This window comes from Eumetopias jubatus, unplaced genomic scaffold (genome assembly GCF_037043125.1).
Source record: "Eumetopias jubatus isolate StellerSeaLion01/CBP00866 unplaced genomic scaffold, mEumJub1_p1.0 scaffold_5, whole genome shotgun sequence".
Lineage (NCBI taxonomy): Eukaryota > Metazoa > Chordata > Mammalia > Carnivora > Otariidae > Eumetopias > Eumetopias jubatus.
This window is the reverse complement of record NW_028274811.1, coordinates 67,205,644-67,349,822: the sequence shown is the minus strand read 5'-3', so window position 1 is coordinate 67,349,822 and position 144,179 is coordinate 67,205,644. Positions and strand designations below refer to the sequence as shown.

The 144,179-nt window shown below is 35.8% G+C and overlaps 1 protein-coding gene and 1 pseudogene across 7 annotated transcripts; one reads left to right on the top strand and one right to left on the bottom strand.

Moving 5' to 3' along the window:
- The first annotated feature begins 45,952 nt into the window (after positions 1-45,952).
- On the top strand, positions 45,953-128,263 carry TMEM161B (transmembrane protein 161B). 7 transcript variants are annotated; one of them, XM_028114554.2, is made up of 13 exons: positions 45,953-46,077; positions 64,926-65,029; positions 76,765-76,848; positions 78,815-78,912; positions 82,940-83,096; positions 106,780-106,931; positions 107,424-107,484; positions 107,980-108,120; positions 110,757-110,870; positions 112,963-113,137; positions 114,421-114,517; positions 115,676-115,785; positions 124,569-128,263. In XM_028114554.2, exons 1-13 carry the CDS (start codon positions 46,075-46,077, stop codon positions 124,578-124,580), a joined length of 1,308 nt encoding a protein of 435 aa, XP_027970355.1. In that variant the 5' UTR covers positions 45,953-46,074; the 3' UTR covers positions 124,581-128,263. The 7 variants fall into 7 exon arrangements, with proteins under 7 accessions (XP_027970355.1, XP_027970357.1, XP_027970353.1 ...); XM_028114556.2 differs by lacking the exon at positions 114,421-114,517; XM_028114552.2 differs by lacking the exon at positions 124,569-128,263 and having other exon boundaries at positions 115,676-116,761.
- An 8,671-nt stretch (positions 128,264-136,934) lies between these two features.
- LOC148164367 (U6 spliceosomal RNA) lies at positions 136,935-137,026 on the bottom strand (annotated as a pseudogene).
- Positions 137,027-144,179: the final 7,153 nt, after the last annotated feature.

Genomic DNA, 144,179 nt, shown 5'->3' with positions numbered 1-144,179 from the left:
CTGAATAACTCTATTGTGGGGACTGTATTAACATATGTAAGTGGTTTGAATGCCCACATGCTTGTGAAGGTCATATACCTCGTGAGCATAAATTAGTTAAAAGAAAAAAATCTCCAAGGCTCTAACAGGAGTGATCTTCCAAACTATTTCAAAACACATAATTCCTTCCAGGTATTATTCACCATGAAAATAGTTCTCATCATGGCAAATGCCAGTCTTCCAGAAAAGTCTTCCCTTTACACATTCAAAGCAAAGAAGGTGGAATGAGAGAGAACTCAAACTTATGTTGTTCTCACATTGTATGTAGTTTTCCAAACTTTACTATGATAATCTTCAAACCTAAAAAAAAAAAGAAAAAAAAGAAAATATTCAAACCTATTGAAAAATTTAAAGAACAGCATGTTTGTATTTATTTTAAAATGTTTTGTAATTATGTTTTTGATATTCTTTTAATCCAATAATTATAATATGTTATATATTCAAGTATTTGAGTATTAATTTTACATTTTATTGCTTTATAACAAAAGAATAAGATCTATATAATTTTCACTTTTTAAAATTGTCAGTGTTTTCTCTGTGGTCTAATTTATGATCAATTTGTACAGAGTACTCTAGATTCTTTTTTTTTAAAGATTTTATTTATTCATTTGAGAGAGAGAGAGAGCACAAGCAGGGGGAGTGGCAGGCAGAGGAAGAAGCAGGCTCCCTGCTGAGCAAGAAGCCCAATGCAGGACTCAATGCCGGGACCCTGGCATCGTGACCTGAACCAAAGGCAGATGCTAGCTGACTGGGCCACCCAGGTGTCCCCAGAGTGCTCTAGATTCTTGAAAGATAATTTATACTCTATTCATGGGGTAACAAGTTAAAGATATTTATATCTAACCATTAGGCCTTAAAAATTATACTGTTGGGATACCATATAAACTTACTAATGTTTTACCAACTTAACATATCAAATACTAATAGAATTGTTAATGTCCATTACTTTTATAATTTTGTTTTATGTATTTTGATATGTTATGTACATAATCACTTATCTCTGTTTTAAAGTTACCTTTATAAAAATAAAATAATCATCATCTTTGTCCTGTTTAGTGCTCTTTCCTTGCCTTGGGTTCTACTCCGACCATCATCAATAATATACGTGTGCTTTTTTCCTTTATCCTTTTATTTTTTTTTTTTACTTTGAAATCGTTTAACTATCATACTTTAAAATATTCTTATTTTGTTTGACAATGTGTCTTTTTGTAAAGAACACATAAGTGATTTTGTATTTTGACAGTGTGAGAATATTTATGTATTTTTTTAAAGATTTTATTTATTTATTTGACAGAGAGAGACACAGCGAGAGAGGGAACACAAGCAGAGGGAGTGGGAGAGAGAGAAGCAGGCTTCCCGCGGAGCGGGGAGCCTCATGCGGGACTCGATCTCAGAACCCTGGGATCATGACCTGAGCCAAAGGCAGATGCTTAATGTCTGAGCCACACAGGTGCCCCAATATTTATGTATTTTAATTGAAAATTTTAACCCATTGAAAGTTATTGTCATAGCTGACATCTTCATGCATTTTAAAATGTGTCATTTTGTTTTATGCTTCTTTGATAATTCTACTGATTTCTAGTTTTGCTGTAAGAAAACTGAAATTTAACTACTTACCCTAGTGATGTTGGTAATATTTGTTTTTATCATTCTACTAAAGATTACCATCATATTACATAAATAAATCCATGTTTCTTTAATGACTAATGTACCAAATAAAATAAAACAAAATATGTAGTACAAAAGAATGAGTACCCCCTACATCCAACATCCAGATTATTGTTAAATATTTTTATACTGTGTCTTTTTAAAGTGATCTTTGCCTCTTGTTTTGAAATCATTCAAAAAATCATTTTATTAATTTAATTCTACATTTCATTGTCTAAATTGTTTATAACTAACTAATTTATAATGCCATCATTGAGTTTTCCATTTGCTTTGTTTCTCATTTACCTGAAATAGGTCTTCACGGTTTATTTAAGGATAGATGAATAGCACATGTTCTAAGGCCTTCCATACCTGAGACTTATTTCTGCTACTTTCAAACATAAATGACAAATTTGGTTTTGGTTGAAATTCTTGAGTCTCAATCTTGTTTTCCCTCAGAACTATAGATGTTGCTCTATTTTCTTCTATTTATTATGAGATACTATTTCGTTTGTTATAAGTTGTCTAAGACAAGTTCAATTCTTATTCTAGGATAGGAACTGTTTTTTTGTTTTGTTTTTCCCTAATGCCTCTAGGATCGTTTCTTTTGCTTGTAATTCCCTACAGTCCTGGAGGTATATTTAAATAGTAGTGATGTCTTTTCATTAATTTTGACACCTACAGATGAGCCTATTCCGTCTATATAGACCAGGCTTTCCTCAGACTAGAAACTTTCTTCTGCGCAGTCTAAAATTTCACTTTGCTTTCATTTGTCAACTCTCTGTTCTCTGCATTCTCTATGATCTTCTCTTTCAAAATTTCATTTTTTTCTTTTTTTATTATAATAGAATTATCCAAGTGTATCATCCTAATTGCCAAAATACTTTTCTACATCTATAATTTATTACTTATGACAGTGTTTCCACTTTTGCAGATGACTTTTCTTTTTGTTTCTTTCTGATCTGTCTATAATTCACATCATCTGGTTTTTAGCCAGCTCCCTTTCATCCAAGTGTGTTAGCTCACCTTTTAGTTCTTGATTCATAGAATCCAAATTTTTCTGGATTTGGGGGGATACAGAGAAGAGCTCTCTAAAATTTCTCATGGTAAACGTTCTTTGAAACTGAGGTATCTATTCATATCATAAAAGTGAAATACTTGAATTTGACATCACAGAATATTTTCATAGGCTTCATATTGTTTTTTTTTTCTATACCTTTATGCATTAGGGAAAAAAAAATCTATCCAGTTCAGTCTTTCGCCATTGACTACTTGGTTGTTCTTGGATCCATTGTCTTAGATATTAGGTTGGAGGGATAGTTGATATGTATTTTTTGCATACAGTTTTCTGGATATTTAAAACTGGAAGCAACCCAGATATTCTTCAGCAGGTTTATGGTAGAACAAACCAATGCACCCATACCATGGAATACTACTCAGCAATAAAAAGGAGAAAAGGCTTGATACACACAACACCCTGGAATAATATCATCAGAGAATTATGCTGAGTGGAAAAAAAAAAAAGCCAATGACAAAAGGCTACACACTATATGATTTCATTTATTACATAATATTCTTGAAATAACAAAATTATCAAATGGAAAACTGATTAGTGGTTACTAGGGTTCAAGAAAGGGGTAGGAGTGAGAGGAAGATGAGGGCAGTTATAAAAGGGTAAAAGAGGGATCCTTGTTTTGATGGAAGTGTTCTGTATCTTGACTGTATCAATGTCAATAATCTGGTTGTGATGCTGTATTATCCTGTACTAGTACTATGTTACCACTGGGGCAAATGATGGGTAAAGTGTACCCTGGATCTCTGTATTATTACTTACAACTGCATGCCAATCTGCAATTATGTCAAAGCAAAAGGTTTAATTTAATTTCTATTTTTTTATTTTTAAAGATTTTATTTATTTATTTTAGAGATAGAGGGAGAGAAAGCACGAATGGGGGAAGGAGCAGAGGGAGACGGACAAGCAGACCCTGCGCTGACAGCGGAGCCCGTTGTGGGGCTTGATCTCAGGACCCCAAGATCATGACCTAAGCTGAAACCAAGAGTCACACGCTTAACCGACTGAGCCGCCCAAGTGCCCCCAAAAGGTTTAATTTTAAAAGGATTTTTTACATGTTATACGCAAACAATGAATCATGGAACACTACATCAAAATCTAATGATGTAATGTATGGTGATTAACATAACATTAAAAAAAAGAATGAAAAAGGATTTTTTATAGAAAGGATATTTGGACATTTACCAAGAAATCTCAAAAGTGACAAAGTGAAAAGATATTTGACAGGCATGAGGACAAAGCAACAAAAGATAGAAAAGGAAGTGAACCTTCCAAAAATAAATACCGCCCACAGGCAATATTCATGCTTACACTATATATACATAAAGTACAGTCGAATACTTGCTCAGGTGAAATGAGCTCGCATAGATCCTCTGGCTGTGACCTACTACAAGATTTTACCCTGAGAGAGGGAAGGAGAGAAAGTCAATCTCAAATTGATAAGCACTCTTTCCCCAAGGCATGGACTACTTAACTCAGTATGAGAGTTTTGGAAAAAGACCCCATCTGAACCTTCTAGGGTTTACCTTGACTGCAGTGCCATCTGATTTGCTCAGAGGTCATTTATTTTGGAGTTCTAAACATATAAACAAATTTGCTGTGATTTGGGAATGTTGCCTCTTTCACCTCTTAGTTGGTTGGTGCTAAGCAACGTTAACAAAGCAGAATTTTCTGTAATTATTCATATAGCTTAGTGGGCAAATCGATGACTTTTTCCTCCTCTGGCCTCTGCTGCTGTCTGTCTACATTTCACGTTATTTAATGCCCGCTCTGTCACTAAATTGCTGCAGTCCTAATATGATAGTTCTAATATGATCATAATGGCTAATCCTCACTGAGTACTTACTACATGCCAGACACATGCCAGGCACTATTTAAACACTTTACATTTAAACTCACTTAATCTTGCTCACAGTCCTGTGGTTGGCTTTTGTTATTATCACCATTTTACAGATGAGGCTCAGGGAGGTGATTTAATTTATCCTAGGTGACACCTGTGCTTCAAACCCTGAAGCCAAGAAACAAATCCAAGTCATTTTTAACTCTAGAGCTCATGCTTTCAACCACTGTGTTTTACTGCCTTCCATGAAACTGTACTATATAGTAAAGTATAAGAAAGTCCTCTAAAAATTGTGTGATACAAACATAAGGTGTGACAGATTCTGACTAGTTAGACCTTACATTTTGGTGCAGCAGGATGACTGAATTTTGATACGTGAGCAGTAGTGATACCCATGACTTCAGGGCTGACCCATAAAACCTCCCTCCCATGATTTTCCATTTGCTTTTTCCATCCTTTGACTGAACAGTATAGACTTAAAGGACTTGCAGGACTCCGAATCCCTTCACTGCTGCTGACAGAAGAGCCACCTAAGCAGGAATCCATGTTGGGCTTTTGCTTGAGTGAGAGAAAAAATTGTATTGTTTGAAACCACTTAAATTTGGCATCGTTTATTGTTAGCCAATATTGAGTAAATACAAGGTGTTAGCAGTATTATTTCTATCCATGTTCTCTTCTGTCTTTCACTGTTTTTCTTGTCTCACCCCAAACCAAGCCTTTAACCCCCCAAGTTTTTGTTCTCAGCCCTCTTATCTTTTTTCTTTTTACTCACCCACCTGCTCGGCAATTTTGTGCTTCACTGATTAGTTCCATGAGTAAGTCCCAAGTTGCTTTCTTTTCCCATTCCTCTCTTTTATAGAGCGACAATACTTTCCTGTTTTTTGGTCACCTCTACATAGATGCTCTCCTTCTAGTCCTTCAGACTAGTCATAACCAAAACCTACTATGCCTTCTTCACTAATCTAGATCCTACCCCCTCTGCTTCGGTGTGCCCAGACTGGAAACAAAATCTTGAATTTATCTTTGACTTTCTCTCTCCTCATACTTCAAGCAATTGTCCCAGTATTCTCCCTGTTCCCTAGTCTTTCTTTTCCATGTCTGCTGTCACCATTCTTTTCTAGATTGCCTCTTCTGAACTTTGTACTGTCCTGCTAATTGGAATTTGGACTCAGATCTGCTTCATTCCAGTCTTTCTCTTTCCCCTGTAATCAGAGATTTAATCAAATCATGCTCAAGTCACCAATGGCTATCAACTGCAGTAATAATTTTAATCATCACAATTTAATATTCAGTCATCAAAACAGTAATAATACAAATAATTTTTAGTTGTATCACATTTAGTTGTATCACACTACTTTAGTTGTATCACACTACTTTTATGTTCTAAGTAGTACAGTTTGAATCTAAGTAGTCCGAGGCTTTTCAAGTACTTGTCAGGCTCTTGCTGTTTCTACCCTCACTTCTTGCTTTATCAAGATAGTGCCCTTTTGTCAAGGTCTATCTTAAATGCCACTTCATTCATGAAGCCTTTTTTATTTAAGAGACACTTTTTATTTTGAAAAAAAATTAAATGGACAAAATACTGTAATGAACCTTCATGCACCCATTTTACAGCTTCAGTAGTTATCAATTTATGCCCAGTCTAGTTTTATCTCTACCCCTACCTACTACCCTCCCTTTTATCAGCCATCGAGCTACATATAATCACTCTCTCCTCTTTTTGTAGCACTAACAATGCTGTGAGGATTTCATAACTATTGGGATATATTTTATACCCTCTCCTAGATTTAAAGTCCCTTGAAGGTAAAATGTGTGTGTTGCGGCCCTTCAGCACCTATCCAGCACAACCCAGTGTCCTAAGTCTACTAGGAAAAACAATAAAAATTTTTCATTTGAATTGAAATACCTAATGTTATTTGAAAAGGAGTTATTTTCCCCAGAGTTAATAATTGTGTCTTTTGACAAAATTATTTCTATCCAAAGCCAACATGAGTACCAATCTTATTTTTATATTTTCTGGGAAGGAGATCCATGGGCTTCTTTAGTAATCCAATGCCCTATTTAGATTATCTCAATAATCACTCAATTCTATGCTGAACCTTAGCTCAGGGTGACATTAGATAAATCATTTGGAATTAGCATAGTGAATATATTCTCTTTGCCTGTTTCCTTATTAGCAAATTGCATCTTCCCATTCTAGCTCACAAGAGAATTACAAGATTAAATAGGGTAGTCACCTATTTATTATACAAGTTATGAACCATTCAGAATTTCTTTTTTGTCCTTTCTAGATCTGTTGTCCAATTTTGTGTTTTTATTATTCATTAGCTCTCCCTTTAAAGGATGATGTAAAGGGAGAAAGAGGATGTTAGGCTTAAATTATTTAGCAGTGGGGTCAGTAAAAAATTTGGCAGGGTAGAAAATTAAAGCCATTAACTAAAATGAAGATCATCTGCCCTTCATTAACATGAATGACAAAGAATCATCTGTGAAGCATTTTGAATTCCTTAGAGAAAGCCTTTATTTATGCTTATTTATCTGTGTGTGTTTTTATCATGGACATCCTTAATTTCCTCAATTCTGATATTTCATTGATTCAAGAATTTCATCATGCCTTAAGAGTATATATAGTATTGAAACATGAACTTCACAAAATCATTTACTATATTACCACAATAATTTCTAATGTTGAGAATGAGATTGTGGGTTGTATTTAGTTTCTGTTATGCTTATGCACACTTTGGACTGACATAGTGAATCCAACGTTAAACTAAAAAATGGTATTATATAAAAGATGATGCATAAGGCTCTATCTGAACAGTTAGATTATTTTGCAAGGTTGATGTGTGGGAACAAGTCATATAGGTAATAAGTGAGCCTGGGAATTACCCAGCCTGTCATTTCAGAATGTTTTCGTAGTTTTTTTATGCAGTGCATGTGTGGTTACTCTGGTTAAATTATGTCATATTGGGGAAGGTAGGGATAAGTTTATACTTTAGTGGTATTAATTTGGAGATTTGCAAAAATCTAAGGATGCATCTTTATAAAAGCCGGGCTGTTCTATCATTGATCAAGGGATGTAGAGGACCTGGAGAAGTCATCTGGTCCTCTTTACTTTCATTGGGTAGTGCCCTGAAATTGTGCAGAGAAGCCTCAGGCCCATACTGAGATGTGTTGAGTGCCCCTATCTCCCATGCCCATCCCCACGTCAACCAGAGCAGCTCTGCATTCATTGGTCTAAATGAAATGTAAATGGTTGCTTCTTTTTTATTTTTAAATTTAAGTACTCACTGTTAAAAAATGTTTGAAAACCATTGATCAGACTTACCACCACCCGCACTCACTTCTACATAAGATTTTACTTGCACCTAAGGAATCTCTGACATATCTGTTAGGATCCCATTTTTAAAGTCCAGTTATACATTATGTGATTATTAGTCCATGCCTGAGTTAGACTCTGTCTTTTGAAATCTTCATTTCAAATTTTTTTAGTTATCAGATCTTTACATTAGGTGAATTATTGAGTTCTTTCCTTAAGAATTTGTTTTTAAGTATAACCTTCCTCCACCCCTTACCTCTTAAACTCTAGTTGTTCTTTACTGCTTACCAAATTATGGGCAATCTCTGTACCCTGGCATTGCAGTCCTCAATCACAGGGTACCAGAACTATCTACGCTGCACACTTCCATGTGCCTTGAAGTATAGTAGAGCCGAGGGGCCAGAGCAAGGTCTCACACATGCTGGGTTGAATTCAGTCTCATAGCAACAACATCGAGCAACCAAATCTCTGCTATTTTCGGTTGTTCTTCTCATTGTTAGGCCCAAGTAACTAATTTTTTTAAAACTCTGGGGAAGAAAAATGTTTTATTTTTCTTCTCTCTCTAAATAGAAACTGCTGCTTAAGCTGTATGGCAAGTGAACATGCATTTTTCTTAGTTCTGTGTTTCTTCTGTCTTTCAAGAAATAGCGTATTTCCTCACCACTGAAGAAATATTTTTCAGGACACACAGCAATATATTTAACATTAAGTCTGAGGCATGGTTCTAAGGTTAATAAATGCTTAATAAAACCACCAGTGTTTACTTTCTGAAGTCACATAAGAAAAGAAAAATATAACTTTTTTTATGTGTGTAAATTCAGTACTTCTGAAGATGCCAAATGAAAGATTGAAATCCTTCATTTATGACCCAGACAAATAAAATAAGGTAATAAAACACAGAGCTCTATCAGAGTTATTTATTAAGTATTCTGTTTTATTTTAGGAATACTTTAGAGGAGGCATTCTTCACAGTTAAAACCAAGAAATTTAAAATAACAGAAAACTGTGTGGTACATTTTAATTTAATATTGACTACAACTATGGAAACAATTATACTTACTTGTTTTCTCTTTGCTTCTATTCCTGGAAGATTTCTAATACAATCTCAGTGACCAATTTTCTAGACATCACTTGCAGCTTACCAGTTTGCTTCCATTCAGTGATCATTAGGGCATTTGGATGCATTAAATAGAAATATGATACATGACAGATTTTGATAATGTATATAATTTACCTTAAATACTTTGTGGTGATTGCCTAGTGACTATATTTATGTATATTATATCTATATTTATGTATGTTATATATAAATACATATATACAGATAGGCTGAATGATATGTGTCTTTAATTGTAGAATATGCTTTTCTTTTCTCTTAAATGGCTCTTCTCAGTTTACTATATGAATCAGCTCTACTAATCACAGTTAAACTTAAAAACTGCCATTGCTTTTACATTGTTTATACAGACTGGATTGGAAGAAGTGGCAGAAGGGAGAGAGGTGCAGAGGTTCTGGAAGCACTGAGAATAGTGAGGAAGTTCAGTGGCTGAGTCCAGTAGTTTTTTTACAAATTGTAATCCAGAGCAATTCTCCTTAGCTTTGCATTGGCAATTATTTCAGGTTATGTAAATTTTTTTAAAGATTTTATTTATTTATTCATGAGAGACAGAGAGATAGAGGCAGAGGGAGAAGCAGGCTCCCAAGGAGCAGGGAGCCCAATGCGGGACTCGATCCCAGGACCCTGGGATCATGACCTGAGCCAAAGGCAGACGCTCAACCATCTGAGCCACCCAGGCACCCCTATGTAAATATTTTCATTTGTTCAACATAGTAACTTGTCCTTACCATGCTCATGTTCTCATATGAATGTGTTGAAATTAAATATATATATATATATATATATATATATATATATATATATAAATAATTTACTGCTTTCACTTGGAGTTCCTGTCCCTTAGAAACCATTGCATGTTTACTGCTTCCATTGCATCTTGTTGCCTGTGGCATGCCTCTCCCAGTTGAGTAGTCACATGGGCTCCTGATTGTGCCTCAGTTTCAGCTGCCCTGAGGGACTATCGAGTTTTCCAATCTTTAGTCTCTGTCATACTATCCCAAACATAACCTCAAATTTAGTGACTTGTCAGTCCTGGACTTTCCACAAAAGGTGATAACAAACAAATAGAATGCCTTCCAGCACAGAGCTAAAGGTATATGACAGAAGAAAAGACAGTAGACATGTTTTATTTCAACATTAGTAAACTTAAATGCTGCTCTGTTTGTCACAAAATGGAAACATTTTATTTATGTTCTTTCATTCACTTTAGTTATTCCTTAGTACAACCCTGTGAGGAAGGTATTCTTATTATTCCCATTTTACACACGAAGAAACTGAAGCCTAGAGAGGTTCATCATTTTCTTCCAAGGGCTAGGAATCTCACTAGCTCCATCAACCTTCAACCTTCAGAGTTTAAGCTTTTAAGCAGTGCATGGTATTTATCGGGCCCTTGAGGTACTCAAAATCTAATTAAGAGATAAAGAAATAAAAAAATGAGAGAACATGGAACAATTAGTAAGCAGTTATACCCCATTACATAAAATTGTTACATGGTAATAACTAGCTTTCTTGTTTATAATCCAGGCCGTTATTTTTAAAAATTATATATATTGGGGAAGTAGTGCCCATCTAACTATACTTCTAAGAGAAGAAGAGTAATTGCAGCCTCAAAATGTGGGTTTGCTCTATAACTGAAAAGCTGAAAGTTACCTAAAGATCATTTTTATTTTTATTTATTTATTTGTCAGAGAGAGAGAGGGAGAGAACACAAGCAGGGAAAGTGGCAGGCAGAGAGAGGGAGAAGCAGGCTCCCCGCTGAGCAGGGAGCCCGATGTGGGACTCGATCCCAGGACCCTGGGATCATGACCTGAGCCGAAGGCAGACGCCCAACGGACTGAGCCACTCAGGTGCCCCAATGATTCTTCTTCTTCTCCCACAGGAGATTGTCTTTCTCATCCTAGCCTTACCAGTCTAGGGACCACGCATCACTCAGACCTCAGCACTCGATCTCTTTCAGTTCTGCACATAGCTCATCCATTCAGCACTCTTGCTGTGCAGATGATCTTACTGTGTTTGATTCAGTGTGACTGTCTCTCTTCAAGAGGGCACAAGAGTTCTTTCTTAAATCAGATATTGAAGTTACTACTCTCATCTATATTTCTTAGTTTTTCTTCTCTTTCTTGATCATCTTAAACTAACACTTGATAAATACTGTCTCATTGAACTTTGCTATTCTATACCACAGAGAAGGCTTATCTGGAGGAAATCTGAGCCCAGTGCAAGATTCCATACCCTATTCCAGATCTGGCATAGTCCACTTTCCCTGATGCCATTCAGCCAGTTCCTGAACTTGGAATGCCTTTCCTTGACCATTCTCCAGGCTGTCACCTCAGACTGCTGCTAGGAGGCCATTTTGTTCTTTGTTGTCTATTTTTCCTGAGTCTGTCAGCATAGTTTTCCTGTGCAGCCCTGGATCCTTGGCCTAGTTTCCTTTTAAGTCAATTGTTAAAGAACCATGTCCCATTTTAATTATGTTCAGAATTTTGCATTGTGTTTCAGATACTTATATCTGCTTCTAGCTAATGAGACTCTCCAGGGGAAATTACAGTCTTCAGAGAGAAATGCTTCTTTTCAATTGTGGTATCAGTTTCATAGTTTTGTGTAAGTTTAACCACTGGAGGGAAAAGGATAGAGGTATTTTGAACCAATGATCCCATTTTTACAAGAGAATTTATTTTAGAATTTCCTGGGCAGGCAGTTACTTAAGTAAAGTTAAGAATTGAAGACTAGATACCAAGTGTCCTGCTTTTCTTTTGCTTTCAGGTAAATATCCCTAACACCAGATTCATTGTCACATCACATCTGTGGAATAAGTCTTTATTGTACATACTGAACATAAAGTAGTGCCCATGATTAAAACAGGCTTTTTTTTTTTACTTCAAACTGTAAAATCTGCAGCAAGAAAACATTTATAGGTGTTAGAGTCAAGCTTTGCTACTATATATGTATGTATACATATATACATATATATATATATATCTGCTCAAAATTACTATTCTAAGAAAGACCAATTAAAGTAAGATACAATCAAAAAGTGAAAAGATAGTAGTACCTCCCTTTTAAGTGAAAAAAGATCCCTGGTCCAACTAGGGAGTGCTGACTTGGAAAAATTGGTAGTTTGACACTGTGAAAGAAATAAAATTGTCATGAACAAAGGTGAAAAGGGATTATATTTGTCAAGAAGGGATTCCTACTGCATGAACTGTCTGAGGGCTGTGGCACGTCACATCTTGTCTTGGAGAGTTAATGACTGGTAATGTTGAAGGAATACGTCTTTTGTCAGATCATTACAGCAGTCCTAGTTACAACTGCCTCAAGATGTAATGACTGGTTCAGATAAGGGGCCAAAATACTTCAGGTGAAACATGACTCAATCCAATCACCTTTTCCCTGATTAGGAGGGGGAAGCCAAGGCAGTTTTACCTAGAAAGCACTGAGGGTAAGCCCTAGGGCAAGAACATAGAAGCTGCTTCTGGTCCTTAGGAAATGAGGGCTGAAGAGTTTGCTTGGCCTCCAATTCTGTGCTTGTTGTAGACTATACTTTGCTCAGTCTCGCTCTACTACAGAATATTCTCTTTTTACTTAATCATTCTGAAAGAGTGAGAATTAATAATTAAAACTGGTAAATTAAATGAGGCTGGATGAAAAATGTTATTGTTCCTTAGAAGAAAGGACAAAATCCTACACAGTTAAGGTACCTCAAGAATATCAGGAAAACAAAGGGGAAATTGTCTCTTTCTAAGGTTGCAAGAGGTCAAATTTCTGCCTGGTTATAATGAGGGAGCATTGCTTTTTCTCAACTATTACTACATCCCAGATATTGATGAGTTTCTAGAACTCATCTACTAATCTTAACCTAAGGAAGACACAGAAAGATTCCTAATGAAAAAGACACCAAAGGACATCATTAGGATGGGAAATAAATAATCCTCTAAACTGCACACCTTAACAGTTAGTTTTGGGCACCTGGGTGGCTCAGTCGGTTACGCGACTGCCTTCAGCTCAGGTCATGATCCTGGAGTCCTGGGATTGAGTCCCGCATCGGGCTCCCTGCTCGGCGGGGAGTCTGCTTCTCCCTCCGACCCTCCCCCCTCTCATGTACTCTCTCTCTCTCTCATTCTCACTCTCTCAAAATAAATAAATAAATCTTTAAAAAAAAAAAACGGTTAGTTTTAAAGATATTTTCTTATGGTTTAAAAAAATATCAAAGACGTTTAAAATGAAATAGTGCCTAGTTCACTACCCAGCTCCTGGTAGGTGAGCAGCAGATGTTAGTGTCCTCTTATTCCCTTATTCAAAAAGAATTAATATCCTTCATTCCAATTATAGAGTAGGTCAATTATAGAAATTTGGACAATTCTAAAGATCCCAAAGGAGAAAAAAATCACCTTATAATCCAACCATTCAAAGGTAAACACTTAAGATATTGTTTATTCATTTTCTTACCAACATTTTAAATACTTCACACACACACACACATAGAAATCATTGAGCAAACTTCTTTTTATGATTCCTCCAGTAGTTAGATTTCAGGGCTAATAGTGATCCATTAAAGAAATACAGATCTGCTAGTGAATTATTTCAATCCCTAGATTCATCATACACTGTATAAGTGAAGGGCATTGTAACAGAGTTGATAAGAGCTTTAAAAATTAGGTTCTACCCCTGGCAAAGGGAGAATATCTCCTATTAAGCAAACTGTGGATAACAACAATACATATGGAGAAAATATAAAAAACAATTATCTGAAGGCATGGGAATATGACCAAAAGCAGTAAAAAGTTGGAAGGGAGTGGAAACATTAATTGATAGAGTTAATGACACTAAGTGAATTTCCTGTTTCTGTGGGGTTTTTTGGCCATGTGACTAAAAACTAGTTAGGAACCTGCTGTCTTAATGCCTTAAAGAACTAATATTCAATTAGCCTAAAATTTGTGAATAAGTAGATACAGAGGAACAAAAAAAGCTGATGGGACAAACAGAAAGCAAGAAGATCATAAAATTAAACACCACCAGAATAATAGTTACATTAAATATAAATTGGTTAAAAACTCCAGAAAAGCAGCAAACAAAAACCCAGAAAGCTCTTTGAGAGGATTAACAAAAGTGATAAACATCTAGCTAGATTGATCAAGAGAAAATAAAGAGAAAACACAAATTATCAGTGTCAAGAATAAAAGGTGTGTCACTACAGATTTTAAAGACAGTAAATGGATAGTAAGGAAATATATGAATATCCTTTTGCCAACAAATATAACAATTTAGATGACATAGGCAAAGTCTTTAAAATATAACTTACTCTAATAACAAAAAAAAATGAAGAAGGAAATCTGAATAGCTCTTCAATTAAAGAAATTGAATTTTTTTTAATGAAAAACCCTCCCACAGAGAAAGCTCTAGGCTTAGATAATTTCATTGGTGAATCCTATCAAACGTTTAAAGAAGAAATAACACCGGTCATATATAAACTCTTAGAAAAGGTAGCAGGAGGGAGCACTTCCCAAATAAAATAAATGGTAGCTATTTTAAAAGCACTGCAATATAATTTTAAACAGAGAAAACATTAAACGTTTGAGCCTGTAACAGTAAAAAAAAAAAGTATCTTAGTTCATTTGGGCTGCTAGAACAAAGTACCACAGACTGAGTGTCTTATAAATAACAGAAATTTCTTACAGTTCTAGGGGCTAGGGTGAAGACTCTCTTCCTGATTCAGAGCCAGTGCCTTCTCACTGTGCCCTCACAAGGTAGAAGGGGCAAGGAATCCCGTGGCGTCTTTTATAAGAACACCAATTTCATTCATGAGGACTCCACCCTCATGACCTAGGCACCTCCCCAAAGACCTAGCTCCTAATTTGCTGGGGGGGAGGGGGAGGTTAGGATTTCAATATATGAATTTGTCAGGGAAACAAACATTCAGACCATAGCAGTATCAGGAACAGGTATAAGGAGAGTTCACTACATGCTTTAATAGTTTGTGTTTTCCTTTTGGATTTTAAAAGACAGATTTATTATTTTTTGTTTCATAAGTTGAATGAATAATAAATGTACATAGAAAAGACAAACAAGTGGCGTCTGGGTGGCTCAGTCGGTTAAGCGTCTGATGCTTGATTTCAGCTCAGGTCATGACCTCAGGGTGATGAGATCCAGCCCTGTGTGGGGCTCTTTGCTGGGCATGGAGTCTGCTTAAGATTCTCTCTCTCCCTCTCCCTCTGCCCCTCCCCCTGCTCACGTGCTCACTCTCTAATAAAGAAAGAAAAGAAAAACAAAGTTACAAGAATGCAGACAGTGAAAGGGAAAATCTCCTTTTCCTTCACCTGCCGTCCTAAAGTCTCCATTACCTTTCCCCAGAGGCAACCAGTTTTTAAATTTCTTCTCAGTTGTTATGATGATACCTGCTGCATACATAAGTATATATGTGTGTATTAATATATATATGCCTATCTTTTTAAGAAACTTCTTTAAAATATAAAAGAGTTGGAAATTTTTAAGTATTTTATGTGTGAAAATAATCATTGACCACTTTATTTTCTCTCTGTATTCTCTGCTATACTTCTCAAGACAGGTGGCATTGGATAGTCCTGGATGCTTTGGGAATTTGGCAAGGGGACACTTGAGTTGAGGAAATTATTTAATTTGTATTTAGGGGAATATATTTGGGTGGTTCATAGTCAATTTGTGAAGTTAACTTTTCTTACTAGCATGCCCCCATTTAGGAAGGGTCTTAGGAATTTTCCTTCTCACTGTCCTGACTCCAGGAAAACTGTAGAGCCTAGAGTTGTATCATGATGTGAGTATGTCCCATCTACCCAGCACTACAGGTTATATAGATGGGGGTGGAGGTGGTGGTAGGGGAATAAGCTTGATATATACATAGTTAGAAGATAATTTGTGGATTAGTCTTCCAATAATCAGAAATGCAAAATTATAAAGAAAGAAAATATAGAGGAAAAAGTACGCTAGAAATTCTAAGCAATTAATAAAACTATTACATTATTTTTCTGAATTCTTGTGTTCATAGACTATCTTTGTTTAAGATTTATAAACTTGAGGGGTCCCTGGGTGGCTCAGTCTGTTAAGTGTCCAACTCTTGATTGTGGCTCAGGTCATGATCTCAGTCAGGGTCATGAGATCGAGCCCAGCCTCAGGCTCCATGCTCAGCATAGAGTTTCCTTGAGATTCTCGCTCCCTCTGCCTCTGCCCCTCCCCGACTTGGGCACCCCACTCTCTCTCTCTCTCTCTCTCAAAATAAATAAATAAAATCTTTTAAAAAATTTGTGGGGTGCCTTGCTGGCTTAGTTCATAGAGCATGTTGATCTTGGGGTCATGAATTTGAGCCCCACAATGGGTATAGAGATTACCTAAAAAAAGTTGAAGATTTATAAATTTGTAAAACTTAAAATTTTATAATTTGTTCTGATTTCTTTTCTCATCCTAAACATTCACTTTCTTATCCATCTTTTAATTTTAGAACTTCAAATTGTTTTAAAGAGGAATCTCAAAATTTTATAAACTACAGGCTGTACAAAAACTGGATCTGCCCTGTTTAAGTTGTAGGAGAAACTGAAGGAGAAAGATGTGAAATTGATCAAGGGCAGGATACAGATGCTCCTTAATTCTAGACTTTAGGAGGAAAAAAAAAATATATATATATATATAATGGGGGTTAAAATTTAAATATCTAAGAGTAGAATAAAAGAAGATATATAATTTCTAAACTGCTAAAATTAGAATGCACGATGAATCATGGAACACTATATCAAAAACTAATGATGTAATGTATGGTGATTAACATAATAAAATTAAAAAAATAAATAAAAATAAAACGAGAATGCAAGCTTGATTAATTCCACAGAAGATAAGAAAGAAAAAAAAGGTAGTAAATAATATAAAATAAAATGGCAGGAAGAAATATAATCACAGGGGTGTCTGGGTGGCTCAGTTAGTTAAGCGTCTGCCTTTGGCTCAGGTCAAGATCCCAGGGTCCTGGGATCGAGCCGCGTGTTGGACTCTGCTCAGTGGGGAAGCCTGCTTCTCCCTCTTCTTCTGTCTACCACTGTGCCTACTTGTGCTCTCTCTCTGTCAAGTAAATAAATAAAATCTTTAAAAATAATAATCACAATACATATAAATAAGTTAAATCCCGCTAATAAAATGAAGCCCTTGTCTAATGGGACTTTCAAAACTCCAGCTATATGCTTTTTAAAAGAGTGAAGGAAAATGGACTTTTAAATTATGTTGGAATATACTCATCAGAATCACCTAGAAACTTTTTTTTTAAAGATTTTAAATTTATTTATTTGTCAGAGAGAGAGAGCACAAGCAGGGGGAGCAGCAGGCAGAGGGAGAAGCAGGCTCCCCACTGAGCAAGGAGCCCAATGTGGGACTTGATCTCAGGACTTGATCATGACCTGAGCCAAAGGCAGATGCTTAACTGACTGAGCCACCCAGGCGTCCCCCACTTAGAAACTTAATATCAGAATCACATAGAGAAGTCATTACATTAGAATCAGGGGGTAGACTTTGGGATAAAGGGATTTCTTTTTTCAGGACTCTAGGAATTAAGTAGATATGTTTGGTATATCTGGGCTCTGACATGATGACTACTGTGGAGAAAGAAATGGGGTACTGGTGAGCAGGGTAGAAGGTACATTTACTTCTACTTTTCACCATATGCTTTTTTGGGCCCTTTTAAACTTAGTTTCTTCATTTAGTTGGATTTAAAAAATTTTTTTTACCAGTTAAAAAATTGTTCACCAATCAAACAATCGTATTGTTCACTCAAATAATTAACAGGTTTAATAGAATATTTGGGGGAGGTCATCACCCATATGCAATTATGTGCTTTGCAATTACGCAAAAATGTGATTTATGACAAAGGTGCAAGTCAGTGGTGGAAAGGATGATCTTTTGAATAAATGATTCTGGATCAATTGGTGACCTATATGAAAAATATGAACCCTGACCCCTTCCTCACATTATATATAAAATTAACTCAAAATGGATAAAAATCTAATGTGAAGGGTAAAACAAAGAAACTTCTGAAAGAAAATATAGAATAGCTTCATGACCTTAAGGTAGACAATGTTTTCTTAAATAGAAAAAGCACTAACCATAGAGGAAGAGACTATAAAATAGACTTCATTAAAATGAAGACCCTTTGTTTATCAAAAGGCAGCTTTAATAAAATGAGAGAACAATCCACAGAGTGGAAGAAAAATGTAAAACAACTACTGACAAAGGACTTATATCCAAAATCAGCAAAAGAAAGACAACTCAATGTTTTGAAAAATGTGCAAGACTTGAACAGTCACTTCAAAAATGTAGATATCTAGGGGCACCTGGGTGGCTCAGTCAGTTAAGCGTCTGCCTTTGGCTCAGGTCATGATCCTAGGGTCTTGGGATTGAGCCCCAAACCCCTCTCCCCACACACATTGTCGGGCTCCCTGCTCAGCTTCTATCTCTCCCTCTGCCTCTCCCCACTGCTTGGTGCACTCTCTCTCAAATAAATAAATAAAATCTTTTTAAAAATGTAGATATCTAAATGGTCAATAAGCAGGTGAAAAATGTTTCAGTATCATTATTTTTTAGGGAAATACAAATTAAAACCAGAATCAGATACCACTATACATGCAAGTTTTCAAAATCAGATACTATGACTCTTGTACATTGCTGGTGAGATGTAAATCTTGGTACAGCCCCTCTGCTCCTACCATTTCTAGCTCCCCTACACCCGCTAGCAAATTATCATGCCACAAAATTCCTTTGCTCATCACAAGACGATAGCTTTTCCTTTATAGTTCAATTAGCAAATATCCGGCACTAAAGAATAGTTAAGCGTATAAATCTGTACACCTTCCTTTCTTACTCATTCATCCTACCTTTACTTTCTGCATGCTCCTTGGTTCCTTATTATAAGACAAAGGGACCTGTGTTTCCTCACTTATTCATAGAGGGATCCTCAATCTATCATAGTCAGCTTAACAGGTAAATTGATGTTATTAGGAGAGAGGGCATGTGGAATAGCTCCTTAAAGACAGAAAACTTAAAATTTTGTATTACCCTCAAGGGGCTCTGTGTATACTAATCACCCTATAAGGAGGTAATAAATTTAGCATGATTATGGTCAGAAAAAAATGACCAGGATATTATGGAAGTGAGGTTGCTCTCACACTCTTTTGGCATGACAGTGGAATAACCCTCCTATTTTATCTGAGCATTGCATCCATTCTATCTCATTATCTAGCAACACATTTTTTCTTTTTTTAAAAATTTATTTATTTTTCAGAGAGAGAGAGTGCACAAGCAGGGGGGAGCAGTGGAGGGAGAGGGAGAAGCAGGCTTCCCGCTGTGCAAGGAGCCTGATGCAGGACCCTGGGATCATGACTTGAGCCAAAGGCAGACACTTAACCAGCTGAGTTACTCAGGTGCCCCTCATATTTTTTTTTCTATTGTAGTTGCCCAGAGAAACAAATGAAAACAAAAAAGCCCACTTCTTTTTTCTCTTTCTCCTCATAGTCATCACACAGTTAAATCACTGTTTTCTGTGGCCAGAGAGTTCCCTCTAGTCCCTCTTCAAATGTAGTCTGTGCTCTTCCAGCCTTTTCTCTCCACAGCACTCCTGCAGTCAAATCAGAGCTTTCAGGAGCTAGTTTCCTCTTGATCCTAGTACTTTCAAAATTCGCTTTCAGGAAAAGGAATTGATAGAGAATTCACATTTTTCCCACAGGTAACTGCTTCAAGGAATTATCTTTTAAAATACAAACAAGTACATTTCTTCTTTTTTTTTTTTTAAAGATTTTATTTATTTGACAGAGAGACACAGCGAGAGAGGGAACACAAGCAGGGGGAGTGGGAGAGGGAGAAGCAGGCTTCCCACTGAGCAGGGAGCCCAATGTGGGGCTCGATTCCTGGACCCCGGGATCACGACCTGAGCCGAAGGCAGACGCTTAACAACTGAGCCACCCAGTCGCCCAAAACAAATACATTTCTAATGGTGGAATTTTAAGGTCTAACAAACTAGTAAAGGGATGGAGGTTGGTTTTTTCAGGCTAGTAATCTTCCCTCTAACCTTTCTTCTGCTCCTTTTAACTATAAATGACCTCTTTTCCATGAAGGTTAGTTCTGTTTTCAACAGACTATAAAGTATAGTATCTGATCTGCTGTTAGTCCCATGTAAATTTAATCTATTTTCTTTCAGAGGTATTTCCTTAAAAAGCCAGGAGGAACTGTCAATGAGTTGAAGTTGAAAAAAGTTTTGTTTTTTTGTTTTTTTTTTTTCTTACCAGACTAAAACAACCTAAGTTGTAAGGACTAGGTGATCTCAGTTTTTGGGAAAGTGCAAAGTGTTATTTTTCACGGTTGGTAGTAAACAAAGAACAGAATGCATCATTGACAACACTTATCTAAATCGACCCTTTGGTTTATGGCAGCTTACAATGGACCTGTTTGTAGGTAGGGCCCTGAATATAATAAAAGACCAGCATTCACAACTTCTGTACAAAGCATCAGCAGCTAACCAAGGTCCAACCATTGCTGCCTTTGTACTGAGCATGCAAAATGCTTCCACTGTCAAAAAGAGATACCATTTCAATAGTTTATAAACATATGGTGTTTAAAAGTTACAGACCTGCAGCTTTAACATTTTAAAGTCAGTGCCTCAGAGTATGGAAGGTCCATAATCCAGAGTGATCAGTGGTATGTGTGTGTTATATATCACACACACACACACACAAACATATCCATATATATATATATATACATATACTGTTAATAACTTGTCATTATTTGAAGTAAGTAAGCAATGCAAAAACTCAGAAAATGATTGTGGGCTCAATTCTTCAGTGTGTTAACTGTGTCCTAGTAAAGGGTATAGAACTCTTTGAGGTTCTCATTTAATTCAAACTCTTCTTCCCTAGTCTTTTTTTATAAATAGTAAATATACATTTTTTAATAAATAGTAAATTAATAAATAAACACCTGTGATATGGGAGTTAACATTAGTCTCCTCACACCTTATTTAAAACTTGATAATGCACAAAAATTTATAAACTCTGCCTTTGATTTGTGTCTTTGACATAGCTTCTTGTTTTTACATAGACATTTGAAACTGGGTATCTACATGAAAAGAATGAAGTTATCCAAGGAACTAGTGGCTGTGGCCTAAGGGACTAGCAGGACAAACTGATTAAATATATTAATGATAATAATAATTGCAGCTACCATATGTAGTACTTACCATGAAAGGAATGGCTTTAAGCCCTTAATGTATACTAATTCATTTAATCCTTGCAAAACACTATAAAATAATTATTATCCCCAATTTACAGAGGATAAATCTAAGGCAAAATTGTTTCTAACATAAGCCTAGTTAGGAACTGTCAGATTTGAATCTAGGTGGTCTGGCTCTGAAGCAACATTCATAACTATCTGAATTCATTCAATTAGCTAATCAGTTATTCAGTCTTTAATCAAATACTTATCAAATTTGTATTATATTCTCAGCACTGTGGTAGGCTCCAGGGCATACATGAATGAGTTTAAGCAGATATGGTACCTGTTCTTATAGAACATAAGGTCTAGGAATGAACACAAACATTAATCAAACAATTATACAAACAAATGTAAAATTGCAAGGTGACTGGTGAACAAAGAAGATGTGTATGATGCTATAAGGGTTAGGGAGATTGGGAAAAGTTTTGCTGCAGAACTGACATATGCACTAGTTATGAAGGATGGGTAGACTTAAATTAGACAAAAAAGAAAAGGAAGAGATTTCAAGGCAGAGGGAAGACCACATACAAATCCTCTATGATGAGGAAGAACAAGAAGAGTTCTAGTAATTAAAGAAAAACCAATGAGATGGGATCACAGTGGGTAAGAGGGAGAAGAGTGCAAGGCAAGGCTTGAAAGATTGGTAAGTCCAAACCGGGCATTGAAAGATGTTAAACCGGGGCAGGGATGGTGGTAGAATTACATGAATAGATTTATGTTTTAAAAGGATCATTCTGACTTTAATATTGACAATGGAGTAGAAGAGGACCAGCGGATAATGGATATGAATAAATGAGTAGGAAGATTATTGTAGTGGCCCAGGTGAGAGATGAAGGTAGCCCAGACTGGATTGATGGTGGTGATAAAGAGAAGTGGATAGAATCAAGTTAGGGCTGGCTATAGTAGGCAGAAAAATCAATAGGACTCTCTAGCAAAATGATCTAAGCCAATTTGGTCACACACAACTATTCTGTTCTTTCTCTCTCTCTTTTTTTTAAGTAGTCTTCATGCCCAATATGGAACCCGAACTCACAATCCTGAGATCAAGAGCCACATGCTCCACTGACTGAGCCAGCCAGGTGCCCTTATTTTGTTCTTTTTGACAGAAAAAAGTACCCACCAATTTTTGAGATAAGTGTGTGGTGTACTTTGACACACCTTGATACTAAGTTAAAAGCAAGTCTCAGGGGGCGCCTGGGTGGCTCAGTCATTAAGCGCCTGCCTTCGGCTCGGGTCATGATCCCAGGGTACTGGGATCAAGCCCCGCATTAGGCTCCCTGCTCTGTGGGAAGCCTGCTTCTCCCTCTCCCTCTCCCCCTGCTTGTGTTCCTGCTTTCACTAACTCTCTCTCTGTCAAATAAATACATAAAATCTTTAAAAAAAAAAAAAAAGCAAGTCTCAGACCAAATTCTGCATATAAATAAACATTTTGAAAATAAACAGTTATTAGTAAGGAGGCTTTTATACAACAGTTCATACAATCTCTTCTGTAAGCTCAGTTAAGTTTCAGCTCTCCATCCTTTTATGTACTGTCATGTTGCAGTTATCTGTTGCTGCATAATAAAGGACCCCCAAATTTAGTGACTTAGCAGAACAATAAATATTTATTATCTCATAGTTTCTGTAGATCAAGGCTAAGTCAATTTGGCTGGGTTGTTTTGGTTCAGGGTTTCTCATGAGTCAAAAAGTTGGCTGGTGCTGTTATTACCTGAAGGCTTGACTGGGACTGGAAGACCTACTTGTAAGATGGCTGACTCACATGCCTGGCAAGTTAGTGTGGGGTATTGGCAGGAGACCTGTGGACCTCCCCATATGCATCTCCATTAGGTTGCTTGAACGGCTTCACAACATGGTAGTTGTCTTCCTCCAAAATAGATAATCCAAGAGGACAAGGCAGAATTGCAGTGTCTTTTTTTTTTTTTTTAAGATTTTATTTATTTGACAGAGAGAGACACAGCGAGAGAGGGAACACAAGCAGGGGGAGTGGGAGAGGGAGAAGCAGGCTTCCTGAGGAGCAGGGAGCCTGATGCAGCACTCGATCCCAGAACCCTGGGATCATGACCTGAGCTGAAGGCAGACGCTTAACGACTGCGCCAGCCAGGCGCCCCAGAATTGCAATGTCTTTTAAGACTTAGCTTTGGAAGGGGGAATGAGGGGATAGGGTAACTGGGTGATGGACTTTAAGGAGGGCAGGTGATGTAATGAGCACTGGGTATTATGTAAGACTGATGAATGAATTCTACCTGTAAAACTAATACTACATTATATGTTAATTAATTCAATTTAAATTTTTAAAAAAGAAAAAGAAAAGGAACTCTTAAAAAAACACCTTATGATGTCATTTAGGTATATACTCCCAATTGTAACCTACATTCTATTTTACATATGATACATTTATAGCCTACTGAGTAAAGTAGGCAATTCTCATAATTATGGATAAGATTTATGCTTGTAAATCTATTTAAATTAAACTGAAAAAATACCTTTAAAGTGTTTTTTTCTGATTGGAATATTTTGATTATCTTGCTAGAAAATAATCTTGAACAAACATATTGAAAAAATCTTAAATTATGGGTTAAAATGTGTGTTTTCAAAGCAGTGGTTAAGATCTTTTATATGAGTTACTATGTTTTTCTCTTTGGAAATTTAATAAAGCATTTCCAGAGCCAAAAAAAAGAAGACTTAGCTTTGGAAGTCATGTATCTTCATTTACAGAATATCTTATTGGTTACACAGTTTATCTCTATTCAGTGTGGGAGGGAACTACACAAAAGGTTGAATAGTAAGGATTATTTGAATTAAGGTCAATGAGGGCCAATTTGAAGACTGGCTACCGCATATGACTACAACATACATGAAAGGTTCACTTAAGGTAGATGCAGCAATACTTAGAATCCTTTCAAGTGGCCAGAATCCATTGAATCAAGAACTGGATACATGATGTTTCAGAGATCAAATTTTGGTGCCTTTCCTAAGGATACAGATTATGGTGCTTGTTAGATTTTGATTGCCTATTCTGAAAAAGTGGAATGTCTAAAATATATTAGCCAATTCACATACCTAGACCAACTTCAATTTCATCAATGAAAACCCACTGCTAATATTCATTATGTTAATTAGTAAAATTCTGGTGTTCAAGATAAGTATGACTAAAATGTGTGTCATAGCTTCCTCTGGATTGTGGCCTTTTGGACTAAATATTAGCTGACCATATCTGGGAGTATGAATTCCCAATTATGGCAAGCAATAGCACTTATGATGTAGCCTACGTTAACACACATATATATTCACAAATAATATCACATTGTCTATGTTCAATTATTTTAAAGTAAATTAGATATCATAATACATTCTATAATTTAGAGAGTACAACCCATGAAAAAAGTAACTATATGGCCAATGAGTTACTGAATGGGGCTGCTTATAGTGGATAAAGTAACTTACAGTGGAAATTACTAAATGATCATTAGCAAATCATTTCTGGCACTATGGGATGTTATAGAAAGCACTTATATTGACTTTTATTTTTGAAGATGAATCATTTGAAAGTATATTATAGAGTTACTTTGAGAATTACATGAGTTAATAATTTCAAACACTTAGGACAAGTGCCTGGCACATAGTAAAGTTGTCGTAAATGTGATAATGATGATGATGATGATGATGATGATGATGATGGTAGTGATCCTCTAAAAATTTCAGATAGATACATGCCTCTATGATTAACAGGTGTACTGGATACTGAGCCAGATTCCACTGATAACGAGATTCCTCTTAGGACTAAAGAACTTGTTTATCCAACTGCTGGGAGTGCTGTTGGCTCAAGATGTCAGCTCTGTCCATGAATTGCCTTACCCAAGGTCATACCTACTCCCTGGAGGCAGTCTTTATCCAATGAATGGCCATTGATGAGTATAAAAAGGCCCAGGCCCTCTACCTCATGCAAATTTTCCTACATGCAGATCTCTATCTCAGGTTCTGCTACCCAGGAAACATGACTAGAAATATCAGTTGTTACCTAGTGAATTAAACATCTGCATTAACAGACATATCCTGGGGGGTGCCTGGCTGGCTCAGTTAGTAGAATGTGTGACTCTTGATCTCAGGGTTTTAGGTTTGAGCCCCACATTTGGTGTAGAGATCACTTACAAATAAAATCTTCAAAACAAAAAACCAAATGTATCCTTTTTTTTATTAGTTGGTAATAATTAACGCAAGGTATATGTTCAATATACATATATATATATGTACACATATATATGTAATTAAAAGTATTATTCATTTAGATTAGACATTTGAGATCTAAAATTGGTGGCAGAGGCTAGCAGAATAAGTTATCAATTGAAATGTTTATCATATTAAATATATTCTTATTAGAGAAGCTGGCAACTTACATATAATTATTTATCTGATATATAGAAAGCACAAAAGGCCGTGAAAACTTTTTGTTTGTTTTGTTTTTTGAAAACTTTTAACACAGGCAATGTTACTATGCAGAATTTATTTGATAGGACAGGCTAGGTAATACTGTAGTAATAAACTATAACAAGATCTCCGGGGCTTATCACATAAAAGTTCTTACTCAGGCTAATCCGCTAAGAGTCTAGGAATTTCTCCATGGCAGCCCTTCGTGTAGTAGCTCAACATTCAAGGTCACTTTCTTCTTCTGATATCTCCATCTCATTTTGATGCTTCATTCTTTATGCCAGGATAGACATCATGGTGAATCATGCACTGGAAGTGACACAGCAGCTCTGGCCATTGTCTATCAATAGAACAAAGAAATATAACGTTTTACATATCCAGAAAAGGGAAGAGAATGGAAAATATTGGTGACCATTGGTAGTATCAGTCACAAGGACAGTCTTAGATACTATCTAAGAGAGGCTAATATTTTGGTATCCATAAGGGTCATCTTATAAGACAATTTCCCTCTTGAAACAAACTCTATGTATTGATCTTATCCTAGCACAGGAATTAATTTTAAGCTCCTGTGTTTATCAGGAAATCTGAATGGAAATAAAGTTAGTTAAGTATAAACAGAATCAGCAGCTAAAATAGAACCTGGCAAGGTATGGATAGTCTCTTTAGTCATAAGATAAATAGTAAAAAAGTATATCACAATTAAGTGAGCTGTGAAAATTTATGTAAAAATCTTTTCCAGAGGCTTCTTTGAAAATGTGATTATAAAATTTAAAAACAAGAATAAAATATAAATTAAAATGGGCTTTGCCTGAATTTACTTTCACATTTGACCATTTACTCCTTTAAAGACAAGGAGTAAAGAAAAGGAGTAAAATTACTCCAAGTAAGTACACCTCACACCCTTTTTTCTATGGCATTCTTCAACACGAAAAATGTTTCATATGAGAAACATTTCACATTATTGATTACAAGACAGCTAAACATAAAAAAGTCAATGAAAACAAAAAGTGAATGTAGATACAAATTTCCTTGCTTTCCAGAAACTTGAAGATAAACATAGATTTCTGTATGTTTGTCTAGTTCTATAAAATTTATCACATGTAATAGATTAATGTAGTGATCACCACAATTAGGATGCAAAACTATCCCATTCTCCCAACGTAACTCCCTCCTACTACCCCTTTATAGTCACACCTTCCCTCCAACTCTAACCCCTGGCACCACTGATGTGTTCTCCAACACTATAATTTTGCCATTTTGAGGATGTTGTAGAAATGGAGTTATATCATATATATTCTTTTGATATTGGCTTTTTTTCAGTCAGTATCATGGCCTTGAGATACATGTAAGTTGTTTTCTGTATGTTGATAGTTTGTTCCTTTTTATTGCTGAACAGTATTCCATGATATAGATGTACCACAGTGTATTCATTTACCCATCAGAGGACATCTGAGTGGTTTCCAGTTTTGGGCTGTCACATAGAGTTGATATGAAAATCTATACATAGATTTTTGTGCAAACTTACGTTTTCATTTCTCTAGATTAAATACCCAGTAGTTAGATTACTGGGTCTTATGGTAAATGTATGTTTAACTTTGTGAGAAACTGCCAAACTGTTTTCTAGAGTAACTGTATTATTTTACATTTCCACCAGCAAAGAGATACAGTTGCTCCACATCTTATCAATACTTGGTATCATAAATATTTTTAATTTTAGCTGGCCATTCTAACAGGTGTGTGGTGGTACCTCATTGTGGCGTTAATTTGCATTTTCCTAATGGCCAACGATATTGGACTGTAATGATGTCTTACATAGCGTTTTGCATTTTTACAAATATTCAATTAATTCTCACAAGTGTGGTGTGATGTATTTCAAGTGATAAAAGGCCGATATTATGTAAATCTGGAAAAGACAGACAAAATGTAACTACACCAATGGAGACTCAAACAATTTAAAACTCAAAAGGCACTGAAGGTAATTCAGTCGAACTTCCCCGTTTTACAGAGAATGGTGTATCAGAGAGGTTAAATGATTTCTCACACAGCAGGAATCATACAAAAACCACACTTCTGATGCTTGAATCTCTTCTATAATGTCCAATCAAGTAGGTGACAATTTATGCTTGAATCCTTCAAGTGACTGTGAACTCTCTCTCTCTCTCTGTTTTTTTTTTTTTTTTAGCCAGTTCTGTTACAGAGTTTCTTGACATTGGGCTGAAATGGTCTATAAACAAGTAAACAATTCTGTAAGTGTTTTGACATTGAACTAAAATGGCTTATTATTGCTCCTGCCACTGGGTCTAGTTTCATCCTCTGAGACTTTCCTGAGGAAGTATGGTCCCTTTTCTGCATACTTCAGATACTTGAAGACAGGCATCATGCTCTCTAGGCTAAACATTTACATTTTCCTCTAGCCATGTCTTACATGAGGTCCTTTATCATTCTTCTTGCTTGTATGTAAACTGGTTCTAGATTTCTTACAGTGCAAAATACTCAACAAAATATTTCTAGTAACACAGAATGTATACATTTTCCAATTATACATATTCACTGCAGGGAGTAATGAAATTTCCTTACCTTTCACTTAGTGTGATTATTAAAAAAATTTAAGCCAAATAATTTATTTTTAAAATTGCATTTTTTTTGGATGTGTTACATGCACATGGCACAAAATTCAAAACGTTCAAGAGGGTTTACAGTGAAAAGTCATGATCCTTAGCCTTCTGGTTTAATATAGTGTAATATAATATAAAATATAGCAGAAATTCTCTTTTTAAGACACAATACTGATTATGATTATGACATCCCATCAAATAGGCTGTACATATCTTTTAAATCATTCATCTTAATTTTTTTTGCTAATATACATAACCTGTTATGGACTTCCTTATGTATCCTTTTATGTATATGTTTTAGATTATTTCTTAAAGTAGTTTCCTAGAAAAAAATAGCTGCATTGCATAGTATGACTTGTATACAATAACTTTCCAAAAAATTACCATTTTATATTTACTCCAGCGGTATGTAAGTGTCCATTTCACCACATCTTTGCAAACATGGAATACTATTATTTATTGATTTTCTTTAAATTTGTTGCCTTGATTTGCTTGTAGTTGAGAATGCATTTTTAAAATTTGCTTTTATATCTTTATTGGCTATTTGTATTACCTCCTCTGGGTGCTTAGGCCCTTGTTAATTTTTAGAAAATTTATGAGCTAGAATAAGAATATCAGCACACTGTTATATTATTGAAAAAAAAATTTTTTTTCAGTTTATTAAGCTCCTGAAGGTGTTTTACACATGCTAGGGTCAGTCCATCCCAAGCAGTTATATGTAGTTAATTTTTTAAAATTTTTTACGAAATATGAGGCTTTACAATGAACACATGTTGTGATATAGTTTATTTCTTTATAAGTCTGTTTCACTCACCAGATTTTAAACTGCTGCAATCCAAGGGCAATACTTTAATCATCTTTCTAAAGCCTAACATAGACACTCATACAGAGTAGATGTTCCATAAATTTGTGACATCTAAATGAGTGAATAAACTTAAAAAATCCCTATTAGTTGGTTGGACTCTGCATTTACGGTTACAGACTCCCCAAATTTTATGAATTTTAATTATGACTCCGTTCTTTATCACTGGAACCCCTTTAGTTGTCCATAATTGTTTCTATTTCTGAAGGTTTGTGATGCCAGGTAATATTGAAAAAGTACTTTTTCCAAGAGTCGTTTGGACAGGATTGAGTAAAGTATTGGCAGAGACAGCTACTGGTACTGCTACAGATCAAGAGGGTGGGGAATGGAAAACATTTGTCAATCAAACAGAAGCTCTCTCTGATGACATAGAATACTCTTTGGGGAAACTGGGCTTGGCTTCCTGGTTTTGGCAATGCATAGGGTAACCCTGTCAAGTCTCTTTCAAACCCTGACAATCTCTGTCCAAGCAGAGACTGTATGATCTGTATTTTGCTAACGCCAGTCTGGTTCACATATTCCCTCCATGGAGTGAGTCCCTCAGACAGACTTTCTTCACCCTACATCATCCATTTCACAACCACCACCCTTACCCCCACCCCCTGTGCATTCCTTCCAACCCAAGAAAGCCTAAGCTACTTAAAGATGTTACTGGATTCTTTTAAAACTCTGTGCACTAACTCGATGGGGCTGCCATAACAAATTACCATAGATTGGTGGCTTAACACAACAAAAATTTATTATTTTACAGTTCTGAGGCCAGAAGTCTGAAATCAAGATGTTAACAGGGCTGCACTTCTTCTGAAAGATCTAGGATAAAACCTATTTTTGTGCCTCTTCCGGCTTCTACTAGCTGTCCCCATTCCTTCATTTGTGGCCACATGAGTCCAATCTTAGGCTCTGTGGTCACACTGCCTCCTCTCTATCTTCTCTGTCACATAAGGATACTTGTCATTGAATTTACAGCCTGAGATAATCCAGGGCAATTGATCCCCTCCATCTCAAGATTTTTAAATTAATTACATCTGCAAAAGACCCTTTTCCTAAAAAAAGGTAACATTCACAGTTTCCACAGATGTGGGACATGGCATCTTTTTCAGGTGCCACCATTCAGTTCACTACATCTTGCCTAAGGATACAACTTTTTCCTTCTTCTTTGAAGCTATACCTCTTGAAGTTTTGAAGAAACCCAAGAGGACTCTTCTTTCATCACCACCTTAGTTTTCAAGACTTGTGTCTTCACTTTAAGCACTTCTTTGGGAAATTCAGTCTATTTCTTTGTTTTAGTGGCTTTCTTTTGGAATTCTCCCTTCCCTGGGCAAATGAATACTACACCGATGGGAGGAATATCACTGGGTCAAAAAGCAAATAATTCCAGGTTTTAAATTTCCACTTCTTATCTTGAAGGCAGACATTTGTCCATGTTTCATGTTCTAGCACCTATTGTTTCCCAAAATTTCTCAATGATGGGGATAGTTGTTCTCAGGCCTCATTTGTGCTCCCCCACTAGCATTCTGCTACAAGGCCTGCAATAAGCACTGTTCATATCAGATGACATAATATAAATTGGAGCTGTTAGGTACTTTTTTAGAATTTCTTTCCCAGTTTGGGAAGAGTATTGCTTCCTGCTCATATTTATACTACTCTTTTGGATATTAATAAATTGCTATTTATTGTCACTACTGTGAGCCTAGCTTAACGTTTTGAATGTGTTACTTCTGTTACTCAGAACAATGCTATGAAAAAGATATGGTTGTCTCCATTTCACAGAAAATGGGGGGAAAAGGGGAAAAGGAGATGTAGGGTTATATAACTACAAAGTGTTGAAACAGAGAATTAAACTCAGATTTCCCTAACCCCACAAACACACATAATTCTTTCTACTACATCAACCTTCTTCTCATGTTTCCTTTGCAGAGAATGAAGCAAAATAATATTTAGGGAGTTCTGCTTTCTCTGTCAGCTCTAACCTTACACCAGAAGCTGCAAAGTGGGCTTTTCCCTTCCTTGATCATCTTCTGGCTCTGAATAGAATTTTAAAAAGCCCGTTCTTTGTCCTTTCTTAGCATTTTTTTGCAAGTCTCACCTCATTTGGGGGTTTCAGTTTCCTTGACACTATTCTTTTGGGCCCATGTTACCTTCTTATAATTATCCTTGGTATGTGGTTGCTTTCTCCCAAGGTTTCTGTCAGTTCCAATTAGCCAGGCAATTCCTCCTTGTTGGTCAGAATTAGGTTCTCCAGTTGCTCTGCTGGGACATCAGATCATGAGAAAGACAAATCAAAAACTTGTCAAATGTTTTGCTTTTAGCTCAATGAAACTTTTAAAAGGTGTCCAGTATTTGAATTTTCTTTTTTGATTGGTGCATTGCTACACCTCTTGACAAATAGTGTATCATAGGGCACTGTGGTATCAATAATGAATTCTCTTATAAATAATTACATGTGGCAGTATATATTTGGAACCAGTTTTAAACCTCTCAAATAAAACATTCTAAAGCACTTCCAAGCTTCCCATATACACCTGATTATTCTAACACATTCTTGTTTCTCATCCCCCACTCAAGTTCACCACATGGAGAAATATATGTATTATTTTTAATGAACTGCCTTCTTGTGCATCTCATTTTTCGTATAATCCCAAACCAGAAACTGCAAGGTGGGGTGGGGAAAAATGACTTTTCTGAAGTGAAATATATGTCAGAAAGTCTATGAACTAGTTTTAACACAGAGGGCTATGAATTTCAATGGGAAAATATTATACCTTAATTTTTGCTACCCTCTAAGTGAAAGTTAGCATTTCTTTCAATTACAATCAGTGACAGTGTTATTAGAAGTACTGGTGACATTTTCACCAATAAAAATCACAGATACTTTCCCATCACATTACTATCGTAGTTTGGTGTTTTTTTTTGTTTTTGCTTTTTTGGTGTTTACTACTTTTAAATTTTAGACATTATTAGATCCTCTGCTAGATTTTGTTATTTGGTGCATTAATAAGGAAGCACATATATAGCACACTTTTTGTTGAATATCTTGATTATTGTATTTTAATATAATTTGTTCCATTAATGATTCTATGCATATATTATGCATTTAAAAACACGATTCTAAAAAGGGCTTTATGGACTTCACCAGACTGCCAAAGGGATCCATGACACAAAAAAGATTAAGAATTTCTTTTATGGACTCTGGTATTGTGGTTAAGAGCATGGAGTTTAGTCTCACATTGCTTGGGTTCAAATTCTGCTCTGTCACTTACAGTATGACTTTGGCTAAGTTATATATACTCTTTGTGCCTGAGATTCTTCATGTGTAAGATGGAGATAATACTTACCTAAAAGTCTTGCTGTGAAAATGAAGTAATATCTATAAAGACCTAAACATGATGCCAGGCACACAGTATGTTATTTATTTTATATCCACCCAGATGATAAGGTTTCATTCAAATCCTATTTACATTTATCCTGTATACAGATTTTTTTTCACTATGTAGTCACTCTCTAAAATTTAAAAATATATTAGTAAATATTGGCTAGTTTCAAATGAATATTTGTAAAATATATGTGTGATATAAGTTTCAAATGAATATTCGTAAAATATATGTGTGATGTTCATTGTACATCATAAACATCATATGCCTTCTACCCAGATTAAAAGGAAAAAAGTTGCTTTAGAAAGGATGAATGTATAATTTATTTCCTAAACCAGAGCACATTTGAGAGTAAAAGTGCTATTAATTATAACATCAGGAAAATAGGTAAACCAGGACTGTTTCGGCTAAACCAAAATGTAAAATCACACTATTTTTATGTTCTTGTGTGCCTTTCCTTATTCCATTCCCTTCCTTCTACAGCTAGAGAAAATCACTATTTTGATTTTGTGGTTATCATTCATTCACTTTAATTTATAGATTTATGTCTTACATTTGTACTCTTAAACAACATATTGTTTACTTTTATTGCTTCTTTAATTTATAGAAGTAGAATCCTAGTGTAATATTCTTTTGCGAATTTCTTTTTTGCTCAAAGTTGTTAGAGATTCATCCATGTCCATGGATTTGTAACTCATTTTTTTCCACTGTTGTATTCTACTGTATGAGTATACACAATGTATTTAATCATTCTACTGTTGATGGACAGTTGGACTGTTTCTAGTTTTTATTGTTATAAATAATACTGTTAAGAATTTTCTTTCTTATATATCCTGGAACACTGCTCCTGGACCATAGGGGATATACCTCTTCAAGGTTACTATATAACGCCAAATGGTTTTCCAAATTGATTATATCAATTTATACTCTAAATAGCAAAGTATGTGTTCTGGGATATTGTCAGACTTTTAAATTTTTGCTTATGCAGTAGGTGTGAAATTGCATTTCCTTGTGTTGGAGAATTTCTTCAGGTGTCTTCCTCTATGAATTGTCTGTTTGGAGTAGTGTGGTGTGGTATAAAGCATTATCTTTTTTTTTTTTTAATTAAATGGTAGTAGTTTTTTACATAATGTGAATGCTAATCCTTTTGTTAGTAATAAGGGTTGTAATGATTTTCTCCCAGTTTATGGCTTGTCATTTACTTTCCTTATGGTGTCTTTTTTTTTTTTTGGCTTTTTTTTACAGAAAATGTTAAAACATATATAAAAGTATGCAGAATAGAATAATGAGCTCCCATTTACCTATTACCCAGCTTCAACTATTGTCAATTCATAACCAATCTTGCTTCATTTATTTATTTTTTAAAATTTTTTTTCGACAGAGAGAGAGAGAATGCAAGCAGGGGGAGTGGGAGATGCAGGCTTCCCGCCGAGCAGGGAGCCCGATGAAGTTATATGTACAGTAGAAAATATGCCTAATAAACTGGTGATTTCCAGCAAGAATGTTAAAGATGTCACCTAGTTTCTTCTTGTTGCCTACAGTAAAATGAGAGGAGGGAGATAAGTTAAAGGAAGGACTGATAAACAACAAGGAGCCAGAACTTGCAGAGTTGAAGATTCCCAACCTTTCCAGGTGATGAATGATGCTAAAATTAGAAAATGGCTCTGAACAAAGAACAAATCCAGGGAGTAACAGGAAAATATGAAGTTGAGGGTATAGTTAGTAAAGCCCTTTAGACCTCAGAAAGCTCTAACATGGCACCTCAGAGTAAAGTCATACAGACAAGAAGGGTGTGCCTCATAGAACCTCTCAACCAAATCACAGGACTTCTAAGTTCAAGGGTATGGTGCGTCTTCCCAAGGTAGAGAAGGGTTTATATGGAAGAGAGTTATGGGCGTTGCTTTGTCTAATGGCACGAACTCAACTAAAATTCACAGGAAGGCCACAAAGTTTATAAGAGAATTATATTAGCAGAATATACTTTTTTTTTTTTTAAGATTTTATTTATTTAGGTGCGCCTGGGTGGCTCGGTCGGTTGAGCATCTGCCTTCGGCTTGCACTCCCCCTTCTTGTGTTCCCTCTCTCGCTGTGTCTCTGTCAAATAAATAAATAAAATCTTAAAGAAAAGATTTTATTTATTTATTTGACACACAGAGAGAAAGCACAAGTAGGCAGAGCAGCAGGCAGAGAGAGAGAGAGAAGCAGGCTCTCCACTGAGCAGGGAGCCAGACGTGGGGCTCGATCCCAGGACCCGGGGATCATGACCTGAGCCAAAGGCAGCTGCCCAACTGACTGAGCCACCCAGGCACCCCAGAATATACTTTTTTAAAAGTGACTTTTTTTTTTTTTAAGATTTTATTTACTATCAGAGAGAGAGAGACAGAGAGAGCACAAGCAGGGGGAGCTGCAGGCAGAGGGAGAAGCAGGCTCCTCGCTGAGCAGGGAGCCTGATGCGGAGCTCGATCCCAGGACCCTGGGATCATGACCTGAGCTGAAAGCAGACGCTTAACCGACTGAGCCACCCAGGCATCCCTGAAAGAGACTTTTAAGAGAGAATTATATTGCCAGGCTGTTTTCCAGCCTGTACTGAAAGGAACAGAATACCAAATGAAATGAGGTTTTTGGACATCCAACTTTCTATAGGCAGAAAGCAAGCAGACAACCATAGAGCTGTAAACACGGACAAAGAAGGATAACTCAGTGAGTGGGTCTCTCTCTCTCTATGAAGAGTCATAGAAAATTACTCTCAGGCCTTGAATCCTTATCAAGGGACTGCCAACCTGTTCCCAGGTGGATTTTGTTATTTCTTTCAACATGTGTGCTCATTTCCCTCCTCTTGAATACACATGTCTATGGTATAGGAGATAGTTATCCTATCCATTTTACATTACATGTGTGGAGGCAGATATTTTGTGTCTTTAGTTTACAGGTCTTCAGATCAAGAGGAACTCCATTTAAGGAGCTGTGCTTAAGGAAGTATACCTGAAAATCCTCATCCACTCCTGAACTTGATTTATATTTCTAGGATTTGAGCTAATGCTGTAATGGAATGAGAGTTTTAAGGGATTTTGGGACAAGATGAGTGTATTTTGAATATTGGAAGAATGAATCTTTGGAGCCCAGATTGAGGTAATTCCCTTCCACACTGCATCAGGGATCGTCTGTGGGATTAATAGACTATGGGAGAAGTAATGGTATATCATTTTGAGTGGCTTTGACTTCTTCTGTCTCTTTCTTGTATCACTTGCTTTGGAAAAAGCCAGGTGCCATGTTGTGAGGACACTTAGGTAGCCCTGTGAGTGAGCCATCTTGGGAGTGGATCTTCCATCACCAGTCAAGCCTTCAGAACACTGCAGCTCAGCCAACAGCTTGACTGCAAACTCATGAGAAACTCTGGGCCAGAACACCTAGCTAAGCCATTCCCAAATTCCTGACCCTTAGAAACTATAAGACATAAGTATTTTCAGTTTTAAACTATTAAGTCTTGGGGTAATTTGTTGTACAGCAGTAGATAACTAATGGAAGTTCACATATTGCTTTATATGTCTTATTTTTTTTTAATTATTTATTTTAAGTAAGCTCTATGCCCAACGTGGGGCTTAAACTCATGACCCTGAGATCAAAAATCATATGCTCTACCAACTGAGCCAGCCAAACGCCCCACTTTATATGTCTTTTTGTTTTGTTTTGCTTTTAAGTATGCTCCATGCCCAACATGGGGCTTGACTCACGACCCTGAGATTTAAGAGTCATGTGCTTTCCTGACTGAGCCAGTCAGGCACCACTTTATATGTCTTTTATTTATTTATTTTTTGAAAAAGATTTATTTATTTATTTGAAAGAGAAAGAGAGAGAGCACATGTGTGAGGACAAAGGGGGAGGGAGGGACAGAGGGAGAGAGAGAGTATCTCAAGCAGACTCCTCACTGAGCGCAGAGCCTGATGTGGGTTTTGATCTCACGCCCGAGACCACAACTTGAGCTGAAATCAAGAGTCGGTGGATCAACCAACTGTGCCACCCAAGCACCCCTATATGTCTTTTAAATAAGTCTCTTAATCTATCATTTTCTCTATCCTCTCTCTCTCCTGCATACATATTTGTTAAAGTTAATTTGTTGCATGATTTTCCATAGATTGGATTTTCCTGATTGTGTAGTCATGGTGTTTAACATGTTCTCTGTATTTCCTGGTACTAGGTTCAATTTTTTTTGTCAAGATTTTTTAGTAGGTGATGATGTGTTTTTCCATTAAGAGGCATATAAAGCTTTCTTTTTCATCATGTTAGTAGCTGTTGATGTACAATGAATAAATCTATTTATTTGTTAACAATCTCAAAATGGCAACTTTCTAATTCCATCCTTCTATCGTCATTCATTAATACATGTATATAGAGAAACTTAACTCATTTATTATGTGGTTACCTGTGGTACAGTGCACATCAAAACGCAGGACAAATGCTTGATTAATTTTATAACATACTTTTTTTTATTGGTTTTCGAAATAATGGATTGATTTCAGAGCATCCCCCAGTGTCAACCAAGTAGATGTTTTTGTTAGTTTTACTATCATTATGAAATCATGGATTTAAAGACATTTAATAATTCCATGTGTTCCAATCCACTGCTTTGATATGTTCCAACCTGTGCTCAGGGGGATATCAGAATTTCTATAAACCTGTACGTCCTTACTGACAGTAAAATTATCCCATCTTTGGCCAGTGGGATGCTTTTCAGTTATCTCCTGAATCCATTTGACATGATTCTAGGATAGCTGTCTTGCAAAACAAAATGTTCCAGGCTCATCTTCTACATTTCCTGTGCTTAACTGAAATCAACTGCTACTCCATGAGCTTATAGTGTCTTTTAAACAGAGGTTTTTAATGCATTTGAATATAATTCTTTTTTCTTTATTGAGTTTGCATTTCCCTACCATAAGATCATAAAGATAATCTTGCTATCTTATCTTCTGAAGGTTTAATAGGTTTTCCTTTCACATTTAAATTTTAATTCACCTTGAACTGATTTTTCTGCATGATGTTAAATAGGGAGTTCCAATTTCATTTTCTTCCATATAGATATCCGGCACCACTTATTGAATTGCTCTTGCTTTTCCTGCTGGCCTGCAATGCCATCTCTGTCTTAAATGAAGGTTCCTTATAAGAGTACATCTATTTCTAGAGTTGTATTCCAGTATAAGTAATTTTTTCCATCCCTAAGACAGTGTCATATTATCCTAATTACTGTAGTTTTAACAGCTTTATTGAGATATAATTTGCATAGCATATAGTTCACCCATTTAAAGTATTAAGATGGGATGCTTTTTAGGATATTTACAGATATGTACAACAATCACCATAGTTAATTTTAGAACATTTTCATCACCTCAAAAAGAAACCCCATTTCCTTTAGCTATTACTACCCTGCGCTCCCATTTCCTTAAACCTCGTCATCCTTAAGCAATTACCAGTGTACTGTCTCTAAAGATTGTCTATTACAGAAATGTCATACGAATGCAATCATATAATGTGGCCTTTTGTGATTGGCTTCTTTCACTTAGCATATTATTTGCAAGCTTCATCCATGTTATAGCAGGTATCAGTACTTCATTTCTTTTCTATAGCCAAATAATATTCCACTGTATGGATATACCACATTTTGTTTCTCTTGGTAAGCTGATAGACATTTGTGTTGTTTCTACATTTTGGCTATTATGAACACCTAACTAGTATAATTTTATAATTCTTGCTATCTGACAAGTTAACTGTTTCCATCTTAAATCTGCTTCTGGAGTATCTTGAAATTTTTGATCCTTCGTGCTTTCATAAAAACTTCAGAATTAGCTCATCAAGTTTCTAGAAAACCTCAGCTGGGATTTTTAATGCAATTGCTTTCATTGTAGGGGAGATTTGCCATCTTAACTCTAGAGTCTCTAAATACTTGGACACGGTATATTTTTCTTATTAGACATTCTTTGATGTCTTTTAATAATATTTTGTGATATTTTTTCCCTTGAAGGAAAAAAATTTAAAATCATAAATTTGCTCCTATGTAATTCATATTTTCAAAATAATATGGTAAATGGTATCTTTTAAAAAATCATTTTCTAACAGTTCATTTCTGCTGGAGAGAAATGCATTCACTTTTCGATATTAATATTATATCCAGAATCATTATAAATCATTATAAAGTCTTATTTTAAAATTTATATGTAAATTGTTTCTTCATTTTCAATCTTTTTATCTTTTTATTTGCTTTTACTGTCATACAATGTTGGCTGGGATCTCCAATATGGTACTTGTTCCTGATTCTAAGGGACTGTTCCCAAAAATTTCATTGTTAAATGTTTGTTGTAGGTTTTCTTCTAATTTGGCAGAAGGTTTTATCCATGTCTATGTTAATTTTTCCAAGTCTTTTTCTGGGCAATATGTTTTCTTTTTTGAAAAATTTCTACTGATTCAATCTCTTACATAGTAATCAAACCATATTTTCTATTTCTTCTTGAATAATTTTTGAAAAGTTACATTTTTCTGGGAACCATCTAGTTCAATTATATTTTCCCATTATGATATCTCCTCAATCTCTACAGCATTTGTAATAATGTCCCCATTTTCATTTCTAATATTCTTTGTGTTTGCTTTCTTTCTTGGGTAATCTTGTCAAAGATTTGTCAATATTATTATCAAAAGGTAAAACTTCTGACTTCGTTGCCTCTCTGTATTGAATATTTGCTTTTTGTTTTATTCATTAATTTTATGTCCATTACTCTTTTCCTAATCCCTCAGGTTTAGGACAGATTATTAGATCTATAATTTTCAGTCTTCCTTAATTTAATATTTAAATTTTTCAATTTCCTTTTAAGTATTGTTTTAGCTACATTCTATAGGTGTTAATATGTAGTATTTCTGTCATTGATCAGTTCTGAATGTGCATTTTCTATTTTTCATTGAGAATCCTATTTGAATTTGACCCAGCTTATATAGGAATGAGTTTATTTTCCAAATATATGAGGTTTCCTAGATTTCTGTAAAATTATACTGTGATTAGAAAATGTGATCTAATAATACCAATTCTTTTAAAATTTAAAAGATTTTTTATGATTAAATTTCATAAATGGTTCATATGTACTTAAAATATTTTTTATTTCTATTTTTTGTAATGATGGACTTGGTAATTTAGAATAGTCCTTCTTCTCTAAACAACTAGAAAAGCTGGACAAAATATAAAACAAACATCTGACAACATTAGAGAGCTAATGAGGCAGTGAAAAATCCAGAAGAAAAAAAAGAGTTGTTGAATCCAGCATTCATGATAGCTTTTCCTCTGAGGTATCTGCTGATTCCTGAGAAGATGCCCAAGAAGCTTGAATAGAGCTTCTGACTAAATCATGGAGTTAAAAAGATGAAAACTGGGAGTTCAGGGCCTGCTCTGGTAAACTCTACAGGCTTCAAGTTGAGATTCCAAAGATCTATACCCTGGGAAAAAGTATGAATTAGAAGTAGATCTGCTCAGAGTCCAATCATCTCAGTCACTGACTCGATTAAAGAGATGTTAGCTTACTAATGCCCAAAACCCCTGCCAAGAAACATAAATCCTTTCTGCCAAAAATATCATTTTAGATCTCAAAGTACAATTTCTTCCCATACTAGTTCTGGCATTCAATCAAAAATAACAACATAACAACAAAATGTTATAAATAAAAATAAACATAAATAAATAAAAGTAACATAAGTAATACAAAATAAAAAATACAAGTAACATAGGCATCTGGCTGGCTTAATCAGAAGAGCATGTGATTCCTGTTCTTGGGGTCGTGAGTTTGAGCCCCACGTTGGGTGTAGAGTACTTAAATAAAGTGAAAAAATATATATGAGACATATAACTAAATGAGAGAATACAATAAACAACCACAACAAGAAACAAAGGAGCTTCACATAATAGCAGACCCCATAGTTACTAGACACAAGTTTTAAAATGACTAATGTGTTTGAGAAAATAAAAGATCAGACTGAAATAGATAACTGCTAGACAACTGGAAGCCATTAAAATAGAAACAAACAGGGGCACCTGGGTGGCTCAGTCATTAAGCGTCTGCCTTTGGGTCAGGTCATGGTCCCAGGGTCCTGGGATCAAGCCCTGCATCGGGCTCCCTGCTCAGCGGGAAGCCTGCTTCCCCTCTCATACTCCCCCTGCTTGTGTTCCCTCTCTTGCTGTCTCTCTCTCTGTCAAATAAATAAAATCCTTAAAAAAAACAAAAAACAAAAAACAGAAACAAACAGAAATGCCCAAATTCACAACAACCAAAAAATAACTGAAATAAATGATTCAACAGATAGATTTAACAGATTAGAGACTATTCAAAAGGAAACAGTGAAATCAAAGAAAGAATTATCCAGAATGAACCATGAGAGACAAATGAATGGATACATAAGGGATAATGTAAAATGATCTAACATACATTTAAGTGGAGTATCAGAAGGAGAGAAAGGGGAAGAATGGGGGAGAAGCAGTATCTAGGAGCTGGGAATTTTCCAAAACAGAATAAGAACATCATATCCCAGATTCAACAAGCATTACAAACCTCAAAAAGAAAACCAAGAAAACCCAAAGCATTTAGTTAGATCATAATAAAACTGCTTCAAATTTAAGACAAGCATCTTAAAAGCAGCCAGAGACAAAAAGATTACTTTTACAGGGGCAAAAATAAAAATTATTTCTCAAAAAAATTATGGAAGCCAGAGCAATGGAATGTATCTTCAAAATGATAAAATAGCTGCTCATTCAGTAAACATGTTCTTTGAAAATGAGGGTGAAATAAATAGTTTCAGGATATAAAAACTGAATTTATCACCAGCAGACATTGACAAAAGGAAATACTAAAGCATATTCTTCAGGAAGAAGAAATATGATCCCAGACAAGCTAAGAAACTCAAGGAGTCATAAAGCACAAGAGACAAAGGTAAATGGTTGAGTAAATATAAATGCACAGTAATTGTATAAAAATGATGTCTTGAGGAATTTAAGACATTAAGAGATTAAGTATACACTATGTATATAACATGAAGTGGGGTGGTAAATGAAGTTGATGTGTTCTTAGGTTGTTGTATCATCCAGGAGGAGGTACAATACAAACTACTAAAAGAATATTTAACTCTCAAGCTGATGGGGTGGGAGAAATAGAGTGAGTAAAAATCAATCTAAAAGAATGCAAAAAAGGACAAAATCAACATAGGAGAGATGGGACAAATAAAGAGCAAATAATATCTTAATAGATTCAAATCCAACGATATTAGTAACTGTGTTACATGTAAGTAGATTAAATACTTCAATTAAAAAATATTATCAGAGTAGATTTAAAAATATATAATTTCAACCCACTCCTCAGGTTAAAATGCCTTTCTCATCACACTCAGAATAAAATCCAAATGCTTTCCTGGCTTTCAATGCCAATATAACTTAGCTTTTTCATACCCCTCTAAACTTACTCTTTTTAGTCACCATGCTCCAAACAGGTAAGCTCCTTTGGTTCCTGAAATATTCCAGATTAGTTCATGCCTTAAGGTTTTGTGTTATTGTCCCCTCTGCAAGCATGATTTCCCTAATTTTTGCAAAGCTGGACTTTCCTGTCAAATAGGAGCTTCAATGGCACTTTCTTAGAAGCTTTCCTTAGTCACCTAATCTAAAATAGTCATCTATTTTAATTTCCTGACTAGGACTATTACTATCTTATATTTTTATTTATGGTCTATTACCACTAAAAAGTACATTCCCTCATAGTAAGGACTATGTCTGCTTTATTTACCATTGTTTCTCCAAGTCTAGAACAGTGACTGGGACACAGTACATACTTAATAAATATTTAATGAATGAAAAAAGTTAATTTAGCTTTTAAACAGTTAGGTATTTTCTTATGATTTTGTCTGTTTATTGCTCTTGGTGGTGGTTGTTTAAAGACTTTTCTAGTAGCAAAAGGTATCAAATGATACCAGGTTCCCATTTATGTATGTTAGTGATCCTTGAAAATGTACATTGTGTAATTTGTGTAAAATTTGCAGTATTCTAATCAATTAGGTATGTGGTATGGTCCTAGCTTTAACTATGGTAACATGTAAATAATGGAAAGTTTCAGAGGAAGGTTACTGAATTATTAAAGGGTTGCAAAATACTTCTGAAGAGCATGTCTGTTTTGTTTTTCCCAAATTAGGAAGATGAGAATTACAGAGAAGTTACAAAGCATAATTTTGGGAAAGAAAGAAAAGAAGCTCCTTTCATCTGTTCTTAAATAAAATAAATTTTTTAAAATTACACCCTTACAGAAAGGTTTAGAAGGTAATTCTAGGAATGGTGATTGATATATTTGGTTACTTCCTTTTTTACTCTTTGTTCTATGTTTAGGATTTTTTTTTCACATCAAAGCAATCATGCTGTTCACAATTTTGTAGACTGCTCTTTCAACTTGGAAAATAAACTTTTTCCATTAGAAAGACTAATTACTTTTAAAAAGTAGCTAAATAATATTCCAATTAAAAATAGCTAAATAATATTCCAATTAAGTATACATGATAGAATTTGACCAATCTCTAATTGGTAATGATTTTTTACCATTATAAGTATTGCTACAACATTTTTGTCCATAAAGCATTTTAAGAGCAATGTCCACAACATTCATTTAAATGGTATTTCTTAAGGAGAAGGAGGTGGTCAACACAAACCAGGCATTTGTGTCTAATGAGGAAAACAATATATATTGGGGAGAAATTACAAAGGCACCATATAAGCACATAATAATCATATTTATTAAAGAAAAGAAAAAGTAATGGAAATTTCTCAGAAGGGGAGTTAATCAGGAAAACATTTTGCAAAGAATATGGAGTGGGCCTTTGCAACAGTGATAGGTGTTAATGGTTGAAAATGTTCCAGGTCAGTGTGGGTGTTGAAAGAAGACATAACTTCTTGCTGGTGTTCTAAAGTATTTGAGAACAGTTCTCACTCAGAACATTGTAACTCAAAACAAAGCCCTAATGAGCAACCAAGCCTTTTTTTTTAAAGATTTTATTTATTTATTTGATAGAGAGAGACACAGCGAGAGAGGGAACACAAGCAGAGGGAGTGGGAGAGGGAGAAGCAGGTCTCCTGCCAAGCAGGGAGCCCGATGTGGTGCTCAATTCCAGGACCCTGGGGCCATGACCTGAGCCGAAGGCAGATGCTTAACAACTGAGCCACCCAGGCACCCCAAGCAACCAAGACTTTTATCAAAGATTGGACTCCTAATTCCCTTGCAAGACGACTGAATTTCTTCCTAATCTCCATCAGGCACATATTTTATTCCCTTTCATAATTTTCCCCTTTCTTTGAATCTCTGTCAGAGACTCTCATCTACTTTAAGGAATGGAAATAGGTAAATCTCTCAACTTCAACACATGGAAACAATACAAAATATTACAATTCTGTGGGATAAAAAAGGGAGATGCTGCTTTTAAACATATATGGTATGCATTTTAGTCTTTAAAAAATGTTACTTTAACAGATTTTTCACATTGTAATAGAAATTGGAATATTAAAGGATATTAACCAAGGGTTATTTAACAACTTGTCAAATACCAAATAAGGAACATAGAACCCCATGATCTATTAAAAATGTTAAGCAGAATACTGCAGTATACTAACGAATACTGTGATTTCCTTTCGTGGTTTTACGCTGGTAGGAACGGGTTCCATCCTGATAATAATTCCAGTCTTACTGTCACATAGGAGGAGAGGCTTTTTGAACCTCAATGAGGCTGCCAGGTTTAGGATGGATGTAAGAACCAAAGTGTCAGAAATGAAAGAGTAAGACTTCATAGAATGTGTTGTCACTGACAGACTGATAGCCAGTTTCCTTCTCCACCTTTTCTTCCTCAAGGATAGCAGCTGCTTCCCACAGATACACAAGCAGAACGACTCCAGTTCTTCTCTACCACACTTAGCATCTGCAGATGCCTTGGGGCTTGTCTATTTACAATGTTGTCCCTATACAGCAGAGGTAGAACCCTCAGGGAAGTTCTGGACTGATTCTCAGCAGGTCTATTTCACAAACTATTTCCCAGCCCCACCCACCTCCAGCTGTTTCCAATGTTAGTACTTGTAATTCCTCTATCTTGTCTGCCACATTACTCATCTCCCCCCAAAAGAAGATTTAAAGTTAAAAACAACTCAAACATTCAGTCTCTAGCCCCCTTTTTAATACAAAGCAATTGCCCTGTGCATGCTGCTTCTGGATAGCTAAGGAGTGATTCCAAGGGTCTTCCGACCATTTACAGACTGGATATCATGCTCTCCAAATACTTTGAGAAGTACGGTGAAACAACATCCATAGCCACCCCTGCCTGCCCAAACTTCTTAACCTCTGGTGAAGCTTCCTAGTTTAGCTCCCCAATTCCAGCTTTATGACAAAACTAGACAGTGGCAAAAAGAGATCCTGTAAATGAAATCGTAGACAGTCACGTCTTAAGCAAGGATCCCCAAATTGTGAGACTAATTTCTGGGTTAAAGGTGTTCTGTATATCCATTTCAACCCTGCCTCCAGTACTGTGACCAAATAAAAAGGCACAGAGTTGAAGGGTACAAATTTGGGGGAAAAAAACAAAAAACAACACAAATTTAAGAGGTACATGGGAGTTTCACTTTTTTCCAGCTGATGATACATATATATATATATTTTTTTAATAAAAGGAAACCGTCCATATTGGAATGTATTTTCCAACAGGCAGAATTCTCCTCTTCGTTTCTCTGATCTTGGTAGATGTTCTTCTGGTTTCCACTGGTATATATATATTAATAGTGAAGAAACGTCTCAGGGTCAAATTCCACTGCCTTGAGGAAGGGAGAGCTTTAGGATGCACTAAAGCAGGTAAAAGAGACGACAGAGGGACAGACAGGTCTGTGGAGATCCGGGAAGTCTCCAAGGACGGTCAGCCTGGAAAAGGAAAAGGTGGGGAAAAAAAAAAAAAGGCGTGGCTCAGCTTAAGCAACTACTGTTGTCCCAGCACGAGCACGGCCTGTGGTTTTTCTCCTTCACTTGATCGTCTGGGATCGGCTCCCACCCGGTTCATCAACTTGCGCTTCCATCACCTCCCAATGAGAGGACACGCTCCGGTCCGAACCACCCAACCTACCTCCGGATCCTCACCCGCGCGGGTCGCGCCGCCCGCCCACCTACCTGTGCTGCGCCTGCGCCTCCCTCAAGCGCTCTCAAGGTCAGCACCGCCCCTAGCTTCTAACCTAGCACCCACGGAAGTGGCCTTAGAGGACGTCCTGCGTATCCTCACCTCTGCGTGGCGTGGGGTCGCCGGCGTTCAAGAGAGGGGAGGGACTTCCTGTCCCGCGCGGGCAGAACTTCCGTCAGAGCCGGAAAACTCTTCCTCGCGTTGTTTAAGAGGCTCCTGGCTGCAGGGTAGGGAGGGAAGGTCCAGGACGGTCCCGGGGACTCCAGGGCGTCTGGCCCACGACCTGTCCTTGGCGCCATGGTGAGTCCTCCTGTGAAGGCTGGAGTAACAACAGTGGGAAGTTAGGGGCCAGGAGGTTAGTCCTGTGAAGGTAGCCAGTCGGGTGCCTAGCTGAAGATGGAGAGGGCGAGAGCAATGGGATGAACCACGGGGTCAGGACTCCCCACCTGTCCCGGAGCTCCTGGGCCCCTGAGGAAGCGGCATCCGCCCTGCCCAACCGCGAAATCTGTCCAGGAGTATGGAGTAGGTAGCCAGAATGTTCGTGGCCCATTCACTGTGTACGGCGTGTGGCGCCAGGTGGTCCCAGAGTTGACCTTGCTGGGTTGATCATCTCCGTCCCTCTCTTTTTCTCAGCTGCTTGGTAGCAGCCAAGAGCTTAAGATCTTATAAATTCCGTCAGCTTTTCCAGGTGGACACAACGGATCCTTTTGTAGAGGATCAGCGCCTGTCACTAAGAGAAAGGGCAAAGTTAGCTTATCTTTCAAACTCAGCCCATTTGTTTGCTTTTTGTTAAGTATTTATTTGACAGATCGAGAGAGAGCACAAGTAGAGAGAGCAGCAGGCAGAGGGAGGGGGAGAAAAAGGCTCTCCACTGCGCAGGGAGCCTGACGTGGGTCTCGATCCCAACACCTTGGGATCATGACCTGAGCCGAGGGCAGCCGCTTAACCAACTGAGCCACCCAGGCGCCCCAAAACTCAGCTCCCCAGGCGCCCCAAAACTCAGCCCATTTGAAATTGGGAAGGGTGTCAAATGAAAGGTTAAGACTTAGTAAGGAGAAATTTTATTGGAAAGGAATATTGCAAGGGCTTGGGGAAATAAGAAGAATGCCCTAACCGTAAGATACGCAAGAGTCTTAAAGGTTAAGCAAAAAGGTTTTTCTTTTTATTAGGGAGGAGTAAAGCAATCCTAGAAAGAACCAAGTGTGGGGAAGTGAGATGAAAGGGAAGTACCACTGAACAGTAGCTCAGATTGTTTTACCCTCAGGCCAGGGAAGTTTATGCTGCTTCAGACAAGGGTGGGCCAAAATTCAGGAACCTGGGGAAAGAGGATCTTCCCCAGAATTTGAGTAACAAATATTTTGTACCAGTTGATCTATGGGGACATGCCATTCATTCAGTCATTTATGAAGCAAAGGGAATTTGGGGGCTTTGACCTTGTCATAGGTAAACAAGTGGGGCATCTTAGAGTCTTAACCTAAGTCCTGTGGGGACCCCTGGTTCATTGCAGTAAACCCTTTCCAGAACACAGAGGGTGTGGGGGCTATTTCTTAACCTTTGCTGCTTTCCAAGATCACAGGGATCTGGTAAAGTTCAACGTTGTCAATTATTTGATGATATAAAAGATTTCAAATTCTCATCCGGAGGGCAGTCTGTCTTGGAATTTAGCCTCTACCATGCTTTTTCAGGACCAAATGTTGACATTGTTCAGCTATTGTGTTTGATGTTGGACTTTTGAATGACTTTTAGAAACTTAATGTGAAAGAAAAGAACTTCAAAATAATGTGGTTTCTGGTGCACTCTACCAGCTAACTTAACCTATGACTCTTGGGCACTGTGTGTGTGTTTAACCTCAGTGAATAATAACACTTTGTATTCATAAAGAGGTTTTTTCTTTTTCCTTTTGGATCAGTGAAATTAGACAAAGACAGGGAATAGAAGAATGAGAAGGAGCGAAAGACAATAATTAGCCTAACCACTTCCACCCCCCAACCCTCCCTATTTTACATAAGGAAGAATCTGAGGTCTAGAAATAAGCACTGGTTTATCTAAGGTGACAATAGTTTGGCATAGTCTGGACTAAAACTCACGATCTCCACTTCTTAAATGTAAGCTCTGTTTTTGACTTCTTCGTCTGAAAAGTTGAAGAAAAGTATAATAAAAATCCTTAAAATAGTCACAAAGAAGCTCAGTGTGAATTTATTTCCAGTATTCTGTAATACTAGAAGAACCCATCTCCTGCCATCTCAAAATTGTAATTTTGTTTTAGGTTAAGGAAAACTAATGCTGTTTCTCAAAATGTCACTTAAGAGAATGTCACCTGGAGAAAGTCAGCAACTACCAGCCAGGTAGTTGACTCCGTTCTGGTATTGCTTACATTTCTGTGTTAACTCCACTTTAGTGTTCCCAGTCATGAAATTGATGTCTGTATATGCAAGTTTGGTCAGTGCTTGGAATACCTCAAAAAAAAAAAAAAAAAGGGTTTAGCCATTAAATGAAGTGAGGGGTTGAATTTATTTTGAATACAGCTTGGTTAAATTAAGAACCTTTGGACTAGGGCGCTTGGGTGGCTCAGTTGTTGAGTGCCTGCCTTTGGCTCAGGTCATGATCCCAGGGTCCTGAGATCGAGTCCCGTATTGGGCTCCCTGCTCAGCGGGAAGCCTGCTTCTCCCTCTCCCACTCCCTCAGCTTGTGTTCCCTCTCTTGCTGTGTCTCTCTCTCTCTCTCTCAAATAAATAAAATCTTTTTAAAAAAAAAAAAGAACCTTTGCCCTGCTTGGGCCTAATGATATGCAAGGCATGTAGTACTTGAACTCAGAAGACCCAGATTCTGCCCATTATTTGTTATATGAATTTGACAGAATCACTCAACTTGGTAAGGGTTCCAGTTTCCTCTTAGATAAGAGAAGTGGGGCTTGGTGGAGATTAAAACACCTTCTGACTCTCACATTTCTGATTCTATGACTTCAGAACATTTTTCAGAATATGTACATGTTTCTGATTAAATAAAATTTAGTCTGATTTCCACTTTTTTCTTTATCCTTTTGATTTTTTTTTTTTAAGATTTTATTTATTTGACAGAAAGCACAAGCAGGGGGAGCATTAGGCAGAGGGAGAGGGAGAAGCAGGCTCCCTGCTGAGCAAGGAGCCTGATGTGGGGTTCAACCCTAGGACCCCGAGATCATGACCTGAGCCAAAGGCACTCTTTCTTTCTCTCAAAGAAATTAATAAATAAGTAAATTCTTTAAAATAAATAAAAGAGTATTTTTTATCTTCTTAATATTGTGCTATGGTTTTGCCCATGTTACTAAGTCAAGCATGAATACAACTTACTGCAAAGAAACTTTGAAGAAATAAACTTGTCTGTAAATTGTCTTTCTCCTTTTTGTGTACCACCTGCCCTTGAATTAGGAAAAAAAAATCTTTGAAGTTCTGGTAAAATGAACATTCTCTTGGTTTTGATTGGAATGATAATACTTTTTGTTTCACCAAACATTTAAAAATCATGCTCTTGGGTGCCTGGGTGGCTCAGTTGTTGGGCGTCTGCCTTCGGCTCGGATCATGATCCCAGGGTGCTGGGATCAAGTCCCACATCAGGCTCCCTGATGTGAGACCTGCTTCTCCCTCTCCCACTCCCCCTGCTTGTGTTCCTGCTCTCGCTGTGTCTCTCTGTCAAATAAATAAAATCTTTAAAAAAAAAAATCATGCTCTTATCTCAAAAGTATTAATCATTCATTATTTATTAAGCATTGTCTGTATGTCAGCTATATCTGTATTCTTGGCAACAGGGATATAAGTGTTTATTACACAGAGAAGCCTGCCCCTGTGGATCTTATGTTTTACTGGGAGATTCTGATGATAATCAAATGAGACATAATATATGTAGGTCGTGATAAATGCAACAAAGAAAGATAAAATAGGGTAAGGGATAGAAGATGATTAGGGTGGTTATTTTAGATAGGGCATTCAGGAAAAGCCTCAATGAAGAGGTGACATTGGGGGGGGCGCCTGGGTGGCTTAGTCGTTAAGCGTCTGCCTTCGGCTCAGGTCATAATCCCAGGGTCCTGGGATCGAGCCCTGCATCTGGCTCCCTGCTCTGCCAGGAACCTGCTTCTCCCTCTCCTAATCCACCTGTTTGTGTTCCCTCTCTAGCTGTCTCTCTCTCTCTGTCAAATAAATAAATAAAATCTTTAAAAAAAAAGGTGACATTGGAACAAATATGACTATGTTTAGCATATATGCCTGGTATCTATGAGTACATATTTATGAACTGTACCCTAAAAAAATATTGTAATATTGGGCACAAAGCTTAAATTGTAGTTCTGTAATTTTTTCTATAAAGTTAAATATTAATAATTTTTCCAAATAGTGAACAGGAAAGTATGTTTCTTTTTTAAAAACAAAAACCTCTATAATAGTAGGTGATACTTAATTGATTTATGCCACCTATTTTTTATTTTTTTAAAGATTATTTTAGAGAGCGAGCGAGAGAGAGTAGGGGCGGGAGGGGCAGAGGAAGAGAGTGAATCTCAAGCAGACTCCATGCTGAGTGTGGAGGTTGCCCCGGGGATCTCAGGATCCTGAGATTATGACCTGAGCCAAAATCAAGAGTCGGATGCTTAACCACCTGAGCCACCCAGGTGCCCCTATGCCACCTATTTTTAGTCTTTTAACTATAGTTCTTGAGAGAATACAACTCATTCACTCAAAATATCCTGATTTTACATTCATGTCTTTCAGTTATATAAAACAGACTTAGTAATTCCATTGTTAAAATAGATTAAAATATCTTTTGTGTTTTGCCCATAAACAAAAGATTTAGAAAAATCTGAAATCATTTCAGCTTTTGATACTTTGATATTGAGACTCAGGATCTTAATGTCTGATTATAAAGTTTTATTTATTTTTAAAAAATCTTTAGGTAGTGTGAAAAACCAATCTGCTCATGCACATGTATTTTTTTTAAGATTTTTTACTTTATGCATTTGACAGAATGAGAGAGTGTATGAGAGCACAAGCAGGGGTGAGGGCTAGAGGGAGAGGGAGAAAGCGAACTCTGCACCGAGCAGGGAGTATGATGCGGGGCTCCATCTCAGGACCCTGGAATTGTGACCCGAGCCAAAGGCAGACACTTAACTGACCGAGCCACCCAGGTGCTCCCATACATACGTATTCCTGCCTTTTTTTCCTAAAGAGAAAAAGTCACATTGGAGGATTCTGCTCCATCATAATTCCACTAAGTTGAATGTTTATTAAATATTTTTATCATTTCAGAAGATTTTGGTCATTTTTATGATCAGTATAAATGATTGACTAAAAATGTTTCTTTATGGTTTATGTGTTCAAGTATGAGTGTTTATGACTAGAATTATCTGTTTCTGAATACAGTCTTTCTCAAAAGAGAAGCCATGACTTTTTTCCTGAAAAGTTCTGCTTTTATTAATAGTTAAATTATGTTTAAATTCATGCTTACTGTCTCTCCCCTCCCTTTCCCTATTAGACTAATTAACATTAGGACAAAGAAGCCTCACTGTATCATTTATTACTAGACAGCTTAGTTGGTTGGGTAGGTCAAATGCTAACTAGAATTAGAAGTAGTTGCAAACTAAATGTGTTTTCTAATCAGGAGGGACAGACGAGAACTTGGGTAACATTGATTATAATGTTAAATCATAACTATAACATTAGTTCTTTAAGACTCACACTATTTTCTAACTTGATTTTAACTTTTATTGAGTGCTTATTCTTGGTTTTGATAGAGAGCTTCTCAATTGTAGCAGAAGTATTTAAGGTCTTCATAGTTCTCTTGATAAGAGAAAATGGCAGATCATAAAATGAATCATTTAATAAGAGAGAATTGGCTAAGTATCTGAGATAAACTTAAAAAACAAAACAAAACTGTACGACTATTGGTATTCACAGATCTCTGAGAGAAATTCCTGCACACCACTGTTGAGGGGAGAATGCTGGGCAGTGGGCTAGGTGTACTCTTGCACATCAACTTGGAGCTCTGATTTACTTTAACTTCTATAAATGTTAGTTCGTTTAATCCTTATGAAGAAGATACTCCTATCAGCAGTAACTACACCTCACAGGCTTTGAAGGTGGTTTAGAAATGGTAAATATGTGAATGCCAACAATCCATTGTGTATTTAATTAAAATACTGCAGTCATCAACAATAAAATCGTTGAAGATTTTGGAGATCATTTGCCAACTCTTGTCATTTTGTAGATAAGGAATGAGTCCCAGAGAGGGCTTGTCTAACTGCTATTAGTGACAGAGAGAACTACTTTGATTCTAGTATGTTTAATTATTCAGTACATTAAAATATTTACAATAAATGCAGCTTTCTAATAGTTACCATTAGGAGTGCACATTAAATTTTCTTGGCTTTTGTATATGGCTTAAAATTTAGAGTTGAGCTGAAATTTTTATTTTAAATTTGTTTGATGAATCTTTATTAGTGTGCTTACCAAAGTTGTAATTTTTAGTTTGTTTAAAAGAATTTCTAACATCTACCTATTGTGTTAAATTGAGAGGATTATCTTGAAGAAATAGATAAATCTCTTTCTCTGAGATATAGTATGTTGTCTGTTGATCTTAAAGTGAATAATTTTCTTTATGTTAAAGTTCAACTCTTAGCACATATTAGGAACTTTACAGTGAAGGACAGTGGGCAAGTTTATGCTTTATCCTTTTATTTCATCTAAAAGGTAATATTCAACATATCTTGAAAGCCTGCCATGTTAGGCACTCTCTGGGAAGTGGGTTTAGGGCTGTAGAAATGAGATGAATACATTTTCTATGGGGGAGAGACCCTCAAATTGTTGGTCACAGTTGAGCATGATAAAGGCTGCTTTGGAGTTGTGCATATGTTTTTTAACAAGGAAGATTTTACAAGTGAAGTGAATGTTGAAGAGTGGTAGGAATTGGTCTAAAGTAGATGATTTATAAATGTCAAATATAAATTTATTAGTTTTGACTAAGAGCTTTGGATATAGATCTGTAGGGATATTTTCTGTAATGTCAAAAAATACAGTTAAGGAAAAATACCAGATTTAGGGATGCCTTCTTCCATTGAACCTTTTATTTGTTAGTTATCAGTGCAGTCATAAAACATGCACGGGTAGGAAGAGGAGAAGTGGCTTGTTCACGTCTTTAAAAATAGTTCATCCTTCATCAGTATTTTAATTACTGGCTGGTATTGCTTTATATGAGATACTGCATAATTCACTCAACCTACTGTAACTGGAAAATTATCTTTTAAAATAAACAACTGTTAATTTCAGCACTAATAGTTGAAATAGTTAATGAGTTATATTTCATTAAAATGCCCACTGTTGTTGTGAAAAAGTATTCTTGTCCTGTTTGTTGTTGGTCTTCCACTTTGCCTTATCAATTTATATCAAAGAAAATGTCTTAAGTTTATTTCTATATTTATTCAAATTCCAAGGAATGGTTTTATATCATCATCTTAAGCAGGAAATCTGGAGCAGTTGTTTTTGAGTATAGTTAGATCAAATTGATGCATTCTTCTACCATGTTTGTCTAATTAAGATATTTAGGATGTACCAAGGCATTTTATTGAGGGCTTTTGATTTTTGACCTTAAAGTACGTTAAATTTCTTATTCTGAGTTGGCAAATGGCAAACATTTCTGCTCATATTTTTTACTTTAAAGAATTAAAAACATATTTTGTGCAGTGAAATGTGATGCTGGCATGCCAAACAAATTCTGTAAGCAATTAAATTTGAAAACCTATATGCTTGAATTCAAATCAGAGCTGTTGATAATTGTGTTTTACAGTTTTCTTTCTCTTATTTTACCTTCTCATTTATATAATTCTTTTGGTAGTATTACTTCGAAGTATATGAAATTGCTGTTTTTTGTAGGTCAAAACAGTCAAATATCTGATTTCATATAATTCAGTTAGTAAATTTATATTAATAGGTGATCTTTAGCTTGTGTTCTCTCAAAACCTTTTGTTATTTTCATTTTATTTAGCAAAGTTTTCCTTTTCTTATTTTCAGACCTGTTTACTGTCTGGAAGGGCTGGAGCTATATTATAAAACCAGATAAAAACCAGGGTAGACCAACCACATAATGAACCCTAAGATTCTAGAAATGGTCTATGGGCAAGATTTTCCTTGACTATTCATGATTGTTTTATGCTGCTTTTACCTGCTTTGGCATTATGTGGAAGGATTTCCTATCTCGATTAAATCTAGACAGCCCTCAATCCTATTGAAGACCCTCCTGGAAGTAATCATTTTTTAAAAAAACAGCTTGGGTCTGTCAGTCATCCACATGTATAAGTTTATCAGACCTTTCTTCCTGAATTTCTAGACCTCTTCTCAGTCACATTGCCAAGATCCTGACCCTGATGTTGTTATTCTTCAAGGTCTCTCAAACTTGGTCCACTCGGTTTTTAAATTTAATACATCTCTATACCTATTTGTGCTTCTCTTCAGTAGGACAAAGTCTCAAAGTTTTTTCAGCTTAACACCTTTAGTCTCATTTATTTCTGATTCTTAAGTGATTAAATTCCCACAAACTTCTTTCTAGAATATTCACCACCCCCCAAACATTGGTTCCTTCCCTTTTGCCTTAAGCATGTATATTTTCCCCATTATGAAGATATATTTTTTAATATATTTTTGTATGTCCATCATTCTAGTATCCAACAGCTTTTCTTCTTATTGCTCACTTTCTCCAAAGAATAATTGTGTTCGTTATTTTCATTTTATCTCTACATAATCACTTAAGTTTTATCCTTATCAGCGGATGATACTGTCCTTGCAGAGATACTTACTAATGGTATGCCTAATTCCCTTTTTTCTCTAAAACTCTTAATTTTTTGGTTTTGGTTTAGCTTTTTTTTTTTTTTAAGTAAACTCAATGCATAGTGTGGGGCTTAAACTCAAAACAATGTGTGTAGGAGTTGCACACTCCACTGACTGAGCCAGCCAGGCACTCCTGGTTTTGCTCTTGTTTTTGAAGCTCTTTTAGTTTAGGCTCTTATGGTGTTGGTTGGACTATTTCAAAGGACTTCTAATTTACCTCTTTGCTTCCAGTTACTTTTAACTTTTCACTTTAATTTTCCACCATAGTGGCAGTTACCTTTCCAAAATACATTTGAGTTGGTTCATTCCAGTCTTAAAATCTTGGACTTATTTCTAAGTACCTGCAGAAAAGTCCATTGTGTGCAGTCCATATCAAAGTCTACAGCATGTGGAATTGCTCATTATTTTGGATCATGCCATTTACTCTCTTTGTACAGGTGGGTATATCTGTCTGAACTTTTTTTACTCTTCTGTGAGAGTGGGATACTTATTTAACCTTGTAAGTTCAGATGTCACCTCTGTGAACCAGTCTTTCGCAGTGCTCCCATTTAGATTTAATCACTGCCTTTCTTGGAGTGCTCCCATAACTCCGCATTGACCTCTACCATACCACTTATCACGTATAATTTGTAGGTGGCAGTTAGGGGTGGTTAACACTTAAAAGAGTTTGATAAAATTACATGATGAAAGGTACAAGTTGTTCCCTCACCTTGAATTTAGATTTGGATTGGTTCTAAGACCTAAGGCAGATTAGATGGTAGCTAAAGCAGTGGTATTTACATATCAAAAGATAGAATAATTTTTAGATAGGTTTTTATCTAAGGAAAGAGTGTGTCAGTTGGAATGCAGTTTTATCGGTTGAAAATCTAGAAGTTTCAGCCAGAATTGAATGTATTTATCTAGAACTATTTAGGGTTGAGAGTATTTCACACTCTAGCTATTCTGTATATTTCTTTTTCTTTCTTTCTTTTTTTTTTAAACTTTAGCACTGCCTGAAGGAGCTATCCCTCAGTGCTACTCTTTGATCTAAATCATTACCTCCCTTGAGGAGCCTGGGTGGCTCAGTTGGTTGAGTGTCCGACTTTTGATTTGGTCATGGGATCGATCCTGGGGCTTTGTGCTCAGCGCAGAGTCTGCTTGGGATTCTCTCTCTCCCTCCCGCTGTGCATCCCGCATCCCCCTTCCTCTGCTAGCTATCATGGACTCACTCTCAAAGTAAATAAATAAAATCTTAAATAAATAAATAAATAAATAAATAAATAAAAATAAATTACTACTCACCAAGCAGCCTACTTAAAATTTGACCTCCAAAGGATCATTAAGACAGTAATCCAGTGAGTGGAACACTTAATGAACTTGAACATCTGATCCACTTGATAGTTTGCTTCCTTGTAAATTAGTTGATAAAATTGTTACAACTTGATTATTGTCAGTTTCATATAGATTGATTGTACCAGCAAAGCATGTATTTTTTTGTGTTCTGAAAAAGCTGAGGATGTAGCCAAGTTGCTGTCCTTGGGAGACCTACCTAAGGCTTGTTAGTACACATCTTGAGTTTCCTTCAGTCTACAGTTTTCCTGCCCAGTGGCTGTAGGAGTCTACCAGTCACTCTGACTAAAACATCCTGAAATAATCTTTGAGATATTCCTCATTTTTATTCTACCGTTGTTTTCTTTCATGTTCAGTCACACTCAGAGTTAATCTGATTGGTTTCCTTCTTACATACTTTTATCTTTTTTTTTTCCTTCTTACATACTTTTATCTTTTTTTTTTCCTAGTTTCAACTGCTTCTACCTTAGTCTTAGGTTTTCTCTTTCATTGATTAAATATATTGCTGTATCTCATTTTTCATATATGTTACTTGCAGTATTTCATCCTCGTACCTCTGCTTAAAAGTCTTCCAAGGTGATCTTTTTAAACACCTCAGCTAAATTTGTTCTCTTGGTTATAAAGACTCAACAATGTAAAATTTTGTTTTCATCTTATTTCTCAGTTCTTTGCCATATAATACTAAAGTTTGCTTTGGTTGAGCTAGGATTTTCACTATCCCATGGTTACTCTGTCATTTAACCTGGAATTCCCTTTCTTTTATTCTTCACCTCTGATTTCAGTTTTCATGTTAGGTTTCATCTACTCAAAACTTTCATATTCAGTTTTTTCAATTTTTATAAGTTTTGTTCATAGTACTATGCAATTTTATGCTGCAATATTGCCTTAATGTATTTGTTGTTACCTAGTATGATAATCTTGGATTTTAAGTTAAGACTGATTCTTTTGTGCCTTTCATTCATTCGTTCAACAAATAACAAATGCCCTTTTATGTGCCTTGAACTATTCTAAATGTCACTGCGCTAAGTATTTGGGATATAATAGTCAGTGAAACACAAAATTACTTTGCCAAGTTCCTGAAAACAGCCAGCAAGATAATGGATGTATGTTAGGCAGGCAGCCTATACTTGTAAATTAAATTTTTGTTTGCTTTTACTATATATAGATACAAATAATTTCTATAGTGACATGAGTTGGACTTACATGATTTTAGCATTGTTTGAGTGAGACCCTAACTCATTTGTCGCATGATATATAGCTCTTAGCACCAAAGTAAAAGACACTATGTACTGCTACTATGTTTAGCACAGCTCTTCCTCTCATGCCTGAGCTTAACTGTCTTAATGCTGCTGAGTTAGCCCTCATCCATTCTTTACATGCTCTTCAGAGGGATTTTTCTTAAATACTGATTTGATACTACTTTTCATGGGTTTCCTGTAGCTTTCAGATTATATTCTAAACCCCTTTCATTTTGATGGCTCACCAGACTGAGTTCATTGGGTCTTGACTTAGGCTTTACCTTTTTCCAAAATGTCCTTTCACAGCTTTTTCCTCTTAATAATTTTCTCTCTCTCTCTCTCATTTTGCTGTGTTCTCAGAATCTTCTGTCTATCCTCTCATTTTGTGTCATAATGGTCCCATTTACTCTCCTAGTTCCCTGGCTGCTCATTGGTGGCAGGGACTGTGTTATTTCTCCCTATTGCGTTTGAGTGATCCAATGATTAGCACGTGTACTTTGTTGCTCATCAAATGTTAATTGAATGCACTGAATTGATTTAGTGGAAAAAACATTAGGTTGGAAATTAAGGGTCTGAGTTTTGGATAAATCTGTAACTTTGATCTTCGTTGTTTGAACCCTGATTTCCTCATTTGTAAATTGTTCAGAGATGGTTTAAGTGCTCAAAGTGTGAATTCTAAGTTTTATGTAAATCTAGGTTGAAATAAAACTTAGACCTTTAAATTATTTGAGCGTCGTTAAGAAGTCTATCTCAACACGTTTAGCTATCACTAAAACTTAAACAGTCAAGAGACAAAAAATAGGAAGGTCATTAGGTAATGGGGGTGCTCTGATCGGATGGCCCGGTGTCCAGAGTGGATGGGGGCCAGCAGCACAGACCCTAAAAGAATTCACCAGTGGGAGAGACAGCAGAGCAGAGACTGTCTGCGACTAGGCTGTTGTGAGGGCCAGCATTTTTAGGGCAAAGCAAGGAAGTATGAGGACATACGGAATTTTCCCCTTTTTGGGGAATCTTAGGAACTGTGCTTGCTTGTAATTGGTCAGTTAGGGCTTGCAGTTGTTTTGAGGTGGGTGCTTAATGAGCCTGTTCACATTCAGCTTGGTGGTCTCTCTGGACTCTTTTCCATTGCTCTAGCCTGTTGTCTAAAAGCAGCCTATACAGGTAATATCCTCTTTCCTTTTTCTCTCTTCTAACTTATTCAGGGAGATTATACTTGAAATCATTTGGGCTGGTCTGAGTCCCAAGTATATATGCAAATATGCCTCCTAATGGTAAACAGTGTGTGCTTTGTTTCAGTCTGTCAGCAGGAGAGCTAGTTTAATGAAACAAAAAAAAATGTCAACTCCACTGAGTCTGACAAGGTATTCCAAATTTGAATTTTAAAGTTGTAGCACTTATATTTAAGTTTTGGGAATTTTATTTTCAATATTGACAAGTAAGATAAAATGTTGATATCTGATATATTTTATTTCTTGGAGGATTGTTTAATCTTCCTTGATAAGAACTTTTTTAACCTACCCAGAAATGATTACTGACAAAAACTGAAATGATTATTCTTCTAGAGACTTAAAGGCAAATAATTTTATCTTGCTCTTCATGGCCTCAGGTTAATAGATATGGAAAGGTTGAAACCTAAGTTGCCCTAGTGTTTCACCCTTCTTGGGTGCTTATGAGCTATTTCATAAATGACTTTTCCCAGTTATAGTTATCAAGGGAATCAGGGCCTAGGGGCAATGAATCTAGACAGAAACCATCTCTTTGGTCAAGTTATTGTTTTGATACATTATTAAGGCTGCTTGAGTCAATGATCCATATGGTTATGTTTGAGTCTTCAGCCATGATGGACTTTGTAGCCTCACTATGTCTCTGCACAGTTTAACAGTTTCCTGTTGTGAAATATATGGTTGTTTATGGTCAAATTTATTTAATCATTCTCTTTAATTAAAAATGAGAAAAAAAAAAGAAATATTTGGGGCACCTGGGTGACTCAGTCAGTTAAGTGGCTGTCTTTGGCTCAGGTCATGATCCCAGGGTCCTGGGATCAAGCCCTGTACCAGGCTCCCTGCTCCGTGGGGAGCCTGCTTCTCCCTCTCCGTCTGCTGCCACTCCCCCCTGCCTGTGCGTGTGCTCCCCCTCTCTCTCTGTCAAATAAATAAAATCCTTAAAAATTAAAAAAAAGGGAAATATTCAGGAAATTTTATTTTTAAGTTAGACAATTCAAAAATTCTGCTTTTGTATAAACTTGGGCATACGTAGGTGCTAAGTTGGGCAGTGAAGACAGGTTGTTAGAATGGTTTGTTTTTAAATTTCAAATTGTGTGTCTCTTAATGAATACTTTTTATATTTTAATATGTTAATCCCTGGAATGTACGCTGTAATTGCTAATTTCATAGTAATGTCTCAAAAGTTGGTCTAAATTTAGAATTCCTAGTATATTAAATTGATAATATATAATTCTGTAAAATGATTGCCATTTTGAAAATCTGTAGTCAGTATATACGAAAAGGGTAACTTTGGTGAAATAGTTTCCACATAATTTTACCTCTCTAAAAGATTAGATACATTCTAGAAAAGATTTGTCTACTATTAGAAAGTCGGAAGAATACATACAATAATGTGTTTAGCACAGTATATAGATGAGGCTTTGAGAAAATGTTTCTAACTTTGTTTAAAAAGGTGGAAGTGGCATAATAAAGGAATGTTATGAGGTTACATTTTTGCTTTGAACAGTTTTTTAGTCAAACGTTAACTACTACATTGAGATTGGTGTTTGCATTTTTTGGGGTGGTTATTAATTCCTCCTTTGCCACCATATTTGATAAGCCTCTGAATTCTGCAGCAAGATCTTCAGAATGCTTTTCTCTTCTGAGTACCAAAGATACCACTGTAATTTATTTTATTTATTATTTTTTTAAAAAGACGTTGTTATTTGACGAGAGAGAGAGAGTGCGAGCACAAGCAGGGGGAGCGGCAGGCAGAGGGAGAGGGAGAAGCAGGCTCCCCGCTGGGGCTCAATCCCAGGACCCTGGGACCATGACCTGAGCTGAAGGCAGATGCTTAACCGACTGAGCCACCCAGGCGCCCAATACCACTGTAATTTAAAGCTTCATTATTTCTGGTCTGGGTCATTGCAGAAACCTAGTTGATAGTCCTAATTTTAATCCAGTTTGCTTATTTTTGTTTTTTACTTTCACATGATTTACATCTTCAATACTGTGTCTACTAGTGATATGCTCAGTGATTTGGAGTAAGAGGAGAGAGTTGAGCAAAATATCTCACTTCCCCAGTTCATCACATTCCATCATATATATTTTCCGTATTGGTCTTTCTGAAATGCCATTTAACCTGTAACATTTATTAGATATGACTAAGATATGATTTCTGGTATTAAGGAGTTTACACTCTAATAAACTGGTATATATGTTTGTGAGAGATTGTACTAGATGACCTTGAAGATTCTGTGATACTATCACTTATTGCTTTAAAGACTGGATTGAGATTCACTTTGTCCACAAAACTTTCCCTGACTAAAAACTTATCTTCTGCTTTTTAGTCTATAATCTCAAATAAACCAACCTTCTGACATACTTGTTAATATATTTCTTGGTCTTGTTTTGCCTGAAAGAGTTCTTTGTAATGGCATTCAATTGTATGGAGATTGCAGAATTTCTATCACAAACTACACAGAAAATAGGATAGTAAATTCAAGTGATAGGAAATGTGAAAGTAGAAAGGTAAAAATATAACCTTTGATGTTAGGTGAATACAAAAGTGGTCTGAACTTTAACCCAACTGGTAGAATATAAGGCAGTAAAATATCCACAGTAAAACCAGGGTTGAGACAGGTTTCAAAAGCATTTTAAAAACAGTCCTGTTTAAGAGCCATTTTTTACTTTCTTTTTTTGGAGAACTGTCTGTTCATATTTTTTACTCATTTCTAAATTAGGCATTTGGTCTTCTAGTACAGTAGTTACCCTCCTCCCTCCCCACTGTCTGTGGTTTCACTTCCATGGTTTCAGTTACCTATGGTCAACCATGGTCTGGAAGCAGATGATTCTCCTTCTGACATACCATCAGAAGGTCAGTAGTAACCTAATACTATGTCACAGTGCCTATGACATTCATCTCACTTAATCTAATCACGTAGGCATTCTATCATTTTACATCATCATAAGAAGGATGACGATAGTATAGTAAGATATCTTCTGAGAGAGAGAACACATTGATTTAACTTTTATTACAGTATGTTGTTTTAATTCTTCTATTTTGTTACTAACAATTGTTAGTCTCTTACTGAGCCTAATTTATAAATTAAACTTTGTTGTAGGTATGTATGTATAGAAAAAAAACATTGTGTATGAGAAAATGCTCAATCACTTGGCATCAGGGAAATTCAAATCAAAACCACAATGAGATACCACCTCACACCAGTCAGAATGGCTAAAATTAACAAGTCAGGAAAGGACAGATGTTGGTGAGGATGTGGAGAAAGGGGAACCCTCTTACACTGTTGGTGGGAATGCAAGCTAGTGTAGCCACTCTGGAAAACAGTAAGGAGGTTCCTGAAAAAGTTAAAAATAGAGCTACCCTACAGCCCAGCATTTGCACTATGAGGTATTTATCCCAAAGATACAAATGTAGTGATCCGAAGAGGCATCTGCACACCAGTGTTTATAGCAGCAATGTCCACAATAGCCAAACTATGGAAAGAGCCCATAGTATATACAGTGGAATACTACTCAACCATCAAAAAAATGAAATCTTGCCATTTGCAACTGGATGGAACTAGAGGATATTAAGCTAAGCGAAATAAGTCAACCAGAGAAAGACAGTTATATGATCTCACTCATTGTGGAATTTAAGAAACAAAACAGAGGATCATAGGGGAAGAGAGGGAAAAATAAAACAAGATGAAATCAGAGGGAGACAAACCATAACAGACTCTTAACCATAGGAAACAAACTGAGGGTTGCTGGAGGGGAAGGAGGTGGGGGGATGGGGAAACTGGGTGATGGACTTCAAGGAGGGCATGTGATGTGATGAGCACTGGGTGTTAAATAAGACTGGTGAATCACTGACCTCTGCCTCTGAAACCAGTAATACATTATGTGTTAATTAATTTGAGTTTAAATTTTTTTTAAAAAGGAAAAGCTCAAAGGAAATAAAAAAACATTGTCTATATAGAATTTGATACTATCCCAGGTTTTAGTTATTCACAGGGGGTCTTGGAACATATCTCCTGCAGAATGGGGAGTGGGTGGGAGGGGGAGAGTACTGTTGTTGATTTATAAGAACTTGCTATTTATAGTATAAGGAAATTATCCCTTTATGATGTGAGTTACAAATGCCGTTTCCCAGCTAGTCATTTGACATTATTTATATTCTCTATTACAGAAATTTGATTTTTTTAATTAATTATTTTTTAGAGCAGTTTTAGGTTCACAGCAAAATTAATGGAAAGTACAAGAAAGTTCCTGTATACCCTTTCCTTGTATATGCTCAACCCACGGCCCCCCACCTCCTCCCCACCCCCCCATCACCAGTTCACTCCAGAGTAGTACATTTGTTACAGTGATGAACAGTCAGTTGAACAGTTTGTTATAATCAATGAAATTTGATTTTTTTCTACTTATTTTTTGGTCTTTTATCACTTAGGAGACTTGTCGTTTTTTGAAACAACTTCTCTGTCTTGAAATTTAAAAACTTAAAGTAAAAACTTAAAAAAGTTATCTTACAATAGTGGTAATAACAATGACAATAACAACAAATAGTACTAATACATATTGAACTTACTCTGTATCAGGCATAATTCCTAACCAAGTTAGGTAGGTTGAATTAGTAGCTTTATTTTATAGGAAAGGTAATAGAGGTACAAAATGTTTAAATAACCTGTGAAAAGTCATGCAACTAGTAGATGGCTGATTCTTTCCCAGGCAGTTTGGGTCTAGAATCCATGCTCTTAAACCTGTACTCTATACTACTTCTTTTTAAACACTTTTATATTTTTTTATGTACTTTTTTGGTATATTAGGTTTGAGGTAGGAATTCAACTTTATTTTTGGACTGCTTGGATAGAGGGAAGAGGTAGCAAAGAGGAGTATGAAGAATTGATTGTCATGGTGTGAGTAAAGCTAGGCATGTGGTAGACCTTGTGGGATATTGCTGTGATTTAAGATAAGGAAAGGTTATTTGGCGAGTTGAAGTGATCTTGATGGTAGATGTTTCAGTGGAATGGGCTGAAGCACAAGTCAAATGGGAACTGTGTGGGGGCATAAGAACATAGAAATAGTGAAAACAAGTCTTTTGTCAAGTAGCTACGAATATGAAGGAGGAGGGCTATAGAATGAGGGAAAATTACTGTTTTATTTCAGAAAGATGAGAGAGACAAATGCTACAAAGCTGGTAGGAAGGATTCAGATACAGAAGAGATTAAAGAAAATAGAGTAAGTAAACTATTCAGTGGTTGAGGTTCCTGAAAATCAAGAGAGGATGGACTCTGAAGCACAGATGCAGGGATTTGTGTAGAAGATGTTCTGTTATTTCTAGAGGGTGCAGGAAAAGATGGGTGCAGATACAAATGATTGTGAACTTGTTGGTAGCAAGTGAGAGTTCTCATTTGATGGTGTTTCTTTTCTTTTTTTTTTTTTTTTTTTAAGATTTATTTGATAGTCGGAGGAGGGCCAGAGGGGGAGAGAGAATCTCAGGAAGACTCGCTGCTGAGCAGGGTGCCCCACATGGGGCTCGATCTCACAACCCTGAGATCATGACCTGAGTTGAAATCAAGAGTCAGATGCTTAGCTGATTGAGGCACCCAGGCACCCCGATGCTGTATATTTTCTTTGTGAAGTACAAGATGTCCTCCACTGAATCGAGAGTTAGAAAGGGAGGTTGGAGGTGTGAGGAGATGGGGGAAGGTTTTGAATTAGTTATCACAGAGAACAGGGAGGGAATAATGAGAGTAAACTAAGGAGGTTTTTGGACATTGTTGAAGGCCTACCCACTGGAAGTTGGTGATGACATCATGAGTTAATTTTTTTTTTTTAAAGATTTTATTTATTTGACAGAGAGAGACATAGCAAGAGAGGGAACACAGGCAGAGGGACTGGGAGAGGGAGAAGCAGGCTTCCCACGAAGCAGGGAGCCCAATGTGGGGCTCGATCCCAGGACCCTGGGATCATGACCTGAGCCGAAGACAAATGCTTGACGACTGAGCCACCCAGGCGCCCCAATTTTTTTTTTCTAATGACTTTCAGGCCAGTTCTGTCATCACACTTACTATAGTTAATGTTCTTTAATCATTCACTTAATCATTTAATTATCAGTACCACCTTAGAAGTAAAAGGTAGGGCATACTTTTAAAGCTTGCCAAACTAATGTTTTAAGTGTGTTGAATAGAGTAAGTTTGGAGAAAGATGAAAAAGATCACTACTTTTCACTTCATTTTGATACCCTTAAATAATGGAGAACATTTCTTGGGAATTGATTTTAAATGTGCATGCTAACTCATTTAACTTTTATTAAAATGGATGTTACCCTCGGGTAATTTGTAGAAGATTGTGAGATCAAATGTTTTAAGTTTAAACATGTGGTTTTGAAATGCTTAAATGCCAGAATAATATGTATTTTAACAGTAAACTCATCTTTTTTCAGGTATAATTTTCAGAATGCATAGAAAGTTTTCCACCAGTGTCCTCAAATCTAAATTCATTCATTGTTAAACTTGTTTGTTTGTTTTATACAGGGTGTGATAGGTATACAGCTGGTCGTTACCATGGTGATGGCCAGTGTCATGCAGAAGATTATACCTCACTATTCTCTTGCTCGATGGCTACTCTGTAATGGCAGGTAAGGCAAAGTTAGGCTAATTGTGTCTGGCACTTTCAAATATCAGGCTGATTGATTTCCCAGAAGTTAAGTATGAATTCCTATTTTTTAAAAACATGCCAAAAAGAAAGTTCTGAGAAAAATCTAGCTTCCTTATTTTTCTTACTTTAGATATTAGTAGTTTTATTTTTTTAGTATAAAGGTTATTGGATCATGGTCAAGAATTCACTCCTCCCTCCTTCCTGTCCCCTTTTGTCCATGGTCAATGAAAATACCAAATAACTTTCCTGTAGTTACCTTCTTAAAAGGTTGGTCAACAAGGGGATGAGACTATACATTGAAGTGTTTAAATATTTTCACTGTTGCTGAAAAAAATGAGTGAGAGTGTATGCTCTATTATTGGTGACTCAGTTGAGAGTTTATTATGAGAATTAGGGGTTCTTTGTTTTACTGCAAAGAATTTTAAACTTTAACTTGACAAGGAGGAGGCAAAGTTACTTTGTATGGTTTTAATTTTGTCTACTACACTATAACCTTACTACTATTCCTAATCCTTCCACAAAGGAGCTAAGTTTCCTTGCTGATATTTTTACAACAAAATAATAAAATCGAAAGTAAGGAAGTTGAATTTAGGGGATATGACACAAATGCAGGAAAATTGCATATAGAAATACTTGGCAAAATCCTGTGCAATTATGAAAGGTAAGTTGTAGATTTGGTACCATGTCTATAGTTTTATTCTAATTATTCATCTCCAGTAAATAGCCAAATTCTGTTTACTGATTTGTAGGTCCATTTTCTTTTGTTTAGGCCTTTTGGACTTAGAAAACAATTAATAGCTCTTATCCTCCTAATGATTTTATACACTGCAAGACTAATAATAAGCCTTTATTATTAGTTCAAGGCCGTTCTATCCACAAAGCTAAATTTCCATTAGAATTTATTTTCTAGTTTAATATTCTTTATGCTTCATACTTTTTTCATATCGTTTAAATATAGAAAAATACTTGGATTGCTTAAAAATATTTTTGACCACTGATACACACACACACACACCCACGCATACATGTATGGAATATGAGAGAGAACAGCTGTTTAAAAACGTGTTTTGTTTTTAAAGATTTTATTTATTTGACACAGAGAGATGGCAAGAGAGGGAACACAAGCCGGGGGAGTGGGAGAGGGAGAAGCAGGCTTCCTGCTGAGCAGGGAGCCCAATGTGGGGCTCCATCCCAGGACCCCGGGATCATGACCTGAGCCAAAGGCAGCCGCTTAACAACTGAGCCACCCCAGGCACCCCTAAAAACATGTTTTATTAGCAAAGTAAATAATGACTAAAGTTTTAGTGAAGTTGAAAACCTCTATAAAGAGTATTTATAAGAGAAAAAAATTAGTCATCTGCAACTAGTTTTTAATTGTGTAGTCTTATGCCTTATGTAGTCTTGTTTACTTTTTTGCTTATCAAACCCCTTTCTGTAGATCATGAAAGGATAAACATCAGGTAGGCAAATTATCATTCATTCTAAATAAATGGAATCTGAAGTAATAAATTACATAAAAATATGTTAAGGTAACTTGTTTTCTACTGAGAATTCCATGTTTATAGACTATGATGAGTCTCCAGTGAGACTTCCAGATCTCTTACTGGCTCTAAAGATCTGGGCAGTCTTGTTTCATTTTAGGGTATAAGCAATTTCCATGTTTTTACCTAATCTGCTTTCCATTTGTTTCTATAAAACTTACATGCACCAGTAAAAGCTAAACTTCAGAGATTGAAAACCTAATTCTTTTCTCTTTGTTACTATTAGAATTATGTATTATAATAAAAATCTCTGCTTTCTTGACAAGACTTTCATAAAATACTACTAATTTGAGGGGGAGGTAAAAATAAACATGAAGTTAATTTTTTGTGACCCTGATTTGCTTTTGTAAACAGATTAACTTTAGTGTTTAATGCTGTTTCTAATTCCAAATCAGGTTCCAAGGATAGCAATCAGAATTTTCTAGTAATAGTTAACTTTTCTGCTATAATCCATTTCTTTTCCTGTGTTGTTTTTAAGATCATCTATCTTTCTTTAATGTTAATCCTGAAATTGTTAGGTCATGAAGTCAAATTGCTAAATGTTGTTGCCTAACTGTTGAATCAGATCATTGATTTTATCCTTTTGGCATAATTATTGTTATATCATCCTTTTATGATATGAAATTATACTGTTTTAATATTGATAAAAAGTAAAATGCCTTCTAAATTGCTCATGTAAAAATTTTGATCAGAAATGACCGTTTGCATTTTAAATCTTATGATGCTGTTGAGTTTAAGAAAGAGAAAGATCTGAGGGCATTCTTTATCATCTATAAAATGTTTAAAGGAATTTAAGGGGTGAGGCTCATGGCTTGGGAGTGACTATATTGAATGGAACTATTGAATAGAACTATTAAAGTGAATAGATATGTAGATTCCATGATAGATTAATCATGAGTATGACAGAAGAGACATGTTTTTAGGTTCTGTATCTATCGTCCTAATATTTGTCCCACCAGTATCATATCTTCATATTGTAAATAAATACTCATATTTTTCTTAACAGATATGGCTTGTCTTTTTGTGTCATATAAATTTATGTCCATATCTCTCATCAATCTTTGTCTTTTTTAATGGAAGGTTTAAAGTGCTGTTGGATTTTTTTTATGTTTTTACTTAATGAGTAAGCCTCCTGCCATTTACTTGAAGAAGTCATACCTTGAAGGAATCAACAGTTTTGCTTTTATATTAGCAGCCTGTTGATTTTTAATATAAAAAAATAAGTTTCCTAGGTCTTGTTAAATAATGTATATTGCTGTTAGTGTTGTATATCTGTATTTTTTTTTTCGTCACCCTGGTTTAATTCTATTAATATTGCTTTTACATTATTATAAAACTTAATATTGATAAAAATTTTTATTTCTGTTATCCTGTTTGGATCTGTACCCTGAACTAGGTAGCAGAGGAAATGGGTTTTGTGGTATGTTAGGGCCTCAGAAATCTCAGTGTCTGAACTTAGTTTCTCATTCCAGTTCCCCAGGTGGGATTCAGGGTCAGATGGGACAGTCAGGAAGGGGTTGGGCACCTCTCCAGGTAGATTCTTCACAAAATGATATTTTAAGGGTTCAGCTGTCCTTGAAGTGGTGACTTTGGGAGTCTGTGCTTCTTTGGACTTGTTGGCTCTTGTATTCCTCCTGCTGCCTTGGAATCTTGTGTTACAGATGCTGTGTCACTTGGCAGCTAAAGGGAGTAGGCTGTGGATCTTTCAGGTGATTCAAGGGGCCAAGCTTAGAAATAGACCTATTAGTTCTGCCCGCATTCCATAGGCTGGGGCCCTGTGACTCTTCAGGCCAAAGTGCAGGGGAATCTGGGAATGTAGTTTTCATTGTATCTAGGAAGTAAAAAGATTGGTGAGTGTCTGATCCTTCTCTGCTGTAGGTGATGTGTTTATAGATGAGAAAACAAGTTTTTAACTTTACTCATACTCACATACTGAAAAATGAAACAGATCTAGGCTTCTTATCCTGAAGTTCAATTCACAGTATAGTGTTTATTTAATGTATAGCTGCTCATCAACTCCAGATGTTGTCCTGGAACTGACATACTTGAACAGAGTTTGGAATTTGGTGGTGGTAACAATTACTGTGCTTTTGGCAGTTAACAGAGTAATTTATTTTTTTTTTTCCTACCTTTTATTCCTAGTGGTACTTAGCCTTGTATAAGCTATCCTTCTGGTTGTATATAGTTAGTGTATGTTTGTCTTTGCTTATTGTATTCTTCTGGCTTTTCTGTGACTACATAGCCACCTTTTATTCTGAATGAAGAAGCACCTCACCATTGATTTTGATTACCATACCATAAATGTGCTAAGTGTGAAGTAGAGTTTAAGAAATATCATCTGTTCAAATTATAATTCTCACCCCACTATTGAAATTAAATTTATTCCACATTACTAAATTATAAATATTTTATACTCCATTCTTCCAGTTTTCTTTAATAGAAAAATATTTTTCTCAAAAATGTTATTCTTTTTTTTACATGCCTTTTTATGTGACTTTTATGTGACTGTCAGATTTTGTTGAAGGGATTCTGCTTTAACAAGAACTTAGGTAACAAAATCTCTTCTTCCTGTAACCTGTGAGCATGTGTTACTAACCTTGAAAAACTCAACTGTGAACAGTCTAGTGCTCTCACTGCTCAGTTCCTCCCTCTCTCCCCAAAGGGAGGGAAAACCATGGGAACTTGGTTTCTTTGTACCTTTAGTATGAACTGCTTTCCCTAACATACACTTCTTTTTTAAAATTTTTTATTTTTTTTAAGATTTTATTTATTTGACAGAGAGACAGTGAGAGAGGGAACACAAGCAGGGGGAGCGGGAGAGGGAGAAGCAGGCTTCCCGTGGAGGAGGGAGCCTGATGCGGGACTCCAGCCCAGGACCCTGGGATCATGACCTGAGCCGAAGGCAGACGCTTAACGACTGAGCCGCCCAGGCGCCCCTTCCCTAACATACACTTCTAACAGTTGCTCAGATCATACAGAGGTGTTCTGTATCATGTCCAGCATACCACTTTATAGTAGCCAAATTATTCTCTACTTACTATTGTAATTAAAGTTCCTTTTTGTTTTGAAGTTTGCTTGGCCCCTCTTTTCATGGAGAGGTAAGTGATAGGTTACATTCTTTGTACATTTGAATAGTGGGTTTTGCATGAGGACGTAGGATTTTGCGTTTTTTTTCGTACTAGCTTCCTTGCTGACCTGTTTTCCATTTCCTTGATTGTTTAGCCTAAACTTTCTGCATTCTTCTCTGCCCCTTTATTTCCCAAGGCTCTCAACTTTGGTCTGCTTCTTACCATGTGTTCCTCATTGAAAACTTGTTCTGGTTCGATTTATTTTGATTTTTCTCTCATCCTATATTGGGTAAAGAGCGTGTAACAACACCTTCATATTCAATTGCTGTAATTCTTTTTGCCTGTTATCTTTTGCATGTTGCCTGATCCAAGCATCTGCAAGTTCCCTTTGGTGAGAGAAACCTACTATTCAAATGCACAGTAGGTGGGACCTAAGACCCAAGGGAAAGGTTTAAACTGTCAGCTACCACCCTTATGGAATGCCTGAGTCCTTGCTGTCCTTGCCTTTTAACTTTCAGTTCCAGAATGCCATGCTGTTTTATTAAAATTTCCAGTAAATAACAAGAGAATGTATATGCGTTAATGATATTTTAGCTACTTGTGCTGAAAGGTTTTCTAGGTTTTAAGTGGTATTTGTTTTCTCATTTTTTTTCACTTGTTAAAATTATTGAGATTTAGAATGAAGACTGAAAGTATAGTTCGTTGAACACTACATCAGGAACTAATGATGTACTATATGCTGGCTAACTGAATATAATAAAAAAGTAAAAAATAAAAATAAAATAATAAAAAAAGACAGTATAGTGAGCTGTGTTTTGAAATAAGAGTTCTGTATAATTATGTATTAAAACCTTTTTTTTTAGTACTAAGCTTTTCTCTATTTGTTCATGCTTAGATTTCCATTTTAAATTTCTGAAATTTATAGTTTTGAAAAATTTTGAGGTGGTTGGCTTTAAGTGACATTGCTGTTTAATTTTTTTTTTTGAAGAATTTGGGTCAATACATTCTGTATTTTCTGATACCTATTTTTTCAGTGCTATTGAACTTTAGTAAGAAAAGTTATAGTCTGATGGTATTTTATGTAAGAGGTTTATATAAGACAGTTAGTAAAAAATTATTTCAGTGATTTAGTGAAGTGGAATACCAGGTTGGCTTTATTATCTGAGACACTGCTGACAATTTGAACATAGGTGAGAAAAGCCACTGAATAGCCAACGTAAATGTCATAAAATACACTGACATTAATGCATTTAACTTAAATGTAAGAAGTTCAGTTTTTTAGTGAGATCCTATTAATACTTTCTATTTTAAAGGTTTTTTTCCCATTTCAAACATAATATATGCCTGTGATATAGAAAAAGATAATAAATTGATAAGAAGGAAAAATAAGAGGTAATGGACTGTATTCTCATCAGCTGAAGATAATCACTGTGTACATTTTGTTGTATTTCCTTTTAATCTTATATGTTCCTGTCATAGTTGTGATGATACTGTATGTGCAATTTTATAACATTAACACAAAACATTTTTCTCTAATTGTATTTTTGTAACCATTCTTATTAACTGCTGCATAGAATCTAAAGCTAATTAGCTTTTACATGTCTTCCAAGCCCATATTAGAAAGGCATGGTTCAGCAGTTACAAGCAGATTGCAAGTTATTTTGCTAAGATAGACATACCAACTAGTAGCAAAAGAAAAGGCTAAAAACTGAGACCAGAGCTTTAAGTGTCTAGTACATGGGAACCACATGGTATGGAATCCAACTATGTATGAAGCACTGTCTGTTAAGGAAAACTGTGCAACTGTCCTTCTAAGTTTTACTTTGAACTTTCAGACCTTAGCTACTCCATGCTGCCTGGCATTCTTTGTCTGCTCCACTTCTCAGGCAGCTTTCAACTCAAATCCTTTCTCCTCAAATACTGGGCATGCCTGCCTCAGCCTCAGCTCTTGAAACCAGAGCCCCGCAATCGTTTTCTCACCACCAAACCCACAACCCTATTTACATGTGCAACCCATCTCTATTTTTTAAAAAATGTCTATAAATTCTAATTTTGGCCTGAGGAGGAGGTGTCCTGTCTGTCAGGGCCCAGTTCCTGCATTTGTGCTCTATATCTTTCTCTCTAACTTTCACCTAATTCTTCCTTTCTTCCTTGTCTTTAATTGTTTCACTTCCTTTGGATTATTACTGTTAGCACACACACACATACACATACTTTTTTTTTTAAAGATCTCTTATGAAAAGTAACAGCAACAATAGAGTCACAGCCCTGCCTCTCTTCTGCCTTAAAAAACAAAGCCCCTCCCATGTCCATTTCTTAGTTTTGGCCTATTTCCCTATATTCTGTTGTAGCAACATTTATCACATGAATTGTCTTCATGAACTCTGCTTTTCACTTCCTTTTTTTTTTTTTTAAGATTTTATTTATTTGAGGATAGAGAGGGCACAAGTGGGGGCGGGGGCAGAGGGAGAGGGAGAAGCGGGCTCTCCACTGAGCCGGGAACCCGACACAGGGCTCAATCTCAGGACCCTGGGATCACGACCTGAGCCGGAGGCAGCCGCTTAATCCATTGAGCCACCCAGGTGCCCCTACTTTTCACTTCCTTATTAACTATTTAGCCTTCTACCATGTTTTATTTCCCCCTTAGGTGATCTTATTGATTCCATAAATACCACAGTTAGGTAATGACCCCAGGTTATCTCTGAGCTCTAGATTCTAGTATACAGTTGTCCTCTTGATGTTTTCACTTATTATTTCATAGGTACTTAAAAACTCAGCATGTTTAAATTCTTGATTCTTCCTGTTCTACTCCATCTCAGAAAATGTGCTACCATCTTCCTCAGATCAGAAGGGTAGATACCCTTCATTCTTTTTTTTTCCTACTTCCTGAGCGTCCAAAATATATCTCCTTTTCTTACCTGCTTCTAATTCAGAAAGCAGCAAAAGAGATCTTAAAAGGCAAATCAAGTTATTTCTCTCTCCTGTTTTGAGCATAAAATCTGAACTCCATATTGTGACCCAGGAGACTTTGCATGATGTGTTAACTTTTTATCTCTTCAGCCTCCCTCATAACGTTTCTCTTTGCATATGGTGTAACTGCCTCTTTGGCCTTTTGGTTACTGCAGTGTTCTGTGTTCTTTCATGCCTTTGTGCTTTTGGACATGCTCTTCCCTGCCTGTAATGCTGTTCCCCTCCATGGGTATGGTGGGTTAATGTCCTCTCAGATGGGTTTTCCTAACCTACAGCCTAAGGCTTGTCTCTCTCATTTTCACCATTTGTTTGGTTCTTTTGTGTAGTATCCAATTTGTAATTTTTTGGTCATTTTTTAATTGGTTAAATTCAGCCCCAATTAGAATATAAGCATCAAGAAAGCAGGGACTTTGGCTTTATTGTATGTGATTATATCTCGATTGCCTAGCAGAGTACTTGGCCCTAGGGAACTCCATAAGTGTCTGATGAATGAATGGATGGATGGATGGTACATGAGTAACAGACTAGAAGTGGCCCTAAGAGCATCCACCATCCTTAGTTTCCAGTTTTGACCAATAATTATTACTGATGTAGATGACCTGAGTTGTCCAATAAAAGGTATAATTATAAGTGCAATCCATTTTAGAAAAATGGGTTCACAAAAATGAGATTAAACAAGTTCTAGTATATTTAAAAAGAAAAACCTAGAAAATGTAAGAATCTTAAAATATTTCGTTATTATAGTATTCTAAAAGTAACTTAAATTTTCCTATACTAAGCATTCTTTCACTTATTAGCAATAATTAGTAATTTCTCAGAGCTAAACGACTAATTTTAGTCTTTATAAGTGAGTTATTGCTTAAGTGTTCTTCTAAATGTTATGCACTCAATCCTCATCATTCATGCACTCTGTATTTGTGATTTATGTACTTGCTGAAGTTCATTTGTAACTCCCAAATTCATACTTGGGGTGCTTTCAAGGTCATTCAAAGACATATCTAGAGTGGCAAAAAATTTTAGTGGCCCAATGCCCACGTTCCCAGCTGAGGCCTCGTTTCACCTTTCATATTGTAAACGAGTGTGCTTTTCATGGTCTATTTAGCATCATGTTGTTCACATTTTAGCTTTTTGTTGATTTTACTGTTTAAAATGGCCTCCAAGGATAGTGCTGAAGGGCTGTCTAGTGTTCCTAAGCACAAGAAGGCCATGATATGCCTCATGGAGAAAATTTGCTAGAAATACAGAACTCAGGAAAATACTATACTTAAGATTACAGTTATTAAGTAAGCTTTGTTTAGGCATGGGTTATAGTGCTGTTGGCTGTGAATTAAATGTTTAATGAATCAACAGTATATGTTAAATAAGGTGTCTGTAAACATAAACACACATAAAACAAGGTTTTGTATTGATTGGTTGATGAAAATGTTGTGACCAGAGGCTCGCAGGAACCTAACCCTGTATTTCCCCTAGGAGCAATGTTCAGTGTTCGCGGCGACTTTATAGAACATAACTACCGCGAATAACAAGAATCGACTGTAAGTTAAAATTCTGGACTTAAATGGAAATTTCAGGAAGTGCCTCCTCACCCATGTTTAATTAGTTTAGAGACTTTTTGGTTGGGATATATATTTTATTTTAAAACCTTTCAACTATGAGGAGAACTGAATTCATTGTGGTTCAGTGATCCTTTTTGAGCACTTACTATATGCCAGTTACTGTACTAGTTTTGAAGTATACAAAAACAAGTCAGAAAATCGTTACTCCCAAGAATCTTTCAGTTAGGGGAGTATTTCATTTTAATCCAACTGGTCTGATACCAACTGCAATTTAATTTTGACACTGCCTGGAGTTAACATAGACTCCATGGGTTAAAGACAAAGTTCTCTTTAAGAATGCCTAGGCTTCCAGATGCCAGCTGCAAGTTCTTGGAATCCCCAGGCCACCCATACTTTTGAAAACTGGCTACTGGCTACAAATTGGGGCATTTCTATGACACCCCTCATGTTCAGTAATTTGCTAGAACAAGTAGAACTCAGGAAAGTGCTATATGCTATACTTAGGATTACAGTTTTATTATAAAGATGGTAGAGGAATAGGTTTGGGAAGAAGTGCAGTTTCCATGACCTCTCTGTGGAGTCAGGGCCTGTCACCCTCCAAGCACATGAGTGTTTTGGCCAGCCAGGATGCTCCTCTGAGCTTCATTGTTGAGAGATATTATGGAGTTCCATTACATAGGTATGATTTTAAATAACTGGACAAATGATTGAACTTAATCTCTAGCCCCCATCTCCTTCCTGCAGATCAGGTGGTTAAGAATCCCAGCTCTAATCACATGGTTATTTCTGGTGACCATCTACCATTCTGAAACTATCTGGAGGTCTACCAGGAGTCCCCTTGATAACATAACAAAGAAACCCCCTATCACTCAGGAAATTCAAAAGGCTTTTAAAACTCTTTGCCAAGAACTGGAGAATGTATCTGGTTCTCTGTTTTATTTTGACCAGATACATTCCTTTTTTACACCACAGGGCAACTTGCCTTATAAATAATAAAAGGTAAATTAGATGTTTGCCAGATAGGGGCATAGGTGTTTATAAGCAGATAGAAGAATATATGCGAAAACATCAAGGGATGAACAGATTTGTGGAATAAAATGTCATTTAGCTAGAATATCATGTTCAAAAAGTAGTTGTTGAAGGTGAGTCTGGTAAAGTAGATAATACTCAGGTCATGAAAGTCTGGAAACAGGTCACAAATCCTATGCACATTTGGGGCTTATAGTGTGTGTTATAACTTTAATGGAAAATTTCAAACATATACAGAGAGTAGACAGAATAATACAGTGAATATATAATGAATATAATGATCTCCTATGTATGTATCACAATTAACACTTGGTGGTCAACATGTTTCATCTGTGTTCCCCTTCATCTCTCCTCCCCCCAACATATTATTTTGTAGCAAATATTACTTCATTCATAGATACTTCTGTGTATATCTTTAAAGTGTGTGAGCTTTTTATAAAAATAACTATCATCCTATTTTTACAGCTAAAAGTTTTTAACAGTAATTTTATAACATCATCAGATATCCAGTCATTATGCAAATTGCCAATTCTTCAGTGGTTTTAAAAACAGCAAATCAGTTGCTAACATTTTTAATTGAGATATTTTACTTTAAAAATTTAGATTTTTTTGTAATTGAAAAATTGGAAGATTTAGCAATACTACGTGTATGTTTCTCCTTTATAAAAACAGGGCCTTGATGAAAGTCTTTGCCTAGCTGCCTCCTCACTGCTTTACCTTGTGAAGACTCTTGGAAAGGATTTAAACAGGCATTTACCTTGATAAGATTTGCATTATGGAAAGATAACTTTGGGATCAGAATGCATTTAGGGGAGTGTCCAGGGAAGACAAGGACTCCAGTTAAAGAACAGAATTAATGATAATATGTGGACAGGGTGCATTGAAGATTAAACTTGAATATCAAGTTTAGGTAGCTGGTAGATAGGAAATCCAGGTGAGACAGGGAAGGATTAAGTGACTTGTTTGGGTCTTTTGACGGTGTGGTGGAGGTGAATACACCCAGTTACTGGAGCCCTAACTTAAAGGGTTTTGTAAATACAATTTACTCTTATTTTTATATACATAAAGTTTTAGAATTCTCCAACTAAATTAAAGGAGGGGAGGATAGGAAAGGAAAGCAAAGACTACTTGTAGTTTTGAGGACGTTCAAAGGACTCTCTTTAAGAAAACTGTCAGTTTCTTCCGTGTAAATGAAGGATGGGTGGAGAGTTCTAATGAGCTCCTGCCAGCTTGCCTGCAGAATTCAGTCCATTTACTTTTAATAGTAGGCCTGTATAGCCTTAATATGTATTAATAATTGTCAGTGATAAAAAATACACCTATAAACAGCATTGCAGGGTCTGGCATCTAGTAAGTGCTTGGTAAGTGCTGGATTTGAATCGAAACCCTTATAAGGCATAAGCAGTAGTATCTTAATTCAGATTAGAGTTTTTCACCTGGTATTTCCCTTCAGTTTCTTCATGAATAGGAAACTAAATAAATATTTGTACAATAAATGAATAATTCTGGTGATTTTAATTCCTTTATTTAAAAGGATTCTTTTTTTCTTAGTTTGAGATGGTATCAACATCCTACAGAAGAAGAATTAAGAATTCTTGCAGGGAAGCAGCAAAAAGGGAAAAGCAGAAAAGATAGGTAAGTTACATTGTTGAGCTTATAAAGTGTTAAGTATTTGAGACAATTTATGTAAATATATTTTGTACGTTCCTTAAAGGAACATTTACTGATAATGCTATGCGTGTTTGGTAGATTGGAGATTAAAACCCATGATCTAAAATAATTTTGAATTGCCCTTTAAGAAAATCCTGTATTTAGTAATATGATATATGAGCACAGAAATGATTATTTTACTTAAGAATGGTTAATTTTATTCTTTGTGTTTAAATTATGAAACCAGTATAGCCATCATATTAAAACTTGCTGGGGGTTGTCTGGGGAGAAAACCAGAGCCCATCTTTTTACCGTCTAACTCATTTATCTGTTGATTTGAGTTCTTTTCCAGAATTTACTGTTATTCGTTATTATGAAATTGGGCAAATTTACCTGCTTTTGACCTCTTTTCTTCATTTTTCAAATGAAAAGGGTAGCCAGTATAACTTCGTAGGTCCCATTCAGTTGCTATATATTATATTCGCATTTAAAGTTTATGAAGAAAACTGCCTGTTAATAAACCTCACTGAATGGACCACAGCAGCCTTATCTATGAAATGGAAAGACCAAACATAGTAATTCTGAAGGATCTTTCCAGCTTTAAAATTTTATATCTCTATTTAAATTGAATTCTCAAGTAAAGTACATGATAATTAGCCTCTCTATATGGCCTTAGTGTCCTCAGCTGGGGAGGACTTAGGACCTGAAACTATGATTCTAATATATTACAGAATGTCAGTGACAACAAATTGTCACCAGGTTTCTCATGTGTATCATAAAAATGATATTAACCTGAGCTAATGCATTTGTAGGTGCTAAAGTTTTTTTTAAACATAATGATTATTTGGCATGAAATTGGAAATTTTAAAAAGACTTCTGATCTCGCTAACCATTCTCTTTTACACTTATCATTGCAAATACACCTTAAAGATCATTGGAATATTGAGTGTAAGCCCTCCCTCTCTGTTTTATTTTGAAAAGACTTTACATGTACAAAATGATGCCAAAATGGCACTGTCTTATTCCTGGTAGCAATAATTAATATTTGATTTATTGACATGAATTGATATTTTTACTGAAGTTTTTCCAGAAAAAATGGAAATTGTTTCTTGGTATTGTAATTAATGCTATTGAAACTTAATTTATTACTTTCTATATATGTGTGAGTGTCTTTAAAAATTAAATTTGGGAATGATACGTGTGCACCTAAAGAATTCTTTTATTTCCCCCATTTGTGATTCAGTAAAAGCAACTCCAAATTAGCCTTTCACATAACTGAATTTCTTATGCACGTAAATCTTAATATATTTCTTCAACTCTGACTTGTTTATAGCTACAGGTCTCTTTATACATATGTGTGGACATGTATAATTTCAGAGAGAGATGCATTTTGGTTTAATTTCCTTTTATTTTTGTACCTAAAGAAATAAATTGTTCCAAAGTGAAATACAAGAAAGGATGCCAGTTCCTTGCCTTTGCTTTCTTATATGAATTTCATGTCACAGAGGAGCCACTTTATCCTCTTTTAGGTATTCTGAGATTTTCTCCCATATGCTTAAATATTATGTGATAATGGTGTTTCTTTAATTTTTTATTTGCTTTTACTCTTGTACCTAAATGAAAAGATGTTAGTTGTCTTAAAATCTACAGGAGAGAGAGTAGGAGAAATAGGGTGAAGTGCTAAGCTAGTAATCAAGATTTTGTCACTAATTTAGGTAAATCTTCCCCTGGTAATCTGCATATTCCCATAATAATTTATATCCACATTTTGTAGTCTTCCCTTTAAAAACTACTTTTGTAACTTTTGACTCTTTTACCTCCTTTTTGATGAAATATTAGAAATTCTGCTTCCTTTGTGAAATTCAAAACCCCATTTGTGATTAGTTGATATAAGCACTTGGATAACAGTATAGGTAACTTGCTTTTTGTGTCACTTGTCTGATTTTTATAGGAAATACAATGGTCACATTGAAAGTAAGCCATTGACCATTCCAAAGGATATTGACCTCCATCTAGAAACAAAGTCAGTTACAGAAGTGGATACTTTAGGTAAGGGAAATCTTGGTAAAGTGTTCTGTAAATCTTAGTTTTATACTATGCTAGTGAAAGTACTTTCATTTTACCTATTGTGGCTAAATTTTTTGGTTTTTAATCATTAAGTCCATTTTACAGAATATGAAACCTTTTTCAGAACTTAGAAGCTCAAAATGACTTCATTTGAATTGAATTTCTTTTTCTATTCACCTAACCTGTACTAAGAATTATTTTTCCCATTTTTCAGAAAGGCTGACTTACATGTTTGTTACACACTTTCTGTTTCATGTTGAGATCACAGTCACTTTTCATTATTTTGAATTCTAGACTTCTTGCCATAAGTGCCATTTTGCTCCTTTTATGATGTGGCTTGCAGAAATGCTTTTGTGTGTTTGTTTTTAATTACCTGTACTTAACAGTGATTGAACTTTATGCTCATGCTCAGTAGACAGGGAAGTGGCTTTAGAGCAATGAACTGGGTTAGGAATCAGAAAACTTATTTAAGATTTACTTTCACCCATGGGATATTTCTGATAAGTTATGTGGGTTTTCCCCCCTGTATATCAATGATTATAATTGTATAACTATAATGATTTTATATTTAAAGTAAAATTTATGTGAAATTATTTGAATCCTATAAGAGAATGGCATCTAAAGTGGTATTATATTAAACACTGATTTTGAAACCTGACTGCCCATCAGAATACCTTGAGCAGCTCTTTTAGAAAGAAAGATTCTTCATATCTACCCCTGGAGATCCAGTAAATCTAGAGTGGGTTCTGGGAATTTGTATTTTTTAAAATGCTCTTAGTGGTTCTGACTTTGGACCAGGTTTGAGAACTAATGGTTTACATGAAAAGTGAGGAATAAAAATAACATATTAAAAAAAAATAATTTTGGGGTTGCCTGGGTGGCTCAGTCAGTTGAGCATCTGCCTTTGGCTCAGGTCATGATCCCAGGGTCCTGGGATTGGGTCCCGCATTGGGCTCCCTGCTCCTCAGGGAGCCTGCTTCTCCCTCTCCCTCTGCTGTTCCCCCTCCTTGTGCTCTCTGTCAAATAAATGAATAAAATCTTGAAAAAAAATAATTTTGGTAATGTATAAATATCATATGTAATTTGGCCCTTCTTGGGTTAAATCATAACCATCCCTGGAAAACCTTAGTAGATTCATGTAGCTTCTCATATAGAATTATTTAGTGATACAAAATGGCTTCAAGATACCTGAAAGTTGATTCTATATTTACAAAGATTTTTTACGTGTGTGTGTATTTTATATATATATATAAAGGGTGTCCTAGAACCCAAAAATGTCAACGAGGAACAGTATAAATCAGTATCATTAAGACTGTTATGACTGATTATGTTATCCTCTTTTTTCTTTTTAACTTTTTCATGCAAAATCTAAAACATTTAAAAGCACTTTGACTTTTTGACTGGTTGTCACATTGGTTTTATTAATTTTTTATGTGTGCTTACTTGTATAAAATGTTCACAGACGTGTAAATACAAGAATATATACATAGTCTCCCTGATTTCTAGAACAGATTTTTGTCATTTTTACTAGTAACTAATGTTAAATGAATAATTACCAGCTTATTAATACTTTAATAATAGCTTAAATTTGAGTATTTATTAGGCATTGTTGTAAGTGCTTTATGTTTATTAACCCTCTTCCAGTTCTATGAGGTATGTAACTGTTATTCACCTTTTTTTTTGCCTTAAACTCATTGAACTCATATAGTTAAATAACTTGGTGTGGCTTATTCACTAAATGTGGTAGAGCCAGTTAGTGAGAACTAGGCTATTTTAATGAACTTAAAAAGATTAAAATTAAGGCCTTATCACATAGCTTATTCAATATTTTGTTTCATTAGTACAATTTTGAAACTAATTGCAAATGGTACTAGTTTAACAACTGGCCACATAATTTCAAGAGCAGAATAATGGGGAGATGTTTTATTTATGTTTATGTAATCGTTTCTGAATGCATGCTCTGTGTGTGTGTGTTTAGGTAAAAGTAGAGGGTTTTCTCCCTGAATTTAACATACACTAAAGAGCTTAAGGCAAACCACTAGGCTTGATGAGCTGTAAGTTTTCTTTTGTTTCCAAATAGCCTAATAAAAGACACATAGGTAATTATATTATTGAATACAAAAAGAATATAATACTTGGGTTAAATATGTAGCCAAGATTATGTATAATTTGTACTTAGGTTGAATGTATATATATTATTGGTATCCCAATAAGTATCTTGAAAGTCTGTCTTAATTTGTATTAGCTATCTATTACAAGAACCTCTTAAAGCACATAAAAATATTTGAAATGTCACTTGGCTGTTTGCTGTGAGTGGATTCCCTGCAGGAAGCCTCTGACTGTAGGCAGCATGGAGAATTGGAGCTTCAGTTATTAATAAAAATTGAAAGCCTTTAGATAAGTGGGTATTTGTCTACCCAAATGGATATTGTCTGTTCTACCCATTTCCCTGTCACCTTCTGGAAAGTCATTGAAAAGGGTGATTTTTAGAGGAGAAATGAGGTGGCTAGAGAGTAAGAATCCTTCAACTACTTGAGGGTAAATCTTTCAGACTTATATTTATAAGCTATTATATTTATCAGGAAAAAAGAAAAAAAAAACCTAACACAGTTAAAATAACTTGAAGCAAATTAAAAATTTACCCAGTCATAAAAGGATTTGGAATTTTTGCTGTCTTATAGATAAGTAAGTTTATTTGGTTTGTTTTAATATTTTAAATAAGTCTTACTTTGAGTGGTATTTTCAAAATACTTTTTCTATGAATGCATGATTTTAAAATATCCTCAGATGTTACATTTTACAACTAAAATTTTTCCATAGCAATGTAGATCATTATGTACTAGTGGGAACATAGGAATTGATGTTTATGTATGTGACTTATTCCCACATTTTTAGGAGGTCTTCTACAAAATGATGCTGATACTTTGGACTGTACTCAGGCAGTAGTAAACCAGAATATCTGAGATGAAAAGAGAGATAGAATCATATTTACTCTCAGAGAATGCTAATTTTAATGTAAACCCTTTGTTGGAAGGGGTATGGTTTTATGGAAAATTGACAGGCATTTTGTCAGCTTTTCTTGCAGGAACACAAGCAAGAATAGAAAGTATACTGATATGCTATTTTAGTCTGCATTAACTCACAAAATTATTAATCCTCCTTTAGTGCATGCAGTTAATAACCATAGCAAAGCTTAACTCTCTTACTTCACAGAAATGAAAAATATAAGTAAACTTATCTTTGTATACCAAGTTATGTCCTCAAGTTAAAGTATGGTACTTTAGAACCTTAAAAAAGAAAAAGTCTTGAAGGGCACCTTTGTGGATCAGTCAGTTAAATGTCTGGCTTCGGCTCAGGTCATGATCCCAGGGTCCTGGGATCGAACTCCTGTCTGCTCCCTGCTCAGTGGGGAGTCTGCTTCTTCCTCTCCCTTTGCCCCTCCCCCCTGCTCATTCTCTCTCAAATAAAAATCTTTTTTAAAAATTAAAATATATTTTTAAAAAAACTTGAGGGGTACCTGGCTGGCTCAGTTAAGCGTCCAACTCTTGGTTTCAGTTCAGGTCATGATCTCAGGGTGGTAGGATTGAGCCCCGCATCAGGCTCTGCGCTCGGTGCAGAGTCTACTGGAGATTATCTCCCTCTCCCTTTGTTCCCCCCCCAATTCCTGCTTTCTTTAAAAAAAAAAAAATTTTAATTTCTGTAAAAAACAGCTAAATCAGCTGAGAAAATACCAACTCATTTTGCAATCATATATTTTTTAACAATTTAAATAATTTTTGATAACATTCCAGGTTTTAAAAATTTAATTTATGAAGTATTAAAATTTAATTTTGAGTGTCAACATTCTCAATCTGTTTCCTGCATTTTTAGATTCATCAAACCTTACATTGCATATCAACAAATGAATAAAGTTGTAGCATGGTTAAAGTTAACTATAGATAAATCCTCCTGAGCTATTTATTTATGAAAGTTTAAGTAAACTTTTTTTTTTTTGACCTTTATTTTTCAGCATTGCATTATTTTCCAGAATACCAGTGGCTGGTGGATTTCACAGTGGCTGCTACAGTTGTGTATCTAGTAACTGAAGTCTACTACAATTTTATGAAGCCCACACAGGAAATGAATATCAGCTTAGTCTGGTGCCTGCTTGTTTTATCTTTTGCAATGTATCCTTCAAACATCATTAATAGTAATTTATAAGTTTGTGTTCCGTTTGTAGCTAATACAGTTAGATCTCATTTCTGATTTGAAAAAAAATTTAGATAGAGAATTTTTCATTGTTGAAATCCGCTTTATTTAATAGAAAAAACTTTCCAAGTAGAGGTAAATAGTTTAAAAAGTGAAATACAAGAAAAGATGCCAGTTCCTTGCCTTTGCTCTCTTACGTGAATTTCATGTCACAGAGGAGCCACTTTACCCTCTTTTAGGTATTCTGAGGTTTTCTTCCATATGTTTAAATATTATGTGATAATGGTGTTACTTTAATTTTAGATTATTGCACCTTTCTCCCCGTTCCTTTTCATTCCCTTCACTTCTACCAAAATAGTAAGGAAACAACTTTTACCAAATCAGTTTTAGTGATACCTATGAAAATATTATTTATAGCTAAGCATTATATGTTTTACCAACTTCCTTGAACAATTTTTTATTCTTGTATATAGATGCTAAACTTTTTTTACAGAATTCTAAACCTCAGTAGTTCAAATACATCATTTCTATTTTGTTTTCTCTTAGAAATATCCTCCTGTAGCTCTCAATTCTGTAAACTTACTGCATTGCTGTTAACCTGGGATTTTCTTCACTCTTTCTTCACTGTCTAAGAATTCTCTGTGCTGCTTTCTGGATCACATCTTCTGCTCTTTGGTTTACTGTCCTTTGGCAGAGCGCATTCTATAGTGTCCTGGAAAGGGGTGCTACAGTTTTTATTTTTGAAATCTTGCATGCCGGGCGCCTGGGTGGCTCAGTTGGTTAAGCGACTGCCTCCGGCTCAGGTCATGATCCTGGAGTCCTGGGATCGAGTCCCTCATCCGGCTCCCTGCTTGGCAGGGAGCCTGCTTCTCCCTCTGACCCTCTTCCCTCTCGTGCTCTCTGTCTCTCATTCTCTCTCAAATAAATAAATAAAATCTTAAAAAAAAAAAAAAAGAAATCTTGCATGCCTGAAATGATTTTTTCCTCATACTCAGTTGATGGTTTGGCTCAGGACAAATTCTAAGAAAGAAATAGTTTTTCCTGGGAGTTTTGAAGGTTCTTGAGAAACTAGATACCTTCTTGCTCTTGGCATATGCCTCCCTTTCCCCTCACATACACCCTCTAGATGCTTTTTCTCTTTTGGTATTCTGAAGTTTTCATCATTAATTGGGTTAAATTCTAGGTTTAGCTTTTAAATCTGGGGACTCATCCTTTTTTACTAGGCCGTTTTTCCCTTACTTTTATTAAAATTAAACATTTCCTCCCCCATTTCTGCCTCTCCAGAGATAGCTCCTTTTTGTTTGATGTTTACATGCATATTTCCATGTGGGTACAAAGCTCCTGCTTGATTTTAGTTTTAGGCTTTAACTGTTACTGTTGCCGTTTCACTCTGTAAATGAGGATTTGGCACATCTGCCTGGCTTGTCATCTATCACTAATCATTTCCCATTCACCTTGTCTTCTGAATATGGTAATGTCATTTTTTAGAGGAATTTTACTGATTTTTTTCTTCTCATTCATTGTATATATGTACTTAAAAAAAAATTCCTTTATACTGCCATTTTGGTGGGGATTAGGGAGAGAGACCGGAAGTCAGTGGATGTACTCAATCTTTTTTTTTATTCAGAAGTTTTATATTGACTATGATAAAAGTCTGTTTTCTGTCGTCTTTTTCAGGGACTCTTCATAATGACTTGTTCTTCCTTTGAATGGTACTTTAAAATTATCTCCCATTTTTCATTTATTTTATTTTCTTGATTTTTCTCTTAATTTCCTCTTAACCCTTTTGTTGAATTTTTTTTATATCAACCTTTTAAAAAATTTCGAAGACTTTGGATGTTCTATTTCCATAACATTCTTTTGTCATGGATGTGTAATATCTTTTTAGTTCTAAGGATATTAGTATCTTTTAAGTTTTAATTTATGCCTTGTGTTGTTTATTTTCTGAGTATCCACCCCCCCCCCGCCTTTTTAGTCATTGTCATGTTAAGAGATTGTTCTTAAATGTCACGTGATCTTTGATTATCTTTATATTCAAGAAGGAGGCATTTAAAAATTAGAAGCTTTGTACAAGTGGCTGGAACTTGTTGATTGGTGGCCTTTTTTGCAGATGACTGAGTGGGGACCGTACATTATCCTGGGGGGACCTCTTGATACAGTATCTGCAGGTTGTTGGATCTGTCGTTTTCTCCAAGCATTGTCCATTCTCTCATCTTTGAGGTGTAAGTCTGACAGCCAGTGTTACGGGTATTGATTGGGGAAGAATGCTCAGATATTCAGCATTTAATGTATAGGCATTAATTTAAATGCATGTCGGTGGGCCCCCTGTGCTTCTTGTTTTCAGGTCTTCATTGTCACCCTAAGTTTTGCATGGTACTCCCAAGCCCAGTCTCTGATTTAATATTTTCAGATAGTATTTCTTCTGGGTTCTGCCAGAGTTGAGGAAGGGCCATCACCTAATCTGTATGATTAGGCAAGACAAGATCTGGCAAGTCTGATTACTGCTAATAAAGTCATTCAACCTGTCATCCTGTTTTCATTTATCCTGCAATCCTTCCTTCAAAGGTCCTCGCTGTCTCCATTTCCTGACTTTTCCAGAGCTTATAAATGAGTTGGCTTTCTTTTTACTGAGTTTCTCCCTTTGTTGACCCAGTGTAACAGAGAAGGCAGAAGCCTAAATCAGTTATTTCTTGTCCATCTGTAAGTCTTCCAAACTTTTGTTGACATTGCTTTTCTAGAAACTCATTTTCTTCCTCCTCTTTGGCTTTTAGTTTCTTTGCTATATGGTTTATTTAGTCAGATTTCGGGAGTAAGCAGAATAAATGTATATCCTACATCTTTTATATTCAACTAGAGACTGCTGAACTGTCTTTTAAAACTAAAAATGGATACTGTTTTAAATATATGATATGATTTGACAGTCAACATCACTATCCTCCTTGTTGACTCTTTTGGATTGATTTAGGTATAATGTAGACCAGAGGGGCCAGAACAAAGTCTTTAAGAGTTGACATCTTCAACCAGCTGTATATTCTGCTGGATAGAAACACTGATCATATGTGTCAGTTGAAAAACATCCCCAGATATCTTGTGCTGTACTCATTTCAAGAGGCGATTAAGTTGGGGTGCCTGGGTGGCTCAGTCGTTAAGCATCTTCCTTCGGCTCAGGTCATGATCCCAGGGTCCTGGGATTGAGCCCTGCATCGGGCTCCCTGCTTGGCAGGAAGCGTGCTTCTCCCTCTCCCACTCCCCCTGCTTGTGTTCCTGCTCTCTCTCCTCTCTCTGTCAAATAAATAAATAAAATTTTTTTTAAAAAAGATTAAGTTGATAAGCAATTAGAATATTACTTTTCAATTCTATAGTGTTAAATATGTAAAAATACTATGCAGTCAGAATAAAGACCCAGCCATAAATATCGAGTTACATAAACACACTAAAAATACCTTAACTTGATAATTAGCACTAGCTGACTACATGCCGTGTTATTTTTTTCATACTTTGAGTTCTCATGTTCACTGAAATACTGCTTATTTTGGAATATTCCTCATTTTCATCATGGTTGGTGGTAGCATATTAAAATGGTATTTGTGGTATTTATGTAGAAATGCATACTTGATATACAGTTTTATTTAATGTTCTACAACCCTTAATACCTATTTACCAGAGAAATTAGAAAAATGTACCTCTTAAGAGCTACTCAGATTATTGTTTATGTGAATAAATTTCATCTTTCATTTCATTCAGTAATGCCTAATAATGCAAGAGCAAAGGTCCCACACAGTCTTCAGCACTGAACTGGCTCTGCTTAGTTTTAAGTAGTGCACTCGTGAAATGCTCCAGACAATAGCATCTCTGCGGGAATCTGGTAGCTGGCTGTCTCGCACCATCCTAGAGAAGACAGAAAGTGCTGAAGGGCTTTAGAATCCAAGCTGTTTTCTGCCAACTTTAACCCTCCACAAAGGGGATAGGGAGGAAGGAGGAAAGGAGAATTGTGTGTATGTTTAGGTATGTGATTTTCCTTCAGACTTGTGGCATGTGAGAAAATGACCTACTGCCTTCAGTGGTATGCAGGAAACCAGAATTCAATGCCAGCTCTCCAGATTTAACATCAGGGAGGAGTCTGTTTATAGCCTATATTTTATCTTAGTTATAACATATCTGGTTTGCCTTTCACACCGTATAAACAGCGTATAACTGCAGTGACCTCTGGCTTCTCTTTATTTCCTTATTGTATGTAGCCTACTTATTAGTCAAACACATGTCTCCATTGATTACATAGGACAATAGCTCCACTTAATTCCAGAGTCACACATACATCAGTTGATTCAGAAATTCTCTGCAGTTGTTACTGATAAAATGTCCTTTGTTAAAGTGGTCCCACATTTAGACATGTATAACTTAACTGGCTCACTTTAAAAGTGAAGAAGAAAACTGTTTCATTACATGGTCATTTTGTTTTTTTCACCCCATCAGTTTTATTTGACATACTCATGTAGGACCACAATTAAAACTTACACAGAATCTTGGAAGTTCTAAAAGCCCAGGAATGAGGTTTTTTTTTAATGTGTGACACTGAAATCTTGAACCCTGGTACCTAAAACTGGGCTGTCTCTTGTCATCAGCTCTGCTTTCTGTTTCAACAGAATTGTACATGGATCTCAGCTATCACACCTTCTGGCCTCACTCCTAAACCCAACCTTATTCTCAGCTTTACTCCCTTGCCTATTTGTAATTCTAACCACCTCTTTGATTGAGTGTGTGTGTTCCATGTCCATTTATGCTGAGTTACATGGTATGGGGAAGATAAAGGGTAAAGAAAGCCTTAGAGTGAGGATGGAACAGTTGTATTAATTGTCTTTCCTGCATGATGGCATGAAGTCTTAGAGTCACTGGAGAAATGTCTACTGATTCTATAATAGGAAGTATATCATTTTCATTTATGAATAAAGGAAAAGCAAAAGGTAAAAATGATGCTTACAAAAAATTCAGTTATCCTTTGGTGAAAGTAAAACTTTTAAAAATTAAAATACTCTACAATCTATGGATTTTTTTTTTTAAAGAACCTTTTCTTATGAATAAGCTGTATCACAGAGTAATATTGAGTCAATTACGTGAATTTGAGTGAGAAGAAAGCTATTCTACAAAGAATGATAAAGCTTCTCAGTAGTCCTATTATATTTGGTTAAAGGACTGGATCATTAGTCACATTTCCACACTGCTTATATTTTACAATGTGGATGGTTTAAGGTACAAAACCCTATTATGTATGTTTTAAGGCTGTGTTTTAAAATTTTAATTTGCCTTGGTTGCCAGACATGCAGATTTCATACAGTGCCAAAAGTTGGGAATGGTTTAAATGGAAATAAATTCTAAGGTTTTCTGTGTTAAATATTGAGTTCTGTATGTAGATTTGTAAATTAAGGTGTGCAAATTAAATGCTGCATTTGTTTGCTGTAGGAAATAGACAACTATAACAAACCAGCACAACTTGGTCACCTCTTCTAAATTCCTTAAAGGATTCTAAATTGCTGTATTTGTATTTTATAAAATGTTCTGCTCTATATCGATAAGAAAAATGAAACACTAAACCCTGAAGTGAACTGCATAAGCTATCAAGTCTCCTGGTGTGAAAGGAACAGAGTAAAAGCTATTGAACCTAAGCCAAATTACTTGGTTAAAAATTTGTACATAGCATGGTGTGTCAAAGATTGTTTCTTTTACAAACTTGTGGAGATCTTCTGTGATACCAGTGTTGCCACTTTATTTGCCTTTCAGGTTGGAAACGTAGAGTTACAAAGAGAACTTACTTTGGGAGATAAAACCAGTATTTCTGGTTTATTAATTTATAATTGAGACTTTTTTTCCCTTTCAGCTAGGAAGTGATAATTTACCTTCTACAGCTAAAAATTTAAGGATAATCTTCATTGTTTTGCTTTGTTTTAATCCAGATGATTAGTTAATAGTTTTTTGTTGCTTGCTCATCTTGTTAAATAAAACCTGTGTTTTATATGCTCTCAAAAATCCATGACTGTTATTTCCTTCCACAATCTGGCTAGGCTAAGACTGGCTGTAAGCTCTTGTGGGACAAATTTTAAACATGCATAATAGTTTTTTTGCTTAAGTCTGAGAGAAATCAGGTTCTGTTTCTTTTCTCTTTAAATCTTCTTCTCTAAGAAAATATGAAAAAATATTTTGGTTTAAATTATCCAAGTTGGTTGTTTTATATTTTAAGTTGGAAGACAGGATCAATTCTTTTTAAAAGGATTTTACTTGATAGCTCATAAGGATTAATGTACTTGTTCTCAGGGTATGTACTGTAGCAGATTCTTGGTATAGTTTTTAGGCTTTGCAGTGACGATGCAAAGTACAATGTGTTTTCAGTATTTTGGTTGCTTTTACTTATATAAAAATAGATGTTGGGAGGGTTAGCCATTTGAATAGAAAAAAATTTTTTATTGTTAGTGGTCACAAAAACAAGACTATAATCTTTTATGGAGTGGAAAACTTAGTTTACATGAAAATGACAGTTGAGTGGAAACATGTTATATTTTTAAAAGAGAATATAAATTTTTTGAAAGAATTTTAAGAAACTTCTGTGAAAACCTCTGTGTTTATTCTTAGGTTAGTGTACATTAGATTTGTGTATTGGCAACAAAATACTTATTCTCATAATGTGATCTTTTTCTATTTCTATTGATAAATCTTTGAATAATTTCAAGATGTTAGGGTATAGAAGACATTTTCTTAATATGAGAATTGGGTCTTTAAAACAATGTAAGTACAAACTAAATTGAAACAGTGTCTTGGTAAGTAGATGTTCTTTAAGTTGTTAACCTAGATCTGAGAGAAATTTGCCATTTTAGATCTAAAAATTAAGCCTATTCATCATTTAAAAGCTCTTTCTCCAGCTTGAAGCTAAATATATTTAAAATATTTCCTACTGATTAAATCTTTCCTTTTGTCCTTGATTTTCCTTACCTGTTGAAATTTTGGTATTTGCATGGATAGTTGCTTAATTCCAGTTGCAAAAAATGTTGACACTAAATTAGAACTTTAAAAATGTCAGCCATGTGGCAGAAAAAAATTTTTCCCATCCCTAACATTCTTTTTATTTCAAGGGTTGAGATTTTATAAAGTAAAATAAGTTAACCTTTAAAGTATGTGGTTCATTCAGCTGGGACTGAGGGGTTAAAAAGAAAAAAAAAGTATTAAAAGAAAATGACTATTTGCATCAGTAGTTTTGCATATGCAATTTTGAATATTTACTAATATTCTTTATGAAAGTCTAATATACAGAATGATCTATGAAGATAATAGCAAGATAAAGGTAGTGGAAGAGTTTACTCAGAAAGCACTTGACCATCATTTCCATTAAATTTTAAATCAGGAAATTTCTGTCTTTACCTAGTGTTTTTTGCTATGCATGTCTGTAAATATAGAAGCCTAATTTTTTTGGTATAATAATGTTATTTACATTATCAGGTTGTATTATGTATGAAAGGTTAAAAGTAAGTATATCATACTTACTTGGAAATTGTGGACAATTTATGAAGAAAGAAAAGATTTAAAGGAACTAAGTTAGAGAAATTCATTTTGAAATCCATTCCTGTAGTATTTCAGGTATAGTCTATTACGTATTTTTCTATATGAATAACTTACGGCTAATAAGCATATCATGGGATTAGAGCTTAAAAGGAATTTTCTTTCCTTATTTCAAAATATTTTGTTATATATAGGTATTAGAGAAATTTGGTAAGTAGCTCAACGAAAAACTTTACTATCTTAGCTAGTATAGACAGTCTGTGCAAGTGATCTCAAAATAAAGTTACCACGGTTGTCAGTGAGGAACTCTAAATAGGGTACCACAGTGTAGTTATTTCTCCTGTCTCTTAAAAAATAAGCCAGTTTTATATTCTGATATGTCAAATGCTAATGAAAGTGTCTTCATAGGAAATTTTTCTTTAGTTTACTACTATATACTATTTAATAAGTTTGGGCTTATTATATATTAATTGAATAAAATACACATTGCTTCAAAAGTTTGGTAAAACAAGCAGTTGAGTTTTGAGTTGAAACATGGTGAAGATTCTACAAAATAAAATCCCACAATAGACTTCAGTTGGTTCAGCAACTCTTTGCTAATTCTTTTGGCCAGGAATAAAGTTTTAGGCACAGGTGTTATTGCTGGAAAATACTCAGATATTTTTCTTTTGGGGGGAGACTAGAACTCTTGGAAAAGCTGCCAGTTTACTTCTTTACTTCTAAAATAAGTTGAATATTTGTTCTGTTCTGGGTTGTGTATACATCAGGTTTTTGCCAGTGGATGTTTAAATTGTATTGAAATCATACAGTTTTATGATGATAGTGTTTCATAGCATTGAAGCATTTCTAACAGTTGGTTAATATTAATTACCAGTAACACTTCACTGTATTTTAATAGGATGTTGAAATAATTTCAGTGCATGAGATTGAAAAGGTAGTAAAACATACATATGTGTTTTATGCTGTGAATTCATAGTTGTTTAGGTTCTGTTAAACTCCAGGACATAACGTACCTTTTTTCTGGAGTTGGGGGTATGTTGTAGATCAAGACTTTATTAAAACCTAGATTGAATTTCTTAAAATGTCAACTATTGTCCAACAATATATACACATAGGTTATATAGACAAAAGTACTCAACATGTCTTGAAAACCGAGTCTGCTTCCTGATCCCCTTTGCCACTTCTGTTCATGTTTTAGCTGGTTATTTTGGCTTTTAAAAATCTTTGTGTTTCTAAATATAATGCTTATACTTCTGTTAATTCGAGAGTTCTGATAGGTGAGGATTTTCCTTTCTTAAATTATGCCATCCTCTCTGCTTCCTCTCCTTTATGTTCTTAATTACTTTACATTTTTACTGAAAAGTGTCAATATTCAGTGATTATTACACATATGTAAATATTCATATGTGAGCATTATAAGGTATTACAGCTTCTTTTGTAATTTTTTTCATTACTTTTTAAAAATTTACTTCTTTTTTCTTTGTATTTATTATTAATTCCACTAGCTTCTCCGTATTGTTTTCCACAAGGTCGCTTATAACTTGTATTAGTTCCCCCACCTTTCTCTTTCTCTGTGGAGGTACCCTTCCTGGAGACTTCCCTTCTCTAGCTTTTATCTGGAGGGATTGCTCTCAGGCCTGCTAGACAGCCATCATTCTAGGACTTACTTTTGTTGTCATCTTGGAATTCTCTTTGCCTTTCTCCCAAGTTTAATTTACCATTTCCAGAATTCAGTGTTTTTCTCTTTCTTGGTTTGTTCAAATGTTTTGATGGAGCTTTCTGCTGAGGTGTACATTCATGGTCACCAGTTTTATACTACAGTCTGGAAAGTGTCTTAATTCTGTACTCTAATTAACCTGGGTACAGAATTCCAGGTCATCAGTATTTTCCTTCATAATTCTGAAGATGTTGCTTCATTGTTCTCAGCAGACTTTACTGTTAGAAGTACAGTGTCATGATATGTAATCTTTTGCATATAATTTGTTTTATTTTTCTTCTCAGGAAGTTTTTACAATATTCTCTTTCTTTGGTTTCTGAAGATTCATGATCACGTACCCTGTTGGAAATCTTTTTTTCATTCTTTGTGCTGGGCTTCTGGTAGGCTATTTTACTTTGGAAACTTTGAATTTGGAAATATCTTTTATGTTGTCTTTCATAACTTCTTCTCTTTTGTAATCTCCCCACCCCCTGTTCTCTTTCTGTCTCCTACTTTTGTTAGTCAGATACTGTACTTCCTAGATTGATCCTCTCATTTTGTCACCCTTTATGCTTGATGGAACTTTGCCTCAACTTTATCTTTCAAACCTATTTTTTTAAAATCTATTTTGCCTAGGGTACCTGGGTGGCTCAGTCAGTTAAGCATCTGCCTTCAGCTCAGGTCATGATCCCAGAGTCCTGGGATCGAGTCCCACGTCCAGCTCCCTGCTCAGTGGGGAGTTGCTTCTCTGCCCCTCCCCTGGCTCGTGCTCGCTCGCTCTCTTGCTCACTCTCTCAAATAAATAAAATCTTTAAAAAAATATTTTGCCTGTTCTATTGATTTTTGTTTAGCCTAATGAAATAGCTTTATGAAATATAGATATATCTCATATGTAGATATCTATGTATAAGAACATATCTGTAAAAAATGTTTATTCTTCTGCCTGTATTATCTTTCATTTCTCCAAGTTAGTTTTTCCCCAATGCTATTTTTTTCTCTTTTACATAAGATGCTATGCTCTAATACAGAGATTGATAAACTGGCCTGCTGCATCTGAGTTGCATCCTGTTTTTGTATAGCTCTTGAGCTGAGAATGGTTTTTAACATTTTTAAAGGGTTGTTTAAAAAGATTAAAGAGCCGACAGAAGAATATGCTACAGAGACTGTTGATGGTCCACAAAGCCTAAAATATTTACTATCTGTTCCTTAACAGAAAGTTTTCTAATCCCTGCTTTAATGTCTATAGATTTCTGGCTTTTCTTTCATGTTTAAGAGTCAGACACTACGAGTGTATTGGAAACTGTATGAACGTAGGGCTTGGTTAGCCTTTCTGGAGATTAAAACTTGGTAATGCTGAAGTTAGTTTTGTTCTGGGTAGACCGTAATGTCATTATCTATTGGACTTTTCTTTGGGGCCTTTTGGTTTCTCTAGAAGAGAGTCTAATCTTGCCTGAGGGTGTGAGCCTGCTGCACAGGTTTTGAAAGTGAGAACCCCTTTGAGTATGTAGGCTTTCATTTATTCTGATTTCAATACAGTTACCTTAAACTAAATTCTGTACTTCAGAATCAGTTTCTTCAGAGGCTAAGTCTTCATCTTCTGCTGGAGTCACAGTGAACTTTGGAACCCGGCTGCACAGGGAGTGGAAAGTTGGGCATCCAATTTCTACTTACAGAGAGGTCAGCATGACACTGCTGTGTTTTGTAGAATATTGTACCTCCTAGATTAGATTTTCATGGAAAAGGTTAGAAGATTTAAATGTAACTGGGAATTGTATATGAAGGAAAATTAACTTAATTTTTTTATCATTGTATAATCTGTTTGTCCTTGTATACATTCTCATACTACTTTTTGGTATTGGAAGTCCATTATTTTATTCCATTATGTAGAAAACATCGTTATTGCTAAAAACTACAAAGAAATCTTTAATGTTCAAAACAGTCCTCTGAGGTGGTAGATGTATTAGTTGCTTTTCACAAATGAAGAAATTGGGGACAGAGAGGTTAATTAACTTTTATGTGGGGGAATCACCTAGTAAGAGTAGAACCAATATTCAGGCAGGCAGCCTAGACCTAGAGAATGCTTTCTTTCCATCTATGTTACACTGTAGTTCAAGATAGCATATGATAGGGGCACCTGGCTGGCTTAGTCGCTTAAGCATCCAACTCTTAGCTCAGCATAGGTCTTAAGCTCAGGGTCATGAGTTCAAGCCCTGCATTGGGCTCCACGGTGGGTATGGAGCCTACTTTAAAAAAAAAAATTAAAAAGACAGCATATGATATACATACCAGGTGAATTAGGGTAGTGATTGCTGTGAGTTCAGAAGAGGGAGAGAATGTCTGAGCTGGAGAGTTAAAGGTAAGCTTTATAAAGGATGTGGAGCTTGAGTCTTTGAGTAGGTAGAGGGAGGGGAATAAGGTAGTTCAGATATTAGGTTGTGATCTCTAAGACAGTATAGCTGTTACCTTTAGGAAATGTTAACACACCATTTTGATTTAAGTAGAGCTTGGGGACTGTTGAATGAAAGCTTGAACATATGGGTGTAGCCAGATCATAATATTACATTTCAGAATATTGTATGTGTTATCTTACACTGTAGGTTATGGGAAGGTTTTGTTCTAATATGGTATTCAATAGATACTTGGTTTTAAGATTCATCCAGTATTCAATATGAATTGAGGATGCAGAGGTTATACAATTTTTGGTGTTGGTGGTTAATATATTAAGGTAGTAGTGATAAAAGGAAGATTATGCTTCCTGCCTGGATTAGATTACATCTAATTTTGTTATTTTCTTTCCTTTAGTGTTGACATATTTTGTAATTTAATTATTCTGTGGTAACAAAGTATTGCGGTGGGTGTAATATTTGAGAAATTTCATTTTGGTCATTAGATACCATTTTTGGCTAAGATGTTGTTTTGCTTTTCATTGTAAGTGAAGGAGTTGGAAATTGTCTCTAGATTCTCGTATCCGTTTTCAGTAAAAATGAAGCAGTGTTTTTCCAGCCTGGGCTTAGGGCCCTCAGGAAATGAGAGAGATCATAGCTAGATCTCAAAAGCAGTTATGTTGTGATTTGGTAGGGAGGGAAGGTTGTATTTGTTTTTTATTTTTTTTAATTTTTTAATTTTTTTATTGTGTTAATCACCATACATTACATCATTAGCTTTTGATGTAGTGATCCATGATTCATTGTTTGTGCATAACACCCAGTGCTCCACGCAGAATGTGCCCTCTTTAAAACCCATCACCAGGCTAACCCATCCCCCCACCCCCCTCCCCTCTAGAACCCTCAGTGTGTTTTTCAGAGTCCATTGTCTCTCATGGTTCATCTCCCCCTCCAACTTACTCCCCTTCATTCTTCCCCTCCTGCTATCTTCTTCTTCTTTTTTTTCTTAAAATATATTGCATTATTTGTTTCAGAGGTACAGATCTGTGATTCAACAGTCTTGCACAATTCACAGTGCTCACCATAGCACATACCCTCCCCAATGTCTATCACCCAGCCACCCCCTCCCTGCCACCCCCCACCACTCCAGCAACCCTCAGTTTGTTTCCTGAGATTAAGAATTCCTCCTATCAGTGAGATCATATGATACATGTCTTTCTCTGATTGACTTATTTCACTCAGCATAACACCCTCCAGTTCCATCCACGTCGTTGCAAATGGCAAGATCTCATTCCTTTTGATGGCTGCAGAATATTCCATTGTGTATATATACCACATCTTCTTTATCCATTCATCTGTTGATGGACGTCTTGACTCTTTCCACAGTTTGGCTATTGTGGACATTGCTGCTATAAACATTGGGGTGCACGTACCCCTTCAGATCCCTACATTTGTATCTTTGTGGTAAATACCCAGTAGTGCAATTGCTGGATCGTATGGTAGTTCTATTTTCAACTGTTTGAGGAACCTCCATACTGTTTTCCAGAGTGGCTGCACCAGCTTGCTTTCCCACCAACGGTGTAGGAGGGTTCCCCTTTCTCCGCATCCCTGCCAACATCTGTTGTTTCCTGACTTGTTAATTTTAGCCATTTTGACTGGTGTGAGGTGGTATCTCACTGAGGTTTTGATTTGGATTTCCCTGATGCCGAGTGATGTTGAGCACTTTTTCATGTGTCTGTTGGCCATTTGGATGTCTTCTTTGGAAAAATGTCTGTTCATGTCTTCTGCCCATTTCTTGATTGGATTATTTGTTCTTTGGGTGTTGAGTTTGATAAGTTCTTTATAGATTTTGGATACTAGCCCTTTATCTGATATGTCATTTGCAAATATCTTCTCCCATTCTGTCGGTTGTCTTTTGGTTTTGTGGACTGTTTCTTTTGCTGTGCAAAACCTTTTTATCTTGATGAAATCCCAATAGTTCATTTTTGCCCTTGCTGAAGAAGTTGCTGCGGCTGAGGTCGAAGAGGTGGCTGCCTGTGTTCTCCTTTAGGATTTTGATGGACTCCTGTCTCACGTTTAGGTCTTTCAACCATTTGGAGTCTATTTTTGTGTGTGGTGTAAAGAAATGGTGCAGTTTCATTCTTCTGCATGTGGCTGTCCAATTTTCCCAACACCATTTGTTGAAGAGACTGTCTTTTTGCCATTGGACATTCTTTCCTGCTTTGTCAAAGATTAGTTGACCATAGAGTTGAGGGTCCATTTCTGGGCTCTCGATTCTGTTCCATTGATCTATGTGTCTGTTTTTGTGCCAGTACCGTACTGTCTTGATGATGACAGCTTTGTAATAGAGCTGGAAGTCCGGAATTGTGATGCCACCGGCCTTGCTTTTCTTTTTCAATATTCCTCTGGCTATTCAGGGTCTCTTCTGGTTCCATAGAAATTTTAGGATTATTTGTTCCATTTCTTTGAAAAAAGTGGATGGTATTTTGATGCGTATTGCATTGAATGTGTAGATTGCTCTAGGTAGCATTGACATCTTCACAATGTTTGTTCTTCCAATCCATGAGCATGGAACGTTTTTCCATTTCTTTGTGTCTTCTTCAATTTCTTTCATGAGTGTTTTATAGTTTTCTGAGTACAGATCCTTTGCCTCCTTGGTTAAATTTATTCCTAGGTATCTTGTGGTTTTGGGTGCAATTGTAAATGGGATCGACTCCTTAATTTGTCTCTCTTCTGTCTTGTTGTTGGTGTATAGGAATGCCACTGATTTCTGTGCACTGATTTTATATCCTGCTACTTTACTGAATTCCTGTATGAGTTCTAGCCATTTTGGGGTGGAGTCTTTTGGGTTTTTCACATACAGTATCATATCATCTGCAAAGAGTGAGAGTTTGACTTCCTCTTTGCCGATTTGGATGCCTTTGATTTCTTTTTGTTGTCTGATTGCTGTGGCAAGGACTTCTAATACTATGTTGAATAGCAGTGGTGATAGTGGACATCCCTGCCGCGTTCCTGACCTTAGGGGAAAAGCTCTCAGCTTTTCCCCATTGAAAAAGATATTCGCTGTAGGTTTTTCATAGATGGCTTTTATGATATTGAGGTATGTACCCTCTATCCCTATACTCTGAAGAGTTTTGATCAAGAAAGGATGCTGTACTTTGTCAGATGCTTTTTCTGCATCTATTGAGAGGATCCTATGATTCTTGTTCTTTCTTTTGTTAATGTATTGTGTCACGTTGATTGATTTGCGGATGTTGAACCAACCTTGCAGCCTAGGGATAAATCCCACTTGGTCATGGTGAATAATCCTTTTAATGGACTGTTGGATCCTCCTGGCTAGTATTTTGGTGAGAATTTTTGCATCCATGTTCATCAAGGATATTGGTCTGTAATTCTCCTTTTGCATGGGGTCTTTGTCTGGTTTTGGGATTAAGGTAATGGTGGCCTCATAAAATGAGTTTGGAAGTTTTCTTTCCATTTCTATTTTTTGGAACAGTTTCAGGAGAATAGGTATTAATTCTTCTTTAAATGTTTGGTAGAATTCCCCTGGGAAGCCATCTGGCCCCGGGCTTTTGTTTCTTGGAAGATTTTTGATGACTGCTTCAATTTCCTTAGTGGTTATAGGTCTGTTCAGGTTTTCTATTTCTTCCTGGTTCAATTTTGGTAGTTGATACATTTCTAGGAATGCATCCATTTCTTCCAGGTTATCTAATTGGCTGGCATAGAGTTGCTCATAATATGTTCTTGTAATTGTTTGTATTTCTTTGGTGTTGGTTGTGATCTCTCCTCTTTCATTCATGATTTTGTTGATTTGGGTCATTTCTCTTTTCTTTTTGATAAGTCTGGCCAGGGGTTTATCCATCTTGTTAATTTTTTCAAAGAACCAGCTCCTAGTTTCATTGATCTGTTCTACTCTTCTTTTGGTTTCTGTTTCATTGATTTCTGCTCTGATCTTTATGATTTCTCTTCTCCTGCTGGGTTTAGGCTTTCTTTGCTGTTCTTTCTCCAGCTCCTTTAGGTGTAGGGTTAGGTTGTGTATTTGAGACCTTTCTTGTTTCTAGAGAAAGGCTTGTATTGGTATATACTTTCCTCTTAGGACTGCCTTTGCTGTATCCCAAAGATTTTGAACAGTTGTGTTTTCATTTTCATTGGTTTCCATGAATTTTTTAAATTCCTCTTTACCTTCCTGGTTGACCCATTCATTCTTTAGTAGGATGCTCTTTAGCCTCCATGTATTTGAGTTCTTTCCGACTTTCCTCTTGTGATTGAGTTCTAGTTTCAAAGCATTGTGGTCTGAAAAGATGCAGGGAATAATCCCAATCTTTTGATACAGGTTGAGACCTGATTTGTGACCTAGGATGTGATCAATTCTGGAGAATGTTCCATGGGCCCTAGAGAAGAATGTGTATTCCGTTGCTTTGGGATGGAACGTTCTGAATATGTCTGTGAAGTCCATTTGGTCCAGTGTTTCATTTAAAGTCTTTATTTCCTTGTTGATCTTTTGCTCGATGATCTGTCCATTTCAGTCAGGGGGGTGTTAAAGTCTCCCACTATTATTGTATTGTTGTCAATGTGTTTCATTGCTTTTGTTATTAATTTCCTTATAAAATTGGCTGCTCCCATGTTAGGGGCATAGATATTTACAATTGTTAGATCTTCTTGGTGGATAGACCCTTTAAGTAGGATATAGTGTCCTTCTTCATCTCTTATTACAGTCTTTGTTTTAAAATCTAATTTGTCTAATATAAGGATTGCCACCCCAGCTTTCTTTTGGTGTCCATTAGCATGGTAAATGGTTTTCCATCCCCTCACTTTCAGTGTGGGGGTGTCTAAAATGAGTCTCTTGCAGACAGCATATTGATGGGTCTTGTTTTTTAATCCAATCTGATAGCCTGTGTCTTTTCATTGGGGCATTTAGCCCATTTACATTCAGAGTAACCTATTGAAAGATATGAATTTAGTGCCATTGTATTGCCTGTAAGGTGACTGTGACTGTATATTGTCTGTGTTCCTTTCTGATCTATGCTGCTTTTAGGCTCTCTCTTTTTTTAGAGGACCCCTTTCAATATTTCTTGTAGGGCTGCTTTCGTGTTTGCAAATTTCTTTAGTTTTTGTTTGCCCTGGAAGCTTTTTATCTCTCCTTCTATCTTCAATGACAGCCTAGCTGGATATAGTATTCTTGGCTGCATATTTTTCTCATTTAGTGCTCTGAATATATCGTGCCAGTCCTTTCTGGCCTGCCAGGTCTCTGTGGATAGGTCTGTTGCGAATCTAATGTTTCTACCATTATAGGTTACATATCTCTTCTCCCGAGCTGCTTTCAAGATTTTCTCTTTGTCTCTGAGACTCGTAAGTTTTACTATTAGATGTCGGGGTGTTGACCTATTTTTATTGATTTTGAGAGGGTTTTCTGTGCCTCCTGGATTTTGATGCCTGTTTCCTTCCCCACATTAGGGAAGTTCTCTGCTATTATTTGCTCCAGTATACCTTCTGCCCCTCTCTCTCTTCTTCTTCTGGGATCCCAATTATTCTAATGTTGTTTCGTCTTATTGTATCACTTATCTCTCGAATTCTGCCCTCGTGATCCTATAGTTGTTTATCTCTCTTTTTCTCAGCCTCTTTATTTTCCATCATTTGGTCTTCTATATCGCTGATTCTTTTTCTTCCTCATTTATCATAGCAGTTAGTGCCCCCATTTTTGATTGCACGTTATTAATAGCTTTTTCGATTTCGACTTGGTTAGATTTTAGTTCTTTTATTTCTCCAGAAAGCGTTTCTCTAATAACTTCCACGCTTTTTTCAAGCCCAGCTAGTATCTTTAAGGTCATGATTCTGAACTCTAGGTCCGACATCATACTAATATCTGTATTGAGTAGGTTCCTTGCAGACGGTACTACCTCTTGTTCTTTTTGCTGGGGTGATTTTTTTCATCTTGTCATTTTGTCCAGAGGAGAATAGATGAATGAGAGAACAAAGTGCTATCAGGTTAACAATGTCCCCAGCAAATATACTCTATACAAATCAGAAAAGACCTGAAACCAGGGGAAAAGGGAACGAAAGAAAAAAGAAGAGGAGAAAAAAAAAGATAAAAACAAAGAAAAACAGAACAAAACAAAAAAACAGAATGTGATCAAATATGATCAGGCTAGTGCATAGATCAGTGCCACACACTGGATTTTGGGCATATTTTGGCCTGTTAGAAGAAAGTGCCTTCTAAAATTTTAAAGGAAGAAAGACTTATATATGTACAAAATAAGGGTTGATAAAATGAAGGGATGGAAGTTGACTGTAAAGATGAAAATTATAAAAGATTTTATAAAAGGAATTGATAAGATTAGAAGTTGTTTGAAAAAAGATTTAAAAAAAAAACTGAGAGAATGTGATCAGGCAGAAGACTAGAACAAAGCCATACACCAGTGATTTAGGGTATATTTTGATCTGTTAGAAGAAACTGTATTTATATCTCAAAATTTTAAAGAGAGAACAACTTACATATATATATGCCAAAAATAAGGGTAATTACTATGAAGGGATAAAATATGACTCTAAAAAAGAAAAATAAAAAATGTTTTTTTTTTTAAAAAGGGATTGATAAGATGTTGGTTGAAAAAGGGGAAAAGAAAAATTAAAAAAAAAACCAGTTAAAAAATTAACTTTGAAAAACTAATGAATCATGGTAAAAAAGTCATGAATTCTATGTGCAGTATTCCCCTAGCGCTGGAGTTCACCCGTTCTCCTTGATTGGTAAACTTGGTCTTGGCTTGCTGGCTGTTCGTGCTGATCTTCGGGGGAGGAGCCTGTTGCTGTGGTTTCCAAATGTCTTTGCCGGAGGCGGAATTGCCCTGCCCATTTCGGTCAGGGCTAAGCAATCTGCTCGAGTTTGCTCTCAGGAGCTTTTGTTCCCTGCAAGCTCTCGGTTTCAGCTTTAGAAGACCAGCGTGAAAATGGTGGCCTCCCAGTCTCCGCCCAGAGGAGCCAAGAACTCGGGGCCCCGCTCCTCAGTGCGCCCCCAGAGAAAAGCAGTCACTCCCGTCTCCCTGGTCTCCGGCCGCACTCCGTGCTCACCCGGCCTGTGATCGAGCGTTTCTATCTCTGGCACCTGACCCCGTGTGGAGTCTCCAAACCCAGCAGATCCCTGCGGTGCGCTCTCGTGCCGCTCTTCCCCGGGGAGGAAGGAGAGTCTCCCCGGCTCTGCCACTTGTTGGGTCCCTGCTGGAGGAGCAGTGGCCCGACTTCCAGTAAGTGGTCGCTTCTCTGTTCAGAGAGTTGTTGCTACTCTCTTCTTCGGTCTCCTGTTCAGTTTGTAGGTGTTGAGAATGGTTTGATCCCTATTCAGCTGAATTCCTGAGACCAGACGAAATCCCCGTCTCCTACTCCTCTGCCATCTTGCTCCGCCCCCCGTATTTGTTTTTTTAATCTTACTTCATTTTCCTTATTTTTCCCAGTGTGTAAACTCTTCGTTATAATGCCAAGAAAGAGATGGACCTATAATGTTTGATACTAGTAAAATGAACCACCAGTGTTGTTTCTTTTATTTTCAAGTTTTGGAGAAGAGTTAAATGAGTAGGGAACACAGGATTCAGAATATCTTAGAGGGAAAAATGGGAGCATCTGTATTCTAGAATTTCATCATCACTCTTAAACAGTGTTTTTGTGTATCACTCCTTGAATGCTGAAAGTTAAGATGAAGTTTAAAAGACTTGTAAAATTGTTCCTAACTTGCTTTATTAGAAAACTTGGTACTCAGAGGTAGATTCTCTACTTCATTGTAAGAAAAACAATGATTTGCATGGGGAAAAGCTTTAGTAGTCCTATTTATTGAAAAAGTCAGATTTTTTTTGTTACTTGCTTTCATAATCACACTTTAACCTGGGTTCAGCTCTTAATAAAGTGATTAATATCACTTAATCATAGATAGAATGAGGTTATGCTTTTATAATTGCATTATTTTAAAAATAATTGTATAATAGGATCTTACATGTGTAATACTTCTCTGAGAAGTTAGGAAGTTTTAAGCAGAGAAGTCTTAATTTTATAGTTTTCACTAATTGAACTACTAAAAACTAAATCATAATGTAAATTTAAGCTACAATGTGTTTGTTACTTTTGTTAATTAGAAAACTATCGGACAAACTTTGATTATGCAAGGTTAAGGTTTAGGTTAATGCTTTGTAGCTTTTTTTCTGTATGCACACATAGCTCCTCTCAAAAGCATCTTTCATTACAAACAATATTATTTTCACCCAGGTTAATGGAACAGGTCTGCGTTGATGGTGGGGCAGATCCTGCCTTTATTTCCCCTCGCTGGAGACCCTTTTTTTTTTTTTTTTTTTTAAAGATTTTATATATTTATTCATGAGAGAGAGAGAGGAAGAGGGAGAAGCCTGATGCGGGACTCAGTCCCAGGACCGTGGGATCATGACCTGAGCCAAAGGCAGACGCTTAAGCGTCTGAGCATCTGAGCCACCCAGGTGCCCTCACTGGAGACTCTTGATTTCTGTCAGGGCACTGTGTTGGGTATATAGTCTTAATATTTTTTTTTTCCCTTGGAAAGTCTTTATACTTTAAGCAACTATAGACCACTAGTGTTTGTCTTCGATGTGAGAGCATAAATGCAAAAACTCTAAAATGAAGGTATTCTTACAGAAATGGAGAAAAATATAGTGGTAGGATATATGTAATGATTAAATTGTAGAAAAGCTAAAAATAATTCATATTACATCTTAAAATGATGTGGAACCTAAAAGTGCTTTGTTAAACCCTCGTTAATCATTTTAATTGAAATTGACATCCTATCAATTTGACAGTCTTATTTAAGCTGAATATTACAAAATCATGCCAACTTCTGCAATGATGCGATACACTCTTATTGCTTATAAATGATTTAGTAGCTATTAGCCAGGGTAGGAAAAAGATAGACAAATATGTTTAGGGAAAACTTGTACAATAATGTTGTCTGATTTTAGAAAGAACGGCGAAGGGATAACACATGGAATATCACAAAATACCACACTGCAAAATAAGAACTGCAGTGTAAATAACACTTTGGAAATTCTTACTGTAAATTGCAGAGATTGTCGGTTTTGCAGATTTATAAGACTTGAGGATTTATAAAAATAATTTTGCTTCCCCTTTCCCCCTTAGTGCTCAGTATCATAGAAACTGACATCTATTATTGTGTGGGTTAGCTTTTTACTTCAGTAGAGTTTCAGATTTCTCTATTCTATACCCAGAGTACTACAGACTTAAATTGAGCAAGATAACTTTGTGATAGAGTGCTGTATATTTGCTGGAGGTAATAATTGTAAACTAATGGTGTTTGCTTGTTTATTAGTCTTACTTTTTTACATTAAAGAAGTAATTTGTTCAAATACTTAACCAGTAATATATTTAACCTGAGTTATGGTGGATATAAGAAGACATTTAAAATACCTGGTAAATGACTTCAGAAGTTGTATGCTGAAGTTCTATATGTGTATTCTGGCTATATATATTCTAAAGCAGGTATTCACTATAGTAAATATGAAAACATGCAGAAGTCTTTTATTAAAAAAGTTCAGGGGTTATCATCTAGCTTTTCATTATCTGGTTTTGTCTTATCTTAGAAGCAAATTGGGTATTTTATTTATAAACTATCATAAAAATATTACAGTCTATAAAGAAATATATTAAAAAGTTGAAATCGGTTTCTAGTACAGTGATTTGTAGGTAGTATCTCCAAACTAATTTGTAGATTGTTCTAAAATGCTTAGAAGTAAAGTAATACTTTTTTAGAGAAGTAATGCTATAAATGGCATCTCCCCTGGCAATATTAGCCCGTGAAAGTTCATTTTGTCTGTAACATAGCATTCAAGACCATAGTTCTCCAAAGAAAATAGCAGTGTTACTGGTAAGTAATTAGGAAAACAGAGAAAGTATCTTGCATCATGGTATTTAAGAAAAAGAAGAGATTTATATGAAAAGGAGATTAGCTGGAGTGGAAATAACATGAGATGAGAAGAGATGGGAACAGTGAAGGCAGGAAGGGGATGATACTCACTGAAAAATGAACTGAGTAAAGGGTGTTAATAAAATACTTTCCATCACACTATTCTGTGGTCCTGGTTGCTCTGGAATAAGTGGGTAAAGATGAGCTATTCCTGTACTTTTTTTTTTTTTTTTTACATTTTAAAGGGGAAACTATCTGCTAAATAAGCCTTAAGAAAACAAAGCCATAGCTTTTATAAAACCCAGGCAGTCCTTTACATTTATAACCATGGGTGGTAAATAATTTATATTTGTTATTACCAATAACAAAGATCTGTAGACTAAAACTTTTTCTACATTGAGGTTTTTTTTTTTTTTTACTTTGAGTATATTGTCCCAGGCAAACAGTGTTGTTTTTTATATCATTCTTCAAAAATCTTTTTACCCTTGAAGCATAGAATTAATACTATTTCAGCTTACCTAAACTGCCATGTAAAAACATTTCTATGGCAAAATTCATTCACTGATTGTTTGAGTACCTACTATGTGCCAGGCATTTTTTGTGGCACTGAATGAGACAAGAATCCTTGATATAATGGACTTTACATTCCAGTAGAGATTTATTTCAAGTTCCATTTGAAAAAATGCCAAAAAGTCATCTGTCTGTATTACCTTTTGTCTTACTTTAGGCTAGGGGACCTTAACTAAGAGCAGCTGGGAAGCAGCTGGGAAGCATTTATATCCAATATTCTAGGTAGTATCCAAAAAAAAAATAGAAGAATGGGTAATAAGTTCATTAACCATTTTTAAATAGGGCAAAAAAGGACAGCTTTTTAAGCAGAAAGGATGAGAGAGTTCTTACCCTTTCCCAACTTTTCAAGAAGGAGTCTTCTGATCATGAGAATGTTTGAACTATTCACATCTTTCATGGCAACTCTATTTTTAGGTTTCTTGTGTTACTGCTAAACTACCACATAACTTAGGTGCTGTATACAGTTTAGAAGAGGCAGTATAATAAGTTAAGTGAACATTCTGGATCCAGACTGCCTAGATTTTAAATCCTTACTTCCTCTAATTAAGCTGTGTGCTCTTGGGCAAGTTACTTTTCTGTGCCACAGTTTTTTTAAAATCTGTAAAGTAATGATAGTTAGCTAATGTGAGGATGAAATGAGTTAATTGGTAGTGCATAGCACTTGCAAGTCCTAAGCGACAGCTGTTATTATTTTCCACGCTTGACATATAGTTGATGTGAAAGTTGCTTTTCTAGATTTTTTTCGCCAAGCACCTTATTTTGTTTGGCAGGTTTATGCTTTCAGGAACAATTGGATATAATGGAAATCTGGGTTCTAGTTTTGCGTCATCCACTGGTTTGATATTTATTTGATCACTTGGAGGAGTGGGGGAGTTCAAATAAAATAATATTTTTACATAAAAGTATTTTATTTTTTTAAATAATTGAGCACATTGAACCTTTGGTTGTTTTTGAGTACTCAGCTGGAACTTATTTTCTCTAGGTTTTTTGTTTAATGGTAATCTGTGAAACGATACCAGCTTACCATTGGCTATTAGTAATTCTCAAATTTTGAATTATTGGATGATTTACAGATGATTTCTGTGATGTGTGTATGTTTAATTCTAAATATAATTTATTTGAAAAACATGCTAAAGAAAAGGTAGTTCCCTAAAATAACCTCTACCTTGGCTTTTCATGTCACTGAGAACCTGTTTCATAAAATTATTATAATAACCTCCTAGTAAAATTTGAATCAGATAAAATAGAAATACATTCTTTCCCTAGTTACAGCTTAACATGTATATGTGCACTTTTCATTAACTTAAAAATGTTATAAACTTTGCTAAAATTTGCTTTGTTTTTATGTCCTATTTCCTGGAAGACTAATCAGATTTTCATTAGTTTTTCACTTCCTTCCAAAGGGCACCTTGTAGATAAGCATGTTGTAGAATCAAAATAAACGTTGTAGTCAGATTTTATTGGAGTTTAAGTCCTATGAAGATGGTTCTGTTTAACTCCCACAGTTACTTGTGGTTTTTCCTGAACTTTTTTTTCTGCAGCAAAGTTCTATTTTCATTAACTACACACTATTTTAAAGTAGAAGATGGTGGTGAAAGATCAGTCTGTGTTACCTTTGGATTTTTTTTCTTTGTGAAAGCAATGGCAGTCTTGATTGTAACAGAAAACTATCTGGAATTTGGACTTGAAACAGGTAATCATTTTATGTAAGTTTAAAAATCAGTTTTGCTTTATCAAGTTTTAATATTTTTTACTTCATTATTATGTTTTGTATTTGATATGTTTTTAAAATTAGGTTTGAGAGTATATTCTGTAATGTTCTAAATAACCTTTATTATTCCTAATCTTCCTTTTTTTTGTTTTAGCTAAACTTTTTGTTAGCTTCTTCTAAAAATGCTGCCCCCTCATTTTTTCCTTAAAGTTAAATTTAAGTTTCTGCAATGCTGAAGTTCACTCAAATAGATAAAGATGCAAATTTTATGCACACTTACGGAATGTACAAATATCAAAGGGTTGTTTTCAAAGACTATTCCTGCTAATAACCAAATTTTATTGCATTATGGCTACTAATTAGCACATGAAAGAGCCTAAGCTAGTCACTTCAAGATTTAAGATGTTCTGTTTCCTAACATTTTATTTCCAAAGAAAGATTCTGTATTAAGAATAATTTTTTTTTTCCCTGCAGGGTTTACAAATTTTTCAGATAGTGCGATGCAGTTTCTTGAAAAGCAAGGTTTAGAATCTCAGTAAGTTTTCAAAAATACTAAGTATCACTTAAGTTTAATTTTTTCCATTTTTTTGTAAAAAAGCATTTACTGTAAGTGGCTTTGTGTTTTTAATCCTTGAAAAGAGTTCTCTAAGTAGGACTTTTAGAAATATCCTCACTCGTAGTTTTTACATATGTATAAAGTTAGTATGTTTGATGGAATTCTTACTTGGATTTGCTCTTATTTGATTTAATTCCTCTGCCACCAGAGATTAAATAACTTTGTACCTGAGTCATGTATCAAATTCTATGTTGAATATGCAGGTTAGGTTGTTACCAATGTGGCTAGAGATGCCTGTTTTAGTTTACAGTTCACCAAAATCCATTATGGATAATTGAGTAAGAGTAGTCTTTTTGTAAAAGTTTACTTAGTTTTTGTTACTACTCTTATTGTGGTTTGCAAAGTAATTGATTAGAGGAAAGGAAATTCCTAGAAAGTTAAAGAACTTAATACTTTTTTTTTTTTTTTTTTTAGGGGTCCTGTTTCAAAACTTACTTTCAAATTTTTCCTGGCTATTTTCTGTTCACTCATTGGGGCTTTTTTGACATTTCCTGGATTACGACTGGCTCAAATGCATCTGGATGCCCTGAATTTGGCAACAGAAAAAATTACACAGTAAGCGGAAAATGTACATAAGCACATGCAGATAAATATATGTTTTCCATCTTAATGAAGGTATATTATTGTAATGAAATCATAAATTATTGTATTGAAAATTAATAAATAACCATTTGATGTCACACTACTTCTTCTATAAACAGGTTTCTTTTATTTACTTCTAAAGTTTGAGTCCTGTGATTAAAAACATACATCAATTACTAAATTTCTTTTTTACTTGTTAAAAAAAGGAAGTATCAGTATTTATGTTAGTTCTTTTTAACTCAGAAGTCAATGTTTATAATACTGTAGTATCATCTACAGCTGAACTAAGGATCTATGGTAATTCTCTTAAATCAGAACATTTTCATTAAAATATTTAAATTTTATGTAAGTAATTTTAATTAAATACTTTAATTTTTTATTTAAAAGTTAACTCTGTATACATAAGAAATGTATGTTTTTCCTAAATTACTGATCGGTTTATGAGACTCTTGTTAAAATAATATGTTATTTTATTTGGGGATTGCTGATACTGTACAGTATTAAATATCGTAGATTACTTTTAACTGCCAATTTCCATTTTAGTTCTCAAATGGAGAAATCATATTTGAATCTCTACATATAGTTCAAAGCCCATTTACTATATTCTTTGTGGTTGTTATAGATGTTTTTTGTTGATGTTAGACACCTTGGCGGAATGACAGGTTTATATCTTTCAATTCATATCCAGACCCAAAATTTCCATCTTGTCTTTATGTTTTACAGTGGAAGCCCAAGTTGAGAATATTCCATTGATATATGTGTATATAATCTTTGAGTTTCTCTGATTTTTCTTAACATTTTTGCTCTTAAAACCCTGTATTAAATGATGCTGATTCCGTAGTCTTTTCACATTCTTATCTCTTACCCATGTCATTTTCCTTTATTTTAATTTTGAATCTTTTTTGTTTTTTCCTTAACCTCCATTTTTCTGCATATTTTATGTCTTGTGTGTGTGTGTGTGTGTGCGCGCACACGCACGCATGTATGTGTGCATGCCCATGCGTGCACGCCTTTACCTATTCTCACCTCCCAGTACCCACTTCTTCATCCCTCTTTTTTCCCCTCCTTTTACTCAGTGTGCTCTTGGCTACATCCTGCCTTTCTCCCAACATCCATCCATCTTTCTAATGGCTTCTTTTAAAACAAAACCTGGTTCTCCCCCTCCTTTCTACACACACACTTAAGTCCACTAAACCCAGTGTTAGGATTTAAATAAGCTGAAAGGGTGGGTGGAGGGGAGCCCTTCACCAGCTACCGAAACCGCTGTGGGCTGCTCCTTGATGCTAAAGTGTTCCCTAGCAACACTGCATACCTAATACTGCTGCTTTCTTCCCCCGCACCAGTGGTTTACCCAGGCTGGGGGATGAAAGAATCACTTTATAAAAATATTTAAAGCATTTAGTGGTGGTTTAGGATTGGGAGGGGGCACATCTTAGTTTCCTTTTCAGTAAAATGTAGCGTCTTTTTAAGATTTTTTTCTCCTTTGGGGTTTGGAGCTTCATTTTCAGTTCATTGCAGCCCCTGGTTGTGTTGTAGCACTCTTGCCATGATACAGGAGTGTGGGCAACCTTGTTCTGGTGTGAGAATAACATGACTGGCACAACGAGCAGCGTTCTCCTCAGCCCCATGGCCAGACACTAGTACTTGTTTAAATGCCAGAGCTTAGAACCAAAGTTCCACCTTTCCCTGTCAGGTGTTCTGACGCAGCCCTGTTTTCCTCACATAGATCACTGTCATTTTCACTGTAGTGAAGATTTTGAAATGTGTGTGTATGCATGTGTGTGTATTTAAAACCCTCCAGTTTAGCCCTTCACTGTGGTTGATCCTGAAAACAGGACATGGTAATAAAATAGAGGAATTTGTCTTTTTTCTGAAATAAGAACTGTCTTTACAGTCATCTGTCTTTGTAGGATACAAACTTGGGACAATAATTAACAATGAAATTATAACTCAGACCTAAAACCTTTTGGTGTATTAGGTATATTGCCTTTGTGGAGTGATGTAAATTTTCTTGGTATGTATAGGATAGGGAAATTCATGATACTGCATGAAGAAATAAAAATATATGAAAATCATTTATGATTCTAACAGTGTATGCCTTCTAGTATTTTGGACCTTGCTAATCACTGACTCTTATTTGTAAACAATAAGGAGGCACTTTGTTTTGGCTTGCACTGAAAAAGTGTCAAAAGATGATGCCTCTATATTGAAAATCCATTGGATTCATTGACTGTATAAAGTTAGTCATTTAAGTACCTGTGTATTAAATCAGGGATATAGTAGGGGGTAGTTAACACTAGGATAGAACCGAACAGATTTAGATTTTAGTGCTACATCTGCCTTTAACCTGTAATATTGCCATGAGCAAGTCATTTAACTTTCCTGAATCTAAATGTTCTCATTTGAGAAATTCAGATAATGAGGTAGTTTTGCAGGGGCTCAAATCAGTGTCAAGTGATAATGATAAATAGAAAATAATGATGACATTTGTACCTTAATACAGATACTGAAAATAAGTTTCTACCTTCATTTTGTAAGTTCCAAGTTTCTGTAGTTAATTAGTATATTTTGTTCCTGGGTTTTTATATTTATTTCTTACATACTTTCAGAACATTACTTCATATCAACTTCTTGGCTCCTTTATTTATGGTTCTGCTCTGGGTAAAACCAATCACCAAAGACTACATTATGAACCCACCATTGGGTAAAGAAAGTGTCCCTTTGTAAGTATGGGTATTTGAGGGCTAATTTTTATTTCCTTATAGAATCAAAACTTTTCCAAAATGGTATATACTGTATTTTAAGTTTTTTAATGGTAATATTAGGATACTGTATTTTTAAAAGATTAGTAGAAATGCTAAAAGATGTGTTCTAAAACTGAAGCTACAAATCATCATTAACTTTTTTATGATCTTCATTAATGAATGTGAATGATTGTTAATCCACATTAACAGTTATCTTGTGTATTTGTAAGTTTTTCTGCCTTCTCACTTAATGTCCTGTTGTTATCTGACATTTTTGGTTTTGGGGCCTATTTTTAAGATAGTTTCTTCAGTTCTTTTATCCTTAACTGTGAAAATTACAGAGTATAAAATAAGTAGTATAAATGGAAACTCAATATTTAGCCCCTATAAGAGTTGTTAATATTTTCCATATTTGCTTCACCCTTTTTTTGTTTTGTTTTTTTAAAGAAGTTTTTCAAGTGAAGTAGAGATCTAACATTTTTACCCCTAAGTACATGAGTATGTACCTCTAAGAAATGACATTTTCCAACATAATATTATCAGCATACCTATCACATTAAAAATAATGCCTTAACATTGTTATCTAATATTAGGTCATATTTCCCCTTTTAACAGAGGAAGATGGTAAGGAAACACAGAAACAATTTATTAAAAGGTACTGATAACTGTACTTAACAATATGTTAACTCATTAGCATTGTGGAACTATGTTAGAATAACAAAGATTCAGACGAAGCTGGTTCAAACCCCAGTTCTGATCTTCACTGAAACTGTCACTTGAAGGAGATTATTTAACTTCACTGAGCCTCTGTTTCCCCATCTGGAAAATGAAGATAATAGTATCTACCTCACAAAGTTATCATTGGAATTAAATGAAAGAATGCATGTAATGCAACCAGCTGGAAGTAAATGCTTAATCAATGTTTCTTTCACTGCTCTGCCTCATCAAAATTAAAGTAGAAAACCTTGACAAGTCATTGACAGTATACATTTTATATTATGTATTTCTTTTAGATCCTGGTACACATTTGTCTTGGAGTATATAATCAGTGATGACCATGACTTTTTTTTTTTAAGAGTTAATCTTATTGAACTAGGGAAGTAGTCATTGAGATTGTAATGTTTTTTCCCCCCACACAAGTAAGTCTTAATGGTAATTTTAACTTGACAGATTCACATTTTTAAAAGTAATTTCACACATTTTAGCCATCCTATATTAAGCTCCTGATGTGCTAGAGTTTAGAATAGACAAGGAACATGGTATAGGTGTTACTTTCAAAGTACTCACAGTGTTACCTTTTACCAAAGGAGAAACCATGGTCTTTTTTTTTTTTTTAATTTTATTATGTTATGTTAATCACCGGTCATCAGAAATTACCTCTTCTTTCTAAAGTCCTTTAAGGAGCCCTCTCCAGTCAACTGAAGAAAACATCATAAGGGTACACCTTCTACCTGGAATCCTCATCTTAGTCTTGAGGAATTGCTGACAACTGAGCCAGCTTGAGCACATAGGTTAAATGACTTGTTGGAGAGGAATCTGAGACATCTGATTTCTTCATAATATATTAGAATTTCTGGTTTGCCTATGATCCCAATCAGGAAGTCAGCAGAGTGAGAGATCCTGTTCAAATATCTACATAATCAGACAAAACTCTAGGCATGGGTTGTTGACTTGATAGTTCCCCAGGCAGTCTCCTATAGTTTCCTTCTTTCTCTTATTCTCCAGTTTAAGAGCACCCAGCTTTTCTCTTCATTTCACAACCAGTTTTTTTTTCCATGGAGGAGGGTAGATAGTGAAGAGGATCCCAGGTACTTTTCTACATTTTTCTTGTAGATACATATCTGTTACTACTATACTTTCATGATAACATTTATCTGTCTAGGTCTGTTATACAAGTTAAATTATTATATATAGGTAAGCCTGTAGTATAGTGGGATACTTTTGTTTTATATCTCCAACTGTAATTAAGTATAGATATCCTATATTTTATGCGGTGAACACTGACACACATAACTAGCATGCTAACGTATTTTGGTCTTTGAGAGCACCATGTCAACTTCTTGATCTGTAGAATGACAGAAGCTACATTCGATACTCTGCGACTCTGGTTAATAATCCTGCTGTGTGCTTTGCGGTTGGCCATGATGCGCAGTCACCTGCAAGCTTACTTAAACTTAGCCCAGAAATGTGTGGATCAGATGAAGAAAGAAGCAGGGCGAATAAGTACAGTTGAGCTACAGAAAATGGTAAGTTTCATACTGTAGTCACAATGAAGACTAGCAAGCACTGTATTGTAAGAAAACTAGGCATTTAATTTACCTTAATAGTAATTTTATCCCACAGTACTCTTGCCATTAAATATATGGCATAATCTTAAATTGACAGATACTGAAGAGATCTCAATCTGATTTTGGTGCTAAGGGAAGAAAGAGTCTCAAGTCCTCTTCCTGCCTGAGTACTTGAAGTATCATACAGTTTGGGTTGCAATTCTGTGGTGTATCTACTATTGCTAAATGGGACCCCCATTTGATTTGGAAGACATTATAAAATGTTACTGTCTAGCCTTTAAGACTTACGGGGTAGGAAATACTAGTTCTAGTGGCTAAATTAATTCCATGTAACATTATTCCAAGTATTTGAACATGAAATGTAAATATTTAACTTAATGGGAATTTCAGAAAAGGAGAGGGCTAGGAATCCATCCACCATTATAGTTAACTGGATCTGTATAACTGGATCATGTCTGTTTTTTTAGAAATTTGGTGTTGAGTGCTCTGTTTTTCACTTTCTTTCATAGTCAGGGTGTTCATCAAGATTCAGACACTTTTTTTTTTTTTTACATATTTTCGTTCTCTCTATGATAATTTTACCTCAAATTTTAGTTGTATATGTTCATATAGAATGGGGACTTGATGTTTTTATTTATGAGGGTTTTATGACTTAGTCTGTTATTTTTATTTAGCTTGATGTTTTTGGTGTCTGTCTAGAGATCCTAGCATTTTGTTTTATATTTGAAATGTAAGTGAATATACCATTTAAATTTAAGGGATTATTTTCTCCAATTTATATTAACCACTTCAGAACTATTTTCAAGGAGTTTAATATTTCCACATTTACAACTTATCTTCAGGGGTGCCTGGGTGGCTCAGTTGTTAAGCGTCTGCCTTCGGTTCAGGTCATGATCCCAGGGTCCTGGGACCAAGCCTCGCATTGGGCTCCCTGCTCAGTGGGAAGCCTGCTTCTCCCTCTCCCACTCCCCTTGCTTGTGTTCTGTCTCTCATTGTGTCTCTCTCTGTCAAATAAATAAATAAAATCTTAAAAAAAAAAAACCAACTTATCTTTAAACTGAGCCTTTCTGAAGTCAGTTTGGGGGCATTTATAATGAAGTGCAAACTTAATAGGGTTTAGCTTCCTTCCCATGATGGGATTACTTATCTCTTAAGCAATTCATTTTGACAATTATATGAAAGTTTAATTCACTCATAACATGTCAGCCGTATTAGACACTTAAGAATGTTGTTGGTTGCAGGTGGCTCGAGTCTTTTATTACCTTTGTGTCATTGCCCTGCAGTATGTGGCACCTCTGGTAATGCTGCTTCACACAACTCTGCTTTTGAAAACACTAGGTAGGCTTGCCCTGGCAACTGGGAAATGTGTTGTTTTACTTTCTGCCTATAATTAATAATGCTTTTTGTTACCTACAAAGAAATATGCTTCTTAAAATTGTTTTCTTTAAAAGTTTGACATGGGAAACTTTTAAAAGTTGATTCATCATCTTCAGATTCGTATAGTTTTATAATATGCTTTACTTACAAGAATTGTTTGCTAAGATTGATTCCCAGATTTACTGAGAAACTTGAATGAGCACTCTTGGTTTTAGTTATTTTGTGTTGTAAGAGGATGATGGAAGGTTTTGTTAGTGCCTAACATTTCAGTTATTATAAGGTTGTTGTATACTTACATGAATCCAGGATCCTTTAGTGAGTTCTCCTTTAGATTTTGATAGGATAAAGATTTCTCAGCGGAAGAACAAAGTTCTCCTATAAGTCTGTTCACTAAACGAAGTTCCTGTGTGGTGTTATTTGAGAACTATCCATTATTGTATTGATTATTTCCCTTTGCTTAGATCAGGCAATCAGTCAGTGTGGGGGTTTAAGAAGCCCAAAGGAACTAAAAGTATTATTTGGGTGGGCTTCGTAGATACTATAGAGCTGACGGTAGATATAAATGGCCTTTAGGAATCTATGGAACATAAAGAAGTAGCTCAGTTATAAATTATGTGACTCATATCCTATCCAACATAGGAAAATATATGGTGAAAAACTTTCTGGAAGCTATTAATAGTCTCTCACATTGAAATCATAGATAGTTTCTGAGAAAGAAATTTATTCTGATATTCTAGAGGTAGAAAAGATTTCTAAGAAGTTACTGAGTTTGTCCCTGTCACTCCAGTAGAGGCAGTTGATTAATGTATTATACAAGGAAAAAAATTGTTTTTATTATTTTACCAGATTTTAGTGCAGTTAGTTAAAAGCAAATCAGACTTTTAAGTGTACTTTACTGGTAAGACCAGCTTGTAGTCTAATCAAGTCAAATGAATTTTTTACCAAATATGTAGAAAGGTTATTTTACTTCATTTTCAATGTGAAATAATTTGTTATGCCACTAAACTTCTTGTTCTTAATTTCAAGTATAAGTTAAAAGATTTTTTTTTTTTTTTTTTTTAATTAGAGGTCTTGGAATTAGTTAGTCTTCAAGTTTTACTTTTGTCTTGAATTTTCTAGGTAATCATTCCTGGGGGATTTATCCAGAATCTGTCTCTACCTTACCAGTGGATAATAGTCTACCCTCCAACTCTGTTTACTCTGAATTACCATCTGATGGGAAGATGAAGGTAACTGTTACACAAATAACAGTGGCACTGAGCAGCTTAAAAAATATTTTCACTCCTCTCCTTTTTCGAGGACTTCTGTCTTTTCTGACCTGGTGGATTGCTGCTTGTCTCTTTTCTACAAGCCTTTTTGGGCTTTTCTATCACCAGTATCTGACTGTGGCATGAATCTCAGTTAACAAAAAAGGATATCCAAGTCACACTTTGATTTGAAATATTTGTGCCCTTGAAGGGCTGTTGGAAACCAGAAGAAAGCAAATACAAAGGAAAAAAAACATATCAGAATATCTTGTTTTAAATGCTTCCTCTGTATTCTCAGGGTGAATCAGTGGTATAATATTTAAAATTACAGAGTAGATTATTAACTGCTATACTGTGGCATTGGAATTCTAACTCCTTCTATTAACTGATGTGAGAGGGCTATCTACAGGGGTAATACTTTTGATTACCTTGGTTTACAGAAACCTCTAGCAGTCTTTGAAACTTCTCAGATGACTCCAGTTATTGATTGATTGCTCTTAATGGTATAAAGGTACTGTCAGTATTCGTAGTGGCTGCCTGTAGAACAATCTTCAGACTGAGCCATGCTTTGGGGGAGGGAAAGGAGCTAGAGTCACTTCTGTTGGTAATATATTAGTTACTCTTCAAACAACAATAGCAAAATCCAACAGAAAGGAAGAAATAGCTACTGTATATTACAGTAAAGAAAGCTGCATAATAATTTTAAATTTAATGGAGATGTACATGCTGAGTATCTACAAGTACTGCTGCTTGAGAATAGCAAGAGTATTGTTTTAAAATGTATTCTTTCCAACTTGAGGGATCTTTTAAAATGATTGGCTATATGAACATTTGCAATCTTGCTAATAGGCTTGGAACTCCCATATTTTATTTTATTCTGTGATCCTAAATACGGTTCTTTTAATTGTCTAAAGATATTTATCAATATTGATCAGACTTTTAAAAAATTACTTTAATCCTGCTGACTACTTGTATGTATTGTATATATATTATATATTAAATATATAATATATTGAGATTATAAAAGGTGAAAATATTGGATCCTTATAATATTTTAAGTTGCTGAATGTATATTAAATGTGATTGAATGAGATGTGTTTGTATCTAGAAATTTTCTTTCTTTTTGGAATGAGATTAAAATACATTTTGAAAGTTCATCAGATCAGGCAATTTATTTGCATTGCCTATGTGTGAGACTGCTTAAAATTTTAAAAATACTTGGGTGATTTCTCCCAAATTAAAATTCTTTTTCTGTCATTTTCAAACATCAGAACCTTTCCCACTAACCAAATATACAGGAATAGTTTAAACACATGTTAAATAGGATTTAAGTATTAGTGTTGAGAATAAGAAATGTTAATATTTTCTTTTACAGAATGAAATTGAGGTAATTTGAATGATAAATTCATAGGAAATGAAAAAAAGTAAAAATTTTTTTTGATGCTTTGTTTATATAAAACCCAAAATTAAGAGTTTTCAGTTTTTAAGGTGAATGAATATAAGAGATAAGGTTTGTTTTCTTTTTTAAACAAGTAGTAGAATTTATAGATAAACGTTCTTCCATAGAATGTTCTTGAGAGGCTGTATATTAGTGCTATTGTTTCAGTGCTATTGTCACTATTGAAAGCAATTTTGAAGGTCTTTTGGACTTACTTTCAAGGCTTGTGGTTCACATTCATTTGAATAATCGCAATACAGACAAGTTCCTGTCTTTAGGTATAGATTAAATATTTTGGAATTAGCTGAGATGTTTAAATATGAGTGAGTAATAAGTGCTTAAGTTGGATAAAACTCTTCAGCTAATATTAATTGTTAATATAGCCTAATGATAGTTCATGTGTATTTCCAAAAACATCTTGAGATAGCAGCATCCACTAAAATAAGTATCTTTTAACAAGATTATAGGGAAGTATGACACTTATTTTGTATGTGAACGTTCTCACATGTTGGACTTGAAAAGAACCTCACCTGATACTTAAAACCATTTTTATTAAAGAGCTACATTTTAAAAACTATAATTTATTATTTTGACTTTCAAAGATTGTACCGTGGAGTAATCTAGGGGGTGGGGTGGGGAGAAGGCTTAGAATTTATTATTGGATGAAGTAACATGCATTTCTAAAATACTCTTGATTCACTCTTTTTAGCCTTGAATTCTCCCTCAGTATACTGTGAACTTGTGCAAACTGCACATTAACTTAAGTAATGGGTTTGATTTAGGTTCTTTTAGCCTTTCTAAACAAATTTGAAGAGAGTGATGGTTATAACTACTGGTTTATTTAAGTATCTTGTCTCTGTACACAAATTCTGTTCCTGAGTGTAAAGGGTTTGTACTTTATGTAAACCAAATAACACTTTTTTAATAGAGATATAATTGACATAAAACATTGTATTTTAGGTGTACAACATAATTTTATAAATATGTGTGTGTGTGTGTATATACACATACATGTATCCAAAATGATTCCTAATAACATTTTAATATTCTTAATTAGGCCAGTAGAATTCTTATATTTTTTTATATTGGGCTCTAGTCAATAGAAATGCTTCATAGGTCAGTTATTTTATATTTCTACTAAATTAACTAGGAATCCTTATAATCTTGCTTCCATATGATTTGTGGAATTGCATTTGACAATTTGTTTATTCCTCCCCCCCACCCCCTGCCCATTGCACTATAAAAATCAGAGCTGTATTCTCCCTTTTACCCCAATTGTTATGTCTGAAATGAAAAGCATATAATTTTATCTTAATATCCGTATGCATTTTGATTATCTTTGGCATTTTCCCCAGAATTCCAGTTGCTATGCATAAGTGACCAACGCATCCAAGCAGAATGGGCTCATTGTCTTAATTGTTTCTGATACAAATACCATTGGTAAAATAGTGACATTTCTTCTTGAGTTATGATTCAGAACAGATATTCATCCATTAATGGAATTGATAGGTCCAGGAAGCAATAAGTAGAATTCATTATGAAATCTATAATTGGAACTTCACTGGATAAATTTTATTCTTTCAAATGAAAGATTAAATTCTCAGTACTGAAAAGCATAGGGTCTCAACATTCTCTGAATTCAAACACACTTTCTGAGCCATCTCATAATTGAAAATGGTCTATCGTGGTATATGGCTCTGTTCACCAAAACAAAACTAAGTGATTTTTGAATGTGGATCATCCTGCATCTTCACAGACCTTTAGGTGGCTTAAGGAATCAGATTTGAACACATTTATGATCCTAGACCATGAACCCCAGTATCTCAGATATTTCTACTATCTTTTAACTCCTACTTGTCTCATTATGTCTGTACCCTGAGTTCATAGCTGAGCTGGTTATATGCCATGAATACTCTGACATGGACACTAAGGATGATCACAAAGCTAATGTCAACCTTCCTCTCCTTTAAAATGGTAAACATTTTACTTTTTTTTCTTCCTAAGAAAAAAGAAAAACCAAATACAGCCTGTCCATACGTTTGTCTTCTGTTAAAATTGAACTCCTTTTTTTAGCTACAAACTATTATGTTGGATGGGCTTATCTTCAGTGATTCAGAGAATGTGTATTTTTCTATTTCATTGCTGTTCTTTCCTTCCCCCCCCTTATAACTCCCTATATGTGGTTACTCCCCTCCTTTCTTCCACTTGGCAAAAGACTATTCATTGTCTTAAATGAAGACGCAGCATAATTTTGTGGAAAGAACGTTAATTTAACAATCAGGAAACATCCCATTACTGCCTTCAGGTAGCTATTTTTTTGCACTTAACTAGGCGTTCAACCTATACTAATGAAATAGAATTGAATTATCACTATTGACCTCAGTTTTATCATAAAATAAAATAAAATAAGGAATTTACATTAAATGTATAGCTATATATTTCTACAGCTGGTATCAATTTCTCTTTGTGTTAGCATGAGAAAAATGAATAGCAATTTTTGGCTTTAGGAATGGGTCACAGATCACGTTAGAGGGTATTCACTTACCGTTCCTTGAAAATGACTTCACAAAGAGTGTTTTCTCCAGGAACATTTTGCTTTGTACTCCTTTAATTACTCATTCAGTAAATCTTTTTTGAGTACCTACAATATTCCAGAAACTGCTCTACATACAGCAGTGAACAAAACATCAAAATCCCTTCCCTCAAGGAGCTTAGAGTTCTGTGCGGGATTGAAGCAAAATGAATGAGTCAAATGTAGGATATGTTAGATAGTGATAAGATCTAATAAGTGGGGAGGGTGGGGAAGAATCAGGGAAGGGAAAAGGAGTATGAAGTTGCAGGGTAGGGATAAAGTTAAAATTTTAAGGAGCCCATGGAGAGAAAAAACCTCACTGAAAAAGTAATTTCTGAGTAATGACTTGCAGGAAGTAAGACCTATCATAGTGTTTTTTTTGTTTTTTCTTATTAGCAGTTTTCTTAGTAGTTCATTGGTTGACAAAACACCCAGATTGTTTGGACTTTGCTATTTGTGAGCTCCCTAATGAAATTTTTGAAAAGATGGACAGTATTATATATTCCCCTTTTCAGACTGGTGTATTGTACATAAAGGATTATAGGCATTGAATTTAAATGCTGCTTGTTTGCTAATGAACAGTAAAGCATGTAAGAAACATAATCTCCTGAGTCTGCTGGTTATAGTTTTTCTGTCAAGTGCTTTTTAACTTAATTTAAACATGTTTACATTTTATTTCAGTAGAACTTTTAAGGACTCAAAGGATTTCAAATGAATTGCAGGACCCTAAAGCAGTATGATGTGTCCATTTGGCAGACAAATTTTACCCACCAGTTCTTTAATCTGTCAGATAATCTGTTGCACAAAGATAATTATGCAAAGGGTAAGATGGCTGAGGACAAATTTGATTAATAGCATCTTACCAAAATTTTAAATATTCTAACACAGTTTGAGTAAATCAAGTGTACCCACTGCTGAAGTATTAAAAATGAAAGAATGTATTTTTTTAAATAGTGCTGTACGAAAACTTGCTTTAACATCTCTTTTACTTGGAATGTATTTTTCTTTCTGTAATTCTAGTGAAACAGTTTATATTTATGAGTAGAAAATTCCAAAAGACTAAAACAAATGAAACTATGTTAGTAGAATTACTTTAAATAAGGAGCAATGATAAATTACAGGAATTACTGTGATTGTGTGTTTATGTGTATATTTACTTGTTCTATTTTTAACATTTCCTCAGATGATGAAATGTAACTTTATTCCACATGTTTAAATTTCTATCATTATAGTAGATAGTCCATGTACCAGTTTGGGTAAGTGGCTTATGTCTAAAGTTAATAGTCTGGCAACTGAACATTCTGTTGAAACTGAGTATCAACATCAGAGAAAAAAACTGAATTATAGGAATAAACCAAAATTTTATTTAACAAACGTTAATCGTTAAAAGTTTTTTTAATTTAGTAGTGAAATTTTACAGTAATGGAGAAAGCATAGTCATTTCAACTCTTGGCACTAGAATAATGAGATATCCACATTTTAGAAAATGAACCTCAGCCCCTCCATTTGTAGTATGTAGTACCTCAAACTACACACAAAATTTAATTCAAGAGAGACCATATACCTCTTTGTAAAAGCTAAAACCAGATAGTTTTTAGAGAAAGTCATAACAGTTTGGTAACCAATTTTAGGGGTGGGCAAAGGTTTCTTAGTATGTAAGCAATAATCATGAAATTTGTTTTAATGATAAAATAGATTTCATAGAGATTAAAAATTTCTTATCAAAAAACCTGTTAAGAAAATAGACATGTCATAGGTTGAGATAAAATTTTGGTGTTCAGGTTATATAAACAACTACCAAAACAAAAAGTGGGCAAGAAATTTAAATAGACACTTCACAGTTGACCACAAAGCAGATGATAAAGTACTCAACATCTAGCAGTTTTAATATGATGATTCTTCTTATAATTTTCTTAAATTTCCTATACTGAATTTGTTGAGGTTCTTAGATCACTAGGTTTTTATCTCAGGTCAAGTTAAAGACTAATTTTTCCATCTTGAGAAAGGAAGTAGAAATGCAGTTGCATTGCATTGTTGGATTTTATAATTTTTTTAACAGCTCTTTTGCAGAAGAATGTGTTGAAAGAAAAGAGTGCTCAGTTCTTAAAAGTTAGGACTGTTCAATAAAATGTTAAGTACCAGCACTATCTAGATCATGCATAAAAGGTTTTTCAGTTATGTGATCAGACATATGTAATAAATTTGATAATAGTTTTCTTTGCCTCTTAAGTATTGATTTTACTTGAGAGTGTTAAATTCTTGGCAGAAGGAGTGGAGTTTAGTTTTCACATTTTAAGTGGAAGAGCACTCTCTGGTCTTGTCACTTCATTTGAGTACCACTTAGAAGTACCATGTTTGTAATTGTTAAGCTATATTTGTTGCTGATTGTAAAGCAATAACATGTTTGTCTTTTTTTTTTTTTTTTAATTCTTTCCACAACTCATTGACACAGTTTGGTTTTGTTTAGGTGATTTTTCCTCTCTGTGCTTATTTTGTATAGCTTTTATGGCTATATCTTGAAGTTCACTAACTTTTTTTTTTGTAGTTTCTAATCCAATTTTTTTTTGTAGTTTCTAACACTAATCCAGTGTATTTAACCTTGGACCTTTTTTTAATCTCTAGAAGTTCAATTTGGGTCTTTTATATTTCCTACATGTCTCTTCTTAACAGGTTTACACTTTACTGTCTTGAACATAAAGAATATAAGTTTATAATAATTGATTCAATATGTTGATCTAGTAATTTTTTAAGTAGGTTCCACACCCAGCATGGATCCCAATACAGGGCTTGAACTCATGACCCTGAGATCAAGACCTGAGCTGAGATTAAGAGTTGGATGCTTAACAGAGTGAGCCACCCAGGTGCCCCAATTAATTTTATCTTCTCTCTCGCTTTGGAACTTGTGTCTGTTGATAGATTTTTCTTATTTTGGTTCATATTTTCTAATTTGTTTGCCTTCCTGAAAATCTTTGGATGGCAAACACTGAATTTTGCCTTGTTGGGTATTGGATATTTTTATATTTCTTTAAATATTCCTGAGCTTTGTTCTGGAATGTAGCTAAGTTCCTAGGACACCTAGGAGACAGTTTTCTTTTGAGGCTTGCTGTTAAGACAAGAGCAGCCTTTAAGTTGGTGCTAATTTTTACCCACTACTGGGGAAATACCCTTCTGAATACTCTACCAATGCCCACTTTGACTCCTGGGAACAGGAACTATCCCCACCCATTTGAGTCCCGAGGATTGTCTGCCTGTTCCTTTCTGGTGGTTCTTTTCCCCAACATTGGGTAATTTCCTCAAATGCATCCATTCATCAGAACTCAGCTGAAGACATGAAAGAATTCTCTGCCAATCTCTAGAGTTCCCCCTCTGCAACTCTCCTTTCTGATACTCTTCCCTGATTTTTAGTTGCCTTTTCCTCACCAGATTCTCGGCTCAGGGAGATCAGTGGATTGGGGTTTGGTTCTTTTCTGTGCTGTGGCTTGAGTGCTTCAGTCAGTAAGCTGGAGCAGAGTTCACTCATAATTTTCTTCTTTCAGGGATTATGGTCCTGTGCTGCCCTTTGAATAGTTCTTTAAGATAGAGTGCATCTGATCCCTATTAATTTCACTGTGGCTGGAAGTAGCAGGCCCCAAATTCTGGATTTTAATTTTTTATTAGAGACTTTCTGTTCACCATGAAGAGTTGGTTCAGAGACAGCCTTCCATTCACATAGTATTTTATTTTTATTATTTCTTTCTTTTCTTTCTTAATTGAGTTTTTATTGGTTGTTTTGAGGATCAGTACAGACATTTCAGTTTGTACACAATTCTTAACATACGTACTGAAAATCTAAAAAAAACCATGTAGTTGTGATTCTTTTCTACAAGTTATTCCAGTGACCTTCCAGCTTAAAATTTGGAGGCAAATTTTCCTTAACAGTATATCAAGTACCAAGATCTTCAAATGCTGATACACTGTTAAATTGTTAAGTCCCATTAATTCACAATTTAATATCATATACTCAAATTCTCAATCTTGCACAGCACATTAACAGAGTTACTAGGAAAACTGGACTACCACGACCAAGATGTTACAGAGTGCACAAGAATTCTGACTGGGAGAGCCAAGATCTAGGAGTGGTTTTCTTTAGGAAACAATTCTACCAAAAACAACATGGGAATAGAAGTAATTTAAAATATTCAAGACATAGTAAATGCACGACTGACTCCAAATTGCCATTTAGTATGCTTGGTATTATAGGATATAAAAACTACCCCATATATGGAATGTTGAGCTGATAGCCAAGACAATCAAAATCTCCCACATTCAATATCCTGCTATTTCCTGGTTGTACCAAAAAATAAACAACCAGCAAATGATTTCACCTCTTAAAAAAAAGCATTTACACTTAAAAAATGGGATGAGGTAGGATTCCCTCCTTCTTAAAAATGTTTCTAGAGCTACTAAAAAACTTGCATTTACAAAATAGTTGATAAAAATATTCCTCTGGATTGTACAAGAAGGGCGACAGGGACCACTGATAAGACATGGTTTATGGTATTAATCAGACTTGGCTTCTTTTTCTCCTGGTTCATCAGAGGCTGCTCTCCTCATTTTTAGTTTCTCTGTTTTCTGCAGGTAAGTCTTCTTTTGTTTCTTGGTTAGCCACTTCAGCCTGTTTTCCCTTTGCTCCTGTTTTCCCCTTTGTTTCCACTTTTTTGTCTGAAGATTTATCCTTTCCTGCTGCCTTTTTTGGCTTTGTTTCCACTTTTGCAGGAGCAGGTTTAGCTGACAACCTCGCTGACCTCCTCTTGGGCTCCTCCTTCGCCGCCCCTCGGCGGAGCTGACCTTCCTCCTGGGCATCGTGGCAGTGGGGCAGGCGCGTGTCGTGTGCCTGTGGGCCCTGGTGCACCAAGAGCCTTTGCGAAGCTGGGCTGCCTGACCGCTGCCGCTCCTCCCGCCACCCCAGCTGCTCCACACAGTATTTTAAAATATGTATCACTCAATATCGTTTGTCATCAGGGGAATGCAAATTTAAACCACAATGAGATACTGCTGTATACCTACTGGAATGGCTAAAATTAAAAACTTGGTGGCTCAGTTGGCAAAGCATCCAGCTCTTGATCTCAGCTCAGTTCTTGATCTCAGGGTCATGAGCTCAAGCCCTGCATCGGGCTCCACACTGGACGTGGAGCCTACTTAAAAAAACAAAAAACAAAGAAGCTTCTGACACCACTAAATGGTGACAAGGATATGAAGCAACTGGAACTCTCATACTTTGTGCTACCGGCACACTGGGAATTATACAATCACTTTGTTAAAAGTTCTAGTAGTTTTTTTTGTTTTGTAGAACTAAGAATACACCTGCCTGACAACCCAACAATTCTACCCTTAAATGTTCACCCAAGAGAAATAAAAATATATTCACAGAAAGATTTAAGAATATTCATAGCAGCTTTATTCATAATAGCCCCAGACTGGAAACAGCCCAGGTGTCCATCAATAATAGAATAAATAAACACATCAGTGTATATGTTCAATGGAAGACTCAACATAGTAGTGCATAGTAATACACGCATAGTGACTTCATTACAAAGGGTACAGGATGGAAAGGGAGGGGAAAGCTAATTTTACAGTGAAGAAACCTGATAAACCTCATCCTAACAAAGTGATCAAGGTTAACATCAGTAAATTATGTTAATAATATGTACCTTTATTTTTTTTAAAGATTTTATTTATTTGACAGAGACAACAGTGAGAGAGGGAACACAAGCAGCGGGAGTGGGAGAGAGAGAAGCAGGCTTCCCGCTGAGCAGGGAGCCTGATGTGGGGCTCGATCCCAGGACCTTGGGATCATGATCTGAGCTGAAGGCAGACGGTTAACGACAGAGCCATCCAGGTGCCCCTATAATATGTACCTTTAATATGATGTAAGGAGAATGGCACTTTTCCACTAGTTCCTCCACAGAACCAATAACACCGGTATGTATAATCATGAGAAAAACATCAGAAAGAGGTCCCAATTGAAGGACATTTTATAAAATACCTGACCAAGAGTTCTTAGAACTTTCAAGAATATCAAAAAGAAGGAAATTCTGAGAAACTATTAGAGCCAAGAGGAGGAGACTGAGGAGATATAATAAGTAGATATAAATGTTGTATCCTAGATGGGATCCGGGGAGAGAAAAAAAGGGCATTAGGTAAAAACTAAGGACATCTGAGCAAAGAATGGACTTTAGATAATAATGTATCAGTATTGGTTCATTAGTTGTGATAAATGTGCCATAATAATATAGGATGTTAATAAAAGGAACAACTGGGTATGGAGCATGTAGAGCTCTCTCTACTATCTTTGTAGTTTATTTTAAAAAATATATGAAGTTTACAGTTTATTAAAGTTATACAAATCTTAGACTCCAGGAATGCTGAGTAAGAATGGAGCTCATAGTTAGGTTTCTGAATGCAGTGGAGTGTTTTTTCTTGTGTAGCAAGATAAAGAGAATAGGACAATGTAATATATTCTTCATGAAGCTAAGTTGATATAATTTTAAGGCTCTTTATTCTAAGATTGTTTCTAGAGTTTGTGATGTTAAAATATATTTTGCTTTGAAATGACACTAATAAGTAGATTTGGTCTACTACTATACAATCATAATAAAAGTTGATTATTAGTCCCTGAAATTAAAAAAAAATTCAGAGCCACAGCCTGTATCAGTTCATTTCCTGAAAACTCAGAAAATTTATATTCCTGCTTCATAGCACTAAAATACTATTGCTTTATGGTATTTCTCTTACGTGTACTTTAACCTGGTTTAAGAGTCTAGATAGGTATCTGATCCTTTCCGGCACCCTTCAGCAAAGGAAATAAAAGCCGAAGAGCCAAATAAAGTGAGAGTTCCCAGAGTCTCATCTCACATCCATCCAGTGGTGAAAAGAAATTCCAGGATCTTCCGAAGTTCAGAATCCAAGAGAAGAATTCTTTCATCAGTTCTTTCTTACCAGTGAGGTGGAAAATGGAGGCACCTTCATTTGGCACCCCAGGGCAGTGCATTCAGAAAGTGGTGGGAATCTGTCCATAATGGAACCCAAAAAGGTTAATCATGGGTTTTTATGTTTTAGGGTGGAGTGAGCTGGGGTTTTTTCTTCCTAGATTTATAAAAGTTGCAAATTCCACTGACCTTTTCACGTTATCTGGAAATAATTTAAACCTTCATCGGCTTCTACAACTGCTATGACATTGTATGGTAGTACATTTAGAAAGCAATATGAAGTTTCAAGTGTTCTTGTTGATAGCTGTACCTTTGTACATTAAATGTATGTTTAAGTGATGTGTATCCTCCATTCAAATGTGCATTAGTTTGCCCAGCAAACTAGTGGTTACTGTTGGCCACTGTAATGTGTGCTGTGCGTATACATGTGAACAAGATCATCTTTGCCTTGAAGTGGCTCCTAATCTAGTTGAGAGACATGATTGCCATACAGTATGATAAGTACTTTATTGAAGATTAATATGTATTTGATTTTTAGGGAAAACTTTATGAAGGACAAAAGCTGTCTTGGAAGTTGGAGTTTGTGTGGTTGAATCAGCTGAATGTTAAGAAAATCAAGATGTTAAAGAGTTATCAATACTCTTAAGAGTAATCAAGGTAGAAATTTCAAACTTAGTAATCGGAATAATATTGGAAGAAAAGATATATTCACCAATCACAGATATGGGGGGCAACAGTATGAACCATTATTTAAACCACTATTTTAGAGAGGTCTGCAAATCTGAATTATAAACTTGATTTTGGTAGGATTCCTTATTTGTAAGATGAGAGAGTCTTACTATCAAGGGAAAAGAAAGATACGGTTTATTTCGAATCCCTTGCCTTAATCTCTTTGTAGCTGCTAATGGAACACAAAGCAGAAGACACTAAGTATATGAAGCATACACGTATCTGGAGACAGAGACAAAGCTAGAACAGTCTAGAGGTGGAGCTTAGAGTAGGGACAGTGGAAGAAGGGGTGGGTTGTGTGCTGCAGAGAGCGGAGAGGTACTTCTACAGCAGAGTATCTTTTTGCACATTCAGTGCCAAGGCAAAGACCATGTGATAGTCTCAAATGAAGATAATTATTGGCTAGTAGGCAAAATGAAAGTTGTAGCAGCTGTTTTCCTGGATCTCTTCAATTTTAATATTTTCTGCAAAATGTACAGTTTAAGATGGCTGACTCAGACTCACACGAACCCCTGGTTGCACTGCTCCTGATGTTGGATGGTGTTGAAGTGTATGGGGCATCCAGCTAAAGGGAAGTTGAATTACGGATCTTTGTCATTCAAGTTTAGTGGGGTATATTTATGTGGTTTTCTGTCATTTCCATGTATAGTTATTGTTGGCCATCCAAGTAAAGCATGGCTTCTAGAATATTTCTAACTCCCACCGTGCTGACTCACTCATCCAGCATCATGTCATGAGATGCTGGGCCAGAGATACGTCATTTAATAAAAATATGTTGTTTTTCTGGATTTTGTGAGATTGTTGTTATTTTCAGTGTTTTAAGTGATTTTTTCATTGTAAGTAGCTATTCACTTTTTAACCTAATTCTGTATACATAATTACATATTTTTCTTAAAGAGAATTCCTCCAAATTATGCTTCAGAACCCAAAAAACCTGAATCTGCCCATGTTTAATTCATCTAATAGGACTTCATTTCTCCCTTCTCCAATAACCAATCAATCAATCAAAGAAGTGACAATAATTTGTCCATCTGCCTGTTGATGCATATAAGTACAAGAAGGTAAAACTTTATTTCAAATTGAGACTACAAATCCTTAAAAAGGAACTGCTTAGTTGAGGTATTGTTTTCACCTGCCTGAGTTTGTTATATGTAATCATTTCCAGAACTCTGACTACCATATAGTTCCTTCTTTAATACTGCAAGAGGATGAAAGGCACAGAATTGGTTCTAGAGATGAGGATACATTGTCACCAAAGAGGTAAACCAACCAGAAGAAGGAGGCTGAGAATTTAGAAAGCCAAGACCACCCACATGCCTGTTTATCATTATCCTGGGAGTTACAAACAGAAGCTTTGGACAAAGGAAACATTCCTCACTGGGGGAACTTTTAAAAATAGTTTGCAGTGGCCCTAAAAGCTGGGCTGGTTGTTAGGAAGCTGCCTCCAGAGACCACTTAGCAAGGGGATACTATTAAAATAATTTTATAAACCTCCTGAGAGGTTTGGCAGCTTTGGTAGGCTTGATTTTTCCTCGAGTGGGAAAATGGTCAAAAGATTTGGCATGTGGAGAAAGCTGATTGGACAGATGAAGGCTAGACACAGGACTCTAGATTTAGTTGGGTGACTTTTGAGGGCTATTCTGTAGGTAAGAATATGTAAGTGGAAGGATATAGGGAAGGTATACACATGGATTCAAATCCTAGCATATTTATACTACTTGACAGGGCCTACTTTCCTCCAGTATTATGAGGGTAACAGTACCTTCCGGGGTATTCAGGGTTGTCATGAAAATAAATCAGTGACTGACATATAGAAGATCAGGGGTTCATCATTGGGGGGTACACAAATGACCGTGAAAAAGGAAAATAAATTTTTAAAATAGCTCAGCAACCTCAACATTTTATTAAAATATTCCTGTGTGTGAACATTTGGAAGAGAAAGTGGTTCGTAATATTCATCAAATTCTCAAGAGTGTGACTAAAAAGGTTAAGAATCATTAAAGTAGGAGCTCATTTATGTTTGAGAATGAATTGCTAAGGAAAAGGTCTGAAGTCTCTAGAAGTAGAATAGTCACCAAAAAGTAAAGGCTGGGATGGAAGAGAAATAGGTAATAGTGGGGAAAATGATCAAATTGACACTGATGAAATAAAATAATTATGTATTTGTACTCAGTCTTTGTAAGTATATTTCTGTTTATATAATGAAAAGAATGTAAAATACTTCCCTCTTTTTCATGCCACAAGAACATGGTTGATATTTTTTCAATGCAAGTAATTCTAAAAAGCATTGGGATAGGCATTTGACAGTGAATGCAGTCCTGGCACTACCACTTTTAAGATTTATGCGTGTTTTGTGCAAGTCATTTGCTTCAGTTTCCCCAAGTATAAAACAGTAATGGTAAACCGCTTCTTTTTAATAATAATGTTTTAAAAATTGACTAGTAAATGAGAATATGTTGAATTTCTTTTAGGAAGTAGCTACTTAAATTCAAGGTGTTATAGCTTATTTTTTCTTTCAAAATTCAATCCCTTTACAAATTTTAACAGGAATGATACCCTGGTTCATTTTAATAATTTGTTGAGAAGCTTAAACTATTGGTATCTGCACCTTACAGGTCTATCGTATTGATGGTGGATACCATAAGTAATCAATTTCTTTGCATGTCTAGTGTTTACACAGCTTTATCATACCACTGATATTCTATTGCCAAAGTCTAAAATCCCCTCGCCCCACAGCACACAGACTCGTACTCATTCACGCATCATCCAACTAAACCTATGCATCATTACATCCTTAGCATAAAGATCACCTTCTTGGCGGGGAGGGGGTGGGCTTTCTTCAATCTACAGTTGAACAGCTTCGTTTCTTGCACTTTAATTACTTGTTCAACTATTATTTTTTGCTGCCAGACTATATATAAGGACTGGGTGGCAAGAACTGAGGGGTTTCCCCCCTCCACTACTATCTCTCTAGGGTTTAGCAGACAGCCTGATTTATAACAAGCCCTTAAAAAAATTATTTTAAAACTATCTTAATTTGTAAGTAGGCTCCGCACAGATCTTGAACTCAAAACTTGAGCCGAGATCAAGAGTCAGATGCTTAACTGATTAAACTACCAGACACCCTAAAACTATCTTAAATTTACATCTAAGTTTCAAATATATTACAAAGGACTTTTTTTTAATTTGCTGAACTATTTGATAGTACGTTGCTCATGAAATGCCCTTTCACTCTGTAATCCTATAGTGTTTTCTTGTGAAAGACCTCCTATATAATCAGGGTGTAACAATCAAAATCAGAAATTTGATATTGATACATAACTTCTATCTAAATTTTAAACCATGGTCAGGATTTGCCAGTTTTGTTGATAATATCCTTTATGTAATCCAGTATAGAATTTCACTCAATTTAGTTGTCAGGCCCTTCAGTCTGAAATAGCTTTTTAATCTTTTCTTGGTGTTCATGGCCTTAACCGTTTTGAAGATTTTAGGCGGGTTATTTTCTAGGATGACCCTCAGTTTGGCTTTTTCTGATTTTTATGGGTAAATTCAGGTTATTCAACTTTGGGAGGATTATCACATAAGTGACATCTTGCTTTTCTTATTGTATCCTATCAGCTGGCATACAATTATTGTTCACTTTAATCCCTTGATTAAGGTGGTATCTGCCACTCTGAAGGTTTTTTTTTTTAATCTCTTTGTAATAAGTATTTTGTGGAGAGGTACTTTGAAAAAATGTAAATATCTTGGTCCTCACCAAATGTACAATTAACTTAAATCATATAGACTCATGTTTATTAAATGGGTCGTAACATGTTACTATTGTTATTTATTGTGATGCTCATACTGTCCCAGATAATGCCAGCGGAAGTTTCTTCAGGCTGGCTTCTGTGACCCTTGGATGTGTCTCCATAGTTCTCTGAGATCTTTCTTATTTTCTGGCACCGCAAAGTATTCCAGACTCCTCTTGCACTTTCCCTACTCTGGAATCAATCATTTCTCTAAGAAACCCAGTTTTCTTTTAGTGGAGAATGATAGACACCATGAATTGAGCATTCAGGTGTGTTGATTGCCTTTGGATCATCCTTGTTCCCAGACTTTCTCAGTGGACAGAACTATGGAATAGGTAAGTCTGATTGCACGTACACATGCACACATGCTTGTGCAAATATGCGGACATTGATTTACAATGATTTTTTTTCATATTCCGTCTCTATATATTGACACCATTGCAGTGCCATCTCCCCACCACCCCCCATGGATGCCCACCTGAAGCCTTTAAGCACCGCATTGTTAAAGAGGAGGAAGGGGTCAAAGTACTTTTTAATACCTGAATAAAAACTAACTTGAGATGTTACCTTTGTCTCAAGTTCCTCCAACTTCTTGATATATTTTATCTCCTTTTCCAGACTAATCTGCATTTCTCTGGGTATATGATAGGGAGAGCTCTTGCCTCATCGAAAGAGGAATATAAAGAGTCAGTGCTTTTCTACTTTTATCTTTTTTGTATTTGTATTTGTTTAGCTCAGTATTTCTCCCTTAGTATTTTTAGCAAGAAATGCTTTATTGTAGGATTGTCGCATACACTGCAAGATATTTTGTTCCCTGACTCTACATTCACTGTTGCCACCTGAGGCCCCCCACTTAATTTTCAGCTGCCTTGTAGGAAAGCAACCCTCCCCTAGTTGAAAACCCCCGGAGCTCTTTGCAATTGTATAATAGCTGTTCATTTAATACATTCTTAGGTTCACACCATTTCACATGGAAACACAACAGTTTAACTACCTCAATCTATTCTCCATCAAGTGGGTTAGCCTTGTAAAATCAGTGCTCTCTCTTTTGATAAAAACAAAAAAATGCATGATTTTTGGCTTGGTAAATGTCCCCTCTTGATCCTATTTTGGGCACCTAGGCCCAAAACCAAATGCTGCTTTGTAAGAAAATTTTCTTCCATCATTGAAATGTCCCTTAAGTTCCCAATGCCATATATGAAATGTGTGTTGTTAGCTTTTGAGCTGTATATTTTTATAGAAATGGTAGATTGGGTTTAGTCAAGTCAGCTTCTAGGTAACAGTCAAGGCTAGGTTCATAAAAATAGGAACTGAGGACTGTCCCTCTTGGGTGTCCCTCCTGCTGATGTGCTGAAGACTGTTTCTCTTTCTCTGATTAGATGAGGAAGGGCCACATTTTCTCTGGGCCAACAGGCTACTGGAACAAGTTCATTCCCCTTCTTCACTGTTGGTGTGTATAGTAAGTAGCCTACTTTCATTGAGAAGATAGACAGTCTCCAGCTAGAGATGTTTCTTTCCCTTAGTCCTTTTAAGCTGCTATAACAGAATACTATAGACTAGGTGGCTTGCATATAAACAATAGCTGCTCTTTTGGGTAGAACCCATGACAGAGATGTTCACTGCTTAACAAATTGAATGTTCCCTCATACTTCCTAGCTCTTTTGCAGTTAGGCGGGGCCATGTGACTAGTTCTACCAACTAGGGTGAGTAGAGCTGTGAGAGATGTGTGTCACCCAGCCTCAAATTTGTAAGCATGTATTAAAAAAAAATGTTTATGAATGCTTTCAAGTGAGCTAAATTTGAGTTGTACTAAAACTGGTCATAGAATGTTTCTAATTTCCAGCTATCCTAGGAAATGAAAGACATTATTACGTTATCGAACACCATCATTTAGAAACTAATGGTTTGGTTTTATTTGGTTTGGTTGTAAACAAGTCTGAACGAGGCTTGATAACTCATTACCTGAAAGGACCTAATCCAAATGGGATCAATTCAGTAATTTAAAGAAAAAAGCAAATTAGAAAATTGTGTCAACATGACAATATTTTAGTGCTGTTCAGTTAGTGGTTTAAGCCACAAGAAATTATTTTAATTCAAAAAGAAACTTAGACACTGTAAAGTGCCTTAATTCACTTCCTTTGCCTTCCCTTCCCTTACTTTCCCTGGCAACCTGGTACATCTTATGTCAAGGGCATTCCCAAATTGCATCAGCAATTTTTGTGCCTATGAATGACCTCTTTTAGTTCATTAGGATCCTGGACACCTCTCTCTCTCTCTCTCTCTCTCACACACACAGACACACACACACCCCTACCATAGGGTATCTTGTCTAAAATCAAATATTTCTTCATCTGAGAAATTTTTAGGAGTTTGATTACTTGGTGCTATTGAAAAATGACTTGGGGCGCCTGGGTGGCTCAGTCGGTTAGGTGGCTGCCTTCGGCTTGGGTCATAATCCCAGGGTCCTGGGATCAAGCCCCGCATCGGGCTCCCTGCTCGGCGGGGAGCCTGCTTCTCCCTCTCCCTCTGCCTGCCTCTCTGCCTACTTGTTCTCTCTATCTCTCTGCCAAATAAATAAATAAAATCTTTAAAAAAGAAAAGTGACTATTTTGCACATTGTGTCCTTATGACCTTTTTTTTTTCTTTTTTTGGCACTTGGTGAAAAAAACAAGGAGAAAAAACACAACAATTTCACACCTAAAACTGAAGGAGTTGATTACTGTCATTTTGATGATGTACCTTTTATACGTTTGCAGTGGTTAAGAAAGACTTTATGGTTTGGAGCATGAGCACTTTAAAGTGATTCAAAATTATTGAAGAGCTACAAATTTTATAAAGTACTTCAATTTGTTACTGACTAGAGCAGCAATGGAACGATTCAGCAGAGCTTTTAGTACTATGCACAGCCTGCAAATGCTCTCATAATCTTTCCAGGTGTTGCTCCTTTACACTTGGGGGCTCTGAATGTTCCTGCCTAGAGACAGTCCATTGCTAGCAGAAGCAGAGCTGCCGTTTTGGAGACCTGCGCACCACAAAAGTGGTGCTCACACATGGGTGTAATTTTGGCAATGCTGCTAACTCCAAAGCAGCCTTCCATTGTTACTCGGCTTTGCCAGAATTTAAAAAAAAAAAACGGTTGGTCTAAAAAACCACTACTGGTCACTTAATTTAGTGTCTGGATGGGCATAGGCATGTGGGGAGTGCAAAATAAGTGTCATAAATGTGGGCAAGGTGGCTTAGACACTGCAAAATGAGATAGTGACCTTTTAGTTCCTTTGAGACAGAGACTAATGTTTAGAAAGTTGGTGCTTGTAAGAGAGGTCAAAACTTTGTAAAAGCAGGTTTTAAAGATTTCTTTCTACTTTGCCATTAGCTTGCATTATTTTGCTGGACTTTGATTTGCATGTTTTAGAGCACCAGTAAGCCCTGCTCATGTAAAATAGGAAAAATAATCTTTGAAATTTAAAATGACCACGTAGTTTAGATATTGACTTGTAATATGGGGTTCCACTAAAACACGTGTATAATTCTGCCTTTTAAAATCGATTTACACCCCTGGGATGTCCTGAATAGTACATGGCTCCTCCATGTGATGGCTGTGAATGGCACATTTCATTTCTTTAGAGTTAGAGTTGTAGAGCTCAGCCAGTTCACTAAGGAGAATGTAATCTTAGATCAGAACAAAGCTAAATGCAAAAAAGTCAGTTCAAAGACATAAAATCAGTTTGGCATGGTGGGGTGTAGGTGGTGCATTCAGCAGGTTTCTAGTTTAAGTTTCTGGCAACATTAGATGTCCAGAAAACCATGGTCTATTTTGTTACCCAGGTGATTCTTGCCAGAGATGAGATTAGAATCCACGTTTCCAAGACTCCTATCTCACCAGTGTGCTTTTACTACTGTGCTTTTGAGCATTCTATTTAAAATTATGATGTGTCGTTTTAGAAGAGGACTTAACATGTTAGGATATAGCTTATAAATAAATTTTAAAAACAAAATGGAACTCCAGTTTTTAGACTTAAGAAATCTAGAATTTGCATTGAGATTTATTAATATAATTAATTAGAGTGCCCAGCACCCCCAAATTGAAAGGCACTAAGCATTTCTCCCTATCTGGCTATCTTGGTGGAGTTTCCAGTTCATACCCATGTGAATGCCTTTTTTATCACCTAAAATATGAAGCAAAACTGATTTCTGACAAGATCCAAGACTTCAGAGCCACAGTATGGTAAGGTAGAGTCCCATTCATCATACTTCCTCAAGGATAACAGTAGAAAAACGATGTCATTTTAACATCAGACTTTCTAGGAAAATAAATTATCTCCCTAGCTTCCTTCTTCTGTGTTTTCTCTTTAAGTGAACTAATACATGTAAAGAACTTAGAGTGCTTGACTCTTATTACCATTTTATCATTTGTTATCATTATTTCCTCCTTTTCTTTACTCAGTTACATTTTTTTCTCCAAATAGTCATGTGTATCCTTGTTTTTTTTTTAAGATTTTATTTATTTGGGGGGGGCAGGAGGAGGGGCCAAGGAAGAGGGAGAAGCAGACCCCCCCACTGAGCAGGGAGCCCGATATAGGGCTCAATCTTAGGACCCTGAGATCATGACCTGAGTCGAAGTCAGACACTTAACCGACTGAGCCACCCAGGTACCCACCCTATCTTTGTCTCTTTTGAGATACTGCTTTATTAGGAAAATTGGAATTGATGGTGACTCCCAACTCTGCTTCAAAGGGGGCCCAGATAAAACTTTGCCAAGTCTGTGCACCAGCTCACCCCGAGTGTCACAATCTCTCCCTGTTTGTGCTCAGTTGGGGAATATTAGCCAGATTCATTTAGTTCTGCCTAATCTACCTTGTGGTTTATTTGATTAAAGTGTGAGCACCTGGATATTTGTAAACAGAACGTTAAAATATCCAGACATTCTGTTTTCATCAAGAAAATCTAAGAACTGCAAGTGGAAATTGCTAAAACTTAGTAACATAATCAAGAATGAAAGATATTTGTCCTTATTTTCTAAGCAGACAATCAACTGTAAGTAAGGCTATTTGCATAGTGAATTAGTATTATATTTTAATTCAGCTCCAATGCCAAGCAGATATGGTCTTTAACCTTGCTGTAAGAATGTGGTTTGTATACCAAGATGAAATGTCTAAATGTCCATTCAATAACTTTATAGAGTTGATCTAAGAAAGAAAACCTGATTTGCCCTCAGTGCTTATAAAACTGTTATTTTTGAATTCTGTGAGGCTTTTGTTTTTAAGTTAAATACACTGAATGAGTGCTAACACTTTATAAGCTGGATATTATTTTGACTTAAACTCTTTATGCCATGTAAACTCTTTATGCCATGTAAAGATGCTTAACAACTGAGACACCCAGGTGCCCCTACCCATCACCCATTTAACCCATTCCCCACCCACCTCCCTCCATCAACCCTCAGTTCTCTATAGTTAAGAGTCTCTCCATGGGGCACCTGGGTGGCTTAGTCATTAAGTGTCTGCCTTCGGCTCAGGTCATGATCCCAAGGTCCTGGGATCAAGCCCCACATCGGGCTCCCTGCTCAGCGGAGAGCCTGCTTCTCCCTCTCCCTCTGCCTGCCTCTCTGCCTACTTGTGCTCTCTTTCTGTCAAATAAATAAATAAAATCTTTAAAAAAAAAAAGTCTCTCCATGCTAATCTCTGTATTGTTCCAGTTTTAGTATATGTGCTGCTGAAGCGAGCACTGTTTTTTCTAGGCTCTTAACACTAACATAGGACTCCCTGGAAATAAATATTTTATATCCATTTCACATTTTGAAGCATAGTTTGCAAAAGAAAGAGTTATGTTTGGTCATTCAAATCATCCAAGGCTGTGCCTTAGAACTATCTAATTTATACTGTAAATTAAACTCAGGTTCATGATTGATTACAAACTGCCAATAAAAAGCAATAAATCAGATGTCTGAAATAAGTAAAGTGTGAACAATATAAAAAGGTTTTTAAATTTTTTAAACATAAGATTCTGATTCAACATGGCAGTCTGACCCTCCTAAAACATTAATAAATTATAGAAAGCCATGTTTAAATGTATAAAAGAACATAAGAAGAATCTGCGAAAGAGAGATTTTGTAAAAGTTCTAGAAGTTGAAAAATAGATGGAGGAATGGTAACTAATGAACCAGGGAGGAAGCAGCCACTACCTAGAATATGCAGAGGTGACTAGAGACAAAGAGGGGTCCAGACTGCCTTGTGGAACCCTGAAAGGCTCAGAACTCAGAAATAGGTGTGAGGGAGGATGAAGGTGAGATGTGTGACTAAAAACAGACATTTAATTGATTATATGTGAAATCATCAATGCCCCCACTCCAATATGTACAGCATAGGCAATTGTATCATTTTGCAATATAATGAAAGTCCTTCTCTATAGAGAAATTGTCAAAGTGGATCCAGGGAACTTGTGCTGCCATTGATACTACAGAACAAAGACCTGTGTGTTATGACAAGTATGTGTTCTTCAATAAAATGGCCAAAGCTCCCAAATTACATTTTATTAATCGAACTGCCCGTAGATAAGACCCTACCCATGTTCAGAGAGCAACCAGTCAGCCATTTTACTATTTCCTATTTATAAGCAGATGCCAAGCATCTCTAATCATTTGAGAAGAGCCACCATTATGAATGAGAAAGGCCCAGAAAAACTCATAAAAAGAGAGAAACAAACACAGAGATGACAGTACTTTGAAGGAAATAGATTGTTCAGGAACAACAAAAACAGAAAAAAAATCCGTAAAAGAAAGCATAAACGTCAGTAAAATAAGAACGGGATGGAAAAAAAAAAGATTATAGATGGGGTAAGTGTTCCTTGCATTTAAAAATGTGATTATCAGGACTCTGAGAAACAAACAGGGTTTTAGAGGTGAGGAGAGTGGGAGATGAGTTAGCCCAGTGATGGGTATTAAGGAGGGCACGTACTGCATGGAGCACTGGGTGTTATATGAAAACAATGAATCATGGATCACTACATCAAAAACTAATGATGTTTTGTATGGTAACTAACATAACATAATAAAATAAAAAATGTGATTATCAGACTAAAATACAATTGAATGAAGAATAAAATTAAATTTCAAAAGAAAGGTAGAAAGGTAAATAGAAAATATAAAGGACATGCAAGAGAGAAAAACATTGTCTTAAAAGCTAATAGGAATTGGGACGCCTGGGTGGCTCAGTCGTTAAGTGTCTGCCTTCGGTTCAGGTCATGATCCCAGGGTCCTGGGATCGAGTCCCGTATCAGGCTCCTTGCTCAGTGAGGAGCCTGCCTCTCCCTCTCCCTCTGCTGCTCCTCCTGTTTGTGCTCTCTCTCTCTCTCTGACAAATAAATAAAAATCTTTAAAAAAATAAAAAGCTAATAGGAATTTTAGAAACAGAAAAAAAAGACAACTAAAGAGAGGAAATAGAGTTAAAGACCATGAGTACTCAGGTTGAAGGTATCAATTCAATGCTCAGAACAGTGAATAAATGCAGACCCATATTCAATACGTTATTTAAATGTACAGAACACTAACGATAAAGAGAAGACTAAAAGTTTCCTGGGGGCAGGGGTGCCTGAACTTTTACAACAGAATCAGATTCAGTTGGTCTTCGTATCAGCCATAGCAAAAGATAGTAGATCAGTGTCTTAAATTTTCTGAAGGAAAATATTTTAAACCTAGAATTCTTCACACACACACACACACAAAATAATCAATCAATCAATCAATCAATCAATAAAATGACATGACAGGTGTCTGGGTGGCTCAGTCGGTTAAGCATTAGACTCTTAATTTTGGCTCAGGTAATGATCTCAGGGTCGTGAGATGGAGCCCTACATCAGGCTTCTCACTCAGTGGGGAGTCTGCTTGAGATTTTCTCTCTCTCCCTCTGCTCCTCCCCACCCCATGCACACGTGTGTGTGCTCTCTCTCTCAAATAAATGAATCTTAAAAAAAAAATGACATTAGATACAATGCAGAAAATATTGGCTACCACCCAGGAAAATAATGAAGGATGTCTCAGCCTATCAGTTGTAGAGACAGCTTGGAGAGCTATTTGTCAAAATTGGAGCAGAAAAGGAGAAAGCTCACGGAGGGAGGTTTTAGATAAATAGACTTCAGAGGTTTGATTCTAATAAAATTTATGGAGGCAACAAAGAGAATTCAAAGAAAAAAAGAAAGGCAATAGGAAACTCCAGGAAAAACAAAAAGGCTGTACAAGAGAAAATACTACAGTTGTGCAATAAATCAATAATATTTACATTGTCACAATTGTAAAACTTTATTGATTTTCAACTTTATATTGAATTTATAAAAAGGTACATAAACAATATTTTAAAATTTTTTTAAAGATTTTATTTGTTTATTCATGAGAGACAGAGGGAGAGAGAGAGAGAGAGAGAGAAGCAGAGGGAGAAACAGGCTCCCAAGGAGCAGGGGCCTGATGTGGGACTTGATCCCAGCACCCCGGGATCGTGACCCGAGCCGAAGGCAGATGCTTAACCATCTGAGCCACTCAGGCGCCCAGTACATAAACAATTTTATGAATTTAAAAAGCAGAGTGTAATGTCATCAAATTTGGTAAGATAAACGTAAAATACAAAAAATACTCTTTGGGTGGTGAGAGATGGGAGGAGAGCTAAAGTGCGAAATCAAAGGATATTACCTGAGGTTGTTGCATCAAGAAACACATGTGAAATATTTAAAATTAAAAAGACAAACATTGTAGAAAGTAAAACGTGGTGAGGAAACTATATTGGGAAAATGTATGGGAAGTGGTACATATAGGTAACCTATATCTGCATTTCGAAACCATGGCAGGAAGTTTATGACATTGTCCAAAATTAATAAACAAATAGGTGTATAAACATAATATTTAGCAATATGGTAGTAATCACCAGAAAGAAAATCAGAAACAATGGAAAACTTAAAATGATTCTTTATGAAGGGCTATAATGAAAGTGAGGAAAGGGCAGGACACTTCCTTTTCATTATAGTCAATCTATGTACTATTTTTAACCATATATTATCTTTTACCTTGATAAAAATTTGTAAAAATATGTTATCAGAGAGAGCTCTTTTACAGGAAAATTAATGACTAGATTAAAAAGTCTGTCTCCTCATTTCAAGCTCCCTTATGCCCTTGCACACATCTTCCTCACATTTCAGGCCTTCTCCTGAAGTTAGATATTCTTTTTTTTTTTTTAACATTTTATTTATTTGTCAGAGAGAGACAGAGGGAGAGAGAGCACAAGGAGGGGGAGCAGCAGGCAGAGGGAGAAGCAGGCTTCCTGCTGAGCAAGGATCCCAATGTGGGACTTGATCCTAGGACCCCAGGATCACAACCCAAGCCTAAGGCAGACACTTAACCTACTGAGCATCCAGGCATCCCTCCAGATTAGATATTCTTAATACTTCAAAGACAGTACTTTTGGTGGAGGTAGGGAGATTGTTTGCAAGTTTATCTCTGAAACACAAAGAGCATAACATTGGTTTCATGTTAATTGTAACAGAAATATTCTCTGAAGATACCAAATTGGGAAAAACAGTGGGGATGTTATGGAAGTAGCTAGAGGAGCCTAACTCAACTGAAAATCGGCATTTCAATTTTCAAAACAGAGTCAATGCTGAAATTAGGATACAATTCAATCTTATAATCTATGTCACACATAATAACTGATATTTACTATATACTTATTTTATAGAAAGTTCTTTGTATCCATTGTATTTAATCATTACAATTCCATAAGGTTGGTATTTTTATTGCCATTTTACAGTTGAAGAACTGATGCTCAGAGAGGTTAGGTAACTGGCCCAAGGTCTCACAGCCAAAAAATGAGGACTTAGAGATGTGAACCCAGCTTAGCTGACCCTACAGTTCATGCTGTGCTGCCTATTTATTTATTTGCCATTAGAAATATGAGTATAATCTTTGGATTCTTTGAAGCACCTGCTATTTTTCTGAATATTTCTTTAATTCCCATGTTCTTATATGTCTTTCAACAAATTATGTGACCATCAGTTTAACACTTTTGTGTGAAAGTACCACCTAAATGGCTAAGTGCCCCCTAAATGGCTAAATGCCTCCATTTGAAACTTGGCTCCACTGTATAGCAGTCATCAGCATCATATGATGTGGAGTAATGAGTCAAATCCCTTGCCTTGATTTCCATACCTGTAAAATGGTCAAAATAGCCTATGTCTCAGAGGATTTTCCTGGGAGATTGAATGAGATAATCCACACAAAACACTAAGAACAATGCCTGACACAATAATCTCTTGGACTTCCCAAGGAAGTTTCATTTTCACTTCTCCCATTTCCATCAGTTGGAAGACTTTTAAAAATAATTTTATGATAATGGACTGCTTAATTTTATTTCAGATTTATTATATGTATTTAGTATTTTATTGTGTTCATTTTGTATTTTTCATTTAAGAGCACTTATAGGAAGTGTCCTAGGAATTACTAAAAAGCTGCCACTTCTCCCATGATTCAAATAGTCTATAGACACTGAGTACCCTGCATATTCATTCATTCTTTTATTAATTAACTCCTTCTCCCATCCATGTGCCAGGTATGCTGATAGGAGTAAAGTAAAGACATACTAGTGTTCTAACTCCATCTACAAAAAGGCAGGCAAAATATGGTGCCCAAATTGGTATTTGATCTTCTGTATTGTATGAATGCTAGCTGTGGTAGGAATTAAGATAATGGTATCTCGAATTCTAAATGTGCCTTTGTTAAGTCACTTGTAATCTGTTAACATTTAATAATTAAATGGTTGTGGACTAGTGCAGCAGAATGGGGCCAAAAATCCCGTCAATGAATGCAAGAGGATCTTAAGCAGCTTATTGAAATAAAAAGAAAGGTAAAGTTTCCAAAATGGTATTCAGCCTTTATTCTGTGATGGAAAAAAAAAATGCCAGTGCTTTAATTGCAAACATGGTTTCTTAAAACATTCCAAGTTTTCCTTAGAGACTTTCAGAACCAGGGATTGACTATCCTTGTGCTGCTTGGAAAGAAAAGGGCTTGATAAAAGTGTTATGTCTGCTGGCACAGTTTAATCACTTAATACCTTGTTCCAATTGAAAACATAACCCAACCCCATTCAGATGATTGAGCACCTACACTTGATCTGTCTATGGCTTGTGCAGTCACTGATATTTCCAAGCGAAGTCTTGTGATTGTCGAAATGGAAATTAATTTCATAGAGTTGGGCCAAATTGAAAAAAAATTGTTCATTGTAATCTGCTGCTGCTGATTTCTGAAAATGTTGCTCAGACTAAATAAGTTTGGGTCAGCCTGGAAGAATGGGCCTAGGTGGGGACTGGGTATTGGGAATAGAAGAGGGACTGGGGGGAGAAGAGGAAGAGAACTGAGAAAAGATTATTACTGGAGAAAAAGACAACTTCAAAGACACTATTAGCATATTCTCTACATATTTCTCTCTTTCTTTAAATTTATTTATTTTTTAGCAATTTCTACCCCCAATGTGGGGCTTGAACTCAGGACCCCAAGATCAAGAGTCCCATGCTCCTCCAACTGAGCCAGCCAGGCACCCCTCCACATAGTTCTTGATTCATAATCACTGAAATGAACTAGCTGTCTTCCAGAGAAAGTTATAAAATTATCAAAGGTATTAATTCACGAACTTCAATAATAGCCAGAGGAAAAATTTAAGCTCTTTTTAGGGTCATAAAATTCTTATAGATAACACCATTCCTGAGATCTTCATTTTCTACAACTAGATGGAGTGCTATTGTACAAGTTCACATAGCATTCGGTGCCCTTAAATTACTTTAAGAACTAACCCTTTCATCCATGCAAAGGAATGCAAATGAAATGATTGCTGGGCTTGTTGTGTTTTTGCCTACAAATGCTTCCAGTATAGATCAGTGGTTCTTTTTTTTTTTTAAAGATTTTATTCATTTATTTGAGAGAGCCAGAATGAGAGAGAGAGAGAGAGCACATGAGAGGGGGGAGGGTCAGAGGAAGAAGCAGACTCCCCACCGAGCAGGGAGCCCGATGTGGGACTCGATTCCGGGACTCCAGGATCATGACCTGAGCCAAAGGCAGTCGCCTAACCAACTGAGCCACCCAGGCGCCCTAGATAGTGGTTCTTAAGCTTTTCTGAATCGTGACTCTTTAGGAATCTAGTGAGATATGACCTCATTTACAGAAAAGTGGATATATGCATCAAGATACACAATCCTTTATAATCCATCCTGTATTTCCTTGGACTGTTACGAGGCGATGGATCAGGTTAGACAGTCCTCCCAGATGGTTAAAACAGAGTATTACATAGACAGTTAAAATACAGACTTACTGTATAAAATAGCCAGGAAAATGTTTATTAATAATGTCTATGTAACTGTAAAACACATTGAAGTAAATATTTTATAGACTATAATTTTGGGGGGGTGTCTAGGTGGCTCAGCCGGTTAAGCGTCTGCCTTCGGCTGGGGTCATGATCTCAGGGTCCTGGGATTGAGCAGGGCATCAGGCTCCCTGCTCAGTGGAGAGTCTGCTTCTCCCTCCTCTTCTACCTCCCTATGCTCATGCTTCTCTCTCTCTCTCTCTCACTCTCAAATAAATAAAATCTTAAAAAAAAAACTATAATTTTTGAACTGTAGATTATTTAGTTCAATCTCCAAAATTAACAAAGCTGAGATCGAGTAAGGAGAAAAGAGTTATATTCACCCACTAGTTTATAACAGAGACTAGGTTATATTATGTTCTATGAATATACATCTGTGTGCTAAACTTTCAAACTGCTAAATGAAAAGAGTAGATTTAAAGGACAAATTTAACTTTTAAGAGGGTACTGTTGCTTGTCAATGATATCTCTTCTGGGGGTCCTGGGTGG

Excerpts from the sequence above, each read along its gene's own strand:
- TMEM161B (XM_028114552.2), top strand. Across the intron at positions 83,097-106,779 it reads CTTGTTTTATCTTTTGCAAT|CAAAGTTCTATTTTCATTAA; the intron begins GTATCCTTCAAA and ends TTTTTTCTGCAG. Across the intron at positions 107,485-107,979 it reads AAGCAAGGTTTAGAATCTCA|GGGTCCTGTTTCAAAACTTA; the intron begins GTAAGTTTTCAA and ends TTTTTTTTTTAG.